Source organism: Pelmatolapia mariae, linkage group LG18 (genome assembly GCF_036321145.2).
Source record: "Pelmatolapia mariae isolate MD_Pm_ZW linkage group LG18, Pm_UMD_F_2, whole genome shotgun sequence".
Classification (NCBI taxonomy): domain Eukaryota; kingdom Metazoa; phylum Chordata; class Actinopteri; order Cichliformes; family Cichlidae; genus Pelmatolapia; species Pelmatolapia mariae.
Genome location: NC_086243.1, coordinates 21956920 through 22101098, shown reverse-complemented (window position 1 = coordinate 22101098; position 144179 = coordinate 21956920). Strand labels below are relative to the sequence as shown.

At 39.5% G+C, this 144179-nt stretch overlaps 6 protein-coding genes across 10 annotated transcripts in view; 2 read left to right on the top strand and 4 right to left on the bottom strand.

Moving 5' to 3' along the window:
- cacnb2b (calcium channel, voltage-dependent, beta 2b) overlaps positions 1-7516 on the bottom strand; it is a 33761-nt gene extending 26245 nt beyond the window's left edge. The window contains exon 1 of one of the 2 annotated variants that reach the window (XM_063461417.1): positions 6963-7516. In XM_063461417.1, the coding sequence (XP_063317487.1) occupies positions 6963-6980 (18 nt within the window). In that variant the 5' untranslated portion in view covers positions 6981-7516. The remainder of the gene's footprint in view (positions 1-6962) is intronic. The other variant, XM_063461416.1, reaches the window with a different exon arrangement.
- Positions 7517-24759: 17243 nt separating this feature from the next.
- Positions 24760-29505, bottom strand: tmem236 (transmembrane protein 236). The gene is made up of 4 exons (XM_063462725.1): positions 29252-29505; positions 28588-28660; positions 27624-27747; positions 24760-25388 (listed from the first exon to the last, which is right to left on the bottom strand). The coding sequence occupies exons 1-4, from the start codon at positions 29503-29505 to the stop codon at positions 24760-24762; spliced, it is 1080 nt and encodes a 359-aa protein (XP_063318795.1).
- Positions 29506-31655: 2150 nt separating this feature from the next.
- Positions 31656-75801, bottom strand: LOC134616576 (collectin-12-like). The gene is made up of 23 exons (XM_063461448.1): positions 75402-75801; positions 71736-71786; positions 52943-53065; positions 50346-50432; positions 49156-50199; positions 48124-48684; positions 47217-47359; positions 46979-47088; positions 46778-46893; positions 43372-43413; positions 40509-40593; positions 40269-40344; positions 39978-40073; positions 39706-39852; positions 38915-39005; positions 38452-38647; positions 38029-38123; positions 37211-37299; positions 36949-37036; positions 36745-36799; positions 36467-36620; positions 36103-36224; positions 31656-35613 (listed from the first exon to the last, which is right to left on the bottom strand). Exons 1-23 carry the CDS (start codon positions 75406-75408, stop codon positions 35382-35384), a joined length of 3810 nt encoding a protein of 1269 aa, XP_063317518.1. The 5' UTR covers positions 75409-75801; the 3' UTR covers positions 31656-35381.
- Positions 75802-80409: 4608 nt separating this feature from the next.
- On the top strand, positions 80410-87334 carry clul1 (clusterin-like 1 (retinal)). Of its 3 annotated transcripts, none has more exons than XM_063462895.1 (9): positions 80410-80524; positions 83417-83528; positions 83711-83859; positions 83950-84120; positions 84604-85039; positions 85303-85425; positions 85509-85723; positions 86361-86539; positions 86752-87334. In XM_063462895.1, the coding sequence occupies exons 2-9, from the start codon at positions 83426-83428 to the stop codon at positions 86765-86767; spliced, it is 1392 nt and encodes a 463-aa protein (XP_063318965.1). In that variant the 5' UTR covers positions 80410-80524; positions 83417-83425; the 3' UTR covers positions 86768-87334. The 3 variants fall into 3 exon arrangements, with proteins under 3 accessions (XP_063318965.1, XP_063318966.1, XP_063318967.1); XM_063462896.1 differs by having other exon boundaries at positions 83393-83528; XM_063462897.1 differs by lacking the exon at positions 86752-87334 and having other exon boundaries at positions 86361-86543.
- Positions 86773-121028, bottom strand: yes1 (YES proto-oncogene 1, Src family tyrosine kinase). Its single transcript, XM_063462894.1, has 12 exons — positions 120641-121028; positions 106702-106992; positions 105654-105753; positions 101312-101410; positions 99371-99474; positions 98495-98644; positions 97037-97192; positions 94659-94838; positions 92881-92957; positions 91911-92064; positions 91293-91424; positions 86773-89009 (listed from the first exon to the last, which is right to left on the bottom strand). Exons 2-12 carry the CDS (start codon positions 106982-106984, stop codon positions 88801-88803), a joined length of 1644 nt encoding a protein of 547 aa, XP_063318964.1. The 5' UTR covers positions 106985-106992; positions 120641-121028; the 3' UTR covers positions 86773-88800.
- A 6150-nt stretch (positions 121029-127178) lies between these two features.
- adcyap1b (adenylate cyclase activating polypeptide 1b) lies at positions 127179-131372 on the top strand. 2 transcript variants are annotated; one of them, XM_063462745.1, is made up of 5 exons: positions 127181-127316; positions 127569-127673; positions 128637-128771; positions 129209-129313; positions 129934-131372. In XM_063462745.1, exons 1-5 carry the CDS (start codon positions 127312-127314, stop codon positions 130115-130117), a joined length of 534 nt encoding a protein of 177 aa, XP_063318815.1. In that variant the 5' UTR covers positions 127181-127311; the 3' UTR covers positions 130118-131372. The 2 variants fall into 2 exon arrangements, with proteins under 2 accessions (XP_063318816.1, XP_063318815.1); XM_063462746.1 differs by lacking the exon at positions 129209-129313 and having other exon boundaries at positions 127179-127316.
- Positions 131373-144179: the final 12807 nt, after the last annotated feature.

Here is a 144179-nt window from a genome sequence, read left to right as displayed (position 1 = left end):
ACCATTTTCAAGCAATATAGGAAGGAAACAATGATCTTTCTGCTGCTGAAAAGCGTGAAATAGTTGAATACCTTGGACACTTAATGAAAACCTTAGATATTTCACCAAAATTTAGGCATGATCACCATAATGTTAAGAGATTTGTGACTGAGTCAGAGCACACATGGGTTCGTGCAGATAAAGGCACAATGAGGAAGGTTTCTGCCAGACAAATACATCCGATTAAGAGAGCAGCTGCTAAAAGGCCATTACAAAGCAGCAAACACATATTTGAAGCTGCTGGTGCCTCTGGAGACCTGCGAACATCAAAGTGTAGGATCCTCCAGAGACTTGCAGTTGTGCATAAACCTTCTATTCGGCCACCCCTAACCAATGCTCACAAACAGAAATGGCGGCAGTGGGCCCAGAACTACATGAAGACTAAATTCCAAACAGTCTTGGTCACTGATGAGTGCAGTGCAACCCTGGATGGTTCAGATGGATGCAGTGGTGGATGGTTGGTGGACGGCCACCATGTCCCAACAAGGCTGTGTCGTCAGCAAGGAGGTGGTGGTGTCATGTTTTGAGCCGGAATCACAGGGAGAGAGCTGGTCGGCCCCTTTAGGGTCCCTGAAGGTGTTAAAATGACCTCTGCAAAGTATGTGGAGTTTCTGACTGACCACTTTCTTCAATCCTGTTGAGAACTTTTGGAGCATCCTCAAGCAAAAACATATGAGGATGGGAGGCTGTTCACATCCAAACAGCAGCTCTGGGAGGCTATTCTGACATCCTGCAAAGGCATTCAAGTAGAAACTTCCCAAAAACTTACAAGTTCCATGGATGCAAGAATTGTAAAACTGCTATCAAATAAGGGGTCCTATGTTAATATGTAACTTGACCTGTTAAGATGTTTTTGATTGAAATAGCTTTTGGTGTCAGTGAAATTGATCTACTAATGCTGCAAATTCAACAAATGATCATTTTCAATTCTCTACAACCTATAAAATCTTTTGAAACTCTGTGTGCATAATAATTTGGAACAGTGCATTTTAATTTTTTTATTTTTGAAAAACATACTGTTTTCATTGGGAGTTTTGTTTAGTAACATTTGAATTATACCCTATTGGTCGATGACTCGAAAATTATGCCGACTGTCATTTGAATCGACTATTTAGGAAAAACAGAGAAAAATATCATTTGCATAATAATTTGGAATGCCGTGTAGTGCAGATCAGACAGGATGAGGCTGATCTTACTTCAGTTCAGGATTTCAGGATTTATATAGTACCAATTCACAATAACAGTCATCTCAAGGTATTTGCAGCAATCCTTACATCTACAGAGACAAATGGATTAGAAGAAGATATTGCTTCTACAGACAGCACCATCAGATACCCCAAAGAGGGCAATGGTTCTGTTTTTTATTTTGATTTGTCACCTGCCTAAAGCACCTGCCAAAATACATTAAAACATAGTGAAACTAGAGTGAAAGTTGCCACCACAAACGATGTTGCACACACCCAACTGCTGACGCACACAGATAAACATATTGCCATCCCACTTCTAGTACCCTTTACTCATTACTCAATGGAGGGACCTGCACTCATCTTCACATTTGGCCTTCATTTTGGCCTCAGCTATAAAAGTGCCATGGCTCTATGGGTGCAGTGCGGTTAATTTGACAAAATCTGTCAGAGAGGCATATAAATACCTGACTGACATGCTCTAAACTGCCTATGTAGACACTGTTGCTGCAGAAGGTATCTCAAGGACCATATTTTTCCATGACAATAGCGGCCTTACTGTTGCAGCACTTGGAAATATCTTTCTACTGCAGCTGTTTAAAGTAGATGTGCTGGTTTTGGCTGAGAAAGCATGAGTGTAGAGTCTGTTGGTGAGTTTGTCATTTTTATCTTGTATGAGTCAATGATTTTTTTTCATGAACAAGATCAAAGATGTAATAGCTTTACTCATATCACACTTTTGATCTGTGCATACATGCTGGGATGGTTATTAAAAGCTTGCTGCTGAATAGAGAGTCATGCATCAAAAAGGACCCAAACACAGGCCTCTTCCCCTTCATTACAGTTTATTGTTATCTGCAGAGCAGGTCAGTGATCTAATTGTGACTAATTTCCTGTCGGCCCACCAATGAGGCGCTGGCAACAAGCCCAGGTGTGGTGAAACATTTGTCAATTTTTGCCAATAAATATTTCCTCATATTTTTTTCTGTAGGTGAGGAATAATGAAACTCAGCTCTCTTACACCCATCTTCTTCTGCTGTTCATTTTTTACTTTGACATCCTATTCTGTATATTGTGATGATTTCTTTGCTACTGTATCTCTTGGTCATTAACAGCCAGTTCATTTGCATGCAGTGAGTGCTCTGATCCTGTTTTCTCCAAGCCCTGTCTAATCAGCTGCTTTGCATCATCTGTCTGAAGGAGACTGGCTCCATGCCCTCTCCCTGATGTTACCATAGAGCAGATACGGCCGGGCTGGCACAGCTATCTTTACTTTGGCACGAATCTCTGTCTGTGGAGTTTAAGGCTGCATCACATCTCCTTAGATCTCAAATTATAGATCAAAAGAGGCAGTAAATCAGTACCACGGTAAATGTATTTTAATTCATATATAGTTTGTTAATGTAGGCTTCATCATTATTATGGCTGCTGATATTGCCAGTAAAAATAAAGGGTAAAAAAAGGTTGCTGTTGCTGCAGTGAAAAATGTAGAAACTGTAGAAATTAGATTATTAGTAACTTAATGGCTCCTCCAATTCAGACAGATGTAGACAAAATCTGATGGCTGATACATGATCACATATTTAAGGGTCCATACTGTCAGCTTTTGTTTCTTTAGAGCAAAGAGGAATAACAACCAGCAACATTCCAGCTTGTCAGGAGCTGAAATGTCCTAACCACGTGGCCAATGGGTCATCCATAGTTTGAATACTAATGCTATATTAGTTGTATCTAGCTTAAGTGGGTTTTGAGAGAGTATGCTTAATTTTCATGTTACAAGAGAAATGAGTTTTACATACTGTAGCAGACCAGTCCCCATCCTTGGCACACAAGAGGACACAGCATATTTATTAGAATGAGAGGGTGTTGCAGTGGGCATCCTCTGCCTGTCTCCCACTGTTCAAAGGAAATTTTAAACTGGCTGCAGACGTGAATGTGAGAGTGAATGGTTGTTTGTCTCTTTATTTGAGCCCTCTGACAGACTGGTGACTTGTGCCCCGCCTGTTGCCTATGAGAGCTGGGATAGCCTCCAGCCCCTGTGACCCCGAATTGGATAAATGGAGGGAAATGGATGGACATCTGTTAGATAAAGCTCTTCACCACCGTCATCTAAATTTCTGAAACTTTTAAAGGCACACTAAAGTTTCTGGCAACACGTGGTGGCAACAGCTTTTTTTAATGCAAGCCCACAACTTAACCATACTTCTATAAATTCTGTTAGGACATAATTTCTAGAAACCAGAAGAATAGGAGCATATTTTTTAATTTCCTGGAGAATCTGTTGAAAGACAGGGTAAAAAAAAGGATTCACACACAAAAAATATATAAATTAGAGTCCAACTGGCATTGGGTTTTTTAAGATATCTGATGTGTCGAGATTTAAAAACCCAATATAGAATAGAATAGACATATTCTTTATTTTCCCTCACTGAAGGAAATTCAAGTGTTGCAGCAGCAAAGTGACAGGCAGATTGAGCAGGCGGATTCACACAAAAGTAAAGAATATAATAATAAAAAAATCTGAAATAACAGACTGTACAGTAAGTATGGGATATGTCATGCTTCTAAATTTTTGCGTAGTTATTCTTTGGTTCTGCCCAGTTCTGCTAAGATCAGCTTGTTGGTGCCACATTTCATGAATAACAAAGTTGCAGAGTGCCCTCTGGTGGACAATCTATGTAATGCCAACACTCACTGTTGAAGGGTGTTTCAAGTTCATTTATCAGTCATTATTAATGATGACACCAATAGATCGATATGACCAATAGTATGAGCCCACTAACAAATTGCTCAGGCTCTAGTATAAAGTGCTGAAAGCGTCTTGAATCACTGGACAACAAATAAACATAGGGAACTTATTGTAGTAGTCAGTGCCATCAACATGTCATGCTGAGAGAAAGAAAAAGGCCAACAAAGAAGAAATATCACTGCACAGTTTAAGATGGGCTTGCAGTTTCATATGGAAGATTTTGGGATTACCCCAAACTCCCTGTTTTATTGGCAGTGTTCAAAAATACATTTAATGGCAGGATTTCATTTCATTCATGTATTCTTTTTTTTCTGATTTCATCACCCTGCAGTGCCTAATTACAGTTTGTAATTGCAACTAAAGAAATTAACAAACATTATTTGATTAATTTCTTTAAATGTATGAAGAAGAACAGGTCGCTGCTCTGCTATGCCTGGGCATGAAATTAGAAGTCATCCTGCAAGAAACACATTGTAGCTGCTTAAATCTGTGGGAAACATTAAAACATACTGCAGAAAAAAGACTCTTGGAGTGATTTAGAAAAGGTGGCATTACAACAGTTCTGATTCCACTGCTTGCAATACTCTTAACTCTATCAGCACTGTGTGCAGCACATGTAGCAGAGTATGCATCACAGATGGACCCCAGTTGTGTCCTAATATTAAGCTGCTAACTGGTTTGTGAAGCTCCTCTACCACCAACACATCAATATCAAATTTCTTTTCCCCCAAAATCTGTGTCTGTATCATCCTCATAAATCCAATATTGGTCAATCTTTAAAGAGTAACATTAAATTTTCAGCATCATATTAGAGTCTCATCACTTTGCAGTTAATGATTACTCATTCATCAAGAAATACAAAAAAAGATATTTGCTCATAGTGAGTGGGGGACGGGGGACGGGGGGTTATAAGCATAAGAAGCAATGTGTATTTGGATCCTTTTCTATCTCTGTCTCTCTCTCTCTTTGGGTCATGATTGTCTCTGAGTAAGGAGATTAAGATAGCATGCGTCAATCCAGGATTTAGAGACAGAGAGACAAATGCAAACTCCTCACAGACAGCCAACACTGCAGCTTCGACTGGATGTGCTCAAGTGCTCCTTGACAGTCATCAGATATACATAAAATAGAAGCATTTGTCGTATCTATATCACTTAAATCCTGGCTTGCCAGGCCCCTGTAATAGATACATTTCATCTATAGTTCACAGAAATCTCTCTGCTCTTCTGCTCTGCACAACGGTGTGATGCAACGTGATTAGAACTGGTGTGCGGAGGGGTGTGCGCATTTGTGGGGATTATAAAATATCATTTTGCCAGTCATTGGTGTTCTGATCATTTCTCACTTAGTTATTGCACAAGTACTGAGCAACCACTATCACTGGAACTGTCACTCTATGAGCACAAAAACCTGACATCAAGTTAAACACAAAATAAAATAAATATAGAGTAGTTTTTGTTTTATTTTTAAACTGCAAAAAGTTTGATGCAAACAATAAAATTTTAAATTTGGAAACAGCCCCAATTTCACAGGAAACAGGTTTACTGATACTTCTGGAACTTTCCACACAGCTCCACATCTTATTACTCCACTTCCTGCCTGGAAGGAGAGCAGGTATCAGCATGTAATGCCCCAGTAACAACTACTAAGAGGCTTTTCCTATTCTAAGTAACAAGCAGTGGGCCAGCACTAACTAGCACTGCAATCCAAGAGAGTAGGCCAGCCAAAGTCTTCCTGCGATGTGTTAGTATTACATCTCCAAAAAAAGGAGAAAAATATCAGCTTTATTAAACCAAGATGCATATGTCCAAACACTTCCTCCTGTTCTAAAGGTATTCATGAACCTTTGAAGGTATATTTCCAATTATTTTGGCCACTACAGCTAGCGTGTTATCAAACTATACTTCATTTTACATATTCTGCAGCTACAGAGGAACATTAGTACTTGAAGTAATGTTTCTAGCCACCATGCAAATGGTATTCACTTTCCTATAGCCATTTTTGTTTTCCGGCAACTACTGTCTCTTACACTCCCTGCCCACTCTGTTTCTCTAACTTTGTGTTTTGTTAGGTAGTAGCAAAGTTTAAAAAAAAAAGAAGGAAAAGCTGTATGTCACAAAAACAATGAACCTAAAGACCAAAATATAGAAGAAATTCTTATAGTCGCTTCTGGAAATGTGACAGACAATACTGGCACTGTATTTTGTAATATGAGATGTGAGAAAATAAATAAACAGAGACCAATATGACTGATGATTAAACGTATAAATATGGTCCATGCTGTACAAATTCAGTAAGGCCACTAGATTATTTCCAGCTAAGAAGTTTGCGTGCGTAAGGAAATAAGATTTGATGCTTTGATGCTGATTGTTAGAGGAGTCTTTAAATAGATTTTGGGAATACCCCCTAACAGCGGTAAGTACTGTTACATCACCCTCAAGCTGTTTAAAAGACTGAGAAGTGGGTGCCTCACTCTGTGAAGTTTACCTGAATACTGCAAACTGGAGCTTGGTTTCATAACTAAAACAAAACAATGCATGGACTGCACAGCATGTGCAAGAGACACAAAACCATGCTGCTGATGGCGTGCTCTACAGCTACAACACGTGAAGAGAAAAGAAAGCCAAACAGGTGCAGCACATAGTTTGGGGTTTAATACCACATGCCACAAAGTTCACCGCGAGTACAAGAGTCATAAATGAGAGGAAAAAGCTCGAGAAGAGATTTAATCCATCCGATTTTCACAGACTATTGGTTATGCAACCCTATCTGAAGTCTGTTTTTCAACTGGACATATGACATGATACAAGCATGCGGATATGCATCTCTATCTGCCCTGCGCGCTGTTACATAGCGAGTGCAACGATGTGGAAAGGCCTCACACAAGGATTAACGCCCAGTGCAACAGATGGCGTATTCTCCAACCCTTCCTGTTCAGCACACGCGCACGCGCACAGATATGCACGAAAAAGAAATATCTGAAATGTTACCTTCTTTTTGGGCGGCATGGCAGTTAAAGGTGTCCTGTAGCGCTATTCCAAGGCTGTAACGACCACTTCAAATCACCATTCACCTGGCTCCAGTAAACAAATGGACAAGCATGCCATGAGAGTGGTTCTCCCTCCACTCAGGTGGATAACTCCCAGGATGCTCTTCAGTGCAACAGATACGCGTGTTCCCTGAGCGCCAGTTTGAGCGTGAGGATGCAATTTCTTCTCAGAACCGCGACGCCGAGGACACCACCGGAGACTGCGAGAGTTGCGTGAAGGGTTTCACTTAAGTCGCTGATGTGAGTTGAGTGTAGTTGCCCCTTCCCGAGTCCTGTGGGTATTAAAGGCTTATTTCTCCGTGCGGCATCTGTTACGCCGCACACCGCTCACTCTGACCTCGGGCACCAAACACACCAGGAAAGTCTCCAACCCACCCGAGCTTTCTATGAGTTCTAAATAACGGAAAGTGAGGAAAGTCTTACTTTCTTTTCCCCCCTTTTATTAAAGAACAGAATCCATCCTCTGTGCGTGCTGTCCCTGATTAGTGTGTGCGCTTGTTCCTAGGGTTTGTGTGCAAAAAAGAAAAAAGAAAAAAAAAAAGAATTGGAGTGTTATAATGGCATGGCTCCAAAATAGAAAGATGGAAATTAAAAAAAACAAGCAGACCATAATTCCATTGTGCGCCCGATTTACAGCATGGAATTACAGACAAACAGAATTCATCATCCAGAGAGCGCATTCATGAGACTCTTTCATCACATTGGTTCGGTGTCATTATGTCACCACTAAAACTCGATGCCAAGTATCAGCCACGCTGCTTCTTTTGAAGCTAAATCGACAGAAGATTTGCAAACCAGTTATTAACTATCTTGTATATTTACTTTTAGTGCTTAACTATTTTGCTGATAATACCTCTGATTTGAAAAGGTTTATAAAGGTTTATAATTTAATTTTATCATTCTGTCTTTACGCATTGCATAGGACCTAAAAACAAAAAAAAATGTATACTTCCTCTTCCACTGTTTAAAGGTAAGTAACAGTGTTTGGCCCATTTGTCACCGTGGCTTGCAACCTGGACAGCTGGACAGGGGACATGAGCAGATGGGTGTGTGGTACCAAAATCTCCAGGGAGAGCTTATAAGGAGAAGAGGGACAAAGATGGGAGTGTTACATAAAACTGAGAATAGAAAAGAAAATGCAGACCTGTAGTCAGCTGAGCCAGGCTGTGACTCTGTGGAGAGATGATAATAAATCCTGGGTCAGATGTACATCTGGGCTCTATACACACATAAACACACACACGGCTCTTGTCCTTGTCAATATCTATGCTGCTGATCAGAGGTCAGACAGCTGCAGTCACCTGAGCTCTAACAGAGTTTGGCCTTTACTAAACTCTGATCTATGACACCTTAAATCTCCTCAAGCAATAGGAGCTTCCCCTGCAGAGCCAATGAAACACTTCAACAAAGTGAAAATTTTGGCTGAAATCATCATCAGTACAGAGGGGGTCAGGGAAGCGATATGACAGTGAGTGTCGACAGACATCTGTAAAACACTTTGGAGGCTCCATCCTGGTTTGGTGCTGCATTTAAGCCAGTAGTTTGGGGGATCTTGCCAAAATAGATGGAATTTTAAATTCAGAAAACAACAGATGGATTTTGAGCCACCATGCAATAACATCTCAAAAGCATCCGAATGGCAACAGTTTCATTTTTCAGCATCACAATGATTCAAATGCGCTGTTAATACAATAAATTAGATAGAAAAAGACACTGTGCAGCACTTTTGGACATGGATTTGCCTCCCCAAAGTCCAGACTGTACACTAGTAAAGCAGAGTGGGAACAAAAGGCAGCCAACATCCAAAAAAAAAGAGTTTTGAATGTCCTTCAAGAAGCATGGAGAACGATTCCTGCAGACTACTTCAAGAAATGACAAGAAAGTTGCATAAGAGACTTCAAGCTGTGATGAAGAATAAAGCTAGTCACACCAAACATTGCCTTTCAATCTGCACTGATTTCCCATTTTCCTAGTAAAATATAAAGAAATGAGCTCAAGACTTTTGTACCGTACTGTAGCTCTATATAAACACTACTTTCTTTCTGCACATTAATCGGGACCATAATTTACAAAATGAAAATCATGTTGTATTAAGTAAGAACTGAAAATAGAAACTGAACCCATAAACTTTACAGCGGTCAAAGATCAAGTGACACAAGAGCTATTTTTCCCAGAACTTTTTATACAACCAGATTTCTTCACAAGAATTGGCCAGAATTTTGGCCATTAGACAGATAACAGTCTCTACAGCATACACTGGTTTCACTTATCAGACACAAAAGCTATGTGCAACATGTCTATACTTTCTATAATACCGCAATATTTTTTGGACTTACAGAGAAGGGTAACGTTAACCTTTTCTTGTTTTTTCCCTGAACTATCAAAGCCTTTAGAATAATGTTTGGCAGATTAAAAGAGATAAAAAACTAGTTAACTTCTGCTGCTGCCATATACCCAGTAAAAACATATGAAAAACATATATTCAAACAAATGTACTTATCAAAATCTTCACTATAGAAAAAGTAGTTGACAGAACTCACTACACTCCTGAGACATCTGACAGAAACAATTTTGTAGACTTCTTCACTCAGTTATCTCTCTCTCTCTCTCTCTCTCTCCATATATATATATATATATGTATATATATATATATGTATGTATATACATATATATATATATATATAGTCACAGATTTTTTTAGTGTTAAAATGCAGAAATATAAAGCACACATCTTTCATCTCACTTGTCATCCACTCCTCCACACATGAGTTCATGTGCACATGTGCTTGTACACATACATAAACAAAGACCTGTCCATAAGATTCTTATAACCTTTGTGTGTGTGCGTTCTGTCAATCTGGGGCCGGTACTGCAGGACTGCTGAGCCAGAGATGGACAGCATGCATAATTTTCAGGCAAGACTAGACACTCCACCCTCCTCAATGTCCATAAACCCACACACCTCCCCTGAACTAAAATAATAAATAAATAGATAAGAAAACACTGAAAATTATATTTTTGGTAACAAGTGAACACAATCAAAATTTTTAATCATTAACACTGGAAGCCTGGTGAACACAAGTTAGCCCCGAGTGAACTTTACAGTTATTTCCATTCATCGATTTCAGCCCAGTCAGTGTCTTTTCATACATTTTTGTCAGTTGATGCTCTGACGGTGTACGACTGACATGGCAGGATGGTGCAAAGCAAGCTGAAGAAGAGCTGAGCTTTTTATCACCACACAGCTGTTGGACAAACCAAAGCAGATGTGCAGAAGAGGCATCACCGACAGTGAGTTTGTCTTTTGAATATACAAACCAAACTCTGATATACTGAAACTTCTACATGCATCATTCCTTAGAAAATGCAACTGTAGACGACAAATTTCAAAGCAGATAAGCCTGACAGAATTGAGAAGCATTAAACATTGAGCTGAAATAATCTGCTTCCCCCCATCAGCCTACCAGACAGGCAGTACTCACCCAGGACACATTTTTGTTCTTGAGCAATTTTGACATGACTTGCAGGTGAAAAGGTCAAGCACCCGGCTCGTGATAAGCTTAGCATCCACAAAGACCCAGATCTCAGTCCACCTTTAAGCGCGATAGCCCACTTGGAGATGGAGACAGGATTTTCATTTGACATCCTCTGTTTTCCCCTGTGCCAACAACCCTCACCAGATTTACATCTGCCTGGAGCGTTGCCCTCCAATCACACCCGGCAGAACATGCTCCAAAACTCAGTCAAGAAGGAGGAGGAGGCGTGGGAGTGAGACAGAAACAAAGATAGGATGACTCCAAAAGTGCCCGTCAGAGGCAGAAATAGCACATGGAGAACGTTCTTTCATTTGTCCACCTGAGTCTCACTGCTCCTTCTCTTTATCAGTGGCTTCATCTTCATGAAACCTGTATGAATAACTTAGGAGGGGCTGATGCCCCATCCTTGCGATGCTGGTGGTTGGATGCTGGTGGAAGGAGAAGGTTATGAAGTGGAGGAAGCAGTACAAAGAACTGCAAAGACGCAGATGTGAGAGTCGGTTACTGATCCCTCGTGTGAGATTAAAGAGGAAACATTAAATTGGCTGCTGTGAAATATCTCATTTTTCTTCATAACCTGCTAAAGCAGGCAGCAGTGAGGGTGCTATAAGAAAGTAAAGTTCATGGGGAGTCTTGAAATCTTGAGATGAAAATCCCACTGCTCACACTGCACTGAACACCTAATGCAGAGAGAGGACTACAGGCAGCGCGCACCGATGCTCACTGTCAGACCATTAACCTGCTGACTGCTGCTTATTTTGAGACTCTGCAGTTCATTTGCACTGCTGTATTGAATCATGCATTGTGTGAGTAATCTGGCTACATTTACTGGATACACACAGCACAATATGATCCACAGCACATGCTGAACTCAGTCAACTGCAGTAAAAATACATGTAACACATGTGCAGGTAAGCACTCAACTGTAGTCTAAGTAAGAGTCAGCAAACCCATATGTTTAAGGCGAGCAGTTCGGATTTTAAACATTTGTTTTTCTGCTCCCTGGAATTACAGCAATTTAAGAATGTCGGAAACATTCGTAATTCTGGGATACTATGGGGATAGTAGTGGATACTACTAAACATTCACAGGATTTTTAGTAGTATCCACAATTATTAGTGATATCAGTGATATGCAGCCTCCCCTTGTGTTTGCTTCTTCTTTCCTTCTTTCTTCTCTTCTGTTTCCCTCGCTCCTCCCTCGCTCATCTCCTCTGTCTTTCTTAGGGTGGTGGTGTAACCCCACATTTAAAGGAGGCTATCTCCAGCAACCTCAGATCCCTGCTCTTTCCCTTTTGGAATGCTGATCCTGGTGTCTTTGTTGCTTTATTTGTTAGTTCATCTTTGCCAGACCTCCAGACCTTTCATTTATTTTACTTTATATTTTAAAAAGAACTCTTTCTGGTAAACTGAAACTCAGTTTAAACTCTTCTTTGTATGCTGGGGAATCTGTGATAAGTTGAAAACATCATTTTTTCTGACTGTGGATGAAAAGATCATTTAAAAATCCCTCATGCAAGGATACCGCGACAGTGTCAGTGAGTATGCATGTGAAAGGAAAAGCACTACACAGTAGTTTAATATTAAAAGTGGGCACTTTAAGTGCTTTAGTCAGTAGAGCTGGAAAAGAGTTACTATATTAGTAAAGTTTATCCTATTTGAAGCCAGGGAAGCGGACAAATATGCTGACTGTGTAAGTTAACAGATTTATCAATATCACAGCTCTGTCAATTAAGACACAGGAGAATCTGATGGATAATATTTGAGTATTTCATTAAGTTAATGTGTAAAAAACAGTTGTAGTTTTTATGCCTTCAGCTGCAGACTTGTTTGAGAGAAAATAAAGAAAGAAAATTAAAGCTGAGGTCAAACGTCAGCCACTATGTGCAAATCTGAAACGAGATCAGCAAGTACAAATAGATGCCCAGAATTTGGGTCAAATATTAATAGTTGAAAATACAATTGTGGTCAAATTTAAAAAGAATTCTATTTCTCATTGATAGTCCAACATTTGATGGTATTGAAAAGCTTAAGAACCTCCTACTCTAACCTGCTCTGGAGCAGGTCATGTTCATGGTATGTGTCCGTGTGTGATGCACCATAATGTTTGGTCACATTATGTGATTTAATTTTGTATATTGTGTAAGTTTTCATACGTAATTTTGTTAAAGAAGGGCCGTAATTTTATGATTTTTGTTGAAGATCCAACATATAGCGCGATCCTAAGTTACGCCACAAGGGGGCACCACCCTAACGAGACAGCGAAGTGCGTTGCCCATTTTTTTTCAGGTTAGTAAGTAATAAAATCACATATTTGATCCATATAATTAACATACCAAGTAAAGGTTTGTATTTGTTTGTTTTGCTTTTTGGAATGTAATGTGTTGCTGCTAGGACAGTAGGAGCTAGCTTAGCTCACCACACGCTGGAGTTATGTGTAGCCTTTGTGGTTGTTTCTTTCTAAACTTAAGGATTTTTTGTAACAACAGTAAAACATGGCTCCTGTATGTATGAGTTAGTGAGTTCAGAGAGGCCGTTTTTGTGTGCCACCATTGTAACTGTCAAAAGTTAATGTAATAATAATTCTGTTAGCTTTGCCATGTGGTGTGAAGATTTCTACAGAAATGCGCCCTCAGTATGGTGCAATGCAGGAATGTTTGTCCTGTCAAACCCTGTGTGAAGAACACATATGATTGTTTGGGTTTTGATTATATTATTTGAGTTCATTCTGATTTTGAGACAAAGAGATTAAGAAGTGTTTGTAACACAGGAAAACACACTACCTCATCATTTAACTGGTCTGTTCAGGACCAAATATAATCTGTCAGTCGACCTGCCACTAGGGGCGTGTTACATAAGTTACTGTGGTGATATTCCCTGTAACAACTGAACTAACTTCATGCTGCAGACAACTTCAGCGTTAAATCTGAAATTACCCAGGTAACAGAAAGTCATAGTGGTATCCAAGGGCCTATACTGAGGACACCACCTAACAACATCAAATAGCATTTTTAGCATTCTAGCCTGTGTACATCAGAGATGCATGTCTGGGAGAAAGCTGCTTCCTTCTGTCTTTAGTAATTTATGGTCCACTAAGCTATTAGACTCTTGTGTAAGACTCTGTGTGTAACACCCACTCTGAAAAAAACAAACAATCATCAAAAGTAATTTCATATTTTTATTAAAAAAAAAATATTGTATTGATTTGACCATATGACCTCGAATAATTTATTCATTATAACTCTCCTTCAGTGAACAGTGCATCTATGTTTAAATTCATAAAAAAAGAACTATATTTGAGCAGTGCTGAAGGGGTTTTTTGGCCTGAAGAGATACTCGAGTATGAATCACAATGCCATCGCCTCCAGTGAAGGAGGATATAGCAGCATGAGTGAAGAAACAAGTCAATACCAACCACGGCTTGCAGCGTGTTCACCAAATCCAAAAGGTTTTGATTGAACGTTATAATCAATGCCCACCCTAGCACAGTATAGATCTGTGGTCCTTATAGAGTCACTTCTGCAATACAAAAAAGAAGTCAAGAGTTCATGTTTAATGTTGGATTCTGTGCAGGAAATAAACCTAAAGGTAAAAATATAATTTGAAATGTTCAGAAATGCTGTTGGACTGAAAAAGGGGAAACATGCTGTACCAAAACCACATCTTGGCATGTGTGAGAGCCAGTAAATATGCACTGTTATTGTGATCTATTTTGATTATATTAGCATGAGAAAGAGTCCCATTTAAGAACTTGTCAATAAGAAGAAATAAAAACAGAAACTTCTGTGTCACAGATAAAAAAGTGACTTTATCTGTTTGTTCAAACAGATCACATAAAGTGAAAAAAGCGAGCCCTAAACATGTGAGTGTTCAAGTTTACAGCAGGAGTATCCAGGCAAAAAGCACAGCTGCTACATCTATCATTTAAAGCTTTGATTCTCTGCCAGAGCTGGTTTTAAATTCACCTTGTTTTGAATATCAAAACCCACACGAGTCAGCTCAAATGATCCCAAAGTAAAAATGACTTTAACATGCATCCGTTTTGCCTGTTCCACAACCCTCAGTTTAAAATTTCACCAATGTAATAATGAATGAATGATGATGTGTCCTTGCATTAAACAAGCCCTAGTGGAATTATTATTTAAATGTGTTTTTATTTACATTTACTTTCAAGGTTTCATTTGTTAATGGGTTTCTTTTTTTGGGAATTGACATTTGGTTTGTTAAAGCAGCCAAACAACAAAATATTATGCTCATGTCGTGCTAATATTCAGATAATGTACACTAATGAAAAAAGTAATGTCAATGTAAGTGAATGGGCACGATACTGGGCTGTGAGCACAGGTCCCATTAAAGGACATCGGGAGTTGGTTTCTAACAGTTTGGGCAGGAACATGCATGAGTACCCTCCTGGAAGTAATTCTCTAGGTCTAGCGGTGCTCCTCCTGTGTAACAGCCAATTTCCTGGTATCTCCCCCACAGTTATAAGACTGCTGGGAGACACAGAAATCCTAGGAAATGGACGTGTGGCTCTGCCAACCTGGAGTAGCTACCATATCTGTGCAACCTGAATGGGATACAGCTACTGTCTCATGCTACCAGTGTTGACAAGAACCCGAGCAAAACACAAAACTAGAGAAAAATCAGTCAGGAGGGATGAGGAAATAAGGAAAAAAAAACCAGAAACCATTCCTTTGTGGGGGATTGTCTTTTTGTTGCCTCTGCTGTGCACCTGTTGTCACTTCCATTTGCACCAAAGCAGCTGTGGATTGAAGTGGTTCCTAGACAGACATACCTGAAGTTTAACTGACGTTATGTTACACTGATGATCAAATGTTCCCTTCATTTTTTGTATGTATCGTATTATAAAAAGATGTTTTGATTATATATACTTTTAAATTTATGCTTTTATTTCTAAAAAAACAACGTTAAGTGGAGAGGGAAGTATAGGGAATTTTAGGTAACATACAAACTGATTCCTGAAATTTATTTTGTGCTTTTAAGGTTTTATCACATTTGTGTAATGGGGATAAGCGTGCCTTGCCCTTCACCTGTTGGCTAAGCTGTTCTGACTCTCAGTGTAAAAAATGGCAGCCACTACAGAGAGAATTGTTTGATATCGAAAGATGTCCATAACCTCCTTCTTAGAGCCAGATGAGCACTTAAAATAATCCAGCTTTATTCTACGACGGCAAAAGCCCCACCCGGAGGAACATAGTGAAAATAAGAATTTAAATTGACTAATGATTCAGTTTCTTTGCTATATATATTTATTTAAAACGGTGACAGCAAAGACAAAATATAAAAAATCGACCACTTAATATTTCCAAAGCCTTGTTAGTAGAATTTGGATGTTTCATCTTAACTTAGCTTTCAGAACAGTTTACAACAGTTCAAATTTCTTAAAAATAATGCAAGATATTGCATTATCTTGCTAAAATAAGTAAGGCCTTCCCTGAAACATGCATTTGGGGATGGCAACATATAACGCTCAGAATCCTTTGGGTCAGAATGTATATTCTGTGTTAAATCAGAAATCTATGCTACTGTATGTATACTATGACATATTTAATAACAAAGAACATACGATTATGGAAATTGTATATCAGAACCTGTTTATTTGGTTATTTATCGATCTGATTATTGAGGTGGTGACTTCTGTGATTTATTCTCCAACCTTTATTGGCCCAGCAGCCTTCGGGCTGGTTTTTATTATAAAAGTATTTATATCTCACTCAAGTGTAATTAGCACCCTGACACATAATGTATCATAGCAACATGAGTAAAAATAATGCATGAGTAATGTAGTTTCTGCACAAAAATAAGAAAGAGTGAGTGCATCTACAGAAGAGATTTTGTAGAATTGTGTCTTAGTTCTTTATATTTGAACGCACTTATTTAACACTAGGTGCTAAACTAAGCCTGCAAACACACACACATATCAATGAAACTACGCTGAATGTCGGGAGGATGTGTCACTGCTTTTACCCAGCAGTGCCTTTTGAGTCTGTAAGCTCCTTTCCTGGCTCATTGCTGAGGTGGGCACACATTACATGCAGCAGTACAGTACGTGGTAATCTGCGCGGCTCTGCGCTGACAGCCTATTGAGTGCTGAGGGCTGACAGTAAGCCTGTTTCATGTAGGAATGTGGTTAGGGTGCTCTGCAGTCAGCGCCATCGCACAATGCACAACTCTCACTCGATCGACTACAACACAACTAAACAGAGGATACACAGAGACTGGATAGAAGGAGATAGGAGGGCAAGTGAAGAGAGAGTTAGATGACAGGCAAAAGCACAAGAAAGAAAAACAGGTGGATTAGAGCGCTGTAGAGGCTGGAAACTGTCCTCCCTTCTCATCTCTGTCATTGAGAGGACAGTAAACTTGACTTGTAATTAGATAACAGCACCTGTCTGTCCTCCTCCGCTTCTTTTCACCTTCAGAAACCTCAGCCAGGACATACGATGTGAGGAAGACGGGAACTGTTATGTTGTATCACTTAATCATCTTAATTTTGATGACAATTTTCACACGTTGTTTACTTTACTTGCTCAGTGACCAAACTGTTGCCTGGGTGGGAAAAAAAGGAAACTCTCCATTACCTGATATTCCATCTTTTGGTACGGTGCTATTAAGTCCTGTACTGGAGTCAATACGCTGAGCTGTTTGACATTTTCACCATCTGGTAAAATGCAGCCCAGGTGAAAACTCATTGTTACTGAGAAATGAACAGCTTAGCAGCAAATAAAAGGTTGCAAGACTCATGCTCACAGCTGCTTGCAGGCAGTAATTCTGTCATGCTTATACGTTGCATATGAATGAAAACCCTGGATATAAATATGAATGCATCATCAGCATTTCTTTTTGCAAAAGTATACGATAAATCCACACACCACCGAACAACTCCAATGTTGCTATGAGATCAAAAAGATGGGATGGATGCTGTAATGGTCACTTACATAGGTGGACTGCACTCTCCGCCAGTGTCCCAGCCCACAGCAATACATCAAGACATCTAGTTGGGGGGAGAAAAGGGCACAGGCTGATGAAGCCTCCGGGATGGGTCGTTTCAGGACGGTATCTTCATGAGACAGGTGATCCACCTAATAGCAAGCTCATCAGGGAGTTTTTTTGTTTTGCTTTTTTTTTTTCTTAGGGGGAGGGATCCCACAAAAGAAAAAAAAAAGCCGAGCTTCTGTGTCCACAGGTTGTCGCAGGAGAGAGTCACCTGGGAGTTTAGTGGCTAGTTCTATTCACAAGTTCAGTCCTCAGATGAATCCAGGGGATCCCGACGGCAGACGTCTTAAAGCATTTTCAAAGTCACGCACTTTGCGAGGAGCAAGGATCCAATCTATCGTGAATCCTGCGAAACTGTCCTGAAGACTCGGTGTGATGTGCAGAGTGTGTGCGAGGTTTCTGTGTGTGCTTCTGTTAATGTGCGCTCACCTCATCTTAAGAAGGACAGGTGGTTCTTTTCCCATCCTGTGTGTGTTTACCTTCCCCATACCAAACCTGACAGATTCTTTGTCCCAGCTCACCCTGTCCAAAAAAATTAAAAACCTCCCATTCAGCCTCCCCCCGGCTTAAGCCCTCCGAATGGTCTTGCTATAAAAACTAAATATCATTTTCTTCTGTGTCCCTTAGTGCTTTGCAGCCTCACAAAATTGTCCAATAAGAGCACTTGCATCACTCCACATCCATCTTTCTTTTTTTTCCTGTCTATCCTTCAATGTAAGCCCACCCTGGGAGTCCAGATTCAGAGATTTCTAGCTTCAGCGTGATTCCTCTTTTCTCCCTCCTCAAAAAAATGCCAGCTCAATGGCTCCTCCTTCAGTATTTCTCCCTCTCACTGCACACGCTGCTTTGCTCTCTCGAGGGTCGTCTTCCATCAGGGGCGTTCCTGCTTACCTGAGTCACTCTTCGCACTCCTGTTGTTGCTGTGCATGCACGTGTGTGTGTGTGCGTGTGTTTGTGTGTGTGCGTGTGTGTGTGGAGGCTGCAGCTGAAGCTCACCACTCTCCCTCTCTCTGTTGCCATGCTAGAGCAGGTAACATTCGGCTAGCGCAGGAGACACACAGCCTGAATTCAAATGCGCTTCCAGCCTCTCAGATTTACAAAGCCTCACCCCTCCCTAAACACCACCCCCCAACTTTCCTCCCCGCCATCTCTCTCTGTTATTTGTTTTTTTTCCTCTCACTCTATCGTATTATCCTCTTCTCTTCCCACAATATCTTCTCTCTCTCTCTCTTTCTTTGCCATTGCTTCCTTTTGTGTCATTTTCCCTCTGATGTCAGGGTTTTTCCATGTTATCTTGAGACTGGGCTTAGAAGGTACAGGAAATTACTCTGTTTCCGTTTGTAACAAAATATGAAGACTGTTTCCTTTACAATTAAGTTAAAAAAAAATAACACTGAAATCAAGAGAGGAAAATCTGTGTATTCATCCGTACTATTTCCATCCATTTCCGCTTTAGACAAGATTTTAGCAAGAGTCAAGTGCTCAAGTGACATCAGCATGCAAAAACAGGTGTGGAAGATCCTTGATGGGAACTGCATATGTCTGTGGCAACATTTGCACAACTCATAAATAAAACTTACTGCTGATGGTACAGTCCAAATATAGACAAAAAAACCCCAAACTTAAAAGGTTTAAATCTTTTATGCTATGATTTACTAATGAATGTGAGTTAAGCCCGTAAAAATGCAAAACAGTGTACCATATAAATTCATCTTTATACAGGTATTTATCCATGTTTTCTAACAACCCATTGCATTGTGGGAGCAAAAAACCCAAAAAGGCAGAAAAAAAACACTGCGCACTGACATGTTTCATTTTGATCTTGGACTCTACCTGAAGAAATATCAAAACTTATATTTTTAATTAAAATCATGTAACTCAAAAAGCAACAACAAAAAACAAAAACAGAATAATCATATTTAGAACATTTTGTTTTGAAAGAGATGGTTTAGTTTCTGAGCTTTAGATTTAACATGTGAACAGTCAGGCACAGTTTGATCAGTTTGTTCCTGACAGTTTTTAACCTCAGGCAGTCTAACAGTGGGTGATATGACTAAATACTAAGATTAGCTGCTTGCTTCTCTCAAGACTTACAAAGCTCTGCCTGCTAGTTAGCTGAGAAGCTCAAGTTGGTTATATACTGTAAATAATTTTGACTGCTTACAGATATAGGCAGGAATAGTTTGGGGCGCTATCACAAGTTTTGTAATGTGTTAATTAAACTACAGCTAAGAATCACCAGATAACCCAGCCCTCATGACTGGGAATTACTCCATATAAGTAAGTAAGTGCAATTTTATTTGTATAGCACCTTTCAAGATAAAAATCACAAAGTGCTTCACAGAAGCTAAAACATTAAACAATAAAAACAAAAAATTAACCAAAAGCAAGTTTAAAAGGATGAGTCCATTGAGTCCAGAGATCTCAAACTCAAAGGGGAATCTGGGGGCCTCAGTTACAAAAGCTCTGTCACCTTTTGTTTTCAGCCTCGTATGATGGACAGCCAGCAAGTCCTGATCACATGACCTCAGGGACCTGTTGGGGATTAATGGATGTAAAAGATCTCTGATGTATGTTGATGCTTTACCATGCAGAGCACTGAATGTCAAAGTCATGATCTTAAAGTGGACTCTGAATTTAATAGGGAGCCAGTGTAGCTTGATCAGCAGAGGTGTGACATGCGAGTACTTGGAAGACTTGGTCAGAAGCCCTGCACCAGCATTCTGAACAACCTGCAGACATTCCAGGTCTTTACATTGTACAACCAAAAAAATCACCTTTTTAGAGGCAGTATGAAAAAAAACTTTCCATGTATACTATCTTGACCACATATTTCTTCGAGCACAAGATTATTTCCTCCTGTTATAAGGAAATTGGACTTTCAAGCCAGAGAAAACTACTTAACAAAAACTATTTTCACTGTGCTGAATATGAATTTTAAAATGCCAGAATTAATGCAAAGCCTCTCTCTCAGCAGGCTTGATGGGTTAATTTGATGGCAGATAAATAAATAAATAAATGAAAGCCTGCCTCAGAGAACTCTCCATCCATGAATGTGGATCTTAGTCTCTCATTGTAAGGCTGTTGTGTTTTTCCTTTGATCATCTGGAGTATTTAACCAGTGTCACAAGGGAAAGAAAAAGTGCTCTCCATCCTGCCAACATGACGTATTGCAACATGGTCATAATAACTCGAGCTGCACTAATGCCTTCTTGCAGATTATAATATGAATCATTAAAGAGTAGGCTGATGGTGGCTATGGGGAAATTAAGGGAAGATAATTTTAGTTTCAATACCGGCAAATGAAAGCAGGCCAGCTCTGGTCCCTCACTGTGAATCATAGCTGCTTGTCTATTGCCCTGTCATTTGTATATCATTAATAACACCTTCAACAAATCTTCTCTCTTAGTGTGGCAACAGATTTACAGCTCAGATTTATCAGCAGCAATCCAGCTGAATACTTTGTTTCTAAAATCCATTCATTTCATCCTTTTTCGATCGAGAATAGTTGCTGGTTTGAAAATTCCCTTAAACAATTAGTCCTGCAGCCCCGGCTCATGTAGAGGAACAAAGACCAAATGCACCATGGGTATAATTCTGTCAGGTTTGTCCTGGTGGAGGACTGCCGATTACAGTAAACACCAACAACAGCTCTCCGTTGTGTCACAACAATAGACACACACAGAAACATGCACACATGCATATCAAGATTCCAGTCCATTGAGTTATACAGCCATAGAACCACATAAACTACCGCTATGCCTTCATGCTATAAACAAAAGAGGAGGGGAAATGCTAATTTGTGACATCCAAGGACAGAAGAGGCAGCACATAAAATCCAAGACTTTTCGACTTGTTAGTTTTTTTTGCATATTTTTCACACTTAATTGTTTCAGATCATCAAATACATTTTAATGTTATACAAAGATAACTTGAGTAAATACAAAATGTATTTTTTAAAATCATAATTTCATTTATTAATGGAAAAAGCTATCCCCACCTCCACTGTTAAATGTACTAGCCACGCCCAGGCCTGATAGCTGCCAGATCACTTAAATAGACCCAGAAGGATGGCCTTGCCTGCCTTGCCTCAGTTAAGGTCAGAGTTCATGATTCAATAAATAAGAAAGAGGCTGAACAAAAATGGCATCCATAGACAGAGGTGGGAAGTGACAAAGTGCAAATACTTCCTTACTGTACTTAAGCACAATTTCCAAGTATCTGTACTCTACTTGAGTACTTTTTTACTTTTACTTCCTACATTTTTAAACAAATATCTGTATTTTCTACTCCTTACATTTTTAAAACAGGCTCATTACTTTTGCTTTAACGCATTTGGGTCGAGTTATTATTCCGTCACTGCGAGCCTCCAAACATCAAACCAAGCCTAAACAGAAACACATGAAAAACAATCCTGTTCATTTCTTTATCACCAGAGGATGGTGCATAGTCGGAGGCTAAAAGAAGAATCGGGGGGGGGGGTGTTTTGTTTTTGTTTTTGCCACAACACCAGAATTATTGCAGGTGTCCATATGTTGGGGTAATTCAGCAACTAGCTAGTCCTGCTGAAGAGGAGCAAACATAAAGGGAGAGACTTTTTTAAGTGGCAGGTAATTTCAAATGCAACATTTCTATCAGCTCAACAAACATCAGCAAACACACAAACTGTTTGTATGCAGTTTGTTACACAGTGTGTTGCTAGCTAAAGGTCCAGCTGCTGTATTTCACAGGGAGAGAAAAAAGAGCTTCATTCAGAGATGGAGAAAGATAAGAAAGAGGACAGAAGAGGAAGAAGAAAGGTTAGATTTAAAGGTAAGGATGCTCAGTGAGATTTGATGAACTGGAAATTTAAAGCTTACGTGTAAGTCCTCATGCTTTTAAATGTTTAAATGTTTTGGGTTGTTTTTTTTTTACATATTGTGAAACATGCTGCAAATCAAACTGAAGTAGACTAACTGCCACTTAAAGGTTGCATTAAAATCCTCTGTAGGTTATTGCAGGATAAACACATTAGTTTGCTCCACTGTGATGAATTTAAAGTAAAGAATAGTGTGTGAGTGGTGCACAGTGGCTGTGGTTTCATTGTCAGAGTTAGGTTACATGAAGTGTAGCAGAGATTCATTTGAATTTTAGCTCATGAGTTCCAAGGAGAAAACCGTTGCTGACTAAAAATAACACAAAGGCTTGTGTAACATTTTCCAAGGACCATATTGATGATTCCTAAAACTTATAGTAAAATATTCTTTGGCCCTTTTTGAATTCAAAGCTGTTTTAGATAATGCTTCAAATAAGAGTGCAAATAATTATTTGCACTCTTATTTGAAGCATTATACCCACAGGCATATCGAAATGGCTGCCAAGTGGCAAGACGTTCTTCAGGAGGAAGTTAATCTGTGTGGTCTGTGTGGATATTTCTGCCAGATGAGGATAATAGCTGTAGCCTAGAAGGACTCATCAAAGATTTTGTGGACCATGAAAATGATAATCACATGCTGTGATCTCCACAATTATTAGATCCCAACCTAATCAAACGCTCAAACAATGTTTAGAAGCACAAGCTTTTTGGAAGCTTGTGATAGCCCAGATACTTGTTAAGATGTTTTACTTTTTGCCTTTAACAAACTAACCATCTGTTTATGAGAATTCTTGATTAGATGCCCTGTGGCACTAATTATATGACCATTACTGCCACACAATTTCTTGAGACAAATTCCCAAAGATTGAGCAGTAAGCCACTCCATCTGAACAAACAAGATATTTTATAAAGGATGTCCAGGTGAGTATGCTGTATAATACAACTGTACTTATCGAGCAAAGACAAAGCATCAGCTCTTAAATCACAAGTTTAATTACCTTGTCTGAAATCATCATACTTATCACCTTATCACCTACTCGACATACCCAGAAAGTTTACCCAACAGTTATTTCTTTCTAAGTTAACTTACCTTCATTTGTTTATTTGTTGCATTTTTGAGTGGGTTGTCCATCCATGTTCTTGCATTGATCTAATTCTGGGTGGTGAGGGGAGCTGGGGAATATCTCAGTTGTAGCAGGGCCAAGTACACCCTGGACAAGTCACCAATCTGTCGCAGGGCTAACACCATACAGACAGTCAGTCATGCCCATGTTCACACCAGTAGTCACTTTAGGATCACCAATCAACCAGCTATAAAACCAGCTCCTAGTTTAAATTTGGGAGATAAACACTCTCTTAAGCTTATGCTTAAAAATGTCATTATAGTTAGAGCTGGACTGAACCAATAGGCTTGGGCTGCTTGGAAGCTTCCCATGATGAACTTCTTTACTTGTCTATTTTAACTCTATTTTCACTTTTATACACCACTACTGTATTTAATGATTAGCAGTTATTATCTCTGGTGCTCTCTCCATAGTTTGCTTTTTGTGCTCTCTTCTCTTTCTCCTCACCTCCAACCAGGCAGATGGCTGCCCCGCCCTGAGCCTGGTTCTGCTGGTTCTCCTGTTAAAAGGGAGTTTTACCTTCCCACTGTCGCCAAGTCCTTGTTCATAAGGGGTCATATATTTGTTGGGGTTTTTTCTATAATATAGTAGGGTCTTTACTTTACAGTATAAAGTACCTTGGGTTGACTGTTTTGGGAATTGGGACTATATAAGTAAAACTGAATTGAATTGAATCTCTTTGGGCCTCACAATGAAAATTACACCTTTAATTCACTTCAGAGTCATGTGTACTTCATCTGATATAGTGCATCAAACCATTATCAATCCACCTAACTTTGTCTCCTTTAACAAATAAATAAAATCAGATTAGCTTTGAAGTATTTACAGAATATACACCAGTGTCAACATAAAGGATTGTTTTTCAAGGTTTTATTCAAAAGAAATGTAAACAAATTTTGTTAAAATACAAAACTAAGCAGATAAACATTTGCACCAATAAATATATTTTAATCAAGATGAGAGCTGGCTTACTTTATACTTCCATCTGTACACCTGTTTTTTAAACAAAATTCAGAATGATTTTTGCACTTTGGTTTGAATGTCCTTTTAATGCATTAGAAGCCAGAAAAATTCAAACATGCTGCTCGCCATCATCAGCACCAGCATCTTGTTGATTTGGTGCTGCTCTCCACACATGAAGACCAACTGTCGAAATACTCACAGTCCAAGTGGCTTTTTCATCAACAACAGAATGTGCCACTCCTCCTCAAAACAGGCTGTGATGTCTAAAAATTTTCAGCCTGGTCAGAAATGTGAAATAGATAAAAGCTAGGCTTACCAGAACATTTTTCAATGGGTATAAGAAGGGTGTTACAAAGCCAAACACAGCAATCAGAGCAACCCGGAAAACAAAGAAAGGGAAGTCCTGAAGAGCAAATCCAGCAGAAGACAACAAGGGGTTGTGAGGCGTGATAATCATACGAAGAGTAGACAGGAAGGCGAGGATGTAGACTGGGAACACCCAGCCTGAGTAGAACACTGAGGGCAGTCCTGCCACTCTCACCATCTCCACAGTGTCAAACCAGAAAAGGAAACTATCCACAAATATTTCTGACCTTCCGTCCCTTTTCCACAGGATGCTCGGGCGACCCGAATACGACAGAGGGCGTGAGGTTGAGGAGTACAAGTAGGCAGTGCTGGTGATTCGTGTTCTTGGTGGTGAGTTGGCAACATCATGGAATCTGCTGGAGGCACTGCCATTTTTGGCCTCTGGTTGGCCTTGGGTCACACCGTTCTGGCCTTCTTCAGGATTCACCTGGCTTGATACGGTGGTCACTGGTTCCATGTGGGTGAGGACAGGGCCTGATATGTCAAAGTCTGAATCTAAGCTGTCTGCTATAAATGACAAAACCAAATTTTTCTGTATAAGTTAGGTTATCCGAAAGACTAGCTAATAACAAGAGAACTGGTCTTTTTTTAAATCATTTTTTAAAAATAAGAGAAGAAAAATCATCTTTAGCATAGGTAACGACAGTCATGTGATGGGGTAAGGTGGTTAGTGTTAGGGTTTATTGTAGACTGTAAGGTCCAGCTTCCATGAATCATGCTTCTTACTGTACATTTAGCAGATACATGATTTGAATTTGGAGAATTTGTCATCTTGGTCAATGTTTTGTGCTCTTGTGTTCTCCAGCTGTTTAGGTGGGTTGTATTCAACTGGTTAGAAAACGCACAGGAAGTCTATGACCAAAGTCCCAAAAACTTGACTCTGTTCATCTGGATGTAGAGTTTTCAGTGGTAGAAACATTTTCAAGTATCACTCATTCAAGTGTTTCTTCTGTCTCAGCTGACTGTAGGTTTCCCCAACCTTATAAATCGAGTCAAGTCACTTGGTGACGAAACATTTCTCCCACTGAAAATGCTATGTCTAGATAAACAGAATCAGGCACTGACGCAATGTAGCAGTGGTACTGGGATGTATTAGGGAGAGATGGAAAATTTTGCAGCTTACTAAACAGCTAAATTGGGAAGGGTGTGTTTATTATCAACCTCTTTGGCTCTTGGCGAAGGCGGTTGTACTTTTTCTCCTCTCCTCTCCCTTATCTTCCCTGCTTAGCCTCTTGTGTCCTTGTCTAGTCTCGCGTATTTTTGTATTACTTTTCCCTGGAACACTCTCTCACAGTCTGTTCTCTAAAACCTAAAGAGGAATTATGGATTTGATCAACTGGTCCCTGAATGCAATTGACACCCTTTTCTCAACGAGAAGTCTGGGCTCGGGTGAGCCTGAGTGTTGAAGATATCTACCTATTCGGAACCATGATAACAGGGTTCTTGCTGATCGGAGCTGGCTTGGCCCTGACTTATCGAGGATTAAAGAAAGCGGAATCGGCTGTTCAAAACCCCGCAAGGCTGCCCGCTGGGATTGAATCGATGGGACGAGTGGTGAGTTCTCAAAATGGGCTCATTGAGCGCAGCACGGATAAGATCTTGGAGAAGCTTGAGGCTGCCGTGAACACTCAGAATAAGACCTCTGAGCGAAAATTGGATCACATCTTGGAGAAGCTCACTGCGGTCGTGAGTTCTCAGAATCTGCTCTTTGAGCACAAGAAGGACAACATCACGGAGCGTAAGTTTGATAACATCATGGAGAAGGTCACAGCTCTCCACCAGGAGATTGAGAGACCAGTGTTGGACTGTTAGAACAGCTTTGAAATTCACATGAGCTGTTCGCACTGAAGTAAAAACCACCATCACTTCATGCGGCTACCACTTCGTCGCCAGCTGAGGTCTCAAGGCTGGAGCTGAACAAAAACACGCTGATAACAGACTGTGCTTAGACTGTTCTTCCTATCCTACGCAAGGCCACCTGGGTTGGCTGGAAGACTGTTTACTTAGCCTGGCAGGGCGAAGGACACTGTCTCAGCTGAACTCTGGACACACACACACATACACTGATACACACTCATCCCCCCTCCCTTTCCAAACGCCTTCGATGCTTGTCCTCTCCCGGGGAAGATGGCAGTCGACTGGACCAGCGCAGACATGCTGCAGGACCGGATGCGCTGTCTACACCGGCTCTCTCTTACCCTTTACCCGCCTCTGTTGCTTGTCTTGTGTTTCTATGGTGTATTGATAGTCATGTGCTTTTTGTGCTGAGGTAATTATTTTCTGTTATCAAACTGTTCTCCCACTAGGAGCTCAGTCTGAGTGGAGTTTTTTTTTTCTCCTCCTCTCACCTCATGTTATGTATTTTCGTTGTTTTTTTCCTATCAGCCTACCTCTCTGACATGTCTTCCCAATGTGATGTTTGTGTAAAGTTTGGTCAGAAGGTTCCTTTGTAAGTGCGCATGCGCCATTAGCGTGCTGCCTGCTGTAACCCTAATTTCCTTCGGGATTAATAAAGTATTCTGATTCTGATTTGAAATCTGATGTGAGTGAAGTGAGGGATATTTCTCTGAACTAGCTTGCAGTCTGTGCTGCATTAATGAAATAACAAACCAATAAAATAAAGTGTTACAAATAAGCGCAAAGGGTCTATGGCTTCAGTTAAATAACCACTCCCACAGAAGATGAAATGTGACGCAAAAATATTCAATAATCATAAAAGATTTGGAAGAATTCAAGCCTTACATTTTCCCATGAGTTTGCAGGGTCGGATCCTCTCAATGATATCCACCCAGATGAGGAAGAAAAGCACCAGGGAAACTGGCAACTCAGAGAAACTGTCCAGTGTCTGTCCTCTGTCCACCTGCACCTGTGGTTTCACAATAATAGAAAATACTCATAAGTGGAACAATGAATGAATAAGCAATGGTAAAGGATAAAGTGAGAAAAAAATGAAACTGACAGTCTTTGTAACATTTGTCTCCACTGAGAAAGAAGTTCCTACATTCCAAGTTTTATGAACCCATTAGGATTTACTTCCCTATCCTTGCAGATTTACATCTTTACGCCCGTAAAATAAGAAACACTGAGTGAATAAATATGAGAAACATCTTTGTGCTTATTTATGTTCTTGTTGGAACAGCAATAAAATACTAAATGACACAGTGTAATATAGAAATAAAAATTCTTTTCTTTTTAGGGTCGGGGGATAGCATCAAACCTTAAGTTAATGGACAACCTGTTGTTTTCACTATAGGTTACTGAATAGCTCAGAGGGATGGCAGTCTTGTGACTGGGGACCTATTTTCCCTGCCAAAGTCCTTCTCAGAAATTCTTTGACAATATGGCAAAAACAATAGGTGTACAAACATGTAGTATTTACTTCATTACTATATTATTACCTAATAAAGAATACAATACAACTGTACAAGAGTACAACTTCTTGCTACCTGTAGATTGACAGTGAATAAGTAAACCTCAAGAGATCATGGTGAGTCCGTGAGAAGGGATGCTTTTCTTTCTGTGTGGTGCAGTGTAGCATGTCGCTGTTCAGTCAGCGAATAATTATAGTGTCTTAATACTGTGGCCTCTAATGGACTGTTTACAACAAATTCTGTATGCCTCTTCAAGGACCCTGTCAGAGCATGACTGAACAAAACATCAACAAGTGCTCCTCAGTGACAAGATCAATCAGTCTTGGTGACATTACCTTGGAGCTGGCTATTAGGATAGCAAAGCACGGTAATGTGCACAGGATGAGATATGCCAATGCTGTTGGTCTCCTGAAAAACACACAGCTTACATTTACATAATGATCATCCCATAATGAAGAGTAACTGTTCTTTTTTTAACAAGTGCATGAGTTTATATTTAGATTTTTAATTTGTGTTTGAAAAGACTTTGAAGTAGTCTTTCAGTTTTATTCTGCTTAATAATTCTACTCTATAACACAGCAGCTACACTCAATTACAGTTGTTATCTATGCTCACTTGGTTTATATTCCCTTTTGAGAGTAAGGGAAGACTTCATTTATAAGACATAAATACTACTTACATGAGCTAAAAGGCTGTATTATGAGGGGTAGCACTTATTAGAGAAGAGTCATTAAACTAATAATTAATAGTTAAAATAGTTGATCCTTAATTTCAGGTGCAATAAATACTATCAAATGATGAGCTGTAATACCAGAAAATTTAAGACTGTAGCAGCAAATCACAGAACTGAACTAAAGTTTACTCAGTAAACCTGACTTTTCACATTTAAGATGTGATTTATTCTTTTCTTTTTTTTAAAGGTTACACAGACTCGGTTTATGTTTATACACACAAAACTATAAGCTTGTCACTTATCACGTTCCAAAAGCCTCAACTCACCACTGCTTGACCTCTCTGATGAATCCCCGCTGCTTAATAGCCATATATCTGACAGGAGCCCACACCAGCAAGGTCACAGAGGTCACATAGGCGATAGAAGCCGCCACAACGAGCCAGTATGCTGTCTGATCCCGTCCTTTCACGTTGTATATGAGGCTGGCAAATCTCTCCATGATTACAAAGATGGGTACAATCAGTGCTGCAAACTGCAGCACCTCATACAGGATGAGCTTGACTTTCTTCCCCGAGGGCATGGTGCTGGATTACCAGTTGCTGATCTGAACTCAGAGCTTAAGACTTTAACAATCATCTCCTAAAAACGAGCCAGTGGAGACGCTGGACTCTGCACACTGACATTGCTTACACTGCACTGGAGGCTGTATTATTTTATTGCTGAGGTAATGAGGTGATCATGCTTGTCTTTTTTTTATGGGGGGTGACAAAGAAGAGATCTCCCATCCCATAATATCACAGGGGTAGATTACACCGAGCTATAATTGTGCACATCTTCCAAAAAGGAATAGTGACATTTGTTTTTAAATGCCCATCACAGGTGAATATGGAGGATTTTTAGGAATGTGTCATCCTGGATACTTGTGTAGTTTTGGAGAAGCTCACTGCATTCCCTTATGCGAAGAGGAGATGTAGGTGGGATCCTAAAAGTGTTATCTTAAGATATTTGGTTGTTTGACCCATGTGTTGTTGTTTTTTTTACAGTAATACACACATTGTTTGCAGATATAATTTTACAGTGAGTTGATGTTAAAATTTCAACCAGATCAACCTTTATAGTGAGCATAAACTATTCTTAATAGTTTCCTACTGCAGTTACAATCACAGTGACATGCTGAATGGCTACATGCAGCTTTGCTCAGACATGCTCAGATCTCCACCTGGTGGCAAGAAGGAGAAGGATTTTCTAGGTTCTTGCTTTTCAATAAAGAAAAATTATTTAAAGTTATGAAATACATTCTTGATATATAAGCATTAACATTTGGAAAACCATGGATGGATTTGTGTGTGTGTGTGTGTGTGTGTGTGTGTGTGTAGCTGAAACGGAGGTATACCTTTCCATTGTTAAATTCCCAACCAGATAAAACTTAATTACTTCCTACTGCATTTAAAGAAGCCAGTTGTTGTGATTTGGCGCTGTATAAATAAAACTGAATTAAATTTAAAATCACAGTGACATGCTTACAGCCTTGCTTACACATACACCAAACTCCACCTAGTGGCAAGGAAGAGGACAATTTTCTAGTTTCTTACTGAAATGAAATCAAACTATATAATCATTTAGTTTTTCCAAGTTTCTCAATCATGTAGGGCTGATTGTAGGAGGGGTTTGGGGGGAGCTTAAGGAGTTTAAAAGTTTGGCTGGCCTGTCTTTGACTGGTGAGTATGATATGAATATAATATCCTGGGTGCTTGTGTAATTTTGGGAGAACTTCACTGCATTGCGTTATGTTAAAGGCAGAGGGCACGTAGGACAGAGACTGTAAAATATTGTCTTACCTGTTGTAACAGATATGTCCATTATGTCTAATTTATATCAACCAAATAGGTATTTCTGCATGAGGAAAACTTAAGTCTCACAGACAGTAAACAATTAAACAAAATTGCTCAAAAACTTAATAATTAAAGCATCAATCATCACAGTATAAAAGCAAATCAGTTAAACGTCAGTGATATCTTCTGTCCAGTTAGAAAGCATAACATGTTTCTTTTTCAGATCTGGCACATCTGCTTAGCATGAACCTGCTCTCATCTGTGAAGAGAACAGGGTGTCAGTGGTAAACACCAGTCAAGCTGCATGATGCTGAGCTGTGAGCTTTGACCTATATGACACCCTCATGGAGTCTCTTTCATAAACATGCCAGAGTAACCTGTTTGAGGTCATTTTCTAGAACTCTGGCAGCGTTCTTTTTCACACAAACGAATACCGGTCCTGCTGCTGGGTTTACACCCCCTCTCCTTCCCTGTTAAGCTCTCTTTGCAGTAGCAGGCCCATTTCCTGGTATGTCCTCCACACTCTGGGAATTGCGCTGGGAGACACAGCAGTGCGCTGGGAGACTACCTGTGCAACCTGAACCAGCTGCAGCAAAACCAGAGAAAAATCAGTCAGCAGGGAGAGAGCAACAGTCTGCGTCGACCATCTGTACAGTCTTTGCTGTTTTGGAGGGGTTGTTTGGTCGTTGCCTAATCACTGCACCTGTTGTCACACTGAGTCACACCAAAGCAGGTGAAACTGATTCATGGTGGTTTATACTTCCTAACATGACAGACGGATAATCCTTTAAATAACTCAGACTGTGTGTGTCATACTGTGATAATCAGGACTACCCTTACTTATATAAATATATGAACACAATATCAAGCCAAGTGAAGTCATTAGTATTCTGTACATTTGGCCTGGTTTTATTGTGAATACCAATTAATAAGTATGGTTAAAAGAATACATACAAACAGCAGGGTACACCTTTAGACGGAACCTTTACAATAATGTTGCTTTAAAACTAAAAAAAAAAAAAAAAAAAAAAAATGGCAGCATCTCAGTCCTGTACAAAATTAAAAAAAATACATCAGGTTACAGTCCAATTCTGGGGGTGCAACAAGATGTGACATTTGGATGATACGTGACAATAAACTGGCTCCTATGGTCCCAGAACAGCTGCTACTTTGATATTTTTAACCCTCTTTGAACAAACAGATTAATTTTCCATTTCGCTCCTGATTTTAGTTGAAGGCAACAAAACAAAGAAACAAAAAATAGTCCTCATCTTTCTAGCGCTCAATTAAGGAACTGGAGGTACAAAGCTTAAAACACGAGTCAGTTTGTAATCTTACAGTGGTGTCGAGAAGTAGGAAGTTTGAAACATAGTACCTCCTGAAAAACTTAAACGACACCAATTTGTTAGATCAACACACTAATTTGACCAGAAATTGAACAATTCTTAATAATTCCTTCATGTAACATCATTCGATGTCAAATACAACAGATAAATTAGTTTCCTTTTTTATAGTCCAGTCAGTTTTTGTAAACATGAACTCTTTCCCAAAGGCTTTGTCTGAGTAGAAGCAATATAAATTACATAAATATGAAGAATAAGGTGAATACGGTAGAATATGAGGAGCAGACCTGTACATTTGATCATGAATGACTTACATAGCGCTAACTGTTTAGCTTAGGGAGACTTTGGTAAAGAGCCGTTTACAAATCCTGACTCTGAATATTCAGAATCAGAGACACCTTCAGGTAGAATCTGTATTAGTGTTAACGGACAGGTTTGAAAAGCATGGAGGAGTTCAGTCAGCTTTTACATTATCATTTGAGCCTACAGTACATCAAGCATGTATCAAACACAGAGAGAAATGTCCACGTTCTCGTGTAAGCAATTAAATATACAACTAAGTTAGACAGAATATTACATATCCTGATCTATTCTCTGAATACATACATCCTTCACTGCTTCTCCATTTAAAATATCTTAACAATAATCAAAACATAAATTAAAACGTACTACAAAAAGAAAAAAAAAAAGCATTTATTTTTCCAACACTGACTAAAGAAATGCTTTAAAGACACTGGGGAGACACTGGGGCTCTCCCACTTAGTAGCCAAGTCTGTGGTGCGGGTTTGCTAACACAGCCCCTGATGGGTACAAAGCAAAGCCATCAAAAAAGATGCGTAACCACCCGATTTAAAAGGCAAACTCTGCAGCATGAATTAAGCAGTCTTTTTTTTTGAGGGGAAAAAACAATGCAAAAAGAATAGAAATAAAGAAATATACCATTTTGTTTTCAGACACTTTTTCCCTGCAACCACTTTGTTCTCTTTGGCTCGACACCTTTCAACACATCTGGAAAATCCCGACTGCAGAGTTCGCCTTTAAGGCTGAGAGAAACAGCCGGAGCTGTGCTAGCATACAGCGCCACCCATGAGGTCATCATGTGGCTTCACTACTAGTTCAGTACAGTATATACAAGAGTTATGTGCATGCTTCAGTTCCTCTACTTTCTTTTCTCTCCAAAAACAAAGTGGCTTCAGTTTTCAGTACTTCTAAAATTTGACAACATGTACAGAATGTAAGAGTATCCTGATGTTTTCAGCAGACCAAAAGTCCTTTAATTAAAAAAAAGAAGAAGAAGAAGAAGAAAAAAAGTTGACACCCCTTTCTGAGACATGATTAGAACTATAGTTTGTTTAAGTGGGTGAGAAAGCTGTGGGACACTGTCATTTTATTTCTATGTTAGTGTGTGAATAAAGGAAAATGACCACGCACTACTACAGGATACGTGAACCAAGTAGTGCAGCTGTGTCTGTATGTGCATTCACTGCTGTATGCCAGCCTGTAGTGTGCATCGTGTGTGTGCAGTCTCAGTGTGTGTACTGAGGGTGGTGTGAAGCTGTGTGTTTGTGTGTGTGTGCACATATTTCACACTTGATCAAATAGTAATTGCATTTTTTTAAATAGCTAGCTAGAAGTGGGAAACTGACATTTCTTCTTCTTATTTTTAAGTTGTTGTGTAAGAACTATTAAATTTAATAATACAGAAAAAAAACAAAAATAATGGCATATGCTGAAGTCGAGCTTCAGCCTTAAATATTGGAAGAGAGAATCTAATATTTAAAGAGTATTTGCTTTGCTGAAAAACAACCCTTTTCTACATGCAAATTTAACTCCATATGAACTAAAAACAACTTCTTAGCACCAAATTTTCAGCTTTTCTTCTAGGAAATAATTGGAAAAAAATTGTTTTGTAACCCAGTGTTGCCATAATTGTTCAATAGTCTGAAATAAATACAAAGCAATTAATGCCATAATGATTTTGCACGTAACAAGAAAAAATTAGAATGTATGTATTGCTATCAAATCTAGATTTGAAGTGATCGGGCTTGAGAGATGGAAACTGAAAGCCGCTCCATATCTGAGTCGGCTAAAGACAGGACATCTGTGAAAATGTGGGAAAAAATAATAATACTAATAAAAATAAAAAAACAACAGTGCCCACTTTGTGACTCAGTGTAGTGTGAGCTCTTTAAATAAATCCCCATGATCACTTCTTCACTGGTAATAGAAGCAGAACTGTGTATTTAAAGCTGGAGTGTGGGACCTTTGCATAAAAATGAATGTCTGCTATAGTCAAGGCTATTAGCACCTGATAAAACTCTCTAAACTTTGCAGTTTATTGAAGTTTGAAATGTGAGATGTGTGGCGAAATAGCCAGAGCTAAACTGGGAGCTATGCAGTTGGAGTTGGGCTAGATGTATGGCAGATAGAAACTGAATCCTTAGTAGATTTACGCTTCTAATTTCTTTGAATACTCTGGATGAAAAAAAGAAAAGAGTTCACCAGTCAGATGAGAGACTAAGATCTAAAAAAGAAAGATGCGATCTTTCTGGCTATCTGAATAGTTGTTTAAAAAGAAAAGAAAGTTTATCCAACTATTTCTTTTCCTGAAATACATTGTTCCCTTATTTTACTAGCACCTGGTAGGATGTAGTGTCTACTACCACCAGAAGATGATGGGACTAAACCTAGAAACTGTTTGCAAGCCAAAAATTACATAACCAACAAAATCAAACAAAAACAGAAGAATAAAGACTCGTATCTAGTTGACATCAGGCTTGTAGAGCGTGTGGTATTGTGAGATTTGATGCTTGTATAAACAAGAGAAACATGGAAAGCCAACAACAATGAACACTCTCCAACTCCTTCAAAAAATAAATGGAAGTCCAGTGTAAACTCTGCCATATAAAAGAAGTATGTCAAACATCTGCTAGACATACGCGCAGTCATTTGACAGCAGCATGAATCTTCAAATAACAGGTTAACGCTTTCCAGTGAAAATCAAATAATATTTTTGTTTAATTACTCTGACTGCCAGAGGGAGGAAATTAAAGTTCTGCACTGCAGCTTTGACTGTATATCGGCTGAATACAACAGAAAACGTGCCAATGTTAGTTTACTCTGTTTAAATTATGTTTTAATTGATCTGGTGTCAACTTATGCAATAAAAACACATTTTCAACTATAACTATTTGATCAGGTCTGTTTTTTTGTGAGTGTGTGTGTGTCTGTATGTAAGAGTGTATATGTGCCTGTGAGGATATCAGTGAGCTCCTGTGGCCCTATAACAATGCTTTCTCTGAGAAGGGGGCCTGTGGGACATCTGTGGGGGGTGCTATGCTCACGCCAGAGGCAGCGCTGTAGTTTGCGGTGTGCGTCATGCCTGCGGGAGTCGTGCATGGTGCTGGGCCAGGGTTGCTGGCTGGATTCTGGTAGGACTGAACATCTGCTGGTGCCATGCCGCCTGGAGCTGCAGTGTACACTGGCGGCTGGCCCATGTACATATGAACATCACTGTGAAAAGAATGATGGGAAAAAAGTGAATATTATACTACAGCAAGAGGGAGATATTAACACTAGTAAGACCTCTGTCTGTTTAAGAACAGAACTGTTGTGGTGTGTAAGGAATTGCTCCATGGTGAGAAATTATTGCTTTCAATTCCGAGTACAGCAAATACTTTGATTTGTGGAAACCAAGATTCAATTTCAATGAGGAAAAACCAGAAGTTGTTCAGGTATTTAAGAAGGCTTTGTCTATAACGCTGGAACAAGTCAAAGCCTGGTTCTGCAGCTGAGTAACAGCCTCTGATACCAGCGGAAAATTTACCATATGTAAAAATAACTTAAAGAATAAGTGAAACGTGAATGTAATTAAGCATTTAAATGTATTTGACATTTTTCATCTCACATAAAAGAGAGGAGAACAACAGTGGACACTGATACTGATAATATTAGTATTTGTACTGTGTGCTGCACCAGGACCGTGGGTAACCTCAAACTCACCTGGGAGCTGGTTGACCAGGAATGGGAGTTCCAGGAGGAAGTTGCTCCATAGGAACGGTATAGCCTTGCACCCCAGCGCTGCTCATGGCATATGAACCTGATGCAGGCTGACCAGGGTAGACCTGTGGTGACAAATATAAACACAAAGTAAATATTAATATTCAATCAGCTTTAAAGTCCTTGAAAGAATGACAACACCTCCTAATGTTGTCTGTGTAGATTCTCAATCATTCAGGTTCATGGTAATCTATCTTTTCTTTCCAAGCGTCTTAGACTTCCCAGTGTTGGTACTTCCCTTTCACTTTCAGAATGTAGCTGCTTCTCAAATTTAAAAAAAAAAAAAAAAAGTTTGTATTGACTTCACCTGCTGTGCCGCGCTGGCAGGCTGCTGCATGTAATACTGTTGGCTCTGCAGCTTGGCATACATGGCATAGACGGGATCTTCATTCATCAGCTTGGCATATAAAGACAGCGCTTCCATCACCTTCACGTTCAGCTCTGACAGCTCCGAGTGCTTCCTGGTGATACAAACAATCAGCAATCCATATCTTGTCAAACACCTTCTGCATGTTATTCGCTTCTGCTGAGCTTACAATGTTCTGAATTTCTATGAATAAAGCACGCCACATCAACACAATGTACCTGTCAATATCCTCCAACTTCTGATCAATGAGGGGCCCCATCTGATTGCAGGCACCTGATGAAAAAATTGTTTAAATCTCTTTCTTTGGCTGACAGAAATCCACCTTTTCAAAAATGCAGCATGTGTACGATGTTATTAAATATTTTTCTTTCACATATTCATATTTTGCATAAGAAATTAATAAATAAATGAATGAAAATTACCTTCAAGCTGTAATAATTCAACACTGTCAGACTGGTTGTCTGTTGGATCCGCACTTTGAATCATTTGCAGTAACTGGTCCATTTTGTCCTGAGAAGATGTGATAAGTATCGGATAGATGTGAGATCATTTCACAACTTAATCCAGAAGTAATAAAGTTTTTTATCTTATACTGGAAGAGATTTTTTTATTTACTGTAGCAACTTGTGACCTTAATAAATCTGAATGATCTGAGTAAGAAAGCGCACACAGCAGAGCACTCACCTCGTCTATGTACACTGGCTCCTGTTCGGGCTCTATGGTCTCTACCTGAATGTCCTCACTGAACTGTACTGTCTTTTTCTCCGTCTTCACTGTGGGTTTTCAAGCAGCCGTAGATGCAGCAGGAGAAAAACAACACAACAGTGGCAGTGGTCAGCAACGCAAACGTAAGAGATAAGGACAAACTAACTTGATCACCTGTAATGCTCTGATAGAAGCATGCAGCACAGGAACGGATATCAGATAAAAATAGAAGTTACGAGCTGATAAAAGTTTTTCTTTAACTTGAATTACAAGAAACAGTGGCACACAGCATGAAGGCAGTAGAAGTGCAACAGCATGATGTACATACCCAGTATGCAAACCCACAGAATCAACAATATGACAAAGCCATACAATTAGCAAGCAATAACAACAAAGGTTATCTTAAGCAACAAAAAGTGGATGTGATGAAAAAGCCAGAAAACTCCCAAGAATAATTTTTAAGACTACACATTTCTGTGGAAACAATGAATTAGATAGAACAGAGCATCAAGATACCAACATATGAATATGAATGTTGCATTTCAGAGGGCTCTGTAATTATACCAGAAAAAGATTTGGTACATAAGAAAAGAGTATCAGCAGGAGAAAGTGCTGATCACACACTGCTTGAACTCCTTCCCAGAAATTTAGGCAGTGTTATTTTTTCAGTACCTATTTTGTGTCTCTTACTGCACTCTGCTCTCTGGATATCACACTCCCAGATCTATAAAGCAATGCTGCTAATGGACTAAATGGGCTACCAAAGAAACAGCAATGATTCAAGTGTGTGTACTCACTCATCTCAGGCTCTGCAGTGAGATCAGCAGTGACAAAGTTGGAGGGAAACAGCCCCACCCCCTGATATGTTTCCCCTTTCCACCAGTTTGGGTCACTGGGAGAAAGAAAACACAAAGCCCATTCAATTATGAGAAAAATGTTGCCTTTAGTAACTGAATTTAATCCTTAATAATTTCATTGGCACTTTACAAAGTCATTTCCAGACCTCTTTAAAGCATGAATACATAGATGTGATATTTAAAACGTATTTTTCTTTTGAGTTCATGGATTCTGTGCTCTTCTAAAGAGCATTTCAAAAAGGCTTCAAAGAGAACAGCCATCCAAATAAGAACGCAACATAGGCCCAGGAAATCTGCTCACTATTATATACTGAAAGTCCTGGTTTGTTGTGTGCTCTTGATTATATTTGTGTAAAAGTTCACCTATCGTCCAGGATAGTGATGATTTCTCCCGACTTAAAGGTGAGCTCATTGTCCTCTGCAGCCTCAAAATCGTAGATGGCACGGACTTTTCTGCCGTCAGTCTTGTGTGAGGAGAGCAGGGTGGAGGTGTTTGGGTAAAGACTCGACATTGAGGTCTGCGGTTGCTGACGCTGCTCCTTCAGAGACAACTCGATAGCTGCACACAAGAGAGATAATAAGATAATCACAAGAGTGTGATTTGCCCTTGAAAACCTTGTGGAACATCTGCAATTCATTAATCCACAATAACGGGGGGAGTTTTGCAAAGCCAATAAACAACAGTTAAAATGTGTTTAATGAACATGCTTCTAATGCATTTCTATGTGTGTCTGAATACTAAAAAGAGTCTTTATACAAGAGTCCTTTGCAAAAACAAAATAAAAAATGGTCCAGTGCTCTGATTATCTGATAGAGTCCTCTTTACCTTTGGCCAAATCCTCTTCTTCTTTTTTGTTTGTTGATGTGGAGGGATCCTTTGCCACTAAAGCTGGGCTTGCTTTTGCTTGCTCAGCAGCCTGTGAAGACAATAATCATGTGCTTCACATAAATAATGACTCACACTCATGACTCAAAAGAATAAAAGAACGTGGATGGATTTTGAGCAAACCAAGAGAGATACTAGCATTACAAATAGAATGAGCCAGAACTTAAAATTCTGATCTTAACCACTAGGGCTGCAACGATTCGTCGGCATAATTGATGACATAGATTATAAAAACATGTCGACGTGGAATTTTAAAGGATTTCCCAGAAAACAAAGTTGAATGCAGACTGTCAAACGGAGCTTTTCCTTCCACAGCAGCAAGACTGCAGTGCACCAGCATGTAAAACGTCAGCAATCTGGAGCTGTGACGTCAACTCTGACTGGGTTAGTTTTAGAGAGTTAAGTTAGTGTGTCGCTTTGATACATTGTTTATATTAATGTTTTTACAGTAATGTTTATGTTAGCTTACCTGTCGTAAGGTAACGATGATGCTTGCTGAGCGAACATCATTTCAGTTTTGTTAGCTAATGAGTGAAATGCGATAGTAAACCATTAAAACAGGAGTCGCTACACTGTCTCCTAGTTTGTTTTTCTCACATTAATATTAGCGTTTATTCTGAACAGTAAACCTTTTCCAACTTATGTCAGGTAATCTGTAGATTAATACATATATGTATGTATCCACTGCAATTGTGGGGGTGGGGTATAAACCACCATACTCATACACCAACCTGGGAGCCCACAGCAGGGAACGTGACACCCTGTTCCCGTAAATTCTTGATCATTGCTGAGATCAGACTGAGCTGCGGATCATTGCGGAAGTCTTCCGCCCACTCCACCATCAGGGCCTTCAGCTTCTCGCAGACTTTGGGGTGGCCCTGGAGAACACACATTAAAGCATTTTATGCCAACACGGATCAAAAGTGAACCTTTTTGAAGAAATCCCACATAGTTAATGTGGCTTATTTGGACAACACACAAGAAAGTGAAATTTACCACACACCTTGTTTAAGACATTACTGACTTCACTGGCAAACTCTCTGGAGCACACCTCCAAGTGGAAAATTTTCCCACAGTTTGAGACACAGGCACCGAGAAGCTGCGAAGAAAAAGTGTACATCCTATTCATGAACCTCATGAAGTAAGTAAACAGCTGAAATACTTTTGACATACGTAATTTATCACTTATAAAAGAGTAAATGTGGTTACTTTATAAGCTTATAGCTTAGTGTCATTTAAGAAATAAGTTATCAAACATAAACAAAACATGGCTGTTTGTTAAGAGTCTGCTTACAGTCAGTGCCTGCATGGCTACGTGAGGGTCCTTGTGGTTCACTCTTCTCATTATAGAGCGGAGGCATTCTTTGGGCCTGGAACAGAACAGCACAACTCAAAGGTTTGAGAAGGTTAAGCTATATTAAGCTCTTCTTTTAAACTTCTTTAGACTTCCTTGAATATATATTCTAATGATTCAAAACTCAAAAATATAAAAGAAATGTGTTGGTATGCCTCAGAATGAGGAAAGTTAACTGACCCAGTGCGTGACTGGCCTATCTTGTCACATATGTCCAGAATGAGGCCCCAGTCCTCAGCAGTGTTCATCTCACTGGTTGCTTTCTCTGCAGGAAAGAAGAACACCAATCGGTGTGAGAAGAAGTCTTTACATTATTTTTTCTGCATGACTGTATTTAGAGATGGGAAAGAAGAGACGTGGGAATTCTGTAGAGGAGTAATAAAGCTACTGTAATCCTACAAAAAAAAAAAGAATCACTATTGTAAATGGTCTGTGAGAATCCTCTTTTCATGATCATGTTTGGTACTGAGACATCAAAACAACAAGATTACTATGTTCCTCTACACATAAGCATAAACATGATGAGGTACAAAGGGCTGACAGTATATGAGAAGCGCCCCATCAACGCTACCGCACTACAGTGAACACAATCTAACAGCTCATGATCTGCGAAGACTTCACCTGAAGTTTATCTAAGGATCAGTGCATTTCAATCAGAGGTGGGTTCTATTTGCCACTTAAGAATTGGGTTTTTCTTCCAAACGAAATGGTTAGTCTTGCATCTACTCTGTGTGTAATGTATTTGACTCCTCTCGTCTTGGAAGCAGCTTCATGTTTTACCAAGTTTTACAAGTACCACTTGTGCAATTTTGAGCAGATAAGGTGTTTAACAAGAACATTTTAGATTTAGATTAAACAGATGTTAAAATGCTTTGTCTGACAGCATTTAAACATCTTCTTGAATGTTGTGCCAATAATATTTAGCCAGTAATAAACATCAGCCAGTGCCATCACATACCATCCCTTTATTTGCCCACAGCAATCAACAGCGCTGATATTTCAGGGTCGCAGTTGGGCTGGAGTCTATCCCAGCTGTCATAGAGCAAGAGTCTAAGTTAGCCCTGGACAGGGTCCCAGTCTATTACAGAGCTATTTAAGTGTATTCCAAGTATAAACATAGGAATGGAAATAAGATGTGTAAATAGCTGACATTGCTTTCTAACATGAGTCATCAGTTGCTGTTATTGGGAAGTAGAAGTAATAATTGGGAAGTAATAAGTACATTAAAAAGTTTTTTTTTGCTTCTTTTGCTCTTGACAAAAGAAGCATTAGAAAAATATTTCTATATACCCTAAACAAGATTGGAAGTATTAGAGATGGACAGAAAGCCAAAATTCATTATCCTTGTTATGTGGCACCCAGTTTTATCTACCTGCCACGCCTGACTGTGTTCAAACCATAAAGAACCTCTTTGAATGTTTGGAAGATCTGAAATCACAGATGTAAAAAAGCAAAAACAAACCCTTAAACTAAAGAAAGAAACTAAGAAAAACTGAAGTTATTTTATTCAGACCCCCCGAGCTACACAACCATCCTCAGCGAGGCAGTTAGTCCTTTAACCAGACAATCTTTGTGTTTTTATGAGACATTCCGTGAATTTTAGCAATCAAAGGAATGTTGTGAAGGAGAGCTTTTACCAAGTGAAAACCACTGCTAGAGCCAGTTTTGTTATCCAAGCCTTTACCAAATCTCACCTGGTCTAATGCAATTCTCTGTATATAGGATTGCCCAATTCCACGCTTTCCAGTAGGTTCAAAACGCAGCTGATTGACTCTTGTACAAAGAAAAGATAGCTCATCGCTCCTGTTTTAGTTGAACTGCACTGGTATCTGTGAAGTTTCAAATAAATGAGTTCCACAACAGATATTTTTTTTGTCTGCAGGTCACCAACTCATTATCCCAACAACTTCTCTCAGTGCCCCTTACTCGACTAAAAGCTAAAGGCAACCAGGCAAATGTGGTTACTGCCCCCTGGCTCTGGAATAATCTGCTTCCCCAAATAAGAACCTGATCAACAGCTGATGATTTTAAATCAGCTCTAAAGATTTATTTTCACTTGCTTTAATTAAGTCTGAGGTCCCTCATGGTTTGATCACACTCACTGCAAATGTCTTTTTTCCACCCGTTTTAGTTGACTAGTAATGTTTTTTATTCTTATTTCTGACGTTTTTTTCCACTTATTATTTTTCATTATGTTGACTGACTATGTGAGTTTCAAGCCTGTAAAGCACTTTGGCTGCTGTCATGTCATACAAAACAGTATAGTGAAGTAATAGATGCTCACAACAGTAGTAAAAGCTAGGAACAGAAGAGCACGATCACTTAAAGGCTGGTTTGTTTTACCAAATCAGCATTTACTGCTGGGTTTGGGCTTGAGGCTGTGTATGGGGCTGTGCAAGTGAACGGTGTTGTGTACTTTTCATCTACATGAAAACTACACACTCTACATGAAAATTAGGTGGCTAACCACTCGACAAAGATCAAAGAGACGACAGGAAATACAGTGATACTCTGTGGTTTCACATAGCTCCGCATCCTCTTTCACTTCCACTCACTGTGAGAGGTCAAGCACATTATTGTGGTTAGTTAACAGAAGATGGGATACATAAAGGTAGCCAGTGATATGGCTTGCTAACTCAATTCAGTGATCCGATGACAAGCCTGTGTCTCCGCCTTCATTAAGAGTTGGCCTGACTTAAATAATATACGTAATACATCTCGAGAATAACATCACCAGTTTAGGATGCTATCGCCAAACGGTCACTTGCTGTTTGCTAGCTAAATATACACATAGGATAGGGGAGCAAGCTAGCCATCTATGCTCCTCAAAAACAAGCAAAACAGACATCAAAATTAATATCATGGGCTTCAGGTTGTCAGTTTACACAACCTACAGTATGTACCAAACGTTACCCATATAACAATAATATAAATCCAGTGGCTAAGTGAAATGTTGCCCACAGCTGGAGAACACAAACAAAGCTGTTTGGTCACAGCTACTTAGCTAGCCTGCTAATAACAGCCTCCAGTTGTGATTACTCACCAACATCTTGGTCAAAGGGGTTGGTCGTGAAGAGAGGCATCGCTTGGTGTATAGACGACAACAGATTTCGCCTTTCCCAGATATTTTCTTTCCCTCTTTTTTCTTATTTCATACAATACAAATGCATAGTAACGACAACCTAATGGGTATCAAAGGTAGCTAACTGATTCTTTTCTACACAGTCACTCCTTCGCCAGACGGCAACAAGCAGAGCATTCTGGGTAATCGAAGGAGCCCTAACTGTATTTAATAAACGGTTATAAGCCTCTACAGTTTAACACTCCCTGTCAGACTACTGCTCATCCCTGTGTGCTGTCTGCAAACTAGAGAGAATGAATCATAAGTCACAAATTGTCCTTGGCATAGAAAAAAATAACATGTCATCGTCAGGTGATGTCGATCACGTGACAAAATGTGACCGTGAGGCTGCAGCGCGTGAAAATGAGTAACACATGAAGACTTTAATCTTGTAGTTAAGAGGATTTGTGTGGCGTAAGTGAAGCAATAAATGAGTAATTACTAATTTAAGTAATTAACAGTGGTCTAAACTAAACTACATTAACCAATATGTAATTCTAGCACAGATGACATTAACTGCTGGATGTCTACAAACCTTTTAAAATTGAACAGAGACAAGAAAGAAATATTTGTGATATTTATCCAGTTATATTACTGGATATATTACCAGTTTAAAGCAGCGGCATCCAGAATCCCTACACAGAAACAGAAACTTTATCAAATTACCCCAATACTGAAGTCTCCAGGATTACGTTTAAAATCTCTGTTAGTTCATACAACTCTCAGTGGTTTGCTCTTCAAGTACATCTCTGACTTGCTCAGTAAGACCAAGTGGACCTCTCTAGAGAGGTGCAAATCTTTTAACTATTCCCTGAGTTGGACCTAAATGCGCTGAGGGTGCTTTGTGTCACTGTTGTCTTGTCCTTTGGACCAAGCTGCCTAAAGTCAAGACACAACTGTGTCTATGTTAAAGTTCTGTTTAGTTGTTTTAATTGCTTTAGGACATTACCGAGATACAGTTTAAAAATGTTTTTATAATGTATGGAAAGCACACTGAGTTTAATTAAAAGTGTATATATATGTATATATATAAATAAAATTGGCACCAATATTAGCATATATATAATTCAAGTATAATTTTGAAAAAATTATACATTTTAAGAATTTTGTTAGTGCTTAGAACAAGTATATCATCTTAAAAAAGGTATTATTGTCAGCATTTATTATTTTATGCATTTTTCACTTTTTAGACAAAGCATACATATCAAAAAACAAAAAACAAACCCCAAAACATACAAATCTACTTCAGTAAATCTGAAATTATCTATCTTTCGAAAGACTGAATATTACATTATATAAATCCATTATTTAGTCATGGTGTTGTAATTGTCAGTTTATAATATTAGCATGTTATTATTATATTATTAATACAATGGTATGGAGGTTTAGGCAGCATCAGTGATGTTCACACACTCTGTCTAGAGTGTGTGAAATATGTAAGTTTAGCTGAAGTTTAGATTTTTTTGTAATATTTTACTACTTTTTCTCAAAGTACTGATGATATACTGTTATACACTAGTTTTATTGAAGACAAAATAAAAATGCAAATAATACATAAATAGCAGATTAGCAGTAATATTTGAAATTTAAAGTTTCTATTTTCCTTCAGTTTTTATGTGTAAACACTTGGCATTTCATGCTAACCAATCTGCACGCATTTACTGAAATATTTTATGGACAACAGTCAGTGATTCCACACAAATTTTTTCCCCATTTTATTGTGTTAAGCATTCTGACCTGATCCATTGGAATGTGGTGATTGAATGAACTCACAGATGAACCTTAAACTGGATTAAACATTGCTATTCAGTCCATAAGATCAACAAAAAAAATTGATTATACAAATTATAATGTTTCACATATTGCATTTGGCATAATGAAGAAATCATCTGATAATGGATACATTACAAACCATGTGCATACGGATCATGTATATATCAGATTAAGATAATACTGGCAGGTCAAAGTCCAAGAAATACAGTCCTTTGTAAGGCAGCAACACCGCTCACATCAGCAATCAATTCTCCCCCATCCTCCAAAAAAAGCACTGAGAAAATTTACTCTACTTTTCTTTCTTTTTGTTAGGTTACAGGTATTTATTGGGTAATGATGACAAGTGGTTGCTCACCATGTTTGTGGGAACTTGCTTGTAAACAAATGATGATTCTGTGGAATATTTTATCGGATACAAAGATTTCTACTTGAAGTATACTCTGACAGTTTGAATGTGTAAAGACTGAGTAACTGAACAAATTAAACAATATCAAATTCAGTTCCAACCAACTAATTGTCATTTGTAAAATATTATTTACAGATACACATGTACAACTGTGGCTGCATCAGCCTAAATAAATGAAGATACTCATGTTTTTTCAGTACAAAATCTAAATTAATACAGCAGTGGAATGGCTCTTTGTTTCCTCTGCCTTTTGCACGGTACTATGTTGTAAAGTGCCTTTAAAGACAAATAACAGTCCAAGTGTCAATGATGCTCCACTGGGCTGGCTTTATCAGAGTCTTCTAGTCACGTAGCGCTCCTCCGCATGGCCCTCGTTATAGTGACGTCTTCAACCTCTTCACCTTTCTCCTGAAAGGAGACTGATCACTACTTCTTAGATGGATGCTATAAAACTGGAACTTTCACTGTGAAGAGAACAAAAAAATACAACACATTTTGTATCTGTATCTCTGTGTGTGCGCCCAAGATGTTGCATTTACAGTTATAGCTCTCACAGTGACATTTTGAGGTGTTATTGTATGAAAAAACAGCTATTAATGATGACTAAGCTCCACTTAGCAGGGGATGTTCACTGTTACAGTGCATCCGGAAAGTATTCACAGTGTTTTACTTGTTCCACATTTTGTTACAGCCTTATTACAAAATTCCAAAATAGATTAAATTCTTTCTTTGTGTGTGTATATGTCTCTGTGTGTATATCTATATAACTATAAAATAAACTAGACTGTTTATTTTTCTTTTGAAAAACTTAATAAAATATATCTAGGTGGTCTTGAATCAGTCCAATTTGAACAGGGGATCATAATTACTGGATCTGTTTAGATAAACAAAAACTGCATCAGTCTACAAAAGAACAGCCGTAAATATATGTAGTATGTATGCCTATTTGAGTAATTTTTTAAGACATTACACATTTGTGACACATTTTAAAAATATACATCTGGAGTTGAATAAACAAACTTGGTTGTTATATGGGCTTTGTTTCCAAAAACACAAATTCAGCAACTATGGAAATACACACAAATAGGAAATTTAAAAGTCCAATATGAAGAAGGTACTAACTGTTAAAGGCATGTTCACAAATGAAACCAATGCGGTCAGTGCAGTAAAAGTCATTCCAGTTGGCCTCATGGATAAGGCCAGCACAGTCCTCGCCATCTTCGTGACCATGCTTCCAGTTATCAGGTTGGCCAGGCTTCCACTTCCTAAAAACAACCACAAAGACACTTGGTTACACTTTGTTAAAATTGTCCTGTACATTTAAAATACATACACAAATTTGCAACTCACGTGAAAACTGGTATGGTTCCATCTACCCACTTCCAGACATTTTCCTTCTCTCTGTCACTCAGTCCAAGCCAGAAATATCCTTTTCCTGTGATGGCTTTTTTTACAAATTGCTAGAGGTAGAACAGAAAAGAAGACGTAACAAGAAAAATTGTTTATAATAATGTTTTATGTTAGTTTGTGCAATTGTTTAAAATTAGCAATAGCTTTATATGGAATATCTGGATCTAATTTAATTTACCTGTTCTTCATTGTTATTGATAATGAGCATATGAGCTGAACGATTAGTACAAAACCGGTTGGCCTCATCAAAGTTGAGCCTCTGTGAACCAGAAGAAAAGTAATAGCAGCTGTCTCCAAAGTTTCTGAATTGACGTGGACAACCTGGAAGAATGAATTACCACATACATGTTATCCAAAAAAACAAAATCACTGGAGATGCTGTTTAGATGGTACAAGGTATCAACATTTACAAAAATGTCCTGGTCTAATTTATCTAATCACTTGATTCTATCCATCCATCCATTCGCTTCCGCTTATCCTTTTCAGGGTCGCGGGGGGTGCTGGAGCCTATCCCAGCTACCATAGGGTGAGAGGCGGGGTACACCCTGGACAGGTCGCCAGTCTGTCGCAGGGCTAACACACAGGGACAGACAACCATTCGCACTCACATTCACCCTTGCCCTGAGGCAATTTAGATTTTTCATTAACCTATCCCCACAAAGTGCATGTCTTTGGACTGGGGGAGGAATCCGGAGTACCCGGGGAGAACCCACGCAAACACGGGGCGAACATGCAAACTCCACACAGAAAGGCTGGAGTGAACTCAGGACCTTCTTGCTGTGAGGCAACAGTGCTAACCACCGTGCCACCGTGCACGATTCTATTTTATTTTATTTATTTAGCACCAAATCACAACAACAGTCACCTTAAGGCACTTTATATTGTAAGATAAAGGCCCTACAATACCCTAATACAGAGAAAACCGCAACAACTAGACAACCTCCATCAATAAGCACTTGGTGACAGAGGGAAGGAAAAACACCCTTTTAACAGGAAGAAACCTCAAGCAGAAGCAGGCTCAGAGAGGGGCCGCCATCTGCCGTGAGCGGTTGGGTTTGATGGGAGTGAGACAGGACAAAACTCACCAGGCTTTGGACTTGTGGCAACAGGAGGCTGGACCGACACAGAGCCCTGTGGTTCCTGTACTTGTTTAGAAGGTTGAGATGGTTTGGGAGGTTGAGGGACCGGACGGGGCTGAGTGGGCTGAGGTGGCTTTACAAATATGGGAGTTCCAGGAAGTCCTGGGAGACCGGGAGGACCTGGAGGGCCCATGGGTCCAACAGGCCCACGGGGTCCTTCCATACCTGAAGGTCCTGCTGCTCCTCTGGGCCCTTGTGGCCCGGGCGGTCCTGGCATTCCGGAAGGTCCATCCCTCCCGGGAGGCCCTGGAACCCCAGGGTCACCTTTCTCACCAGGGTTTCCAGGTCGACCACTAGACCCTCTTGATCCTTTAGGTCCTACAAGACCTCGAGCCCCAACTGAACCTTTTGGACCTGCTGCGCCTGGTGGTCCGGCTGCACCTTGCTCTCCTTTAGGTCCGACCAATCCTGGCATTCCTTTGTCTCCTTTATCACCCTTTTGTCCTGTTTGGCCCATTGGCCCCTGAGGACCCCTATCACCTCTGGGCCCTCTTGGACCTGGTGGGCCTGAAATACGAGCAGATAAGTGAACTATAACTGACAGAACAATGTGTAACAATTAATGTTTACATGCACTGTCACACAAAACATCACACAAGTGATTTCTTGTAATCTTATATTTCTTTTCATCTTGCTGGTACAAATGCATACTACAAACCAGAAGAGGTACAATCCTAGTCACTGTCAGAAGTCACAAATAATTCATAAATATGATTCTTCTTAAGACCAGAAGGTTGTAGATGATGTAACTTACCCTAAGAAACTGAAAACTGTTGTACTTATTTATTTAACAAAATAGAAGTGGAAGAAATCTATCTATATATTCTTATACTTTTCTATATTAATTAAAAATGTACTAGTTCCATACCTAGAATAATTAAATATACTTGTCATAATTTTCACTAATAATAGGAAAAGGTGCTTTATTTACATATGATGATGAAAAGCTCTAAATCAGGCACACCAGGTATTCCTCACCTTGTAGGATGGTAAAGTTGGTGATAAGCTGTGTGTGCTTGCTGTCCACTAGCTTCATCTCCTCCATCACCATGGACAAGTTGTTGACTTCTCTGTCCAACCTGGCTGTTAGTTCATCCTGCTGGGCGCGCAGCTCTCTGTTGTCTGCGTTGGCCTGTGTCACACTTCCATTCAGTCCCACTAACAGGTCAGAGTGTTGCATTACTGTCTCAGCACAGGACCTCAGGCCGTTCAGCTCGGAACTGATGACACCAAGAATCTGTGCGGCAAAGCTAATGTTTCCAGTCACGCGGTTCATGTCATTCTCGTGTCTGTCTAATCGTGCTTCCATTTTGTCAAACTTAAACGAGGTGGCATTATCATAGTCTCTCTGGTGGTCCATCATCTCATGCAAGCTCTGGTCATGTCCCTCTGTGAGAGCTGAGGTATTCTGGATTTGGCTGGCTAAAGTGCTGAGCTGAGCTCCCAAGTCATTTAGAGCTTCTTCATTGTTTCTGGCCAAGGCGGAGTTGTTGGCTGCCAAAACCTGAAGGTTCTGAACTTTTTCCTTCAGCCACTCTGTGTCAGCCCGTGTTTGTCTGGCTGTTTGCTGCAGAATCTGATAGTCATTTTTCAGTTTCTGAACTTCCTGTCCTGCATTTTCAATTGTCTTCTGTAGTGTGCTGAGGAGATTGCGCTGCTGGGCCTGCGTGATGTTCAGCGCACTGACATCAACCTGAGTCTGGCTCTGTACTTTGACCTGGCTCTGTATCTCAGACTGGAGCCGTGCAGTGTCCGCCTCAAGGCTGTCAATCATTCCACTGTAAGAGGTCAAGGTCTGCTTGATGCCACGCAGTGAAGCATCATTGTTTTCCATAAAACTCTGCAGTGAGACATGTCCACTTTCCGTATCACCTCCTGTTATCCTAAGTTCATCCAGCCTGCCGCTGTTACTCGTTGCCCTGTCTGCAATGCGCTGTAGTTGATTCTGTAACGCTTCCAGATCTGACTTGAAAGTCTTCATCTCACTAGTGGCATTAACTGACATCACTCCAGCCTGATCATCTGAAAAACAGTCACACACAAATATCTGTTAAACGACATACAAATATAGTATAGTGTCAAAGCCAAAACCTACTTTCTTGTACACGTCATTGAAATCTCTGCAGCTTTCTGCATCTATGATATAATCTTGTGTTACTGGGACTTACCTAGTTTCTTTAAGTCTCTCTCCACAGCATTGATCTTGCCTCCATAATTCTGCATGCCCTCTGTCATGTTGTCCATTTTCTCGACCACTAAGAAAAAATGAAAGAGACTGTCTTAAAGTTGAAGATAGATATAGTATACTCTGCAGAAGGGCTTCTTAACAGCAGAGGGCATTGTTACACTCATACTGCTGCAATGAAAAACTGGAAAAGATAAACACCACTGATGGGAACATGGGATTGAATGGAGTGAAAAACTTTCCTAACATTTTTGTAACCGGGCAACTGTGTATCCGTTGATCTCCATCCTCAGTGAACACTCACAAATTCCACTTCATCAGTGTAAATAATGTCAAACACATAATCAATACCACACCAGCGCTTTACGACTCTGGTTCCATTTTCGCTCTCCTTACATCTGCAGGAAGAGTCTCCTCTCTTCCATGCTTTGTTTTTCTCTCAGTATGTGGGCATCTAAAAACTGAACTGGAAAACACCCTAAGCATTCACTGTTATCATTCCAGGAGTGACAAAAACATGAAACAATAACATGCACTTGGGACAAACAAAAACAGCTTCAAAGAGCTGTTGGGTAACTGCTGAGAACTGAAGTTTGAAGGTAATCTCCTTTAAATCTGTCTTAGTTTCTCTGAAATGGTCACATGCTTTTCTTTTGGGTGAATCAGAAACACTCTATAAATTTATTCCATTGATAACAGTGACAAAAATCTAGAATAAACTAGAAACACCTGCAAAACTCCCCACTAATCTTGAACATACCTTCTCATTCACCCCTGTTAATCTTTCCATCCTTTTCACATCCTTATATTGGAAAGGCACTGCGAGTTATATAAGGCTGCTAATTTAAGTAAGTCTTTTAGTAAGTCTGACTGCCTATTGGGACAAGTTATGAGCAAAAGCTAGGCAGTTACCCAAACTGAGATTAACACTGATGAAAGCTGCTGGAGCAGACATTTAAATAAACAATTCTTTAACAGGAATTAAAGCATTAACTTGAAGAATAGCAGCATATCTATAACAAAGTGCATAGAAAAAAAATCATAGAATGCAGAGCTCAGATTGGTTTCTTGCACACTCAAAGTATTTTGGACACTCGCAGCAATTTGTGAGTTAGTCTGTAGTTCACGAGATAACAAATTGCAACCAAGCCATAAAATCTGCTTTGGGCTGTTAAGCCTGGGTAGTCGCTGCACAGTCATCTGGTAGACATTAGAGCCAAGCCATCAAACTCACTTGGGCTCGACGCTAACACAGACGCAAAGCTGGAAGCCTAAAACAAACCTGACAGCACCTAATTCTGATTTAAATCTAAACTTGTGGAGTAGTTTGGATTAAGTCTTTCCCCATTAGGCAAATATGCCATCCGTTGCCTGTGGAGCAGGTAGGACTGTAGCAGTGTTTCACTCGAGGATACTTTCGGCATATTTTTCTGTGACTGCTTTGGACCACAAATGTGTAAGGCACAGAGAGCATTCCCCGATGATAACGCCTGAAATATGTGGAATTCCTGTCTGTTTCTATTTAATATTATTTCCATTGTTCAAACAGGGAGTAACAGCAGCATGCGTGCAGTAAGGACAGCGCCACACAATCTGTTTCCCATTTAGAGCTGTGGCTAAAGATGTCAAATATGGTGGACAGTAAACAACGGTTTCTGTCAACAGAGTGGTTAATCTTAGGCCAAAGCCTCTGGCTTGACTGTTAGTGACACAACCATTTAATTTTTTATCAAACATCAAAGAAAAAGACGAAGGCAGAGAGAAGCTGTGGGACCATGGGAGTCAGAGGGCAGGGCAGGAGTAAACAAAGGGAAAAAAAACTATAATTGTGCCGAAGTCAGACATCTTAATTCTCTGTCTGTTCAAAGTCTTTCCTGAAGTTGGCCTTATCATCCTTTCTGGACTTTCTAGCAAGATTTTGTGTACCGTATGTTTTGTTTGTTATCGTTCTATCTATTAGACAAAAAAAGGAAAAAAACAACCAAGTTTGTGTGAAGAGAAAGAACTTCATTATAAAATTATACATTATTTCATTCATACTGATCCCCTCTCACTTTCTGTGAATCACGTCATACTAAACCTGCAAACACACCTACAGGAGTACAATACAGGATTATACATCCAAGGGCCAGTTGCTATGCCTTTTGACAGTCCAGGGGCTTGTACAAGTAATATCACCATGGCGCACAAAGGACAGGAACTTAATTCACATGTAAATATAAGGAAATGGCAAGAATATGTTTTTTACATTTACATAATTGGGTGATCTATTATGCCAGTCCATGGAGGGGCAGTGAAGAACACAATTTCCTAATTAAATAAGTGTTCAATCATCTGTAGTTAAAGGAAAGTCTATGTATTTGGCTTAGAGCGTCAATATTTCTTGGCTTGTAAGAAAGGGTCTAACTGAGCCACTCTGGAAAAACTGAGGTCACCATCTGCCATTCCACTTCAACCCATTTTGCACACATTGTGGGTTCAGTGTTGTCAGGTAAGTTGTTGTGGATGTCAAAAGTTGCAGTCCAGCTGAAAACTAGAGTATTTGTTTAAGCAGGCATTTTAACTTCAGTTACGGCTTACCTTTGTATCCGAGGACAGCCACCGCTATGGTGAGCAGGGCACAGAGCACATAGAGGAGTGCTATGGCTGCCCTTAATGCCCAGTCATTTTTGCACTTGGTGCACTCTGTACCCTCCTGAATTCCTGTAACACACAACAGGGTCTGTGTCACAAACCAGTGAACAGTGTACAGCACTATCTATTTATAGTTTATATATTTTATTCCGGGACAGTTGACATGGGACACCCATAATGTTGTTGTACATATACAATGATAATAAAGTGCTATTCTATTCTATTCTATTCTATTCTATTCTATTCTATTCTAGGTTGGCTGTAAGCAAGAATAATAAAATTGCAGTAGTAACCCATACACGCTCCAGCTGAAGAAGGAAGTTCATAAAAACACCCCAAATGTTTTCATATAAAAAGCGAAACCACATGGATTCTTTCTTTTTTACGTCATCACTAAGTTTAGACCTGCGTGTCTGTGGTGGCACACGCTGTGCTTTTCTCCAGTTGAGTATCAATTGAAAACATTTGGCCCCATTAACTGGCAAGAAAACTCACTATGAAACTTTGAAAACACTGCACATGTGTTATCCATATGACTGACGAACCAAAAGAAAACACTACTATTCCCCTTCTGTGTCATTGGCAACTAACCTAGAACACTGGGACAGTGAGATTTTTGGTCATTCATGTCACAGAAGTTTACTTCTGCTTCCTAAAAATCACCAACACTAAGTGATTTAATGCTAAACATTGTAGGCAGGTTGGTTGCTTGACTTTATTCGAATTGACAAAGTAGCATTTAGTAAGCAGAGATACAAGACAGCTGCCGTGAATTCACAACAGGCCAAAAAGCTCTTAATGTAAGAGGTAAGAACTTCAGGTTATCAGGTTATTTAGGAAAGGAGAATTTATGGAAAATTGTCACACATTCCCGATTTGGATGTTTGCAAACAAAATGTGAAAATCGTGCAATATCTCCATCTGCCGTTACAAACAAATCACAGCAGCAGTGTGGATACAGGGCTTACAGTTCAAACTTTAGTTATAACTAACATCAGGGTTTGTTTATAACTTTGCTTCTTGGCCTGGACGCTCATGTTTCTCTAGTATAATATCATACCATTATCATAACTCATCAATACAACTTAAGCTGTAACAAACTATTATTTAAAAGATGTTGTTAAAAGGTGTCCTGTACATAAGATCCATAAAATAATTGTCATATTGCTATAGATAATCATAAAACAAAGTGGGTCTTCCATTTGCTTTCAACATTGGTTCTATTATTTATAAAAACAGTGCACTCACTTACGCAACTGCTGTGATCACTGAACACAGTGACACTGCTGATAGATAAGACTGACTGGGGAAGAAAGTGCAGCTATCGTACAGACTGTAAGCAAGCTAAATGTTTGGAGAGACTGGCTATCGCTTCATTTGAAGGACAAAGGAAGCAGCAGTATGGATAAAGGTCTTAGAGTTCAAACTTCAGGTAGCTAACATCAGGGTTTGTTTACAACCACTGTAATGTCCTGGCTGCTCATCTTTCTTTAGTTATCATTATCGGAACTCATTACTGAAACCCAAGCTGTAATAAAAAATGTAATGTTATGTAAATCTGAAATATATTGAAATGGGTCAAAGAACCTCACAGAGCACAACAGCAGTCTTCAAGGCTGTTGACCAGGAATTATAACAATAATAAGGAGAGAATTGTTTATAGAAACATGTTATCTACCCACCATGGTCACAGAATACAGTCAGAAAATTTAATCCAAAAGATAACTTGTACAGTTGAGTATATCTTGTATTAAAAGATTAAAATGGAGACAAAACATGATACTAAGGATCCTTCCATTCAGCCATGTAATCTTAACACAGAGAACGGAAGAATCTTAAAGATTTCCACAGTAGCAGTGTCGATAAAAGGCTCCCTTCAAACTTCAGGTATAACTAAATAGCTCTTTTGGCCTTGCTGCTCATGTTAATTTAGTACAATATCATTATCATAACTCATTAATAAAACTCATTAGATGATCAGAGAGGTCATCTTGTATTTTTATTTTTTTGCTATGTATGCAGGAACCCAGCCAAAACCTATGGCTTTATATGTTATTTATAAAATTTATTAATACTATTTTAACCCTTTGACGCATAGTGGTGACTACAGTGGACAGCTATTCACAGGCTGTTTTCTTGTATTTGTATCAGTGTTGATGGTATACTTGCACATAAACCACTACATTGGACACTGATGTGTCACTCTATACCTTGCCACCCACTCCAAAGGTGATGTTGTCCACCTAAGTGGACATGTAAAAGACTCTTTGAAAAGTACATGTTTAAAAAACGAAGTTCAAAAATCTTTTTTTCATGCCTACAGATGAATAAAAATACTTAAGAAAAAAATCCTGATTGAGGTTGTCATAATTCATACATGAAAGGGTTAAATGTTTATTTAAAAGCTGGAAAGGATGATATCAAATGTAAAGATAATCAGACTCAGTCCAGACTTCAAGCTGACTGAAATACTTTGGCAGGACCTTAAGAGAGCTATGCATAAATAAATACCCAAACTTCAAGGAACTGAAGCAATGGTGTAAAAAAGAAGGAGCCAGAATTCCCTCACAACAGTCTGAGAGACTGATAAAGTCATACAGAAAATGATTACCTTAAGTTATTGCTACTAAAGGTCATTTTACAGGCTACTGAAACATGGGTTTCACTCACATAGAAACCGGTGAAAACTTCTTTTTTTACAGGGCTATGAGTAAACGAGTGCATTACATAGGTAATGCTTCTGAGTCAGTCCTCTGGTGCCCCTTGGCATTATGGGTATGTAGACTTATTCCACTGGGGCAAACACTGCACAGCTGGGCTGACTTTTTCACATGACTTCCTCCTTCAAACAGCATCAGAGTCCTAGATGTGTCCCTTTAAGTCACGTCACCCATGATGGGATAGAATCTGTAGCCAAAGGAGGCTCTATGCTTTAAAGTCAGGGGTAGGCCGGGACCACCAAAGGGGCAGTGAGGGTTTGTCCTTTCTGCTTTGGACCCAGACATCTGTACAAACATCATGTCTGACAAACTAAGGGGGGCCCCACCGAGGAGCTAGACATGGATATGCCGGCCACTGTTGTCCTTATGTGTACCGACAGCTTCATGATGTGAGTGAATGTGGAGAGCTCCATCAGAGAATCCCCCACTGGCCCTGAACACACACTGTTTAAAGTACAGCATCACACCATGTAAACATGCAGCTGAACATCTGCAGGTTCTGGGTTGAAAGCAAGGTAAGTGTAAGGTGATGAATTTCACATACGTTTTTGCATCAATAACTTTTCTCCTGGCCGGGTTTCTCCCACAGAAATAGAAAAAAATGTGTCTGTGACTTTAAAATCTTAACCAAAGACAAAAAGAGTGTTTTAATTGTTGTGGCAGAAAGATAAATGTGGGGTTTTTTTGCAGACTTTTTAGTATCTACACTTAGCACAACAAGAATTTAGCACATACTGTGTATAACCTGGGTTAAAAACCATAACTGCCATGTTCTCCCCCACAGCGACGCTTAGACTGAACTAACATGGAAATTCATTCTGGGCAGAGCAGCTGATGACTTGTTCCAGGGCTGTAACATTTTCCCACTGCTTGTCACTGCAGATTTTTTTTTCCTAACCTCCAAGTGATTTTGCATAAACAACAATTTTGTGTGATGTGGTCCACACTAACACTTCCAAGGTAGCTAAAAGATTCTTTTACAGAGAATCAAGAAGTAAAATAAACCTACGTTGTTTCTATAACCATTCATCAGACATTTTTGATTGTTTTGTCACAGTTTTGTTTTGACCTTAAAATGTGCTAAGATGAACAAGTGAAAGGTAGTCAGAATCTCTGACACTACACTTATACTGTCCATTTTAATGATGACAATCAAAGTACACTACAACAAAGTTTGATAATTAAATATACCATATGGAGTATTTTAACTGGAAAAAGAAAATCCAAAGGAAAGCAGAGATGAGTTCCTGAGACCGCTGGCCACTGATACAAGGAACATGAAAGTCTGAGTGCTCAAGTCTGATTAAGAAAATCAAAAAAACTCACTCAAGTCCTCTCTTTATGTACATGCAGACAGCAAATCTACTTCTGTACCTCATTAGTCAGCACATGCATTTTGTTTTATATTCATAAGACCACTGTGACTGAAACATAAATATGATGACATATGTCATGAGCTGACATAAAAGGGACTGTTACACCAAAGGCCTGGTGCAGAATGCCGAGAACTGTTGAGGCATGGTGAGAGCTGAGAAGCAGGAGAGCAACCAGATTCCTCATCAGCAACCTGGACTTGAGCCAAATAATCCCCATGAGGCAAATAAATGTCATAAAATGCTACAGAGAGCAGAGGTATAGTGGAGGATACTGCAACTTACATTTTATTGATGTCAAATGAAAACTTTGTACTTCCAGTCTGTTTTTTATGGTTTGTCCTTTTGAATGAAGACAAAAAGAAATATATTTCTAGAAAAATGCAAGACTACTTGTGTTATCTGTGTCTTATCTGGAGAACAACAGCTAGCAGTGTTGCTCTACAAGGATGGCACTGCTTTATGCCTCTAGCTCAGGAAGCATGGATTAGCAGGGAACGTGCTGCAGATATTCACAAATTCAGCATTTTAGAATTGTAGCTGCTGGTATAAACATTGCTAACATGAGTATTAAGCTCTACACTTCCCCATAGAGTATTTCTCTGCAGGATTGACTGCAGTTTTTTATATTAAATACTAAAATGAATGCTAACCCATCAGATTATTTAGGCAGATCCTGTGGGTCCTGTAGTATGCAGGATGGCGTCTCTATGCATCAAGCTTTTTCTAGTGTATTTTGTTCCCTTTTGGAGATCTGGGATATGGAGAGTATGGAGCCTGGGTCATTGTTCCGAACTGTTGTCTCCCCTGTTGGGGGATACTGCTGCCATTTCAGAGTCCTATCGCTGTCAGGGTGGATGGGAGGCTTGGTCAAAGTAGCATCTGCATGAATGCCAGAATCCAAGGTTTCCCAGCATGTCATGTCATTGTAATGAGAAGATCAATGATATTAAATTGACCTGTGAGTGCTTTTAAAGTTGTTGGTGATACTTAGGAGAAGTTATGCTCTGTTGTGAGTCAGTTTTATCTTTGGCAAATCCTTTATTGTTGCCATGAAAGTAGAAGAAAGACAGAGGAAGAGGATTAGGAGACAGAGGGAAAAACAGGCAGTGAAAGATGAAGCATTCCACTGTGGTGTCTCTAAAACAGCTGTACTTCATCTGGACTCTGAGCCAGTCAAAGAAAAAAATTCCCCAGTTCCTTATACCTGACATTAGACTTGCTTGCAAGCCCTCTCTCCCTCCTGCGTAGCAGTGGAAATTTCCATAGCAACACAAAGAAAGCCTGTGCAGGTCAGAGCCTTTTTGTGTAAAGAGTTGGTGCACAGTGTTAATACAATGTCATATACAGTAGCTGTGGATGGCTACCACATTAATTCTTTGATTTTGCCTTCTGTTTTGTATATAAGTGGAAAATGATGAGAAGCCAAAACCCAGATTAGTCACACAGAACTTTTCTTCCCCACCTGAATGGAGTCTGACACATTCTAACTCTGTCAATACAGCATGTTCACATTTCCTAAGGAAACGCAAATATTTTTCTTTTAAATGGTAAACCCCTGTGATATCTGTCTGTCTACAGCTGTAAACTGTAGATCTATAAACCGTCATAACTTTACTTAGATATATTTGTGGATCGAGTTCAAGTTTGTGATTTCCATAATCATTCTTGGACTTGTCTTTTTACAATCTGGTTTGGAAATTGCTTCAACAAACTGAGTAGATACACAAAAAACACGCAGTTTATCAAACAAACATGTACCACAGTGGGCCAAGGAGGATGCAGCAATCCATTTAATATCTGCCGAGTTATTTCAGCACAGCGAGAAGTGGTGGATTGAATACATCAAAGCAGACGGCACTTTTATCTTGCCGACCATGTTAAACAGTTAAACCCTGAGCAGGTTTTGCAAGTTGAACTGATGTCCTTACGTCTCACTCCGGCTCCTGCAGCTAACAGTCACCAACAGGAATGTTAATAAGTAAGCACTATGCCACAGGGGAAGCTACCACTGAGCCAAATTACGTAGACATTAGGCACCTTGAAGTGCTGAGCTATCTTAGCCAGCCTGCTGGGCTCTCTCTCTATCATATATATATATATATATATATATATATATATATATATATATATATATATATATATATATATATGTATATATATATATATATATATATATATATATATATATATATATATGTATAATTTTATTTAACTTTACAGTGTCATAAACCTGCTGACAGGTTTATGACACTTTAAATTGAACCCCAGGTTCTCTCTAGCACATCTGGACCTTGTTACAGTGGAGCCAAATCAAAGGATGCATGCAAACATTTGATACATCATTCCTTCATGCCAAGCAAGTGGCTAAGTTCTAAACTTTGCTTTCAGTGGACTATCTTGAGTGTTTTTATAAGAAACCTTCCCACTGGTATTCACTTCCTTTTCATGATGAGTAAGGAGTTAAGAGTGTTACAGTTAGGAGAGATCTGTATGTTGTTAAATAACATATAGAGAACTGCATGTCTGAACAGGATGACATGCCCATGTTTTACACACACACACACACACACACACACACACACACACACACACACACACACACACACACACTGGTTAAAGCTGAAAGGCTTTGGCCAAAGACAATAATACAAACACTCCACTGGGATATACAATGTGGACGGGTGTCTCAAACACATCCTCTCTTCAGAATGCCATCAACCTTTTTCTTACACAACAGAGGCCTCCTCTTTCCAGTTTCAAGTTTAGCTAGCGAGATTTAATGGTGAAAATACAAAAAATCCAAGTATTACTTACAGAAAGACATGCCAGTTGATGTAATTCATGTTTCCATATCTTTAACGTGTAATTGGGGACATTTCATTTGACAAAAAAGAATAAACAAAACAATAATGACCATCAATCACTATTAAGACTAATTTTTCAGACTCTCTTGCTTGCTTGACTTATGCAACAACAACAAAAGAACAACACAATTTCATGCAAAATTATCTCCTTAATGAGTCTTTCCTAATGCCACCAGCTGCTTTATAAAAACAAATATTAAATTCTGCCTGCAACATTTGTTTACCTAAAAGCCCTTTGAGTACTTAGTTGCAGTAAGATTTCATAACAACACAGAGCGAGTAAAACAAAAAATTGCAGCTACTGAAGGAATTGTGCAAACTGTGAAAAGGAATAGAACTGAGCTTGTTTTTTAGGGGAAACTTTATGATGGATTTCTCATTTTGAGCACTCCTCTGTGTTTTTATTTCCAACTGGTAGAGGGAAAAAAAGAAAAAAAAAACAAAAACAGTTAGCTGGCCTATCAAAGACAATTGCAGATCCAAGATGGAGTTGATTAACCCCCAGTTTTGTCATTCCATCTGTGCTTGGTTAAAGAAAGACAGACTATGACAAATGGGTCATATATTGTAATCCTAAGACATACATTTAAGTGTGCATGTGTGCCTCGTAAACATAGCTGGGCCACTGTATTGTTTATACTTTGTGTGGCTGTGACCAAAAGCCTTTCTGTTCTAGTCAGCAGTTTCCATTTAAATCCAAGCCAATAGTGTATGATGGGATGAGGAGATATGTAGTTAGAGTCACATCTGCTGCCACAATATACAGTGGAAGAAATGCCAACTGCTGGCTGTGTTATAAAATACAGTGTGTGAGGTAGGTCCAGGCAGGGCTCACAGGCAGGGCTTTTTAACATAACTGGGAGTTAATATCACCGGGGACGGCTGTAAAGTGCAACTCAAACAGCACCTGCAACCACAGGCGCATGCAAGTATGTATTTTTATACACATTAAGTGCTTGTAAACGTTTGATATCCCAGTTCTCCAGAACTGGCATAAAACCAGTAATTACAATGAGAAAGATTTGCCGTTTTCTTGTGCAGAGGGGCACTGAACATAAATGTGAAAAGCTGTATATTTAGTACAGCCAGATAAAGTATTATTACACAAATAAACACAGACATTTTTGAAACTACATCACGAGTAAAGATCTAAAGAGAGACACGTTAAATTCCAGGCATGTATAAAATGCAAACTTTTCATCCTTTTTAGTTCTGGAACAGAATATTTTAAGCTTCTTCTTATTTTAAAGCAGATATCCATCCATCCATTTTCTTACGTTTATCCAATTCAGGGTTACAGTTGGGCTGTCATAAGGGAAAAAAAGGCAGGGTATACCATATCACAGGGATAACATAGGGAAAAAGACAACCATTCACACTCACATTCACACCTACAGTCACATTAGTGTCACCAATTCACCTAATGTGCATATTTTTGGACTGTGGGAGGAACCTGAAGTACGTAGAGAGAACATGAAACATGAAAATCCCAAAAAGAAAGGCCCCAGGCATGCATGAATTTGAAAAACAAAACAAAACAAAAACCCAAAAAGCAAAAAATAGAGAACCCACAAACAATTTTTATTGGCCTGTGAGCAGTACAAGAGACCCCCTGGTCTCTCCTGATCATGTTCCAGTGTTGGCATGTTGGGATGAGCTAATGTCAAGTTAAACAGTACCCTGGAAAAGTTAGACCACTTAGTATCAGTTCTTGATGAAAGTCAATGGAATTCAACCAATTATAATGGTCAGTAATTTCATTATAGTCGTTTTAAATGTGAACAGCAAGTGATAGTATATTAAAAACAGTAGTGGTGCATAAAGTCAAACCAACCTTTTAGCAGGTATAATTATCTCCAACAAATGAAGGTAAGTAGTGTGAAACACTTGTGGAAACATTTAGCTAAAATAGGCTACGACAAAAGCTTTGCGTTTAACCTGACATATAGCTAATTAAACCAAACAGGAACTTCTAGCGAATGATTTGAATCATCACACTCCATGTTTTTTCTGCAGCTTAATAATATACTAAAAATCTGAACAGTTTCAGGCAGGAACACAAAACTGAGCTAGGAAGTGATGTGTGAATTGGCAGGTTACCCATCTGCATCGTGTCGCCAGAACATTCTGTCTTTAGCAGTCCCTTGTTGGTTGTTTTTCAGCAAATCAGTCAGAGTGAAATCGAAACACAAGGCTTTCATGTGTTTTTATAGAGCAGAGGCTTGCGCCTTAGCTTCTGCTTTTGCAACAGAGTCAAAACATATTTGAGCAGCAGATAAAAGCAAAGCACCATTAAGACATGTAGCTGTTTATATATAATGAGTCAAATTTTGTCTCTCTAAGAAGTATTTCCGCTTCTGACGGATTCCTTTGGCACTCTTGAGATAAAACAATGGTTTTTAGGTTGAAAAACAATTTCTCCAATAAGCATAATAAAAGGACCAATATTAGCTAACATTAACCCCACATCATATGTGGGGTTAATGCTATTTTCAGGTTCTTGCCAAATATATTACTCTATCTGCCAGAAAAGAAATAACATAAACAGTCACTCACTTTCAGCATCCCTGATGCAAACAATAAATTATGAAGGAACATTGAAAACTGGTTTTAATCACTTTGTCCCACAATAAAAATCCTTGCAAAAGCAAGAACAGCTTGTATGCATGAACATAAAGTAATGTAAGATTCAAGTACATACATTTGGCCTGTACTCAATGGTTTTGGTATAATTGAGCTCTCTAGCCCACAGAAATCAGTTAGAGTTGAGTTGTTCTGTGTACTTTGAGGTGACAGTACTTCATATATTCTGCCAATACATGAAAAAAACAAAAAAAAAAACCCAACAAGAATAAAAGAATTGACCATATCAGTGATCCCCTCAACCTTTCATGTTCAAAGTGCTTCATTCACTAGATGCTAGTAAAGCAAGCACCTTTTTTTAAACTTTGGAAACCTCCATGTACGAATGCACCATATCTATAATCTCATTATGCCTCAAGAACCACGCAATTTTCCTATTACCAGGAAATCATGCTGTGCTCGTTGGTAAAATGTGGATTGCATAAGTGTGATCAATATCAAACATTTCTTTAATTGTAACCATGTTATTCAGAGAAAATTGTTTTTATGATGGCTCCCATAGTGGAGCCTTACGGAGAACTATCTGTGTCTTGGATGACATTCACGGAGTTCACACACAAAGCCCCACAAATCTCAAATTCACCACAAGAACATGACCTCAATTAAACTGAGACATATTTTGTCACGAAGGTTACGAATCTTTCATTGCGTTCTCGTTTCAGTCCAAACCTGCTACTCGGATTTTGACTTGAGCGCTGGTGTTAACTCCACACACCATCTGTGCAGCTGGATTTTTGTGTGGTCATGCCGGCTAGGTGGCCCAGCGTGGAAGCACTTACTGAATCAGATACAATCATCACCCAGCCTGATGGTCATAACCCTGAGGTGGTGCTACACTCTATCCCATCGCCACAAAGCACTTTCTTTCAAGCTTCATCGCCAAGTAGAGCCAATAAAACCACACAGCGTGGACTGAGCAGGCTGTCCAGCCAAGTCTGGCTTTACTTGTGGGAAAAGATGCTGACCACAGACACGATGGTATCTAACTATCTGTTAAGCAGCTGCAGTTTTACTGTGATCCATATCAAAGTAGTTATTTAATGCAATATACCTTTTAATCCGAGGATGCCAATAATTTTCACTTCTCACTAGTCTGATCATTCAGACAGCTTTTACTGTATCTAATAAGATGTGGTATGTCGCCACAAAGACACAGAATAAAGAGCTCTCAATCATTCACATATGTCGTGGGCTCTTTGATGGCTGATTAGGCAGTTTGAAAGTACAACAACTAAACATCAGATTTTTTGATGTTTTTGTCACTGATGCAAAATAGCGCCATGAATTAATGAAGAAAATTTAAGATCTGATTTCACTGCATTCCTTCCCAGAAACAGTGTACTTACTACTCTGGTCCACATTTCTCAGAAGTAAATTAGCAGCTGCTATTTGTTTTATGTCAAATGCATTGAATAAAAAAAATGCATGCAGTGTGTCACAGGGCCACTTCCCACAATTAAATAAAAATGATCTACTGATTTAAAAAACACTGCTCGAACGCAAAGCTAATCTAACGCTATTGCTCCCTAAGCCACTGCCTGACCACGTGCCTACATCTGCCAATCTAAGCTGTTCCCTGTGCTGCAAAGTTTCTTGGATAAAGTTTGAATCAGTATCATTATCTTAAAAGACAACAGATAACAGACCGTCAAAAAGAAAATTAAATGTCTGGCACAGTTGAAGGCAAAGAACTTCTTCCTAAAGGTTGCTTATCTATTGTTTGGAAATACTTCAAATTTAGGGAAAGTGATGTTAACCCAGAACAAATCATATGCAAAGATTGTTGTAGAGTGACGCCTGCATTGCAAAGCTGCACAATTAACTTATTCAAACGCCTGCAAAACCACCATTAGCTGCAGCAGAATATACTATAGGCCAAGAAATGGTTGCTAATGTGAATCACCCAACATTAAGTCAGTCTCAAAGGTGAGCCTGTACTGCACATTGGATACACATCTATCCATTTTACAAAGACACAGTGAAAAAGCCAATGCTATCACATTCTATTTGGCCAAAAATATGTGTCCAATAAACATAGTGAGTAATGAAAGCTTTATTTTTCCACAGTGCCAACACCTGCACTGTGTGCGAAACACACTGCAGTGGAGACAGAGAGGGATCTCACAGCTATGAGGACCTGTTTTGTTTACATCAATCATGGAGGCAGAATAAATGGTCTGAAATATATTTTGTTTCTTGGTGCTTTGGTAATGTGAACAAACACCTTGTTTTTACTTATAGTACTTACAATATTACTTAACAGCTTACTACTGTTTCTTCAAGATGCACTGAATTTTGGTGTAAAGGGAGGACCAGTATTTTTTTTTGATGCAAAGATGTGTACATTAGGGGAAATATAGCACAGGCCAGATGTAAAAATTATGTTGAGTTGATGTGACAAAGCAATAACAACATTTTTGTCACTGATATCAGTGAATAATCGTGATAAAAAATCCTGATCTCAATCTTTTAAATCTTTCAAGTATTTGCATGCTTTGAAAGTTTCTTTTACACTTTAAGCCCCAGAAAGGAAATTAATTCAGTGAGTCAGTGTCTCCAAACTCCAAACTTGACTAAATCTAAACTATTCACTGACTCTGGCTATTTGTAAGAAAATCTGATTTACAGGAGTGTGGGTGAAAAACATTGAACTATTGTACTGAACTATGTGTATTCAGTCCTGCATAGTAATGCTCGGGGTGACTGGGCGGTTCTGATTTTCCTTTGCAGCAGATGCACAGATGTGAATACACAAATGCATACTTGACACAGTCATTTAAAAGACATGAGAGCTGAGTAACTGGAAAAATTACATAACCCACTTTTCTGGATAAAATGTAGATATTTTAAGCCATCAAAATGAAAGTATTAAGGCATAAACAAGAAAAACACTTAACTCTGTGCTGGACTGGGGCCAATGTAAGCATAGCCAGAGCAACAAGAGTTCCTGAGCCAGGTCTGCGAGTCAGACGGCGAGCAGCGAGGTGATTCACGGCAATGCAATGACAAACACACAGTTTCAGTGAAGCTTTCTGCTGTTTTTCAAAGAGAGGAAGCAGATAAGTTTATGTTGGCCATCACTGGGGCCAGAAGACTTTCATTAAGTGTAATGCTGATGCTGAGACATATACACAAGTTCTTCACCCAGCCCGTCTGAGACTGTAGAGAGAAAATAGAGTCAGATGCTTCCAATATTGTCCATGTTATTCTTAAGCCAGAACCTGCCATGAATGCAGAGCTTGACAAACATCCATTATGTGAGAGAAGATGACAGTCAGTTCCAGGGATCTCGTTAAAATTGACCAACATATCCCTTGGGGACAAAGGATGAGGCGGTTAGGCCTCAATTTCAGTCAAAAACAACTGTGGCTATATATAAAACTACTTACTGACAGAAACTCTGCTGCAACTCTAGAAATATCATGTTTTAAATTGGAGATCCTTTTTCACTGACATATTGAGTTATTGTGTTATTGAGTTTATATCTATGTGGCAATGTCTGTACTAAAGGAAGTCTGATATACTGTGAATAAGATGTAACAGGAGGCAGCTGGAACGTACTGTGATCTCCAAATTGCCTTAGTGGAGTTCAGACAGAATCAGAAGTCAATACAAATTCATATACACCATAAAACATCCAGCTGTGCATGGCTAAGACCTATTTTGGATACAAAGCAGTTTATATTAAGTTTGCACTCCTACTATCTGCGTACAAATGCTGGTTCTGGAAAATTCTATCACTCTCAAATTCTCTACCTCCTATATTTATGTACAAGTATAATCACAATCATGCTCTGCATGATGGTTCAACTGGGGACAGAAACAAAAGAACGGTTGAGATATGCTTAAGGTTTGGTTAGGCTAGTGGTTCAGGCTAGACAACTAAAATTATGGCAGGGCTAAAAAAAAAAAATCTGTTGGTCTGTAAGAAATGACTAACTCTGCTACTGCAAGAAAGTCAGACGCACTGTAGTTCCACCCCACCTGGCTTTCACATCTGAACACCCTTTTCCACAAATTTGGAGTCAAACACTGAAGATGAAACAATTTATGATAAGCTGAAGCTACTACTACTACTACTTATACACTCAAGAGGCCCTCAGTTGGAAGCAGGGTGAAGTCAAGAAAGGTTTATCTTTATGCAGAATGGGGAAAAAACAACATGGCAGCAACTTACGTGTACTATTCCTTAATGAATACAACATGCATGGGAACAGTGGCAGTGACGCACATAATGACACACTAAACTCACTCACAACCCAGAAAAAAGAATAAATCGATAAAAGTTTTTTTTAGAGGAACCCTGTAGATTGAGACAAATGATGTGTGAATAACTACTGCACTGTTATTAGTGATAATGTGAGCATCAAAGAACAACATTAGCGGATGTACCACAAACAAATCTGCATTTAATGTCTGGTTTACAGTAAATGATAACACAAATATCTAATCAGCCAATCACATGGCAGCCATTAAATGCATTTAGCCATGCAGACATGGTCAAGACGACCTGCTGAAGTTCAAACTGAGCATGGGGAACAAAGGTGAATTTACATGACTCTGAACATGTCATGACTATTGGCTGTTTTGAGTATTTCAGAAACTGTTAATCTCCTGGGAATTTTCCTCATTACAACCTCGAGGGTTTAGAAGGAATTGTCCAAAAGAGAAAATATCAAGTTCTCTAAGGAAATCAGCGTATCGTAATCTTACCGAGGTCAGTTATTTCCTGTTTTTGCTTTTAAATTGTGTTACTACTCCAGCATGTACCGTCCCCTTTAAAACACAAAACTCAAACAACGAGCTGACTGTGAAACTTGAGCAGCTTTTGCCAAATAAAAATGCTGTGTCCATTATTTGGGAACACTTTTGGTACAACATCAAATGAAAAGAAGAAAACAATCAATCACATAGTGGTGATTTTGAATTGAGTTCATATTTCTCAGCCCTAAACCAAGGAAGGCAGAAGAGCATCCCCGAACACACAACACGTTGAACCTTAAGCAGATACGCTATTCCAGAAGAAGACCACATCGGATGCCACTCCTGAGAGAACAGGAAACTGAGACTACAGTTCCCATTCCCAATTTGTGCTCACCAAAATTGCATAATTAACTGGTCTAAAGAGCCTAATTTTTTCTTGCAACATTCAGATGATAGGGTCAAGATTTTAAATAAAGAACATGAGAGCATGGATCCATCCTTCCTTGTATTTATAGTTTAACACTCTGGAGATTGTATAATCCCGGAGATGGTGTAATACTGTCACAGATTTTTTTGGCACACTTTGGGGCAATGCTTACATACAACAGTCTAACTCTCTCCCTTTATGACCACAGTGTACCCATCCTCTCTTGGCTGCTTCAAATAGAATTACGTGCTATGTCAAAAAGCTGAAATCATCTCAAATTGGCTTCTTGAACATGTCAATGAGTTCATTGTACTCAAATGGCCTCCCTAGTCACCACATCTGAATCCAATAGAGCATCTTTGAGATGTGGTGGAATGTGAGATTTGCCTCATGTAAATCTGCAGCAACTGTGTGATGCTATCATATCATTATGGATCAAAATCTCTGAGGAATGTTTCCAGCACCTTGTTAAATCTAATCTCCTTGAATCTGTTCAGCTGCCCTGTGACTGTCCCCCTTTGATGCTCTGAACAGAAGCCCTTGTGGCATGCTTTACCCTGGCCCCCACAGACAAGTCCATTCCTGCCAGACTATCACTGGTCAATCCAGGATTAACTTATCTTCTCTTGACTCTGTGTATGGTCAAACAGGACAAACCAGCAAAGTTGTATGTGTGTGTGTGTGTGTGTGTGTGTGAGAGAGAGAGAGAGAGAGAGTTTTTTGGGGGGTTTTGTCCTTCATTGTTTCTATTTTAGTTACCTAGTTTCTTAAGTTTGTTTTTTTCTGTTTGCAGTCATATTCATATTTTCACTCTGTTTCCTCCCAAGCCTCCTGCTCTTTATTGAAAACACCAGAAAGTGTTTTTTCATTACGACAACGGAACATAAAGTGCATGCATGCGTGTTCTGGAAGGGGGGTGTAAGTAACAAGGAGGCATTTAGAAAGCATTCTTTTCTTGTAATAAAGTCTGCATAAATTAAAACCACTTGTTCCCAAAAATAAGTCAAGCAAAGAACGTGACTCATCAGCTCCCAAAAAAAAAGAAACAAAAAACAAAACAAAAAAACAACCCAAAAACAAAACAATGGTAAATGTTTCCCTGTGGAATTAGTCAAAAATAAATGCAGATTACAAACTGCAAAAACAACCACTGGGCACTGAGTGATGCTAAGATAAAGGAAGCATTTTAAAATAAAATAAAAAATAGACTTTTCCACTTCCCTCTTCCCTCTCTCCTTTGGCATTTTGCTGACACAGCACAGGCCAGACCTGCAACCCACACTCCACCTCTGTCTCATTTTCTTTTTTGGAGTATGGACCGGCAATGAATAAACCTCCAGTATGGACACAGGAAGCAGCTCAGCAACTTCTCAGGTTTGGACGTACTCTCAGTGGGAAAACAGACCACTTGTGAAAAGTAAATGTCAGAATGAGTCAACACCGTCTTTCCTGTCATTAAAAGAAGACATAGGAGACGCAGGGCAACATACCATTTTTTGCTAATGTATAAGTGTAGGAGACAAGTTAAAGGTACAGTTTAACATTTTGTGTTGGAGAAAATCCCTGAAATGCAGGTTGGATGTATAAACTATGCAGGCTACATGTTTTTCTAAGCTTCCCGTCTTCATGGCTTCTAGCTCCCTGTTTTATGCGAAGACGTGAGCGCAATATCAATCTGCTCACAGTATGCGACTGTTTATATCGAAACATCAAACTACGTCTTGAGTGGACAAACAAGAAATGCTGATGCTTCCCTATAAGACTGAGGACTTAAATGACTTGTTTTAGTATGAAAAATATAGAAATGACGTGCCGAGTGAATATGTTTTGTAGGTCTGAGAGCAACATGAAACAAATTTCTCCCTGCCAATCAAAAACTAATATTGCTGGGGGGGGGGATTGTGTTTCTTGTACAGAATCTATGCCAAAGAGCAGTTTTGATAGGTTTCAAGTCCAGCAGCTACTTCATAATGAAAAAATACAATTTTGGTATACAACTTCCCTTATCGCTTATGTGATCCCACGCAGCTGTTTAGAAACCAGAGGTCAAACAGCTCAGTAAAAAGTGCAGATGGTCTGAATAAATAATGGGCAACATAAATATTGTCTGAATGACACAAAAACACATTCATAGCAACAACGATGTTTGGTTTGGAAGCAAAGAAATGCAAACTGCCCTATACTTGTAAGAAGAGTTGGATCAGCACATGCATTCATGTGTAACGCACATACAGTAATAGACAGCCTAGAAAATAAACAAAAGCTACTTGTAAAAATAAACAACATTTGGAACGTCTTGTACATGAGATACATGATCCAAAATGCTGCAGCGAGAGTACAAACAGGAACCAGGAAGAGAGAACATATTTCTCCTACATTAGTTTCTCTTCCTGATTAAAACCAGAACTAAATTTAAAATGATTCTTTCCATATAAAAAGTCTTGAATAATCAAGCTTCATCGTATCTTAGAGACCTCATATTCTCCCAATACATCACTTCATTCTCAGACTGCAGGCTTACTTGTGGTTCTTAGAGCTTCCAAGAGTAGAACAGGAGGCAGAGCCTTCAGCTTTAAGGGCCCTTCCCCCATCGAACTAGCTCTCAGTTTGGATTCAGGACAAATACACCCTCTCTAGTTTTAAGACTGGACTTAAGCCTTTCCTTTTTGATTAAACTTATGATCGAGGCTGGATCAGGTGATCCTGAACCATCACCTAACTATGCTGTTACAGGCTCAGGCTGCTGGGGGACTTCCTATAATTAACTGAGCTCTTCCTCTTCACTTACCTATTTTCACCGATAATGCAATTACAAGCTAATATTGCGTGTCACTGACTTGTCTTCTTTCTCCCATAGTTCTCCCTATGCTCTCCTTTTTCTCTTCTCCTTCCAAACTGTCATGTTAGACAGCTTCCCCCACACAGAAGTCTAGCTGTGCTGTAGGTCTCTTCCTGTTAAAAGGGAGTTCTTTCTTCCCACTGTCACTAAATGCTTGCTTGTAGAGTTGTTTCTCTCTAATTGTAGGTTCTTTACCTAAAATTAGAAGACTGTTGCTGCGAATTGGATCTCTACACATAAAATTTAAACTGACTTTAACTTATTTAAGGTCTTTCACACACTGCATTTAGGCTGCATAAACACTAAGGACTCTGTAACACTCAAATATTAAAGGGATAAAATTTGATTCATTTTTATTGGGCATTTATGGGAATTGCAGGAAACTGCATTCCATTTAAGCACCACACATGGTGTCTGAAAAGTAAAGCCAGTACAGAAATGTCTGAAATGTACATTTTTCATCCAACAATGGGTACCTCCTCTGTAAAAGAAAATCTTATGTAGTGTTTGTGGACTCTCAGATCCACTTTACATATCAGAAATCTTTTCTGTTGCCTACAGATTCTGCATATGCACATGTCACAAGCCAATGGCTGATATCAATATAGCCATACATCTAGGATGTTAACAACATCTGTTTTGAGGTGTATATATATATTACCTGATGAGTGGGTAAGGCAGCAAACCTGTCTGCTAAAGACCCAAATACATACCAAGAACAGATCCAGTGGGAGGCAGTTTTTATGTTTTATATAGCTCTGGGTTTAACAGAAGTACACATGTGCTGATAAAACTGCAAAGTTATCAGCTAGTCAGGAACACCCAGGATAATGTGGTTTCTCTTTCCACTGTAATCCTTTTCTATTATAACAAAGAAATAAAATAAAAATGAAAACTACAGCCAAAAATAAGTACCTTTCTCGGAAATGAGTTGCAGTCTGCATTTAACCTCAAGGATTATTGCAGATGGGCTACAGCCAAGACACACACACACACACACACACACACACACACACACACACACACACACACACACACACACACACACACACACACACACACACACAAAAGTATATTCTTTGTGCAAAATCACTGATGTGTCATAAGAAATATGAACCAGTTAAGGTGGTCACAGCAGATGGTTCCAGAAGTCACTTTATACTTACCAAACCTTTTATAACCAAAGGACTGCACCTCCTCCTCATCAGCAAAGTCGTCTGGAAGGAGAACAGCAAAAGGAATCAAATTTAATGGAAAGTAAACAAAAAGAAACCAAAAAGCAATACAGTGTTAAATTCAGTCAGACAGAAATAAAGAGATGTGAGCTTGAATATACTGTAAACTGTGCCTGTTGGTGAAGAGATCGAAACATTACTGAAACCCTAAGCAAACAAGTAAGATTAGCTTTTGCTTTCTATACAAATTACAGTTTAATAAAGAACAGACTTCTCCAATCAATTTTAATCAAAATATTCCTATGTAGAGGATAATTAAAACCATGTCTCTCTCAAAGATTACTGTAAGAAAATCATATAGGAAATGTATATTTGTTGCCCACTGAATCTGCCCTTGACATTTTAAAAACATGTCCAAAATTTGTCCAACTGAGATTGTCTAAGTCAGACTATCAACATGTCCAACCTCTCTGAGTACGACAGGATTGAACCCCCCAAACCACTGTGTGGGTTTATTCTCCCATGTCTGTGGGAACAACTCTAACCCATGAAAATAAAGAAACAGAACATGTCCCAATAATCTTATGACAAAAAAAACTTTTTCCTTTTTCATCTATATAACCTTAAAAGGGGCAATAGATGTCTGAAGACTAGAGCAGTGACTCTTTTCTATCAGTGCTTCTTCAGATGGAAACAGGAGAGGTAAGAAATATGTGATGGGAAGCTGCCTCTCTCCAAGGTCTAGTACTGAAATAAATGACTCTGACCTTTTAGCAGACCCCATGGACAGAGAGCAGATGGAGCTAAGAGGTGACCAGAACAATCTAAAGTGTTGTAAAACATACTAAACCAATCTTACAATTTGTGTTTCCCTATCCCTATACCCCCAACAACCACTTTCCTGTTTATGTTTCCAAGTAACATGAAAACATCCCATTACGATAGTTGTATCAGTGTAAGTCTGGAGCTGCTGAAAAGTCATTTTGGGGAAATGGAATTTTACCCGAAGGGCTGACCTGAAAAAAGCACAAGTCAAAGTGAGTGTTATTTGGATTTGGCGATGTGTACTGCTGCATGGGGCCAGGATACTTAAGAAAGATTGTTTAACATTCCAGAAGCGGATACTAGTGAGACTAATAGTTACATAATACTGAGAGGACACAATTTGTCCATTTTGGAAGGTTAGGCCATCTGTCTATATAACAACGATAATAATAATAATAATATAAGATTTTTCAGACCGTTACTGATATTTACTGATTTAAAACTCTGATATATATGTTGGCTGATATTTCTTTTTCTACAAGACAGATGAAACATTGCCAGATTTCAATAACATTTGTTATATATAGATATTTATGAGTCCTTACTAAGATAATACAAAGAAAAATAATGTGCTTTATTGTCACAGCAAGTGGTGGATTACTTGTTTCTGCGCTGCCTGACTTTACTTGGATCAGCTAGCATTCCAAAAGTGTTGACTACAGAGAAGTTGCATTAACAATCATAACACAATTGAAGGGTGTTTCTTCAATCTCTTCTTTAAATGCTGATACCAGTATATTGAAAAACAGCTAATATCACCCAATATATTGGCCCCATCAACATCAGTATTTTAAAACTTGAATCCTACAGCAGTCCAGTGCCTGTTTGTGTTTGCCTTCTGTAAGTATCTATTTGCCTTTAATTATCTTCTGTATCAAGACGTCCCTTCACATTTATATTCAAATTTTAAATGAAAGCAGTAACAATACATACAGATAAACAGTGTAAATATATACTAATATTTATTCTGTTAAAATCTCTGCTTGTATTAGCAATGTGCAGTATCTGTAAAGCACAACCACTTTAAAGAAATAATTAAACTTCTTTTCTTTTCTTTTCTACTTTTTCATTCAAGATTAGATTTTTTTTTAAAAATTACACTTCCATGTCTGTATATCTATATGAAAATAAGCAGTAGGATTCAGTAGAGTGGAGTTCCTTAAGGCTCTGTGCTGGGGCCTATTCTGTTTTTGATGTACATTCTTCCTTTAGGCCAGATAATACAGCAGTTTCTTGATGTTTCTTATCATCTTTTGCTGATGATATTCTGCTATACTGCTCATTTAAGCCTTCTGAAGGTCACAAACTCTCCAAGGTCTCCAAATTTAGGTTTTATTTTTGGTCAAGCTTTTTCCTTGGAGTGACACTTAAAACGGATAGCAAGAACCTGTTTTTGTGATTTGAGAAACATCTCAAAACTTAGATCAACTGAGTCAACAAGTGAACTTGAGATGATAATTCATGCTTTTGTCTCTACAAGACTGGACTACTGTAATCGTCTGTTTACTTGTCTAAACAAGAAAGGGCTGGCTCATCCCCAGGTTGTCCACAACTCTGCAGCAAGACTGCTGACTCACTCAAGGATCAGAAGTCATTGAATCAATCCTTCTAGTGGTCCCCCACACCCGTTTCAGAACTCAAGGGGAGTGATCCTTCCAAGCTGTTGCGCCCTTCCTCTATTTCTACAGAGTATGGACTCTGTGGAGACCTTCAAAAAGAAACTTGTAGTTTTTGAAAGGTAATTTGTGATGTAACTGATTTAGCATTTTTTTTTTAATTTTTATTTTAAGTTGCTGATCCTAGCAAGTATTTACCTGCCTTAACAATGGATTTTATATGATTTTTTTTTGCATTGAGATTATGCAGTGCCATAATTTTTGAATTCTTTAATTTTATGGTCAGGCCATAAATCATTCCCCTTTCATTATTATTATTATTATATTTGTTTTTCTAAAATCAGGAATATCAGAAATTGATAGCATAAGGGTAATGCCTGTCATTCTGTTGGGCGAAAATAATGTTAAATCCTTTTGGCGGAGATGATCAAAATTGTGGTCAAAATGTGAAGCTCTCTAAGAGAAACCACAAGATGGCAGTAACCATGCAGTGTTTGTTATTTGTAAGAGGGAAACAGCTCACTGACCTATAAAGCTTGGACCTCAGAGACTGACATGGAGGAGCTTAATTTAGTCCAAAACACCAGGGCAACACATGAGAATCACATCTGGGAAATCTTTATCTAAACCTTGATTTAAAACAACACGTTCTCACTCCCGAGGCTGTCACACACTGCACCATGATTCACACTCTTTCTTCTTGTATACCGAAACACTGAAAGGCAACACGTGATTGATTTAAAGTCTAGGAGAGTGTGGGAGCATGTGCGCAAGTGTGACTCAGTACTTCCTTTTGATTTCTTTAAGTCAAAATAAGTGAATCACATAAATGCAAAGATCAGTTGAAATCAATCAAGAACTTAACAAAAAGAAGGTCAGGGTGACTAATAAACGAAGCCACGGTCTGAATAAATCGATTCATTTTTTCCCCTCTGTTTTGAAAAGTTCTCCTAACAGGGGTTAGTGTTTGATGTGCAGCAGTGGACAGATGCAAAACAATCCCAAACAGAGTGCCTTAATTGATTCCAGATGTTAGACGCCAGTTGTAGCCTACGCATTCCTCATGCCCCAGACTGAGAGAGAGAGAGAGAGAGCGCAGAAAAAGTGTGACAAAAAAGCGCGAGAAGAATGTGGTGTAAACAGAAAGTAGACCAAAGTGTGCCATTTAGATATTTTCCATCATTTTAAAACTTTTTAGTCCCCAGACTGAGCTTACCTTTCATTGTGGTTTACAGGACTCTACCGTTGTGAAGCTGCTGTTTGAAGTCACATCCACAGCATGGCAGTGGCATTTGCCCGAAACCTCCCGTTATGCGCCAAGGCACCTTGAATCTGTGGGCTTTCCCGGTTTCCTTAGCGTGTTGATGGGTTATTAAAAAGAATAATAATAACAATAATAAGATTTCAAAGCTCCATCCACAGCTCTTTAAGCTAGACCTCCTTCAGCGCAGGTAACTTTAGTGCTGCATAAAAAAGGACGCACTTTGCTAAAAAAAAAAATAAGGAATGGAAGAAGAAGTTCTAAAAAAGCAGGGAGGAAAAATGTAAAATAGTTATGTGGTAGTTTGAAGGGATGCTGAGTTTGAGGGTGTATCCGAGTCCAGCTGAACGCTCCAGTCACACCCGCAAGAGTAACAGGAGAAACTCCAAAGTGAAGGAATCCATACGTGAGAGGAAGTGGCTGCTTGGAGAAACCACGTGTTCCTCACATCTGTGCGCACCGTCTGCAGAGGGTGTTTGCACATACACACACAGCGCACAGCTGCCATTGTGCGGTTCATTTTGATTTCCCCAGTCTTAATATGGGAGAATGATTCTGAATTATAGTGATTCCAAATGTTGTGTTCTCCGTTATTGGTTCAGTTTTTATGTCCGAAAACACAAAACCGAAGAAGAACTCAGTGTGGACTGAAATGTTTGTCTCATGGCAAACTAAATAAATAAATACATAAATAAATAAAATAAAATAAAATAAAAGGTAGAAGACTTTTATTTTAATTTCAGATTTTAATAAATAATAATAATAAATTTTTATTTATATAGCACCTTTCAAGACAGAATCACAAAGTGCTGCACATAAGATTAAAAGTCATAAAAAGATTTAAAAAGAGAAAATAAAACAGACAAATAATTAACCAAAAGCAGTTTTAAAAAGGTAAGTTTTGAGTTGTTTTTTAAAAACAGCTACTGAGTCCACAGTTCTTAATGCTTGGGGGAGAGAGTTCCACAGTCTCGGGGCCACATTGGCAAAAGCTCTGTCACCCTTAGTCCTCCTCTTAGTATTTTTTATAGCAAGTAAGCCCTGATCAGATGACCTCAAAGACCTGCTAGGGACATAGGGCTGTAGCAGATCAAAGATGTAGGCAGGTGCCAGTCCATGCACAGCTCTGTAGGTCAAGACCAGGATCTTAAAATCAACTCTAAATTTAACAGGAAGCCAGTGTAACTGAGATAACAATGGTGTCACATGCGAGTACTTGGAGGATTTTGTCAGAAGCCTCGCTGCAGCGTTTTGCACAACCTGCAGACGATCCAGAGAACCTTTGCTAAGACACATGAACAGCGAATTACAATAATCCAACCGTGACGAAATAAATGCATGTATAGCAATCTCCAGTTCAGAACGAGATAAAATCGGGCTTAGCCTAGCCACATTTCTTAAATGATAAAAACAAGACCGAACCAGAGAATTGACATGCCCATCCAATGTGAGACTCGAGTCAAAGGTGACACCTAGATTCCTGATAGAGGATTTAACATAGAGTGAGAGAGAACCAAGGGCTTTCACTATCTGGGGTAGAAATCTATCAGGGGCGCATACGAGGACTTCGGTTTTGCCCTCGTTGAGTTGGAGGAAATTTGCAGCCATCCAACGTTTGATCGAATCTAAGCAATCATTCAGCCGCTGAAGCTTAGACAAATCCTCAGGCATAAAAGAAACGTACAACTGAATATCATCAGCATAACAATGATAAGAAATATCCTCAAAAGAGCCCATTATATGCTGGAGGGGGAGAAGATAGATTAAAAATAATAAAGGCCCCAAAACAGACCCTTGAGGGACACCACAAGCAAGGGAAATAGAGGATGACCTAAAATCGGAAACTGCCACAGAAAAGGATCGGTGATGGAGATAAGAGGAGAACCAGTCTAAAGCAGTTCCAGATACACCAACCCAATTTTTCAGCCTTTCAATGAGGATGTGATGGTCAACTGTGTCGAAAGCTGATGTGAGGTCCAACATGAGTAGAACAGAGCATTTTCCTGCATCATTATTCACCAAGATGTCACTTGAGACCCTAAGAAGAGCTGTCTCCGTGGAGTGAAATTGACGAAAACCGGACTGAAACTTATCATAAATGCTATGTTTATCTAGAGCTGCCCTAAGCTGCTTAGCCACAACCTTTTTTAGAAGCTTAGCGATTAACGGTAATTTAGAAATAGGTCGGTAGCTCCTCCAAAGAGAGGGGTCAAGTTGAGGTTTTTTTAAAAGTGGGAGGATAGCAGCGTTTTTAAAATAAACCGGAACTATACCAGATGCCAATGACGAGTTGATTAAATTTTCCCAATTACAGTTTTATTTTTACGTCATCATTTTTATTATTACTTTTTTAAGAGGAGCTCCAGTTGTTTAAATATGTGCAGTTAAATATGTGAAGAAATTGGAGAAGATTTTTTTTCCTCTTTTGGTCGCTTGGGGGGTTAATCATCACGAGGTGTTAGCGCATCCAGAATAGATGAGGAGCACTGGTATTCATTTGAGGATCTGAGTACAATAGTGCTCCACGCTTCTTTTTATTCTTTTTTGGTCTGTATAAATAACTGCTCAATAAAATGGAAAAAGATGCAAATATTGAATAAAGGGGTTATCAAATGAATAAATACAGTCACACACATTTTATTAGGTGCACGCTGCTAATGCAGGTGTCATGCCAAAAAGTCACTTCCAATGTTTGTATCTGTTTTCATGTCTAATAGCCCTGTTCCTCTTTGTAAACAGGCTGTAATCAAGAGAATTTATCAGTGGGTTTTACCTGTTTTGCAAGGATTGTTATGAGTTCCTAGTGTGAATTGTAGCCTCAGTTTTCTGTTCTTAGCTGACAGGAGTGGCACAGTTTTGACCAGTTTTTAACACTTTCATTCATTGTAATTCAGTTCTCTGTAAAGCTGCTTATGTCTTCAACCCAGGACTTCAGACTTTGATCAGTGCCACAATATTAAACATAACACACACACCCAGCACTATTTGTGTAATTCATTATTATTAGGATGTCCTAAAAACTCCCAGAAAAGCCTTCAGTTAATCCAAAATGCTGCAGCAAGATTACTGACAGGGACTAGAAAGAGAGAGCATATTTCTCCTGTATTGGCTTCCCTTCATTGGCTCCTGTTAAATCCAGAATTGAGATCAATATCCTGCTCCTCACATACAAGGTCTTAAATAATCAGGTCCCATCTTACCTTAATGACCTTGTAGTACCATATCACCCTATTAGAGCACTTCGCTTTCACACTACAGGCTTACTTGTTGTTCCTAGAGTATTTAACGCTCGCAGGCTCAAATTAAGTTTTAGTTACAGGAAAAATCTAATATTTGGGGAAAATTATCAAAAAAAAACCCTCATAAAATATCAATAAAATCAATAAAATATACTTTTAAGATTACTTTCCTAAAGCATATAGTTTTAGGAACTATATAGTTAGCATATAGTTAGGGCTGGACCAGGTGACCCTAAATCCTCCCTTAGTTATGCTGCAATAGGTGTAGGTTGCTGCGTGATTCCCATGATGCATTGAGTATTTCTTCTTCAGCCACCTTTCTCACTCACTATGTGTTAATAGACCTCTCTGCATTGAATCATACCTGTTATTAATCTCTGTCTCTCTCCCACAGCGTGTCTTTATCCTGTTTTCCTTCTCTCACACCAACCGGTCGCAGCAGATGGCCGCCCCTCCCTGAGCCTGGTTCTGCCGGAGGTTTCTTCCTGTTAAAAGGGAGTTTTTCCTTCCCACTGTCGCCAAAGTGCTTGCTCATAGGGGGTCATATGATTGTTGGGTTTTTATCTGTATGTATTATTGTAAGGTCTACCTTACAATATAAAGAGCCTTGCGGCAACTGTTGTTGTGATTTGGCATTATATAAATAAAATTGACCTGAATTTTTCGATGAGTAATTGTGTGCTTGAAATCTTACACAACCAAGTGCCATTTTATACATTCAACTGTTTTATGTTGAGCTGAGCCATGGAAGGACATGGGAAGAACGGATTTTCCCTGCAGTGTTATAGGAACCAGGTGCAGAAGGTGTCAGTGAGGCTGAAGCACTGGCTGTTTTTGATTATTATCCATAAGGACTCTATTATCTGGGTCACACCATGCAAAGAGGGCACATTTTTGAGAGCGATGGGAGCAGCAGTAAGAGAGTCCCTCGCATTTTACCAAGAATGAAAACTTTTAATGGAAACAGCTTTCTGCTGAGAGGAATGTGTCCCTTTACTAAAAAAATAGGCTGGACTGGCTTCTATTCGTATAATATATAACAGAGTGTACTATCACTTCAAGGTGAGGATTTGTGTATATTTATTTTTTTTCACCTGTGCCAGTATAGGTTATGAGATCAGTCTGGCTCAGGTCCAAAAATACCAAAACAAGCTTAACAACAGAAAGAATAACGTGTAAAGCTCAGCTCACTGTGTTTATATCACTCATATATGTGTGTGTGTGTGTGTGTGAACAGGACTGAGACAACCGTGTGTGTTTGGTTGCTTGGTTGACTGGTTAATGGTTAACTTAACATTAATATTTGTGTGTGCGGCAAACATTTCCAAAAGCCTTTACACAGATGTACAGCTGCTGCCAGATGTAATCAGAATTTGCAGTTGATTCTGAGACATATTTTGACTCTTTTGTGGTTATTGAACTTGAATCCCTTCAGGGACGTCTTCTCTGCACCTCATATAAAAGGCAGCCAGAGAGTAAACCACGCTCAAACCTTTCAGCCTCTAATGTGCACGTACAAGACTTCTGGCCTCTGATGGTTAGTCTTGTCTGACATATGCCGATACCCCATTACAACATTTGAAATAAATACATTTTTCTGGTTGTCAACAGTACGTTTGATGTGACTAAGCAGTCTCTTGTCCAAAACAAACCACTCAGTCAGCGTGACGACTGCCGGATTAACGGGCATCAACCTCAAGCAAAGACAGTAATAGGATAAAGCTGAAGTGGAAAGATTACGAACAGAGCTCGTCAGGTCAAGATATCCTGACGAGTTCTGTCCACACCGACCACTTTGTTTATTTCGGTCGACAGAGAAGCACCTTCAGTCTGCTGCTGGTGAGTTGTGCCTCATGTAATCGCTCTGTTGTTGTTATGTTTGTCTTTTAGTTAATCAACACTTCTTCAGCTAATTTTTATCATTAACGCTTTTTCTAAGTGAAGTCAGAAATTTTCCATGAGCTGTGATAGCACAGTAACAGTTGTAGATAGATAGATACTTTAATTATTGCCATAAATAAAATTCAAATATTCAACAGCTGTATTTAAAAATTAACATCCCTAAATTCATAACCATAGATAATTAAATCATGTTAAAAAAAATTACACCATTCTTCCCCCTTTTTTTTACCCACTCATCCTGGATGTCAGCTGCCAAAGGGCAAAAAGTGAGATACGCCAAGGAAAAGACAGCAGTCTGTTATTGGGTTATAGTTGAATCAGTTTAAACATATTTTAATAAAAGCTGGAGACAGTAAAATAGAATAGAGAAGCTGTTATTAGCACATCCCTAAAAAGTTCATCCCTGTTTACTGTAAATCCCTGCTGCATACCAAATTGTGTAACTCACGAGGCTTATAATTGAGGCACAGGCTCTAGAAAATTCAGGCAGATGATTTAACTGTTACCAAACTGGCAACCCAACTCAAAACAATTTAAAAAATGTATTTTTAAAGTTTCCTCTTTTGTGTATCCTTGTGATTTTATGGAGCTTAACCTCCTGACACAGCAGATGTCCCTGTCGGAAACACAGCTTGCAAGATTTTTGAGCTGAATTTGACCCTACGGTGCCTTTTGCTTGGTGATCACCGCCTGCTGCTGACCTCACACTGGTGCTGCTTAAAGTAAAAACTAAACCCAGTCAGCCAAATGAATAAAAAGAAACAAAAGAAAAAGGGCAAAGCCTCCTCAGAGTCATAACAGGCTACACCATTGCTCTAAACAATATAAGTTAACTTTGTTTAAATGCAGTATAGTATAGTGATCACTATTCTGTGCAGGAAACTATTGGTGAAATGTAAACAAATATGGTAACTGACAACTAAGTATGAGAGAGGTGGGGTTTTTCAGCGCCTAGTGGCTGTGTAGCACCACCAAGTGGCAGACTTCCATATGACCACGTTAAATCAGGCTCATGCTCACCCTTAAATCCTGTTGCTTTTGTGGCTGACAAGATAGCACTTATTGTTTTCTTGAAAATGGATAAAGATGGATTTGTGTATGCAAGCACAAACAAGTCAAATTATTAGATTTGAAAGCAAAGGAAAGAAAGCCTAAGAAAAAAGAAAAACTCCAGAGAGCACAAACCTCCGCCTCGGCAGCTCACTCTCTGGGGAGTAGTTACATTTAAAGGAAAAGAAGTGCATTCTTTATATATTCATGTTATTTTCATTGTCCTTTTTAGAAGTTTGTAGTGCAGTAAAACCAAGTGCAAAGTGCAGGTGTTTACCATCTTAATATACTTGACATAATTTTGAGTATAATTGTTATTTTGAGTATTTTTTATTTTTGTGCATATAGTTCACATGTAGCATTCATTTCATTGATTATTAAAACAATGGAATGTTTAAATGATTAGGGATAAATATCAAGTTAAAAAGGTTTTAAAATACTCATGAACATGCTATATGTATTAAAGTTGTTATCAATTTAAAGTATTATAACTTTAATTGTAATGTACATAAAAATAAGATTCAGCTGTACTCAAAAAGTTCTTGTCAGTCTCAAAACTGACATTTGAAGCAACTATGTGCAGCATTATTAACATATTAATCTACTGACCTTAAAAGAGAGGTGAGAGGTCAGATTTGACATGATATTTTAAACCCTTATATGGTGCTTTCTATATGTCGGCAATACACACCACCCTTGGTGGTACATACTTTTGAAGTTAAAAAGCTTTTTGCCATTTTTTTGACCAACAAATCATTAAATTGAAGACCTGGGTGGATGTAGGAAAAATGTTCATGCATTGTTAACATGACCTCACTCTATACCCCGACAAAGTTTTAGCACAGTTCATTCAAAACTTTCAAGCTGTTGTGTTCACAAACAAAATGACATGCAAATACCACCAAAAACATAACCTGCTCGGCAGAGGTAATTAGATGTATCACCTTCATGTTCAGTCAAAGGACTTTCCTGACTTTGTTGAATACTTGTTGAATACTTGTGTATTTTATTTGACTGATCAAATGTTGAATTTTGAAAGGTGTTTATAAGGAACAAAATTCTTAATTATTTCAAGCAGTGCATGATTGCATTTAGCTAGACACCGAGAGAAACAGTGAGCGCTTCTTTGATGTCTACAGTTCATCTATGGAGAGACTGGCAGCTCTTTGAAGTGCCGTGCATCAATGTTATTACAGTTAACTAGAACAAAACCAAAAACTGAACTAAACATTTTAGTTATCTAAAATTAAAGTAAATAAAAAACTGAGGCAACTTTGTGAACCTGGAAAACTAAGCAAAATAAAATAAAAATCTAGAGGGAAAAAACCCTTAGTTTTAATATTTATTAATTTAGTAAAACTCACATTGACATGTTTATTGAGACTTCGGATGTCTACAAGACTGAGTCAAGTATAAAAACAACAACAACAACTAAAAGCCAAAACAAAATAAAAATAAAATCAATTAGAAATACAAACTATAATAACTCTGTATGGTACATCAGTGCTCCAAAGTCTTTGGACCTAAAGTCTATCCATGCCTTATATTTACCTATTAACTGAATATTTGCAGGTTATTGGACTTCATAAATTTAATATTTTCTAAAGTATTTGCTTACTCATCTTTGCAAAACGATCTCTTTGATAACCATCTTAAAGTTTATGCACAGATAGGCTCTACTGTTTAAATCTCAATGTCTAAATGTGAGTCGGTTTCATACATAACCCCTAAACCACACTTGGTATATCCTGTCAGACTCTTTATTTGTCGATGTGACAGAGCTCCAAAATGGACTTCCTGCTGGGTTTAACACTTTTGTTGGTGACGCTGGGTCTCCTCGATTCTGCACCTACGGATCAAGGCGAAGGCATCTCAGAGGACACTTTAAAACGTGAGTTAGCAGAACAGACTCTTCCAAGTAGATTTGTTTCATCTAATTATTCTTTTGTCCAGAAATATTTGTAACTGACTTTGAAGGAAATGTGTTTCTTGTTCTTAATATTAAACTTTTAGGGTTTAATAGTGTGTTTATATGTAGACTAAAATGTACTCAGATTCCTTTTGTTTTCTCAGAGTTGTCACTGGGTGGTGAGAAGCTTGTGGATGAGGAGGTGAGGAGAGCTTTGTATGGGGTGAAGCAGATGAAGGAGGTGATGTGGAGGAACGAGCAGAAGCATGAACACCTGATGAGGTCTTTGAGAAACAGCAGCGAAAAGAAGAAGGTTGGATCAACGTTCACTTTCCTGCAAAAGAAAATAAAAGATTCGAGTCAATGATGAAAATATATTAAAGAATCCTATTTTGACCACCAGGGGGCAGCAGAACTAGCCAAGGAGGTGACTGAGAAGCTGAAAGAGGCAGAGGAGCAGTGCAAAGACTCCCTGCAGTCTGAGTGGGAGGACTGCAGACCCTGTCTGGAGGATGCATGTAAAAACTTCTATACCTCCACCTGCCGCAGGGGCTTTGTTTCTTTCCATACTAAGGTATGCAGACTTTCATGCCCTGCCCTTCAAATAATGCTGCTAGAAATAAAGTTACATGTTCTCAGTTGAAAAATGACAGTTGTACAGTTGGCGCAATCTTCTCCCACTGACTGACTGTTGTATTTTCAGAACAATGCACTGAATAACATTGACTGAAGTCGCCTGAATACATTAGTCAGTAATGGGAGTCATAAAAATTGAGTACAAATCCATTTTTAAAAATAGATACAAAGCAGCAGAAAAAATAATTTATTATCATTAATTATTTTTTTCATTATGTATTTGTTATTTTAGCAATTTTGGTTTTTTGTATATTAACAATAAGACAATACCTCAAAATAAATCCTGATGTTTGAGTAGTAGATGCTAAATTCAGCTAAAACGGGATGTTTTTGAATTATCCTGTGACTCCCAATCCTGAAATCACAGTTGTTCTATTCTATTCTGTGAAATGCATCAATTTCCATCACTTCTGTTTTGTAGGTAGAAAACTTTTTTAAAAGAGTTTCCCGGCGCTTTGGTCCCCGTGAGCCCAACTTGGAAGCAGGGGACATTCTGGTAAACCAGGATAACAACACAGACACAGAGATCGTCCAGACTGAAGACTCCTTCAACCGACTGGTCAATAAAGTGGGAATGCTGGTGAACCGTACCGTCACCCTGGTCTCTAAGCTGAGCAGCAGGCTTGACAAAGCACTTCAGAGAGCCTTCCTGAACAACACCGATATCCTGATGGAAGAAACCACCTCTGATCCCTACGACCCTGCCCGGGACTCGGGCTTCCTGCAGGGTGTGGGACTAGAGGAAGTACTGGAATCCTTCTTTGACTTTGGCAAAAGTGTGGTGGATGAGTTTGGAGCTGTGGTGACCCAGGTGTTTGATGATATCCACAAGACAGTGGAGGAAGAGAAGAAGAAAGGTAATGATTAAGCTGAGCAGTTTGCCACACGTGTGCCAGTGTGGTTAAAAATGATAACAGCTGCAAATTCCTTGGTCCCAGTGTCACATGGTTTGGAACTACTGAGTTGAAATCATTTTAAATGTAATTGAACATTTCACTGCATTTTCATATTTGTAAGTTAACTGTAAAGACTCAGTTTTATTATTCTTAGCTGTTCCATAAAGTGTTAGTAAACTAAAAAAAAACAAAACAAAACGTGATCAGATATTTTTCTGTTGTAGAGAGGGAAAGTCTTCCTCGCTTCCTGCAGAACAGGAAGCTGTGCAGAGCCCTCCGCAGACAGACATCAGAGTGCTGGCAGCTACAGAACGAGTGTGAGGCCTGCCAGGGAGCTCTGCTCACAGGTGGGCAACCACCAGCCTCAACCTGGACGTTTATTCGAGCTGACATTTTGAAACTTAAAACGTTATCTTCTTCTTGGCTCCAGAGTGTCCCAGTGTTCGGGAACTGCACGTGGAGTTGGATGAAGTTTCTCAGCTGCTGGAAATCTCCAAAGAGCAGTATGATGAGATCTTGTCTATTGTCCAGCACCACACTGATGAAACAGTCAGTTGGCTCAGCAGCATGGCGGCTGTATACAGCTGGGTGGCTCAGGCTGTGAGCAACAGCAGCGCTCCACAAAATATCTTCCACATCACCAAGGTGAGGAGGGATGGTGGAAGAGGTGGTAAAGCTATGATGAAATATGAAATAAAAACAGCAGATATATGTTTTCTTAAAGAGAAATTTAAATGGAGGTATATCCACAGAGCTTTTGTCATGGAACTCTTAAGTCTTCAATAAACCAAATTTAAATCGCGAACATTTATAAAATAGTACCCCCAACAATCACACAACCTGCTATGAGCAAATACTTGGTGACAATGGGGAAAAAAACCCTCCCTTTCAACAGGAAGAAACCTTTGGCACAACCAGACTCGGGGAGGAGCGACCATCTGCTATGCCTGGTTGGGCGAGGGAAGGAAAATAGGACAAAAGATAAAATATAGAAGAGAGCCAGAGTTTAATTGCTAATGATTAAACACAGCAGTGGAGAATAAATGCACAGAGTGAAAAGAGATGAGTGAAGAAGAAATGCTCGGTGCATCACGGGAAGCCCCTCCACAGCAGCACTCACCTATAGCAGTGTAACATAGGAATGGTTCAGTCATCTGATCCAGCCCGAACTTTAAGCTTTAGCAAAAAGGAAAATTTTAAATCTGATCATAAAGTGGAATATTTATTGTATATGCCACTGCACAGGAGCGCTTGACGTAAAATGACTTCTTCCACTCTCCAGGTGGCACCAGAGAGCCACAATGAACAGAATGAGGCTGTTCGTGAGACCAAAGTGGAGGTAAACATCCTAAACTCTCCTCCGCTTACCCTCACCGTTCCCAGTGAGCTGGAGCTGCAGGACCCAGCCTTCATTCAGTATGTGGCTCGGGAGGCTCTGGAGAAGTACAAGGAGATGGTCAGGTGAGAGCCAGAATGACTGAACCCTTCACCCATGCTTTTGTCAGCATCACCTGTCTTTTTTTATTTTTAAAGAAAAGAAAGAAAAGGCAGAAATGTCATTAGATAGCAAGGCTGAATCTTTCTGAAATATTGATGATTGATTGATTGATATTCATCAGTTTTACTATGACGGTGGAGATCATTTAGGTATTGCTTTCTCTGCTTCTTTACAGGTTCGAAGATGAGTAATACTGCAGTGTGCAACAGTGAATACAACTCGAGCATGTTTGTATTGTAGCCATCATCTTGTTGAAATCTACAAATGTCAAATCAAAGTCAGAAATCATCGGTATTCAGTAGAGTAAAGTAAAAAGAAGCATAAATTTAAATGAATTTTAAAAAATGGCCACGATTAAGAAAACACCTGGACGTCTTGGGTCCGACTCTTCAAGGGGATCACTGCAACTCGTCAAGAACACAAGTAGTAAAAGTAACCTTTGAGTAAACCTTTTATTTTCTTTCCTGTACAAAAATCATTATTAGTAACTTTTCTCATTAATTTCATTATTCATGTCCCTACTAGTTCAAGTCCCCAAGTTTTTATGTTTAAGAACAATCACATATGTTCTTTGAGTGATGAACAGAAAGAATTACAACAACAACAACAACAACAAAAAAAAAAAAGTTCACATCTTTGTAGCTTTCATACTCCCAAATTTCCCCATCACACACACCTGGACAGAGAATGGAAGCATTTCTAAGAATTTCTTATTAGATTTTGATCTGTAAAAGCACTAAAGCCCTGTCTGGAACACAGTGTGTGCCATGTGTTTGTTTTGTCTGTCTGGTTCTAGTTAACTCGCACACGAAGTGATATATCATCTGTACCGCCGGGAACTGAACTATGAAAATCATAGGAGAGGGGAGCTGCTCACATGCAAATACCACTGGAGATGCTTCATTAAACATCACCACACGGCTTTGCATAGTTGCATTTCAAACCTATGAGAATACTTGATTGAGGTTGTAGCTTTGGATAAAGCTTTTCCCTCCAGCAAAATCTGAAATGAGGACAGTGTCGATCTGCACACAGTCCCACGTATGGCGACTCCTGCACCGTCAGTCACGGCGCTGCAAAACTTGACTGTGTAGATGTGTGCAATAATGAAGAGAAATCTACAAGAATCTTCTGTAGCAATCAGAGCTGTGCAACAGGGAAAGAAAGACAAGAAGCAAATCTTATAGAAAGATGAAGACAATCTTAATTAAATTTCACAGCTGAAATGTCTAATCTTTTCTTTTCTTATACAAAATGTTAATCAGGAAAAACTGTTTGCACTTGTAAATTAGCAAAATACCTCTTTATGATTTCAAGTCCCAGATTAAATGACAAAAAAAAGAAAATTTCATTTGAGATTCAAAAAACCCTGTTAAAAAAAGAATCATATAAAACATTTGTTATTCCTGCTTCTTCCACCTCGTCACACCTGCTCAAATACACTTTTTATACATACTGTATGTACATCTGCGGTCATCTCTCAGTACATTCTTGCATCCATACGATACCACCGTTTTTCCTCCTCCATTTATTCCACCTCATAATGCTCCAAACTTTACAGTCAGAGCACATACGTAACATCTCACACAGTAATTGGGCGCCTACTACATACGTATAGCTGACAAATTAAAGGAAATACTTGAATCCTTTGCCCCTTTTGTGCCCACTGAGTCACCACAAATCGACTCAAATCCATGCCGTTTGTTTTTCCTTTGATTTGTCAGCAGTCTGTTCTTATCAACCTACATATTCATACCAAACTCATATACATATAAAAGCTCTCACTCGAATATCAAAGACTTTTTGTTGTTAAATTTAATTTAAAAAAGGTGGTGGATTGGAGGAAGGGTAGGGGAACTTCTCATTAAAAAAACGTTCATTAAAAAAATGCATCCGCGAGTAACCATTCATTTGAAAATTTGGATCACAGTGTTGTGGCCAGCCTATATGGATTATTGTGATATGTAGAGTTCTCAGAGCTCAAACCGCCAGCGCCGATCTGCACGCTTGGACATTTCCCCACATATTTGGCCCCCCAGGTACACAAGGGACAAACCTCTACTTCCTCTACATCAGGTATGTCAGTTTGGAAAAGTTTGTAAAAAAAAAAAGAAAAAAAAAAGAAGTATTTTCTGCAGCTTCAGCAGAAACTTGTTGGTTTTCCTGGATTTTGATCTCTGCCGATGTACCCCGGTTTGCCAGAGTTTGTCCCAGATCCTCCCGACTAGAGGTTGTCTCCTGGCTGATACTGTGGCTCTGTGGCTGTGAAGTAGTCTTCTAAAAAGGACTGGATGTACTCGAAGGTCGGCCTTTCATCTGGCTCCTTCTTCCAGCACTGCTTCATCATCTCGTGCAGTGAATCGGGGCAGCCCTGTGGGCAGGGCATGCGGTAACCTCGCTCTACCTGCTCGAGTACCTCTCGATTCACCATGCCTTGAAGGAAAAAAACAAGGACAAGAAATACAATATAAATGGACAGCCATTATATAGTCAGGTTATCCAAACATGCATTACAAAGGTACTTCATACATCTATTCATTTATTTGATCTAAGTAAGGCAATGGGATTGTTATAGTGGAAATTTACACTATAGACAGACAAAAAGGGAGATTATCACACCATCTACTCTATGTGCCGAGTTAAGCTGTGCACTCTGATGGATGGGAATAAAATGTCATAAACTGGTGGTTTAATATAACTCTAGAGGGTTTTGTTTACACAATTCATTTTATTTATTATGGTCATGAGTAATAGACCTTCAGGATTTCTGAAGCTCTCTCAAAGTTTTTCTTTGGACATTGGCAGCTTTTTCACTAATTTTTACTCCAGTCCATGTAAGGATTTATTTGTTTATTTTGGCCTATGAATCATTCAAGCACAAAACAGGCGCCTAGCTCAAGGGATGAACCAGTGTTGAGGCTACACATACTGGACATTTGATTGCAGTTGCTTTTAAATTGTATTTTAAGGCAATTTGTTACAAACAGAATGGCAGAAAATAAATTAAATCTTCTCAATCTCTTTAGTTGAATCACCAAAAACAAATTGCCAGGCATTAAATAGTAAGAGCGCCATTAGCTACTAAATAAATAAAAATTCTATAGTATCTGAAAGTCGTGTCGTTAGGGAAATATCAATCCAAGACCGAACACACACACACACACACACACACACACACACACACACACACACACACACACACACACACACACACACAATCAACTAATATAGTTTGACTTCCACATCAATCTGACTTCTCCTGTTATATGGTTATTTGAAAAACCATATAACAGAAGGAGTCTTCCAAAGTTTTCTGGTCAAGAAAACTAGTACAACCTTTGATTAGGAAATAGCTCAGTGTGCAGCCTGACTGTAGAAAGCGCTGCCGTCATGCAGCTGACAGCAGGATTAAATGCCCACGCAGACCACTGTGGTAAGGGGGGGGAAAAAAACCTCAGTGACCCAGTTGGAAGTTCACTCATTATTTCCTGTTAAGACTTTTAGTCAATTTTAAAACACATACAGGGAGATAAGACTGTTAGCAGAAATAAACTGATCGATACAGGTGCTCCAGCGCTCTCACAGAGAAGTCTGCATAGCTTCCTCCAGTTTCTTACTCGTAAAACTGAACAACAAGAAAACAAACAGAACTGCTCCAGCTCCGGGTCCCAGTGTCACAGATTTCTTCCCAAGACAGGAAGACAGTGATCATGAACTCTGTGACACAGCACAGAAACAGCTCCGTGGGGAGCTCAACTGCAGCTAAAAGAGGTTATGACACAGAGTCAGCGGCATGGTCACAGCATAGCCGCATCCTCCCCCCTCCATCTCTCTGTGGGAGAGTGGGGATCAGATTATCTCACAGTCGGAGAGGAGAGGAAAAGCCCCGAGCAGCTGCTGAGACCAGGATGTGGTGGCAGCAATATGTCGGCTGCTGAGGTGGTAGCATGATTTACATCTCGCATGTTAAAACCTCAGCTCTAACATCATGTCTGCCTATTCGGGTAACAGTAGATATCTATACACACACACTCAAGATAAAATGGAAAAGAAATGACACATCATGGTCCAGACACTTGGTCTAACTGCATCCAAATACATCTGCACTGTCTAGCATGGAATTCAAATAAGAAGAGCAGACCATACATGTATAGTTCGGTGTGCTCTTACTATTATGGTTTTAAAAAATGCAAATAAGTGGGTTCAACCCCCTGAATCTGCAGCTCTGGGGTGAAATAATTAGAGGAATGATTTGCACTGAAACCAAGAAGGCCACAGGAGCCAGATGGACCTCTACAAGACACGGTTAAGTCGTCCATATGGCATGCTCTGTAATCAGTGTCAGTTTAATACAGTTAAAGGCACACACTGCAGCACTGATCTCATACAGCAGGGGGCAGAAACGAGGTGGGAGAAAGGGATAAGAAGGGGGATCACACATGCAAGGGTACTTTGCCCGTGACTGACAAGTCACTAAACACCTGAGGTGACTCATATCAGATCACATGCGTGGATTTCTATTCTAATTCACAGGGTGAAAAAGCCCCAGATGACTGAGGATGACAATAGCGTGCTGGAAAATAATTGTGACGCAAAACTGTCTCCTGGGGCAAACCATCACGAGAACTCCATTCAGCTGAACAAAGGAGGAGGGGCCAAAAGCATCTACAGCAAAAATTAAAGTGCATTACATGTATCTGCGTGTGCTGTCCTTACCTGGATATGGTACTCTGCCCTTGGTCACAAGTTCAGTCAGCAGGATACCGAACGACCAGACGTCTGATTTAATGGTAAAGCGTCCATACAAGGCAGCTTCAGGTGCCGTCCACTTGATGGGGAATTTAGCACCTGGCAAAAAGGAAAAGGAAAGAGCGAGGCGAGTCAAGCATGGGCAAAGAAAACATCAATAAGACTGCTGAATATTTCCTCAGTTGGTAAATCAATAGTTTAAACTTTTCAAATGTTAGAAACTGTGAAAAAGCAGCACATCCTCACATCAGGATGCCAAATCGGTCAACTGATTAGAAACGTTAACTGATTTTTTGAACCACCCTTCAGCTCAAAAAATGTGAGCATGTGTAGCCTAAATGAACAAAATCATGGTTCATGTAGAGGGCCTGCAAATAGCATTTTTATTTATAGCTAATATCAAAATCTGCTGTGACATTTTCAGTTTCAACTCAATTTTTTTTTAAGCTCCAAGTCCTGTATTAAGCAGCAGACATAACTAAATAGATCAGAGCAAGCACTGAGAGGCCCAGTATAAACATGCTCTTTATTTATAGCCAGTGCAGACAAACATGTGTCCAACTGCATCCGCTCCCTGTCACACACCTTGTCTGGCAGTGTACTCGTTGTCCTCGATGAGCCGAGCCAGGCCGAAGTCAGCGATCTTACACACCAGGTTATCAGCAACCAGAATGTTGGCGGCTCTCAGGTCCCTGTGGATGTAGTTCATCCTCTCAATGAAGGCCATGCCGTCTGCAATCTGGGATTAAGTTGGATTGGACAGGACGTAATGGTGTTATTCTAACTCGCTTCAGAAAGCAAAAGTGCAAGCATGAAAAAAGGACGTTTTATTTTCAATTACAGATCAAACAAACATGGCTGTATTTAGGTGTCAAGAAGATGAGAATACATGAAGACAAAACTCAAACAAGGCACTCTACACCTGTGACAATGACAGCAACAGCATCTGGATAAACATCACTAAACACAGCCATTCGACACCATTCTCACACTTGTTGTAAACTCCCTCTGAGGCGTCTCTGGGTTTCAGCCTGTTTCAGTTTTAATCCCCCCCCCAAAAAAAAAGAAAAATTACTACTCCGCAGAGTGGAGAGGGAGCCTGTGAGCGTGAAGAGGCAAATTAAGAGCAGATCACAGTAGGTGACTGAACCAGCGAGCTTAAATGGCCTCTGGTGAGCAGCGTTTAAGTGCTACAGGCAGTTAAGTGGGGGAGAACGAGGGGAGGCACACGGAGCGGTGAAGAGCTGTCGGAGGGGGAGAGGAGGCGCACATTGTTGCACAGGAAGCAGCAGAGAGGGGAAGGGTAGATATTAAATAAATTATGCCAGCCAGATGGAGAACAAACCGAAACCCGTATTCACAGGGCGTGAATATTTGACTCATGCACACCTACACACACGGCTGGAAAGAAACCAGCGTGGAGATTTCTCCGCTGCATTGCTGATGTATGATAATCTTTCCCCTCAGTCAAAGTTAAAAGAGAAGCCGGGCAGGGAAGAGATACGGGGAGCTGCTGCACCTGTGTTAGCATTTAAACACTGAGTTTTCATCCTACCTGTGAAGCCATGTCCACTAGCTGGGGAAGCTTCAGATACTTTCCATCTCCCTCCTTCAGAAAGTCCAGTAAACTACCTGCCAGAGTTTAGAAGACTACTGTCAAGAGAATCAATACATCCGTCTGCAACGTGTATAAAGACAACACAAAAATAAACAGAAACAGAAATAACCTGGAGGCACCGCAGCTGTTAAAAAGTGCATACAATCCTTCAAATGAACTGTGATGTGTTTTTAAAGGCTGCTGGACTGCTGGGGATCCAGTGGTGCAGGGGTGAGCAAGTTGTTGACTGGAAGGTTTGTGTGTGTTTAATGGGGTCAGATTAAGAATGAAATACTTATTAAATGCTGATGTAACTATCTGGCTGTGGTAATCACAGTTCTGTACCAGTTAATAAGTTCAAATTTTACCTTTTTGCTGCTCTTGCTCTTTAACATCTGCTCAAAAAAAATCAATCAATCAGAGTGAAAGGAGTGGCTATGGACTGGCTGACTATTGATCGCTTGGCTTAAGTATAATCGGTGTGACAGCTCTAAAAAGAGCTCTGAGGTAAGGGATAACATTATATAAGCTCTGAAATAATTTGCATTTACTTTTCTGAGGTTAAAAGATAAACAGAATATCTTTCATAGAAACACTCTAATGGAAAAACTGACAGACACAAATTATTATTCCAAGAGGACGTCAGTTTTTTTTTTTTTACTCTTTGAAAAGTCTGTCGATATTTTCACTTCTAAGGTTTACACAAGATATGTCAGGCTTCCTGCCTCACTCTTGGAGTGGAAAAAATGTATTTATCTCAAAGCTGCACTCAAACAAGCTCCTCATATACATACATTTTCTTGCAGCTCTGACTCTCTATGCCACCACAGTGGATTTAAAACCAAGCAAACAAATCAATTTGTGCTTGAAGGGAAGATTTTTCAGCTTTAATTCAGAGGTTTTACAAAAATGAATGCATGAAGTGTTTGGGTATTATAGCCATTTTTTTAATACACAGTCTCCATTTTCAGACAACTGACTGACGAGCAGTTTCGTGGCCAGGTGAGGCGAGCTCTCCTGTTATTTCATGTCAAATGAAGCACACATCTGAAGTTGATTCAAAGTGATTGTCTTTTGAATTTTAATGTTATTTTAACTACAAGCCCCAAAGAGACGTCACTGCAAACGGTATGGGCATGTTTGGCTGGCTGTTCCTAAACAGTTTATGGATGAAAAAAAATGAAAAGAAAGATGAAAAATGAAGCTGAAAATCTGCTTTTCAGTCACAGCATGACTCTTTTATAATATACCTGAATGTTTTAGATCATATTATATTATCACTAACAGAAAATTCATCATCATCTATGGAGATAAACCACTCATGACTTCTATGGCGTTCCACAGGGCAGTTGTCTTGATCCGTTATTTTTCTCCTTATACATGCTGCCACTTGGAAACGTCACCAAACAGCAAAACATTTGTTAGCGTAGTTATGCAGTCGATACACAGCTATCTGTAGAGCCAGGCGATACTGATTTAATGAACTTTTTATTTTTTATTTCATTTCTTCATTTATTGGCTCTAAAACCAAACACGATTTGTGTGTTTATTTGTGTTTATTTCTGATGGACTGTTTGTTTATTTAAATGTCTGTTTTCATTTGGGTTCATATGCTTTTGTTCCTGTGAATCTCTTTGGAACCTCCATGTTATACTGGGCTATACAAATAAATTTAAAATATACATTCTTTGTGTACATCGTCATAACTTCTAGTTTGGAAACTGAACAGTTCTTACCTTTGCCCATAAACTCAGTAACAATGTATATGGGCTCCTCGGACACCACAGCATAGAGAGGTACCAGTTTGTCATGTCTCAGTTTCTTCATGATCTGAGCCTCCTGCAGGAAAGCCTCTGGAGACATGGTGCCCGGCTTCAGGGTCTTGATCGCCACCTTAGTCGTACCGTTCCATGTGCCTGAATATATATGAAATAAAATGTGAATGGTCACTTATTTACGTTGCAAAAGGGACTTTTTTGCTTGAAAGATACAATAGAGGAAATACAATTTAAGACACTTCCAATTCATTAAAACACTAAAAGGCCCATTTTTCAATCCTTTCACGTGATTAAAAAGTCAATCCTAAAATCACTCAGACCTCTGGCAGGGCTCCCATGTATGGAGAGAACATGGCAGTTGAAATAATCGGCCACTTCCTGATTGAGAGCCACTTACTCACGCCCTGCTTACATACAATGAGCCGAGGCAGGAGATCTACTGCTTTCGTCAGAGGGCTGAGCTTCATGAATGAATCATAGCCAACAAACTCTGCGTGCATGCACACAAGCTGAAGGACAAAGTAGGACAATGATAATATCTATAAGTACTAATGTGAGGTGGGGAGCGCATAGAGAACATCATCTAAAAAAAAAAAACTAAAAAAAAAACGCACGAGCAGCACGAACTGCAGCTGAGCAGAAAACCATCACGAAACCACGAAGCAGTGAGCGACAGAGAGGGATTCCTGGGATTGCTCAGTGGAGGCTTGCAGGTCGAGGCTTGCTGCAGGGCAGGCTTAATTAAAGACTCAACGATGAAAGAAGAGAGTCGTGTTCACTCAGAGGCCCCCGTCTCACAAGCAGGCCAGTGAAAAGAAGCGTAGGAAGTGACCTGTGATTACTGGAGCTATGTGTGTGTGTGTGTCTATGAAAACCTACAGGAATCCGTAATCAGCTCTGACATCAGTACGTGTGCCAGTGAGGCAACAAGACAAGCCCATTCCTGACGTTAGTGCCACTCAACTTAAAACACTAATATGAACCAGTGTCATTTGTTTTTCACATTAACTCTACATAAGTTACATATTCATGCGCATATAAATCATGCACAGTGGGCATGTTTGTAGGCCCTAATGACTGTGTGTGTGTTTATGTCCACAAAGTTGTTCCTGTTCTTCACTAATTCATAAGTGTTTGTGTCAAACAGCAGCACTACAGAGGGGATTTATGTCTGCAAGTTGTTAACATCGGAAGTACTGCTCAAACGCACAGAGGCCATTGGTTTATCGCAATGTATCCCTTAACATCGCCATCTACAACCCTGTTAATAATTTCATTAATATTAAAGTGCAGAAAACAGAATGCAATGACCCACAAATCAATCAAATCCCATATTTAATTGAAAAGGACACAAAGACAACATATCAAATTTTTAAGACGTTTTCGAAACACCGCGGTTCATCGCGGTCATGTTTACAGCTGTGCTTCATCACCTCGTCCTGAAACGGCAAATTCTTTGGAAACATGGCTCTGAGTAAAGTTCCTGTTTCTGGCAGCCTTTCCAAGTATTTCTGACATATTTCACGCAATAACTATTCAGCTACTAACCCATTTATGTAGGCGTTTACTTTGTCAGGAGTGCTTTTGCAGGGAAACATCCTCTTTTTCTGTCTCTGTGTGGTTTGAATAAACTGATTAAATTTGAATCGACAAAAAAGGGGGGGGGGGGGCGGGGGGGGGGGAACAGCATCTGTTTTAAATTTTCAAATGTTATCTTGCTCTGTTAGAGCAGAAATGGATCCAGACAGATGCAGCACAGCATCTTGTTTATTCAATTTGTACACGCACAAAACAAAACAAAAAAACCCCAAACAAACAAAAAAAAGTTGCTCCTCCTTGGCAAGAATTACCCTTCACAGTGGGGATGCTTCTATACTACTACTTCCTGTATACTGTTTACTGTAGTCCTTCTGGAAGCAAGCATTGCCACCCAGCAGCCATCTTGAAATGCCTCCAGGCACTTATTCAAGCAGTTGTGCATCAATAGGGTTTATAATAAGGGTTTATACTCCTACCAACAGCTTCCATTCAGGATTCTTTCAGTGACATGTCTCTTTATTATGAAGTCTCTGCTGTTTTCAATTCCCAGCTCCATATTTAACAAAGACATAAAAGTAGCGTCCTTGCTGTCAACCAATTGTGCAGGAAACAAAAACTACCGCCATCAATGTCACATAAGGTCTGGAGGGCATGTAGATGAATTTTGCTTTGTCACTCTTTAGCGTGAGTGAGCACAATGAAAGATAGAAGCATTGGTTTCTGTGCCTGCAGGGCTGATTTCAATAAATAATATCATTCATACTGTGTGCTTGAGTACGGCTCTAGTGGCCTCTTACCCATCCAAACTTCTCCAAAGCAGCCCTGTCCCAGTTTGACCTCCAGCCGGAGTGACTCTCGTGGGATTTCCCAGGCGTCCTTAGCTAGTCCCTGAGTTTGCGGCTTTACTGTGGGACACACAGTCGTCAGCCTGTAGCACAGACCATCCGCATGTTCTACACAGGAAGAAGTACATAAAAAAAAGAGTGAGTGAATGAGCTTTGATCTGGAGTGCTTTATCCACATGCAGTCCTGGCCACCAGCAGGTAGCAAACTACAATCAAATCACAACAGATTTGATTCCCCGTCCCCACACCTCACAGAATAACTATTTATTTCCAACATGCCCTCCAGAAATAATCTGATTTTCACCATAATAGTATCCCGTGTTTTATTTTGATTTCAACTTCACTAAAAGGCAAGAAGATCAAGGTTCTGGGTTTTTGTTTTTTGTTTGGCAGCAGCAGCACTCGCTACATTATGTCCTGCTGGAATTCTGCACACAAAATAGGGGAAAACAGAGGAATGAGTGGAAATCCAGCCTGTATTCAAACACTGAGCAGTTAAGATCCAGTGAAGATTTTCTCACTTGTTCCTGACTTTGTGTCTGCAGATCAAAGGCTACACTGCTGCAGAGCTTTGAGCTGTAACAGTTCTTTTAAAAAAAAAACACAAAACAAAAAACCCCCCCACACACAGCAGCGAGTGATTTCTATCAGTTATGTGGAAAAATGCGGTCAACACAACCAGAAACGCAGTATCTTTTAACAAACACTCTTTTTTAAAATAGATTTTCTTACAAGTTTAACAGGATTTGTGCAGTTCTCAAAAACAGTTTGTACTGATGTGTTTACACACCATGCGCTGCAGTCGCTTTCTTTTAAGATACCAAAGGAGACCTTTAGAATGACTGTTTATCAATACTGTGCAGATTTCAGCTATATGAGACAGTTTTTTTTAAAAGTGAAACATTTTTTGTATTCATGGCCTCCTCTGGCTTAAGTCCCAGTGGGTTAAACTTTTTTTTTTTTTTTTAGAACCTCGTTACTGAGTTACTGAGCTGTGACCGTATCGGTGAAAGCGCTGCTTGCGACTGGTTCAGAATCACCATAGCAAAAAAGCCTCTGTAACACGCATACATATTCAACACATAGATCTGCAGCTGAATAATACATTTCCCACTGTGAGCACTGAATCTGCTGGTCTACACACTGTATGGAGCCAGAGTAGGAGGCAGGGGACTACTTGCAATGCTAAAACCCTTCAAAAGAATAAGTCTCTATGGTCTCAGTGACTTTTACATCACATCTGTCCAAATAACACCATTAGGCTTCATAAAACATGCATCTGATAAAAGGAAAGAACAAAAAAAATACTCATCCCAGCCAGAAGATCTGTCCAGTTATAAACAACACTTTGTCTAAATGCGTTCCACATGTAAATAAGACATCAGAGTGTGAAGAAGATGGGCGGCATACCTGTGTAGTGTTTCACCAGCTTCTGTAATGACTCAAACTGGGCTCGTGTCGTGATGTAATAGCCGCCACAGTCCAGCTTGCGGATCTTGTAGTGTTTGACGTTGTCTCCCTTTACATCGTCCCAGTCACGGATGGACAGAGAGTACGCACCTTAACAATCCACAGAAATAAACTTAGATGTGTTGCTCGGGAAAATAAACACTCTAAAATATCTAAACCGATAAGAAATAAAAAATATTTAGCCACATTCTCAGATGAGCCCACAAATCTCATGATGGCACTAAAGAGAAAGTCGGGAGGTCAACAGAGACAGACAGATAGATCTATGGTTCTATTTACAGTAAGCTATACAGTAAAGCGATAATGGTGGGTCAAGTGACAAAGCATTACAGCCATTACTACGCTGCTAGTGTGTCCAGTTAGAGAAGGAAAATGAAACACAAAAGTGCCAAAAATTTCAATTCACCAGATGAGAACTTGAGGCACCGGATCTCAATATCATCCAGTATTTAAAAATGCTACACTCATTCCAGTCTTTAAACGTGAGACCTTTAAACTTTGTTTTTGGTGTTGGTGCCTTTTGGCTGGCCAAGATGTCTACACTCCATATTACAAATTTTATTTGTATGTTACTTAGCACGAATCAGCAGGTATCTGTGCTCCTGTGATGCCCCTAGCACTCTATAGAAACATCTTTCTAAATAAGTTGTCAGCAAATGTGACGTGGCAAGCTAACACTTTGCTCTCGTTTCCAAATAGAGTCACTTATTGCTCCAAAAGAAGAAAATCGTCATGATGCTAAAGTCCAAGTTTAAAGGGAAGGGGTGACGTCTCTATACCCACGCCCATCTTTATGTCTGTTATAAATCATCCTACCTTTAGTCGTCTCACTCTCTCGTACCAAGAAAGTTCCCCGCTGGTTTCCTGGAACCAATAAATGGCGTTCTGCATCTTTGCGGCCCATTTTACCAAAGTACCATCTGCCAAAAGAAATAAAGTCAAACAGTCAGTCACAGGAGGAGGGCCCACTGTGATACACTGCACACAATTGACATTTTCTCCTTCATATAGTAGGGATATGTTTTTTAGTGATGTGACAGCGGGGAGTTAAATTTCTTTGGAAATTAAATATATTTGACATCAACCAGTTGACAGGTATTTATATGTGGAGCTAATATTATTGCATTGAAAATAAGACAGGGGAAAAAATATAAAATATAATTTAAGGTAAAATAATAATCATTTTTTTAAAACTTTGCTTCAGCAATCGTTTTGCATGTTTCAATTTATAGTCATGCGAAAATAAAGTTATCACAAGATTTTGCAGTCCTTTTAAAAACATATACCATGCTTTAATAGGTCAAAAGGTACAATCACCTTTAGCAGCAATAACTCGAAGGACTCGCTTTCTGTACGACTTTATCAGCCTCTCACATCATTGTGGAGGAATTTTGCCCCACTCTTCTTTACAGCGTTCCTTCAGGTTTGCATCTCAATCAGCTTGAAGTCTGGACTTTGACTGGGCCATTACAAACCTGATTCTTTTCTTTTCAGACATTCAGTTGTAGATTTGTTGCTGTGCTTGGGATCACTGTTCTGTTGCATGACCTAATTTCAGCCAAGCTTTAGCTGTCGGACAGATGGCTTCTGACTCTAGAATATTTTGGTATATAAAGACGAATTCATGGTTGACTCATTGACTGAAAGATGAACTGAGGGGTCTACTACAGAGGAGGTTCAAGAAAACGAGGCTTTTTTTTGAATTAGCTGGCTCAGCAAAACAAAAGGCTCCAGTCAGAGGACATGCACAGTTTGGTTAATCTTGTGTTATAATAAAACCCTTCAGGTCCTGTGACTGCAAAAAAAGCTCAAATCATCACGCCTCCACCACCGTGCTTGCAGCTGGTATGACGTGTGTTTGTTCTGATATGGTGTGTTTGGTTTTCACCAAACGTGACGCTTTAGCCAAATATCTCTACTTTAGCTCACCGCTCTAAAGAACATTGGTACAGAAGTCATGTGGTTTGTTCAGATGCAACTTTGCAAACCTAAACAGTGCTGCCATTTTTTTCTTCACCTGGTATCCCTTCTAAACAAGCCATACTTGTTCTGTTTGTGTATACAGTGTCTGGGCTTTGTTTGCAATTTCTCTGAACATCGCACGGCCTGACCCTGGGATGAATTTGCTGGAACAGCCATTCCATGGTATATTTTCCATTTTCCACTTGTCTCCCAGAAGTAAATGACAAAAAAAAAAAAATCTAAATTTTCTTATTTGTAAGGCTTACTTTGGGAAGTTCAATCACAGAAATGAGTTTTTTGTTTTTTTTTGCTTCATATACTAAAATCCTGCAAACTCAGTCACAGTAAGTTATTTTTCATGCTAAAGGAAAAGTTGGGCAGGTTTACCCAGTGTTTTTTTTTTTAATTTAAATGAGCAGTTTAAACCTCAAACATAAGTGAAAATGTGAAAATGGCCAACAGCTAAAAGAGAAACTAGGCCACAACTGTGTAAAAGCAGCACAATGTTTCTGTCACACAAGAAGAACAGAAAAGAGAATGCCATCGGCTCCTGTGACAATACATGGCTTCATTGTTTAGACTCTCTGCCATGTGTACATGATGGGTTTGTCACATTGTGTGTGTCCACCCAGCAGCAGCATTTTGTCTTAATCAGAGGAAAACTGAGTTGGGTGAGGAACAGGAAAATAACAAGAAGGGACAAAAAAAAAAAAAAAGACGTTGAAATAAAAGTTTTTGGATGACGGAGAGAGGCAAAGATACTATGTTTGGAAAGGTAATTGTGTGAGTTCTTACTCTTCAGCCTGTATGGAGTCTGCTGGAGCCACATAGTTACTGGGGATATAACCTTTCTGTCCAGTGTTGATGGAGCGCGCCTCCCACCAGTCGCCTTCCCTGAAGAGAGAAGTAAATTAGAAATCAGAACCACATAATACAAACACAAAAGTATGACTTAAAAAAACCCATCCTGTTCCAAAAGAAAGGGAGCTGGTATGAAAGTATACAAAGGGGGGAAAAAACGACAGAGAGAGGTAGAATTATACATCATCCAAAGACGTCAGCAGTCTGAGTCATCAAAATGTGGGTGGAGTTCAGATGCTGAATGTTGTTTTTTTGTTTTTTTTTAAATCAACTGAAACTAAATAACTGATATATTATATATAGTATTAAATGAACAGATAAAGAATACAAAATTATTTAATATATGATGACTAATATTAGCTTTTTTGTAAAAAAAAGAAAAAAATCACTTGTACAGATGATAAAAACATGTTTAAAATTAATTTCAAGGGTTTGAGTTTCTTTATTTTAATTGCAAACAACTGACAAAGACTAGTGATGTGACACAAGGACCACAAATTAAGCATTTAGTCAAAACAGGAAGTCAAGCTCAGCTTGTGATCAGCTGATAACAGCTAACCTCAGCAGGAAGCACTATTTAAATAACTCAAGATCGCCTACAGTTACTGCTGTTGATGCAAACCCATTTGGAACCCACCCTTAACCCAGCTCTTCCTTTGCATGCATTACTTAATTAAAGCCCCAGTTACACAGACCAGATTGGTCGGCGACCAACTGCTAACCATAAGCTGCAAATGTATTCCTGACCGGTTGGAGGCGGCTGATAGTGTGAAAACGTTCACAAAGAGATGTGGTGCTGCACCAAAAACTTTCTTGCAATTGATTTGGTCGCTAGTAGTTTTCATGGAAGAGGGCGACTTGTCTGCAAACACTCAAACTACTCGGCAAGTGATAGTGAAACTGAAATGTGTGGCATAAAGCAGGAACAGAGGCTGTTTGACTTCAAAGTTTCCTGCATTTGAAATGTTTTAGTTGCAGATGGGAGGCACAGCTTTTACTTTGATGGTGAGAGTTCATCTTTTCCAGTTTGCATTGTTCTTTTTGAAATTGCACTATCACCACAAGTTTCCTTAGCAATCAGAGGTTGCCGTGGGAGGCGATGGACTGGTTTCCAGGTCTGTGTGACTGAGTCCTAACGAAAGTGGTCCTGACTGAACTACTTTTTGAGGGAAGTCACTGGCAGAAAATGGGAAAGTAATTTGTTAGGGAAAAGTTAAATTACGCCTCAATAACATTATAAGGCTTTGGAGCATGACATCGTGGGAGGGGGCGTGGCCAGGATTTTTGGTTGAGGCGCCATATTTGCAGGCCAAACAAAACGCTAACAATTGAGCGGAGCGAAAGCACACGGATAACATCAGCTATGGGTCGTACTTGCTGTGTGGTCGGTTGTAATGTTAGATCGAACGACCGACAAGGGAATAAGTTTGAAAATGGACTACCTTTTTATTCTTTCCCCTCCTGGAAGCAACATGTGGGATCTCAAGTATTGGATGTTACCAAACGAAGGCGCCAAGCCTGGATAGCAGCTGTGAGACAACCTGATATCCAGTTCTCTATTATCCCCAGATATCTGTTGGTGTGCTCCAAACATTTTCATTCCGGTAAGTTCATATAAGTTCATATTGCTCTTTATAGCCTATTAGTTTTATTTTCAATGCGCTCTGAGGTAATAGAACAAACATCCTAATGAGTGAATTTGAGGAACTACGTTTTGCTAATTATTTGGCGTTATTGCAGGCAAAGCAGCCTATGAAATGGATTAAACAAATCCTGACTTTAAGTGACAATTATTGACACACAATATGATATGGAGATTGTGCAGTTCATTAATAAATGTCTAATCTGAATGTACAGGGGGAGGGGGGAAATCAATCGCGTTTTACTCGCAGTACTCAAGCTGACTTACCTATTTCTGAATGATGACGTACTCAAAACGTGGAGGCTTAAAAACAGCCAAATCTTGAACCCAACCATTTGTGAATTGGATGTGCGCCTCCAGAGATTTATAATTCCGAAACTGGTTCGCCGTATATGCGCTGACTCCACATACAAGGTACGAGAAGGTATCAGGGTAGGGCAATGGCGGTAGGTCTTCGGGGTTTCTACTAGGGCTGGGTATCGTCACTCATTTCTAGAATCGATTAGATTCCGATTCACAAGGTCCTGAATCGATTCGATCTGCGATTCGATTCAATTCGATTCGATTCGATTCGATTTGAATCTTGGAATTTTTGCCTCAGACAGTCAGAAATATTATAATTCAGATCAGTACATTTACATATTTTTGTATCTATAAAAAGGAAGCTGACACTTTTGAGACTTTATCAAAGGTGTGAGCGTCACAGCAGATGCCTTTGTGTCAAAGTAGCTGAAGATAAAACACAGAAAAACATGAAGGTGATTTTCCTGGCCTGGGATTTTATAAAAATATTCTGCAGTACATCAAAAACGAAAGAAAACCATTAATCAACTTATGAACGTTACCTCTGACGTTACAGCGGTTTTATTAGACACAGGGCTAAGCGTTTTGCATTTTGTATAATTTTAAAACGTTTAAATTTGTTCAGAAGCCTACTGAACGGCAGAAATTAGGTTTTCTTTTCGGAAGTAAGTAAAAGGAAAAAAAAAACATCGGCCGACAACGCTGTAAATAACGGTAGTCTTGTGCGTAACAAGCAAGCAAATAATGCAGAAAACAGATTTTGGGGATAGACGGGAAACTGTTCTTGAAGTACACTGAGAAAGAGAGAGAGAGCTGTGCATGAAGTGTGATTTTATTGTGGTGGAAGCAAAACAGCAAAAGTAAGAGGGAATCCATGACGATGTTTATGTGAAGCTTAGTTTGGATCTTCTTTTGCTGCTGGTTCGGTCAATATTGTTTGGAGAGAGATCAAACTAACAGCTTTAGAATCAGCGCAAAAAGGGCGTAAACACAAAGCACGGACCCGCCGAAGCATCAGAATCAGTGAGCTGTCGGCTTTCAGCCCAGACTGTGTCCGTGCCGTCGGGTAAGAAAGGCGACATCTCACTGATTCTGATCCGCGGGTCCGCGCTTTGTGTTTGCGTCTTTGTGCAGAAGCCGTGTACCTGCTCTCATTTACCGTTTTAAATGTTTGGTGGTTGTCGAAATTTTGTGACGTTTCACCTGAGATTCTGGAATTTTGGGCAAAATACATTTATATAAAAAAATCGATTCAGGATTTTAATGAATCGATATCACGTTATCCAAGCCAGAATCAATTTTAATCGATGAATCGATTATTAAAACCCACCCCTAGTTTCTACTCCTCTGCCGTATTTCATACGGGTCCACATTACAAACGCACTCTATTTTTTCCAAGTACCGTCTCTTCGCATCAGGACGCAATCGGTCTCTATCCTGTCCTTTTTCTTTTGAGCTGCTTTTAAGCATGGTTCTAGCAATCGTCCTTCCAACACAGTGTGCTTGTTTTGATTCCTGGCCTGCAAATACGGCGCCACGGTCCCACAATACATTGGGCCGTTACATCAACTCCAAAGCCCTATATAATGTTATATATGCCATTTCTATTATTTTTTAAAAAAAAACAAACAAACACTAAAACTGATTGGAGAAGAATCAAAATTTTCTATAACGCTAAAATAAGCAAGTAGCCACAATTACTAGTGTGTTTAACAGCAGATGTGGAGCTTAAATTAAAAGTGAAGGAAGAGAGAATCTGTCTGAAAACCTTTAGCCAATCTGTACTCGTCCCACCTCTTCTCTAGAAGCAGATGGCATTTTCATCACCGCAAAAGCAATGTGAACACACACAGTGGTATGATGGGACGTGGAACGTGACAAACAAGAAGAGCAGAGCACTTGGCACGCTGCCTATTTTCACACCTCAGCACATGTGGGGTACAAGGTAAAGCTGCTGCGGATTATCGAATTCAAGACTTGAGAAATCCACAAAATAAAATTAAAAGAAGTAAACGAGCATTGGTATTGGTTTACAAAGCTAATTGGTTTGTCAATATTCTAATGAGCTTGACCTTCAGTTATCATCAACGCGCCAATAATAAGCATCCTTTTTTTGGTATAATGTCATAAATTTAAATGCATGTTTTTCTTTGGCAAGAGAAAAGCAATGGACACTAAACAGATGGCCCATTAAAGGAACCCATTAACCCAGACAGATCTCAGCCTTAATATCAGACCTGAATACACTGAAGGATTAAACACACACACACAAACACACACAAACACAAATCCGCCTAGCAGTTTGTCAGTGTAAAAAGCAAATATACTCACGTGTTGTTGATAATCTGAAAGCGATCCCCTTTTTTGAAAGACAGATCGTCTGCCGTCCTCGCTTCGTAGTCGTACAACGCTACAAAAAACGTTACGCCACCTGAAAGTGAGAGAAATTGAAACGCCTGATTCCTCTAAACACACACTCATTTTAATCGCTCTTTGTTACAGCCTTAAATTACAGATTAATACAAAGGTAAGATGGAAATATGGCAGAACACGGCGAAATATTGTTTAAAATATTTATTTTCCTTGCTATACCACCAGAGGCTGGTCTGCATATACACCTGATTTATTTTTAAGAATTCATCAGGGAAGCGGAATATTCCTCCTAGCGTTCTCAAACTGAGTGGCATCACCTCAAATTAAACAGAGGTCATTTAATTTTTTATTCACAATAAAAGGAACTGACAAGTGATGGAGTGCAGCGAGACAACGGGACTCAGATATGTTTATCTTGGGGAGAAAATTAAAAGGGCTGTATTAGATCTATAGGAGCCCCTCAGGCCACAGCATCGTTCCTGAAAGAGCCATGAAGGGAAATAAGGGATGTGTGCGTGCTTTAGGAGGCAACATTATGCTTTGTTGCATACATTTCCTGCATAATTTAAACATAAATCCACTCAGAGTCATTCTATGACCGACACACCCTTAATTCTAAAGTCATTCTAAGTCTAACTAGTGTAGGAAATAAAAACTTTCAATATGCAATTTGCATTTACTAAAGCCACTCAATCCAGTCCATGTTATTGTTTTTCTTGGCTCAGGAGAGGCCATGCCTCTGCATTGCTTCCCATAATACAGACCTATTTTGGGTTTCTGTTCAGCAATGATGTTTTGGCTGACTCGTTTCAAATGTCTCATTTGCATAACATCTGCTGCTTATAACGTCCTCTGCATAACAAATGATCAACTGAGTTTATTCTAAAGTTGTATAACAGTTTGTGCATCACACAATAGAAAGGAAAGCTGTTCAAGTAATTCATTTATAGCTTCTCTAATACATAAATCTATGAATACAGAATATGTTGATTCATCACAAACTGACCTGAGATGACGCTGGGAAAGGGACTGTTCACAGCCACTGAAGTAAAGGAGGTGGAGGCACCGCCAAAAGGCGTCATGACTGAAGATGTCCCGCCAAAGGGTGTGAGGCCAGCAGCATGACTGTTGTAGCTGTTGTTGTGAGCATTCATAGCAGGTGAATGACCCATCATTGTAGGCTCGGGCCCATAGTGGCCCAGGAGCGAGCTGGCCGGAGTGGCATTTGAGTTGTCTGGTCGGTACTTCAGAGCCGGGCCCTTGTCCTCTTTACTCCTGACACAACCCATCGTCAAGCCTGCGAGGAAGAGGAAGATTTGACGATCAAATGCCAGGATACCAGTAGCCCAAGAAAGATGCTTTGGGTTAAAGATGCTTTTGTCACCCTTGTGGTGTAAATGCAGTGCTGTTTAACTATAAAATATGAAATGCAAATGATATAATTTCAAAAAAATGTGTCCAAATAAGGCAAATTTAAAAAACAAACAAAAACAAAGTACTAATCTGTGAAAAATATCTGTAACATGAGCCACCATCATGTCTCGCTGGATTAAAGAAATTTATGCTAAACACCATAAACGTTGACTTGATAATAAGCTTTGTCATGAGGGCTGAACTTGAATGACACAAATGAACAGAAACTACTATATTGTTCATCATTAGCCTAAAGCATTTTGGAGGGTTTCAGCCTGACTCTAGCATACAGAAAACAACGAGTGACCTCACGTGACTTTACAAGTCCCGACAAAACCTCTCAAGGCTGCACAGCAAGAAACGATTCCAGTCTACGGGCAACTCTCCCCTGTGTTCACACTACACTGACACAGATTTGAAAGGGAGAAAAAGCCCTTTGGCATTCAGAGCTGGTGTTCTTCCCTCCCAGGCTTACTGATACACATGACTCAGTGAGTTAGTAGTGTGTGTGTGTGTGTGTGTGTGTGTGTGTGTGGCCCAGGGATTACTCAAATTGTGAGGACCTGTATCTGTTTATACAGTCACATTATGGGATATTTGAAAAAAGTAATATTTTGGCTCATATCTTCAGAATAAGTTCCCAATAAGCCCCAAAAAGGAACTTTTCAATGACTGTACTCAGTGCAAGCATACCAACCACACCTGCCCTGGAGCAGTAAACTGGATGCTCGCATTGTGCATGAAATGCATGCTGGGATAAAGATATATAAAAGCATGTACTTGGCAGTTTAGCAGTCTAGTCTGCACAGCGTATGATCTGGGCTCAAATTAGGAGAGTGTGTGATCGCAAAGAAACATATTCGGTGTTTGAGTGTGGGAGCTCGTGTGTGTTGTCAAGGGTTGACAGCATCCTCTACAGTGCCTGCTCTGTTTACTAATTTTTCTCACCTTTGACCTCTATGTCAGTACTTGTGTGTATGCCGGCCGAGTGCATGTGCGCGCGCACATGCGCGTGGCAGCAGAGTGAAACAAGCTGCCACTACACAGCAGATGGATGCTCAACTCCAAGATTGCTCCAGTTTCAGTGACTCATATCCTGGCATTTGTAAAATGTTACAACATTAGTTTCAAGTGCCCGTAAGTGAAGGGTCACATTGGTATTTGTAACAGAATAGCTGAAGTGTGCACTCATCCCTTATGATACCGTTAATGCTGAAAGGATTTGCATACAACTGTTACGGGTTTAATCAATCTACCAATAAAATTAAAGTGAGCACTTGGTGGAGATAAAATTACTTGTGAAAAACTACATTTTCAATCAGTCAAATCTTCAATTCACACATAAATAATATGTGATAACACACAAAAAACACAAAGCCATCATATTCACAAAAACATAATCTAATCACTACCCTCTCCAAAAGGAGTAGGAGGAAGCAAATGCTCATTAATTCCAAACACTATCCATCTCATTTTATATAACTGTTTTGATTATGCAATCTATAATATATTTATATGGTATAAATAAATATGCCAATCTAATACACAGATTCAGCTTCATAAAAAAGATGTTATATCTATTTATACATCATTATAAGTTGTTTATAATTATTTAACCACACGTATCCAAAAGTACTGCTTTTTATAATATGTCATTATAAATGGATAATTGTTTATATAATCTACAGTGTACAATGTTACTGTATAGTTGCATATACTTTCTGATAATACTAACAATACTTCTGTTAGGGATCAATGGTAAACGGCAGAGCTGTGGCCATAGTGAGTTGGCATGAATGAAGATATGAGATCATGGTTGTTTTTCCGTCACACTTTGCTCTCATCACGCTCGGTCAGAGAGACTGAGGGAGAAGGTAGAAGGACACTGGTTCAGTGCACGCCATAAAAGAATGAGTCACAGTCCCTTCCTCACAGTGAGACCTACAGTTCATCAATTTAAAACTATCACGTCATGTTCGTAGGTACTAAAAGCCAATGTAACTGGTACTGGGTGGGAAATTGAAAAAAAGCTGGATCGAAGCATCTCTAGCTTTAGTCGCTGATTTTACTTTTAACTTGTCATTCAAACGTCAAAGAAAAAAAAGATAATGTGTGTTCAAATGCTGGATTACGGTTGAGTGTTTTGCCTTGTTTTCGGTTTTGGTTGGCTTAAATCACATGGGTAAACTTTTTCATTGGTGTGTGACCTACGGCTGCACGGGCTGTAAATGTTTTAATAGTGTGTTTATCAAATCTGTAACATTAATATAATGGTTTCATTGTTTATACCGTATCTGAAGCCAAAAAAATTCACAAAAGTTTTCAGTGTCTCAGATATGAGGATTTCCAGTTGTTCTCTACTGCAACGCTATCTTTGTATTCCAGACCACATGATGCGGTTTGAAGACACTTGAAATCTGATAACTATGTGCAAATTGCTGTTCTTTCACTCAGCTTCACAAAGTGTTCTTCAGTCATTAAAATGGAACAAAAGTGGTACTTCTGACTAAAGAAACTTTTGCAAGCTTGCAGCGTTTCAGTTAATTAGCTACAGTTGACTACATTTGCGAGGAACACGACCGGCTGACTGAACTTTAAGTGAACTTTTTTTTCTCCTCCAGCTTGTTAAGACATTAGCTGTGCAAGTTATCACTAAAAGTGTGAATCTTGTAATTTGGAAATTGCAGCCTTTCAAAAGCCTGAATAAACTTCAGTATCTCTGTAAACGAAAAAAAATAATAATAGCCCTAAACATATCACAATTTAGGCCTAATTAAGGGTTATATAAGTACATCAAATCCTCTTTTAATGTTCCAATTTGAATTAGTATCTTTGTTCTGAAGCTAGTTAAGGATTATAGCACTTAATATGTGAGCGGCTGAGTCAGGTGAAGTTATTCTTCTGTGCTAAGAGGTTAGGCTGTAGCTTTGGTGGCTCTCAGCTTTGGCTCTAAGGTTAAGTGGCCTTGAAGCTAAAGAAACACTGTTCAGCAGTCACCTCCCATTAAGTAACAAAACACCCGACAAAGAAACTGCAGCACAAATCCCCTGCTCGGCCCGTTTGTTGTTCTCTATGAATAAATGAGCCCTAACAAAACGACTGCACATTTCTCTTTGTGTGTAGCTCAGCGCAGCTCTGCACCACAGAGTAAATAAAAGATTGAAAACATGCCGACTGTTGGGAATAGCGCCAAAGGAGCCCGACACAGCCTGATCTCAATCGCAATGTGCAAGCAGCAAGGCAGCGATTATATCAGCAACAAAATCAAAAGCTACACTGCACTGAGACCTACAGCGTTACTGCTGTTAACCCTTTGAGCCTTTCTATTTAAAATCCAGCTAAAGGTCGACAGCAACAATAAACAACAAAGCAAGCAAAAGACATCAGACGCCCAATTTGTTTCATTAAACTGGGACCAAAAAATCACTTCTCGGATTGTGAATTGCTGTGTTACAACCACAGCAACACAGCAATTCAAACTTCCTGTTTGTCAACCATCACATCGATCCATTTATATGAATAAATGGTGCACGGACTTTCTCGGAACAAATAAACAGGACTCACGGAAAGCTAATGCTGAGCCAGAAGAATCAGGCCTGAAACAATCAATATTTATATTTATACTGTACTGTAGTTAAATTGCAGTTAAATTCTATTTATGTGTCTAGAGCAACAATGTTAGAAGAAATCAAATGCAAATATGACAATTATAATGAAATATATTACTAGAAATCATGAGGATGAGTCAGCTGCTTTTCAGAATCCAGACATCCTCCGCAGAAGGAGGTCTAGCTAACAGAAGTTTTAGCACAGACGAGATAACCAGCTGGTGACAGCAGCATGTGAGCTGTGTGGGCACGGCAGCACTACGACTGGCAATTAGTTAAAAGTCGGTTATTATAAAATGCAACAAAAAAAATACATTAGAAAACTGTTTTGGAAAACCAAATATGCTGGGATAGAAAATGATATTCTCCAGATTATTATTTTTTTTTTTAAATTTGTCTACTAAATTACTAGTATAACAGAATACTTACGCAGGTGTTTCAATGCAGAAACTCTATACTGCTAGCAAGCTGACCAAAAAACAAAACAAAACAAAAAAAAAAAAAAACAGGTCCAAGTGGATTTTATGGGAACAATGATTTTTATTTTGATGCCACCAAGATGTACATTTGCAGCTTAGGCCTCCCCTTTAATGCTCTAAATGTTTCTAATGTGTGATGGATCTGAGCCGGTCAGTTCAGCACTCAGCCTGCTCCGCTATGGAGTTGTGTTTTTGTAATGAATGACATCATCTTCTAAGGCCTTTCCTGAAAAAGAAACCACACAATTGGCAGAATAAGCTGCTCGGAAAACCTATATCGTCGAAGTCCTTCAAATGCAAGCCTCTCAGTTTGGCAAATATCTCGAACCAGCTCTGGGCACTTCATTGGTTACCAAGACATATTCACCCAAAATAGATTATAAAAAACAAAACAAAAAACCCCCCAAACACTTACTGACTTTCTACCAACAAAAACATAACTCACATTTAAAGTCACATGCCTCTCTTTTATGATGCCCATGATTTTGTTTAGCAATAATGGAGCCTTCACAGATGTACAAAGATGCCATGTGCACTAATGCGCCTCCATAACTTATCAATACTGGCTTTTGAACATTGATGACGCGCTTGCATATACTCCCCACTTCTGTGGTTTTTCTCTGGAAGCTCTGGGTTCCTTCTCAATCATAAAACACAACATATATATATAACACAACATCAAACTGTTGCACAACTCTTAATCACAAGAGTAAGTAAAGAAGTAAAAGTCAGATTTTACCAGTCAGATTTGCTAAATACTAGGAAATCTTATTTTCGTTGGCATTTTGTCACATTTTCATGAGAAATGGGAAGCGTGGGCGTTAGCTGAACACCCCCATCCCACCGTGTTAGCTGGGGAGGGGGGGCGGATCACATGACCACATCTAACCTTACTGCACAAGGAGGTTACTTCTGATTGGATCCATTCCAAACTCGTCCCGCCTTTCTACAACACTTAATTAGTTCTGTTTGGATCTCATCTCTCCAGAACATGTTGGCCTTGACAAGTCTTGATACATTACATTATATTTTTTGTCCATGTGCATTAGTTTTTATTTAGTTATCCTCTTGTTTTAGTTAGGGGAAAAAATGGTTGTTGACAGAAACTATGACTAACGTATCATTATCTAATTTGTTATACTTTTTTCCCCATTGCACAACCTTTTTGGTCTATTGTTTCACTTTCCCACCTTTTTTCAAAACGTGCTGCTTCATCTGTCCGATACACAACGTGCAGAACCTTAGAGTTGACCTGGAACAAATCTGTGAAAACATTTCTGAAAAAACATCCAAAATTCTGTTTGTTTTGGAAGCGGCACTCTAGCCTGCCGCTAATAGCATAAAAACTGATGAAGAAGAATGTAAGTGGCCTATCTGCTTTAAGATGAAGGGTCAATAACTGGAAAGATGAAGACCAAATCAAGTTGACTCAGTATGGATCACTGTATCAACATAAAAATGTTTTACAGATTTAAAAAAATCCAGACAAAAGCATGGCTTTTTTCTTGTGAAGACTCCCGTTTTGTTCCCAAAGTCACAGATATGTTTAAACAACCTTTGCTGTTTACACCATTATGATTTCATATTATTTGCGCTCTAAGACAGTAATGGATGGATAACAAGCCTGAGCAAGCCCAAATGTCAAACTGGCTCAACAGCCACAAGTTTCACTTTAGATCTCAAGAATTGGCCTGAAGCAGAATCTAGACATAACACAGCAGCAACTTATCAAATACAAATCTTCAACGATGCCTTAAAAACATGTGGAATGTGATTCCTTTAGAACTGGCACTGGCTTTTCTACTGTCCATATCAAAATATGCCCCAACATCATTGGAGTTGTCCATCATATTCTGGTTCAGTTTTCTATTTTTCTTTTTTTTTTTTTTTTGGGGGGGGGGGGCACGTAACAAATGAACCACCCAGTTTTTCTTTAAGACTTAAAACTGGGAAATGTGCTCTGAGAAAGGCAGAAACTTCACCTCTCCCTCTGGCTTTCTCTTTTGTCTGCCCCCACCTTTTGTTATGGACAAAGAGAAAGGATTTTGTGGTGCTCCCCCACAGAGCACATCACACTCACAATCCCCCGAACTATACGATCCCATGCATATTCCTAAAACACCAGCAGCACAAAAGCTTATAAGGGCCCAGAACTGTTCTTACAGTGGCACCCAACACCCAACTATCAATCAAATGCTCCAATTAAATATTCAAAACAACCAGATGGCCTCATAGACAAACATTTACAAGTACAGCTGGCATGAATAGAAAATGGTATCATTACAACAGCTTAGCCAAATCATTGAACTATACATCAACTGCAGTTTTGAAAAAGGAAAAAAAAAAGCCCGATAATGCATGTCACAAAGATAAATATTACTACGTGTTTTCTCCAGTGTGACAAATCTGCCAACAGCAATGACAGCTTAAATCGCCTTCACAGCAAATCAAATTACAGGCAGATTACTGTATCTTCTCTCAGATGGCTTCCTAAATGAGGCTGTTATACACACAATGAGATTAGCTGAAAGAAATGTGCCATTTTTCTGGTGGTTCCAAGGGGGCACGGTAAATGGTGCCTCAAGCCCATACAGTGATTTGGGTCATGATCTGATTTAAGATGGATAATGTATAGTGCATGTTACCATTGTGTTATTGCCCTGTGCAAACTATACATTCTTAAAAACTCAATTTTTTGTGAAGCTGAGCTATAATTTTTTTTATTTAAGAAATGGGAGTATTTTGTCAGCTCACAAAGGAAGTCTTAGTCCCATAGTTTCTCAAAAACATAACATAACAGTGATTTTGACAAAACTGGGCATGCTGATCTGGCATCGGTCTGATCCTGTTTCAAAAAGTTTTACTAGATAATCAGCGACACTGCACTGCTTTACAGGCAGAACTATTTGTTCTACAGTTCAACAACAGGAGCAGCTAGCAAAAGAGCTATGCTCAAGTTTTGCTACAGCGTGAAATCTACGTTGTGACCTATGACATAACCACAAAACCCTCTGAACCCTATGCTGTAACCTGACACGCTCCTATAGAGAAACGTAATTACACGTCAGGTCAGCGCAGCCCTCAACTATTGTGATTAGCCTGTTCAGCACCTCTTATTCAATTCTGGCTAGTTTTTTGCCAGTTTTTTAAAATTATCAGTAAGAGAATAACAATCATCACCTCAGTATAAAGAACACTAATCGTAGTATCAATATAAGGGCTTACAAATGTTAGCAGATTCCTGAAGGCAGATTACTAAAACTATTGGAATAGAAGAGATTGTAAAAAAAAATAAGTACAACAGGAATAGACAAATACAAATAGACACAAGAATGAAAAAAACATAATAATCTTGGCATTTAAAAAAAAAAAGTCTATCAACTGGCACCACTTGGAACAACCACAGTAATTAAAAAGTTGTGCACTACACGTCAGCATAGGTGTGGGCAACATCATATCATGTAACGAGCCTATGATCTATGGCATTATGAGTTAGAATATTCAACTGGAACAATCCCCCAAAACTTCCAACCTGAAAATTCAAAGACACCCTACCAACACGGACATCACCATCCAAGATGGAAGCAGTGCTTGCAAACAGCAGTAATACTGCTAAACCTGTAATCTGAACTATATTTTTATTGTCGTTAAAGAGAATGCAATCATAGTAGAATTAGAATTAGCCATGTCCTATTGAGAAATGTTACAATTACATTAGATTATTTTTACATTTTCAAATTCAAATGTTTCGTGAGTCATTATTTTAATTTGCTGCGGGACAAGACAACAGGGTGACATTCACAGGTGAGCAGACTTGAGGAAGTGAGGTACTGGAGATTGGAGCAGGAGGTTTGCCCACAGGAAGTGGAGATAAGAGTTATTGAAACAATCGTTGACTAATCGACTAATCGAAGAAAAATTGGCACATTAGTCGACTACCAAAATAATCATTAGTTGCAGTCCTAGTTTGCATTAGCAAAAGCTGTTGTGGTTACTTGCCAAACTTCCTGTAGATTTGTAACCTGTAAATTCCTTTTAGGTAAGAACTGGAAATTATTCCAGTTGGACCAGGAAGGGCATCAAGCGTAAAGGAAAAAAATCTGCCAAATCAAACATACAGAGTTGCCTGCTGTGGTGATCCTTTGTGAATAAGCGAGCAGTTAAAAGTAGCTTCTTTTATAGACTGTATCCAGACAAGTTATTTTGACAAGTGTCACTTGCTGGCAGATGATAGCTGTGGTGGTCTCGCCTATCATTAAATGTTGTCTGAAATAAACTACCCACTGATGTTGGCCCCGCAAACAGCGCCACAAAGGGTGGCCCCACATCCGCTGGTGCGTGCCACGCTTTGTTGTTGTTCCAGCTGGTCGTGTTGTTTTTAACCACCACCTCAGCGATAGCACAGAACCTCTGATTTCCAGAGAAGATCAGACTTTCCGGAGAATACTTTAAAGGAAAAAAAAACAAACTCTGATTTTCTTTGCTTGTCTTTTTTGACATTTTCTACTCCTAGACCAGCACTTATGCTGTATAGAAGTCTGAGTGGCGACACCCATCATTCAGAAGAACACTACAGTGAGTATGGCACACCCTCAGCGGCTGTATACGTGGTGACTGAGCTGTGGTGACATCACAGCTTGCATCAAACATGATCAATAAAGTGACCTTAATAATGCTGATGCGTTATAAATCATGTTCGAGGATTTTTTGTGTGTTATTTTATATTTTTTTATATTTACCATAAACCTTCACGTTCATTAAATTTTATTGATCTTCCTTCAGATCAAATGGACCATTTACAGAAATGAAAAATATGTTAATTTAGAAAACAAATGGTTCAATAATAAAGAATGACAATACTGATTAGTTGCATTGCACTTCAAACAACCACCACTGTGTGGAATAACAGAAGAAAAGGAAATATACTTATCCAGATACTCCAACGCATATTTATGAATAACTTTACTCCCAGCGACTGGTATGTGTTCAAACAAATGCTGGCAATAGACTCTATCCAGGGACATGCGACATGCAAGGCTATGTGCCAGACTACCAGTGATGCTGATGCAGATTAAGGAGACACAGGCTGCTGCTTCCCAGAGGGGAAAATACAACAATGAAGCTGCACTACAGGCGGGAAGCTATTTGCTGCGGCTGGCATGCATCAACATTCAAACGAAGAAAAATTCCAGCATTCAAACTGTTAGCCTTATACTTGTTATAATGGCATGAGTCAGCGAGCTACCACACAAGAGATAACCAGTTATACAGTCAGTATAGCAATTTGATGCGGATATCAGGCAGAAATTGTAAGCAGACTAACTAAGCAAAAACAGGGAAAAGAAAACGTCATGTTAAATCTCAGATCAGTCAAATGAAAAGAAAACAAACTCAATCCTAATGGACAAAATGGTTTTAATTATTTGAGGGCTTTTTTTGAAAAAAAAGAAACAAAACAAATTCCAGCGTGTCTGCTCTCAGAAAAATGGTTCAGTACAGCTCTGTATAAATGCGATATTCATGCATTATGTCCTGTGAGATGAAGCTCCTTACTCTGGCTACTGAGGTGACAGATCGCGAATGACGCAACTTTGGAGAAGACTTTGACCCTTACACAACTGCCTTTTGCAAACTTTGCAGTCACTTGGGACATTTCTGTGACGCAGACTGGGCTTGTAGGGTGTATACCAGAGACCGGAGCTCAACAGAGGGTGTATTTTTTCAGAGTGTAAGACTTTGTATATTAAGTCAGAATATGTAAGCCAGAATAGAGTGTAAGTCAAAATATAAAAAACACTCAAGTACGGAAAGCTATCAGCAAAGGTTTTCATCATTCAGTCTCTGTTTCTGACAGCTTTTTTAAGGCAAAGTATTCTGGTAGCTTACAGGCTTATCAACATTGTATAAACCAGGTTTTTTCTAACTGGTTCCAATCTTGTTGGATCACAACTGTTTGCATTGGTAGTGATTGAGATTGCTATAATGGGTAACTATGAAACGACTGCAATGTAATCCCACTGGACAACTGTCCATGCCAGACTAAAAGTGCTGTTTTTGTCACTGAAAGGCTCAGATGGTAGCTGTAAATGTCTGAATAATACTTGATGTTATCTTGCAGTGATAACATATGTACTGCTTCCAGGTCAGCAAACTCATTTGAGCTATAACATAACTTTTGTCTGGGAAATTGTAGGCAGATTATTTATTTTAATGGTCTGTCAAAGACAAGACATGTAACGTGTGGAGTAACCAAGGTAGCTGTTTGGGACCATTATTATTTTGTCTTTTTATTAATGATCATATTAAAATAGGCTCAGATTGCTATATATGCTGATGACTCAAGAGTATGTGTATTTATAGCCTCAACCGATAAGTTAAAGGAAACACGTAATGAGGAGTTGAAGGCTGTAGAAGATTGTGTGACAGATAATAAACTGGTGTTAAATGTTACCAACTGAGTGTTAAGAATGTTCCTATCGAAGAAATGCAGGAGACAAAACTATTTGATATAATGGTGGATTGTAAATTAACATAGTCTGATAATAATGTAAGTAAAACAGGTGGAGGTTTGTCAGTCATTAGAAGAGCTTTAAAATTAATGACACAAGAGGTTATAAAATGCATTAGTGTGATCTGTTCCAGTGCTTCAACAAAAGGAATAAATAACTTACAAATAGCTCAAAATGAATCTGCATGATGTGAACGGCAATGTTCTCACAAGTTAAATCAGTTTAAATATCTGTTAATGCAGTATTAACAAATGGATAATGAAGACAGCTGATGGAGACAGGATGTATATATACTGTGTGAATATGAATGCAAACTTAAAGCCCTGATCTTGGAACCAAAGCAAAAGATATAAGTTAGTTGTTAAAATTAAAATGTTCTTTTTATACAAAGAACCTGCTTGTTTTGTTTGTATGTTGCGATTGTTGGATTCTGTGTGTAGGGACCCCAGGATAAATAGCTAAGCTAAAAATAGCTAAGCCTGAGGCTGATCTAATGGATCTAATGCTGCTAATGGAGATCCTGGTTAAACAAACTGGTCATAACTCAGGAAGGACATTATTATTCATTTCAAATAAAAAAGGCATTAATGTTTATTAAATGCAAATGTCATCTGACAACAATAACATGGAAGTGACCAGAGAGTGAAACTTGGCTCAGAGCAGTACTGACCACTAATTCACAACTTATAGAGACAAATATAGACTGAAGCCCTATTTGGAACATTGCATAAAGAAAAACCTTTGTATTGAAATACTCAAATACAGATTATTAGAGCAGGTACAATTAGGGGCGATCATGGCTCAAGAGTTGGGAGTTCGCCTTGTAATTGGAAGGTTGCCGATTCGAGCCCCGGCTTGGACAGTCTCGGCCGTTGTGTCCTTGGGCAAGACACTTCACCCGTTGCCTACTGGTGGTGGTCAGAGGGACCGGTGGCGCCAGTGTCCGGCAGCCTCGCCTCTGTCAGTGCGCCCCAGGGTGGCTGTGGCTACAACGTAGCTTGCCATCACCAGTGTGTGAATGGGTGGATGACTGGATATGTAAAGCGCTTTGGGGTCCTTAGGGACTAGTAAAGCGCTATATAAATACAGGCCATTTACCATTTACAGAGAGAAGCATGTTTATACTCTATATCCAAGAATAGATGAAAACGTACACCAATTTCCTAATGGTTATGTGATCCGGGTAGTGGATCAACCCTATCAGCTGGAAATCCTTAAACATGAGTTGTTTTTCAACTTTTTGGATACTGAAAACAAAAATCAAAAAAAAAATTGAGCCATAGTGGTGTAAATTAGACAAATGCAGAAAAAAAACCCTCACATTTGAAAAGTTTAAACCAGCAATCTTTCAGTATTTTCTTTTTATAGATTCTTCAGATTAGTTCATCAATCACTCCAGCCTTGCTAATTTGTTTTTCCATTGATCTTTTCAGCACCATAAAAAAAGTTATTACTGAGCATGTGCAATATGCATAAGTAAACATTATTTCTACAGCCAAACTGCTCATTCTAATAAAGATAAAGCCATTGCATAATATTAAAGTTAATCGCCTTGGTTTTTAACGCCAGCCACAAGCACTGAGCAATGAAAATAAACAGGGGCCTGAAAACCCATTACTAAAGCATAACGCAGTAATTGCCCTGGCACACTCTCTGAGGCCCAGCTCGGTCTTATCTTCAGGGCAGCCTGCCATCTCTGCCAATCACAGCGAGAGGAGGGGACTGTCGGGGAGCTAGGAGATGAACTTCCTTCCGAATCCATTCATGCCGTCGAGGCCACCTGCTGTGCCCGTCAAAGGCTAGAGTGAGGCTGGGAAAGAGAAAGAGCCATCTTCAAGCTATTAAAAAGAAGAGCTCTTCTTGTTCCCTCTGCCCACGGTGAATTCTCCTCTTTTATTTTTTTATTTTTCACCAAAAATCCAAACATTTGTTCAGATTGCCAACATGTGTGGAGCTGCCTTACGACTTCAGCCTTTCCACTTGTGGCACAAAAGACTGGAGGCTTCTAATCAGCAAACTTTAATGACAGTGTAGAGTCTCATTCGTGCCATGAGGACACTCAAAGAGTATGCAAGGATCCTTCAACCCAGTTAAAATTCAAGCTCCTGGACCGCAGCCAACACCACCTGTTAGCGCTCCTCACTCCTCTACCAACTGCCCTGTCCATTCCAGCTGTGTGTGTATATGTGTGTGTTTGTGTCTGTGTGAGAAGGAGACACAACTGTCCAGCCAACTGGGGCTGTACTAACAGAGGGATTACCGTGGCACCAGAGTATATAAGCACACCGACAGACACATGCAGAGTCAGGGGCAGTAAATGTTAGGATACATACACAATCCAATACAGCAGCATGCCTGAAAATCTTACACACGTGTGTATAAGTCTGAGGAACAGAGCTGCACTATCACAATAAAAGCACGCAAGAGCAAAGTTGGGGGGAGAATTTAAATTACATGTTGCCATTTAGAAAAATCTGATGAGTGCCTTGCATTAAAAGGCCCATCACAGCTGAGGCCTAAAGCAGCTGATGCATGTGTGGAGAGGGAGACTGGGTGAGGCATAGAGATAGGGACAGGGTGGTAAACTTTTATTGTATGAAAAGAACCAAAATATATAGTTGAAATAAAGATTTACAAGATGTAAATGAATAAATAATACCTCTTATCATGGCTACAACTCTGCTCTCGCCTTGTCCCAGGACGGTTTTGGAGCCTTTCCAAACAGCTGTCCTCTCCAACACAGGACCGACCCCCCACCAAACCAAACTGGGGTCTTAATCGCGGATTAATAATGAAACGTGCTTTTACTACAATGTAACACAGCGAGGAAACTCCTCTGGTCCCTTCTCAACTTTCTCCAAGTGTCACAAACACAACGAGGCCCTGCTGAATCTACTTCCAACGTAAAATGTGAGTTGTTGGCGAGCGTTTCTTACCTCAAAAGCGACCGTAGCAGTGTGGTGGGTCGGCTACATGCGTCCTGTGAGCCTTTTTTTCCCCCAGCGTTTTCAATTTCACGTCGACAACCTTAAGTGGAAACGGGAGACACAAGCAGACTCTACTAACGTGGAATCTCAGTCTTCCGTCTGTCCCATACCGATTAACTACTTCACGAGCACTGAGCCCTTCACTGGGATCCTTATATTTAAATTATTATTCCCTCAAAGCGAGGACACGCCGCCAGCTGACAAAGACTACTTAATATGGCGGTGAGGCGCTGAGCAAAACAGTTTAAAATATCAGAAATCACCGCCTGCTGATAGGTCAGGGTTGCCCCGAAAGACACACAACAATAGCCGGACTAGGACCGAGGAACAGACGAGGCCAAAGAAGGAATCATGCTGCCTTCACTTGCTCAGATTAGACTCGAACATCGGCAAATCCCAACTTCAAACGCCAATCAGACCTCCAGTTTGAGAGGCAGCATAATATAAATATCCATCCTTATCCAGCGTTACTATATATATAATAGCACGGTTTGTTTGTGTGTGTACACTATACTGTAAATGAGGATTGAAGACGCTTATGTTATAATAATAATTATTATTATTATTAATCTGACCATTATTTTTCTGAATGTTTGGCCTTTGTTTCTTTAAAAGTGTGATATCACCAAATTGCTCCTTCTAATTGTCAGACTGTACGAAACCCAAAGATTTTTAGCTTGCTCACAGAAGTACAGTAAATAACCACACCGAGGATAACTGGAAAGTAATTACTTTTGTCTAGATCGATCTGTCAGTAAACTACTCATCTGTAACGGATACCTTACTCCGTGGGATATTTTGTACTGCAACAGGATAAAGAGTCTTTTAATCTGAATAATTCAATTCTTTGGTCATTAAAAAAGACAAATCAAACTTTTATCTAGTCCACGCCTGCTCATGCCGACGTTTTATTATTTCCGATAGAACTTGAAGGCATCATTGTGTCCTATTGAACGGTTTTCCCGTGTGCCCAATATGGCCGACATCCCTGTAAAGGAGAAAGCCCACCATCTGCTCGGACAGCTAAAGCGTTTTCAGTTATGCTCTCCAACAATCTCCATTCATTCTTCTTTTTTTTAAAGATGTAGAATTTGGCCATAAAAATAAAGCGCAGTCGCATCGCGGTGTTCACCTCTGAACTTTCTTCATATTGCGCAGGCATTTAGCGCCATCTGGGTTTTACAAACGGTTAAAAGAGGTGTGTTCACGCAGATACTTGAGTTAACAATAGGTGTAAAAGACTGCTTGTTTCAGCGAGGCTGTCTGCGAAGCACAGACTGGAAAATCATAGTGTGTAAAACACTTATTAAAATATTCATTGTTTCCATAAGATTTCTAAACTGACACAGAGGCGGTAGTTTTTTTTAATTCATATTTAAAATAATTTTTAAAAAAATTAATGAGAAAAGGAAGGAGAGAGGGAGCGGAGGCTAATGTTGGGCTTTCATCTTGAACACCTAACCAAAAGCTGACTACAGACACAGCGGGAGTGCGTCTGTAAAGGGAGTGTGTGTTTTTGAAACAATTTTGAAGTGATTTGCTGACCCCTACTGACTCTAACTACACAGTGCGCAGGCGCCACAGCATGTCCCCCAGATGCTTTTTCCTAGAAAGTGGCTCCCTCTGCAAAACACTTCGGATGCATACGAGCAAGGATTCTCAGAGTTTGCACGGTCACTGTTTGTCATCATGCAATGATTTCCACTGCTCGATATCTACATTTTGGTTTTTTTTATCGGTCAGATTTAATATTATATTTTATTATCGGTTAGCCTTTAAAGTTAAATAATTCAATTCCATTTAATTCAATTTGATTTATATAGCATCAAATCACAACAACGGTCATCTCAAGGCACGCTATATTTTAAGGTAAAGACCTTACAGCAATACAGAGATAACTCCACCATCCACCAATCAGACTCCTCCCCAACCCACCATGGAGCAAGCGCTTAGCGACAGTGGGAGGGAATCACTCCCTTTTAACAGGGAGAAAGCTCGGGCAGAACCAGGTTCCGAAAGGGGCAGCCATCTGTCGTCACCAGCTGTGGGTGAGGGGACAGACAGGACAAAAAAGGACAATATTTACAATAAACATCCATGCTCAGATTAAATATCATGCGAACCAGTTATTGGGGTGGAAATAAACACAACTGTTGCTCAAACACTGGTTAAATTCCATTCAGGGCAGGGGTATGCAATTAATTTTCCCTAAGGGTCACATAAGAAACTGGGACTGTGGAGGAGGGCTGCAGCAATAAGCTACACTCAGTTCTGCTCAGTGTTAATTTGATCTCTTTATGAGCTTATTGGTGGTGCCCTCCATTAATTGCTGACCCCTGATTCAGGGGTATCAGCCAATGGGCCGTGCATGGCTTGCAAAGAGACGCAAGATTAATAGCATTTCAAAATGTCCTTAAGAAAGCCTTATTCTTATTTTTGTAATAAGGTCATTATATGGGGGAGTAGCATTTGCACTAGTGGCAGCGATAGTCCAAATAACCTGATTAGGAAGTTTGAAGCTGTTGTGGAGAGGCCACTGAGCAATATACCATTATCCATCATAGATAATCCTGACCACCCCACCTCACCCTTCTTCTTCTTATTATTATTATTATTATTATAAATAGCAGTAGTATTGTAGTAGTAGTTCAGTACAGCCCCAATTCCAAAAAAGGTGGATATTGTGAATAAAACGAGAATGCAATCATTTGCAAATCTCATATACCCATATTTTATTCACCATAGAAAACTGAACTGAGATGTTTTACTACGTCATGATAAATATTAGCTCATTTTTATTTCATGGCAGAAACACACCTTAAAACAGCTGGGACAGGGCAACAAAAAGTGGAACTAAAAAGAAACATGTGGTGCAACATTTTGCTACTAATTAGGTTGATTAACAAGAGGTTGGCAGTATGATCGGATATGAGCCATGATTGGACAGGCAACATGACTGGGTATAAAAAGAACCTCTTAGAAACAAAGAGTTTCTCAGAAGAAAGGACAGATGGAAGATCACCAATTTTCAACAAAACTGTGTCTACAAATTGTGGAGCAATTTCAGGATAATGTTGTTCAATGTAAAAATTTGAAGATTGTGAATATCTATATATCTACAACAAATAACATAATCAAAACATGAGAAGTTGAAGAAATCTCTGTGTGCAAGGGGTTGAAAATCAATATTAGATACCTGTCATTTTCGGAGAGACATAAAACCATTTGGGATTGTGTCAGGAAGGTAATCTAGTGCAAGAATCTATGAAATCAAACAAGCAAAGCTACCTGTGACCCCTTGTGAGTGAGGGAGCAGTCGAAAGTAGCACTTCTATGCAAAACAAGAAGCCATATGCTGATGAAAATTAGCCTGTGTGGCTAAATCTGGCATATTTACATGATGAATTTAAGTTCTCATGTTAATTAATAGACATGATCTCTTTAAATAAACATAAACATAAGCTTGTGCTACCGTCTTCTCCTTTGGACCAAAGCTAATTTAAAATGCACTGAGGCAAAAGTGGAAATCTGTTCTGTGTTCAAATGAACTGAAATTTAACATTTGAACCTGTGTCTCTGATAGTATGGGGGTGCATTAGCGTCTGTGTAATTGGCAGCTTTCACAGCTGGAAAGACCAGATGTGTGCAGCACATCAATGCTGAAAGCTATATGCAGCTTTTAGAGCAACATATGCTTCCATCCAGATGACATGTTTTCCAGGGAAAGCCTTCAGTAAGAGAATGCTAAACCTGGCTCTATTAGAAAAGAATCCCGCGGAGACCCTTTCACCAACTGAAAAAAATAATGAAACAAATATGACAAAGACTGTTGAGTAACTAGAATCCTATAGCAGACAAGAATGGAACATTTCTCTCCCCGAAGACCAGCAACTGGTCTCCTCAGTTCACACTTTTTTAAAAAAAAGAAAAAAAAGAAGACGTGTTGCCATAGGGTGGTCCGTTTTCTATGGTCTTTTGTCAAATATGGCTTTTGAGATCACTGAATCATTGAATTCGGTTTTATTTACATTTGATAAAGCACATAAACTGTTGTTATTATTACTGCATTGCATTATGTAATAGATAAACATGGACTGAAGGGAAATCTGAATTTGGGCACTTTAAATCTTCCACAGATAACAAATCGGACAGAAATCTGTAGAAAAGGTGTTGAACATATATCCCTTTTCCTTATCTCTGGTCTCTCTGTGGTGTTGTGTGTTTCTGATTCTGATGGCCGATGTTTAGCAACTCACAGAGGTTCCAGCTCGAAAAAAAGAGCCTGCAAGAGTTTGCAGGTACTTCAGTTATGGGTCAGCCATATAGGGAAACTGGTCTTTATGAGCCTTCACTAAACTGTAGGTGCAGTGACATTCAAGGCCACGCTGGAGTAGCTCCATTTTACGCGTCTGTATTTTAAATGCAAAATTACCCTCACAGTTGTAATGTCATGCCGAAATCACACGAATTTTAAATGAAGCTCTCAGTTAAGCTGTTTCGCTAACAATGTGACACTTTATGAAGATGAATTACTGGTGTGAGGATTTGCTCCACTTCTCCCTTCTTTCTTCCCTTCTTGTGCTTCTGTGATGATGACTAAACCTCGGCAGAATGGCTCAGCGTGTTTGTCCTCTGTCCTCATGATGGCGCCGTTTGCTCAGGCTACGGAGCTGCATGGCTACCTGCTGTACCCGGCCTAATATTAGCAGTCTGCTCCAGTTGAAACGCATGGGCTTTAAGTTGTTCTCTTCATATGAATCAAGGAGAGGTTCTACATGGCCCCCCTCCCGCAGTGACTGGCTCTTTTCGTCATATTGCGTCAGCGTAAACAAAACGCTGACGTGAATGTCTCCGTCTCCCCTCTTTGGCAAACTCCTCAATTGGTTGGTGAGCTATAGATCTGATTCAGTGGGGGTGCAGAGTTAAACCTAGGCGTCTCCTGACCTCTCCATTTGGCGAATATCGCCAGTCCCCACGAAAAATATTCAAGTTTGCTAGACAGGCCTCCGAACCTCCAAAATGAAAAGTCTCAAGTATGGAGTAAAAAAGAATGCCAAGTTTTGCTCCAATCATCTGACTGCGGCATTAGAACAAACAATAAAGAGCATATTGCTCAGAAGCTGCAGATACAGAGAGGTTCGACTTACTCTCCATGAGCTCGAAATTAGACGTCGCCAGTCCACTATGGGTGGAGAGGATTAGGCCTTCTTCTTGGTTATTTGACACATGTTCTATATAAAAAGCATTGCAACGTCGTTTTTCTTTTAAACACATCAATCAGCAGATTGTAATGACATAGATAATTTGAGAACAATGCTGGGAAAACGTGAATCGTTTATTCGGCCACGCAGACTCTCTGAACCAGCATCCTGCGTCACCAGCCCTTGTTCAAATCCGATTATGTGCCTCGTTTATTTCAACAATCCAGAGGTTAGATTTAGACCTTAGCGTTCTCATTGCACGGCCATTAAAGCCACGCCTCGACATCCAATGAGCAATTATTGTAAACGATTAGAACAAAAAGAAAAGTGAATGTAAAGTCTGAAAGCCGCAATTTGAGACGAGTCATTTCAGCACTGGACAGCTCCTGACTCCCCAGGGGCCTTGGACTTGGTCATCGGAAGCCTGATCACTCTCCATCAAAACCATCAAGTCATTTGAAACCACCAGCACCACTTCCCAGATCAAGGATAATCACTAAAGCGTAATTAACCTATTGGTGACGTGAGAGTTTTATTTATTTATTTATTTTATATTTTAAAAAAGAAGGAAAAAAAACAAGAAAAGCAGTCGTGGTTAAGGCATTGACGAACTGATCTGTATTGGCCGTCACATCAAAACTTGATGATTTCATGTATGCATTCACAAGCGTCTCTCTCTCTCTTTCTCTCTCTCTCTTTTTTTTTTTAAAAAAAGAAGAAAGTTTGAAAGTAAACTTCCATCTTCGGAGGGAGGTGGGGGTGAGTCTGACGGATGCATCGATGAGGAAGGAACTGTACTATTATATTCCGGGAGGAAGACTTGATGACGTCTATAGCATCCTTAATGTGACTTATTGGAGGGAGGGGGAGGACGAGAAGGAGGAGGAGGAGGGGTGCAAGGCTTGCGATACATGGATAAAAATCCAAGGCAATCACAGCACAGGACAAAAGTTTAGAGCAACGATATGTAGACGCACAGACAGCGCACTTTCCCACCGAGTTTTTGTTTGGCTTTGCGACCGGTTGAGTCCTATTAATTGGGTATAAAAGTGAGATAGGCAGCACTGAGGGGAACATAAGGAGACGACGGAGGCGCTTCAGCCAGGGAAGAAGTGCCGTGAGAAAGATACCGTCTCTCTCTTTCTTTCTCTCTCACTCTCACACACAAGCAGACACGCACTGCCACAGCCGCGCCCGGATCACAACCTACAGCACAGCCTCCTCTCTGCTTTCCTGCTATAGGTATGTGCTTTATCTGCGGACTGTCTTACAACTCGGAGAAATTTATGCTCCAGAGCGAGATAAAGTAATGGAAATTTTTCCCTTTTTGTGAACTGCGTGGAGATCTGCAATTTTTTAGCTACTTTGACGCTGAACATAGAGGATTTGGTGTCATTACCGCAGTGTAACTTTTACAAGATGAGGTGAATAAAACACAAAATATCCATTTTTTTCTTCCCACCCCTCGTTTTTAATTATCCTTTTTTGGTATAAGCCAGTGGACGCTATCTTTATCCAGTTAATTCAAACAGGTTCATGTTCGAACCAGCTTTTTAGTTTTATTAGTGGTGATAAAGTAGCACCGCCTTGTGATTTTGATACAACAAAGAAAAAGCCGCTTTTTTGTCAGGTAACTGCTCTGTTTAATGTTGTGTCTGTTTCTCATTTCCTAACAGCATGGCCAGTTCGAGTAAAGCGACTTTAATCTTGCTCATCTACGGGATCTTTATGCACTACAGCGTCTTCTGCACACCTCTTGGACTAAGTTACCCCAAGATTAGGTAGGTTTCTGGTTTCTGGGTTGTTATCGTTGTCCTTTATGTTCTATTTGAAATGCTCCTCAGTAACACGTTTCATTTAATGTTGCTGTTACGTTTGTTGCAATCAACGAAAAAGAGGTTTGTTCACTTTATTTCAAATAAATGCGCGCCATTGCGCAGAAACTCCGCGCGCAAGTTTTAGAATCTTCCAGTTAAGCATGATAACAGAAGGACATGCAGGCTTTTAAACAATCAAATGCAAGGCTGGTGTGGAAAATGAGTATGGAAATTGCACAGGAGTATCTGTCCGGTGGGACGGTTCACGGAACTCCCCTTATTAAAAATGAGAATGCAGTCGATGCAATGGATAGCCCTCGGGATGACGGTGGACTGGCGTCACCAAGGAGAGGCGAGGCAAAACGAATAGGAGAGCTTTATCCATTTAAGATTTAGTCTTCTTCTTCTTTTTTTCCTTCTTCGGGAAAAGCATATCCATTATTTGGGCGTGGTTCTCGTTGATCAAATTATAAATAAATAAATACATGAAAAAGGTATTTTCTGAATTCTTTTTAATATTTTTGAGCTCCACGCCTACACTAAATGTGATCATTTTCACACCCATTGTTTCGAGTTTTAAATAATTAATAAGGTTGGAGCCGGCAGCATCAAGTGGAATATATATATCAAAAAACCCGATTTCTTCCAGAAAGAAAAACATATTCAAAGAAAGAAAACAATACAGCAGGACGCATTTAATAAAATTCAAGTCATTATTTTCGCCAAATTTAAATTATTCGTTTTCTGGCTTATTTTTCTTTATTTATTTACTCTAAAAAGCCTCTTTTTCCTCCGTTTTCACCCTTTTCCATTGCATTTAACCGCCCGCTGTTTTTAAAGGCAGATACAGACATTTGGCATCCTTTCACTCCTGCGTCCACACGTGTGCATTGATCAAAATTGTGATGAATGTTCTTCCTTTTGCAGACTTGAAAACGACGCATTCGATGAGGACGGGAATTCGTTATCCGACATGGGTTTTGATAGTGATCAGATTGCTATACGAAGCCCGCCATCCTTAAACGACGACGCATACACCCTATACTACCCACAGGAGAAGAGGTAAATGCGCCTTCGTATCACAGCCAAAGCCTTGGGCTGGATTCCAATTTAATGACTTTGTTGCTGTTTGCTATAATGTTTGCTTGCTTTATTTTTCCCAGAGTTTCTCATGTTATTTGTCCTGTCTTATTTTCATACCGAGTAGCCTAAAATGTTGATTCCCTGCAGTTGATAATCAAGATTAAAAAAAAAAAAAAAAAAAGGTCGGCAGATTTGTAAAGAATAGCCTGTTATTCCTTTTTTTCTTTCTTTCTTTTTTCTTATTTATTTATTGCACTTGATGTGATATTGGACATGCGAGTGGGCGGGAACATTTTAGGCTACTTTTGATCATTTTGTCCGCGCTTTTTAATATATATTTTTTAATTTTGTTTTAATTCATTTATTTTTATTTTAGTCACTGACGATCTATGTGTTTTGGCGTTTTATCATCTCAGACCAGAAAGGCATGCTGAGGAAGAATTAGATAGAGCCTTGAGGGAGATCCTGGGTCAGTTAACAGCGAGACATTATCTGCATTCTCTGATGACAATTCGTGCAGGGTAAGGGCATTTCTTATTAGCGTTCACCTGCAGTCATCATTTTTATTTTATTTTTTTTATGTTTCTGCGCTGCTCAAGTTCAGGCTGCTGTGTCACTGTCTGTCATTTTACGTGCGTGTGTGGTTTATTTCTTCTTCTTAAAAAATGCTACCCCTCTATATAACGTCTGGACATTTTCATTCCACCGTTTTGCTCCTATTTTGATGTGGCGTGACATTGCATCCACGATTTATGTTCTTTAAGAATAAGATACTGAAATACAGCGCTATTTGTAGCCCTTGTCTTACCTATCAATTGATTTTGCTTTTACAAACATTAATGGGTGGTGGGGGGGGAAAAAAAAGCAAGCGTCAGAATATGTAATGGGATGTAAATTAATATTTGATAACCTTTCCAAAAGCTTAAATCACTAAATCTTTCCTCACATATATATTTTTAACGTAAAAAACAAAAAACAAAAATAAAAAATAAAGGCCCATAAATGCATTATTAATGACTACTGGCCAGATGAAGAGATGATCAAAGTTGAAATGCCACATCAAAAAGAGCACAAACCAGTCAAGACCTCGCAGCTTTAACTAATGTCACTGTTGTTTTATTTATCTTCTGTATTTTTTCAGTGACGACAACAGCATGGAGGAAGAATCAGAGCCCTTATCCAAAAGACACTCAGATGGGATCTTCACTGACAGCTACAGTCGCTATAGAAAGCAGATGGCCGTGCAGAAATACCTGGCAGCGGTTCTGGGTAGAAGGTACAGACAGAGAGTTAGGAACAAAGGACGCCGGCTTGCCTATTTGTAGCGCTGTTAAGGCGCTCAAACTGCCCTCCTGTGTATATACATCCAGTCGTTAAATCGAAGTCATTCAGATATATCTGACCAACCAGTGGATTGCGCCTGTGTTCTTTCAACATGTATTTATGTATGAAGTAAAGCCATTAAAATGAATATTTTAATAATAATATCGTTTTTTTTTCTTTTTGTACAAAAGCACTTGATACCGCACAGTTATACTTTGTGGACCAATATTTTATTTTCATGTTTAAGATGTTGAAAACAAAACAAAATGATAAAAAAGAAGAAGAAGAAACCAGTAAAAAAAGAGATAATTGTGCACCTTCAACATTATGCGCTTGAAATCTTTAAAAGTCATCTACATATGCAGAAAATAAATAGATTTTAAAAAGACAATCAAAGTATTGAATGTTATACTTATTTTTGTAACCAACGTTCTATTTTTTTAGTGTTGTTTGTTTTCCAAACAGGCCCAAAGAAGCAGTGAGCATGCTATGTGAGGCATATCCGGCTTATCCTAAATGATAGATGTTGCCCTTGTCCACGCTTCTCCACGCTCCCTTAATGGGAGCTCTGTGGGTTTGTATAGCTTGCTGCCCCTCCAAGGGGAATTCAGACGGCTTTTGTTCCACAGCCTCTCATTTGATGGTTAACCGATTGACTTACACGTTCAGTCAATGTAAGTGCTGGTAAAAATTCAACCTTCTTTCCAATTTCATTGCAGGCTTTTGCAAGGGCACTGATGCCTTTACTAAGGAGAAAGGAAACACTCGAGTTGCTGTTAACAGTATGCAGAAAACACTGCTTGCTCACTCGCCTCGAGAGTCATTTACAGTGGGAGATAAATTATGCTCGATACGACTGTCTAAGGAATGTTTCACATATGTGTATTGTGTACAGTATAAAAATTACACAGAGCAGATAGTCATGTCAGTGTTGTCTCTGTTCAGTCAACAGGATTAAATGGAGAAGAGAAAGGAAAAAAAATGCTTAAACTGTTGATTGTATTTTGGCAGAGCTCCAAAATATTCAGAAAGGACTCAGAAGGAGCAGAAAGTGATGCAGTTTGACAAAAGAGGAGGAGAGGGAAGGTAGCGTCTGAGTTGGGGTTAGAGATACTGGACTCTTATTTCTGATTTAATGGTGCATGTGAAAACTGACACCGTGCTAATTTTCACTTACAAACTGCATGCGATTGTGCTTTTGTTGCTGTGTAGGAGATGAGCTGTGCTAAGCCTCTTTCAGCACCCCCCCCCCCCCCCCTCCCCTTTCAGATGTTTTGTGACAGAAATGTGAAGAAAGAGGGCTAGAAGTGGTAGAAACTGGTACTGCACTGACTTGTTGATTTTATTTTTACCTGTCCTGCTGCTGTCATTGTGGATATCATAGAACAAGACACTGGACCCCCCTCACCTCCCTTATATGCTGATTGCCTTTGTCTTGGTTGTAGTAGTAGTTCAAGTTCTTTTGCTTCTAGATTGCCATGCCAAGTTTCTGGTTTGATGTTAATGCTCTAGTTTCACTGTAAAGCTGATCTGTGTTAGAGTATGTGAGGAAGCAGGTGAAGAGTGTTAGCTGATAAAGAGATGTGTGTGTGGAGTCGAAAAAAAGGCAGTGGAAAAAGAGACGGTGTGTGTTTGTGTGTGTGTGTGAAAGAGAGAGAGAGAGAGTGAGAGAGGAAAGGCAAGCAAAGTAGCCTGTTGCATAAGACACAGGTTACAGCACCCACGAGCCAGAGGAGGTTTGTCGCACATCAATACAGAAACAAAAAAACAAACAAACAAACAAAACAAGTGATGGCACCACTGCCTCTGCTCACCTGCTGAAGTGAGATCAGGGTCAATGAGTCTGATAAAAAAATGTCAGATGTTGAATTCCCTTCACTTTGGTTTCATAAGAAGGTTTAAGAGTATGTGAGTCAAGGTGGATGAGACCAGCAGAACAGAGGTGAATGAAATTCAGCCCTCCAGCAGAGGGATATTCCCTATGACTTTTATTAGAGAGATATCTCATGTATTTATTCAACATTATGCAAATGCAGCTTTATGCACCCCTGCAATCTAATCAGTGGCCTGTGTTCCCCCATAGAAACTATCAACACACTCCTTCTTCAATTTGGCTCCATCGTACAGGCTTTGTGTGAGTGCGTGTGTGCATATTGCGTTTATCTGTGAGCGTGTGTGCATTTAATGTTTGTTTGTGTGGACGAGTGACTGAACATGCATGCGGAGGTGGAAACAGCTTTTGGCTTTTGGTGCCTTGCTTCGACGTGAGAAAAACATAAAAAATACAAAAAAAAATACTAAAAAAATATTCACCACAAGTGACAGATGGCAATTTTAGTGGCCCTACAATGCTGCAGTCCATTAGCTTACATTAAAACTTCCTTTTCCTCTGTTTAATCGCTCGGCTTAGTCTGCCCCAAGAGTAGTAGAATTAGGCTTTCTTTTAAAGCATGGCAATGATTTGTTGAGTATAAAGTATATTAAAAAAGTGAATAGAATGTGTATGTCGGTGGAGCAGGCGATGTATGTGTGTGTGTCTGATTGTTTGTGTGTGTGTGTGTGTGTGCATGGGGTGTTCAGTGTCTGTGAGAACAGTAGACAATGACCAGTGTTCGTTACTGTTGATTATGACGTGTTGTCGATTATTTTGGGTCAGTAATTTATTAATGAGAAAATATCCCCTACATATTACAACTTTGTGCATCACTATCTAGATTTAAAAGGGTTTGAGAATATAATAGAGATGTTGTTCAGATCATAGAAAATGCCTGTTGTTGATATTTCTGAAAGCGCCGAACGCCTTACTTCAATGTTTAATCTCTTATCTATCTGAAAACAATGTGTTTTAAAAGTGAACCTTAGTACAAGTGACATCGTTATACACACAGGAGTCCTTATATGGGGTTTTACGTTTGTCATTGTTATGAAAGTGTTGTAAGATTTGTATGAATAAATTTTTGTAAACAACAACATTTTCTAATCAATGTCTAATCTTTGAAATACATCACTTTTTTTTTTCGAGGAGACGTGTCTTATGAACAAAGAAAGTGCAGCAGAGCCAAAGTTACATCACACACGCTGACTAGAATATATATTTTGTTTGCAGTTTACTGCCCGCTGATGAATGTTGAGCTTACATGAAGAACCACCTATTTCCATGAGCACAGATCTCCTCCTGTAACAAACATAAAGTTGCACAGCAGAAAATAAAGCAGCAAATGCATTGTGTGAAGCTGGTCTAACTTTTAAAAGACACGTTTGCAATGCGTCAAAAGTGAAATCACAGATGTGTTTTTGCATTTCAAGTTGAGGAAAGGAAAAAGGTTGAATATGCACAAATAAATGAACCTGCAATTCAAATTGAAGAACCATCAAACATCTCTGAGGAGCTCATCAAGAGAAGCTACGACTGTGAGCTGCAGAACCCCACACAGGGCTTCTCTCCTCCTGGACTGCCTTGTGTTTCTCCTCACTCCATCCTTGGCCTTGGAAGTGCAGCTGTGTCCTGTGGGAGATGAGGAGGATGGGTGTGGCAAAGGATTATGTGTGTGATCTGATACTCATAAGCCAGCAGGAGTATGTGTGTGTATGTGTGTGTGTGTGTGTGTGTGTGTGTGTGTGTGTGTGTGTGTGTGTATGTGTCTGTGAGTGCACATGCACCAGAGCTCAACTAACCCAATCAGAGAAATGTTGCATGGCAACGGTCCACAAAGGGACACGGTTATGTATACGCATGTGTCAAGTGTGTTTGTATGTGTGGAAAAAGGGAGCGAGACAAAGACGGAGACTGCGTGCGTTTGTGTTTGTGTGCATGTCTGAGTGTTTTGGGCTATTTGTGTGCACTGCACAGGCAGACCTTGAGCGGGCTCTGCATTGGAATGGGGTTCTGCATCACACCTTACATTTGTGTGCACACGCTGCCTGTTGAACAGAAGAAACAGATGCACAATGTATGTCTATCAGAGACACAGTAATAACACCAACAGCCATTGCCACAGAGGAGCACAGGTATTAAATATGATTAATGAAATTCAACAAAGTGAATTAGCCATGAGAAACTGCCACACACTCATTCGGAGACGCGCATCTCTGTTTCTTCCCCGAAGACACCAATTCATGGGAGTTGCCCTGTTGCTAAGAAAAGGCTGACAGATTGTTGGTTGTCAGGGGCCTTTTTTTTTGTGCTAAACCTACCTGTGTGATATAAATGCTGTCTCCTGTCTTTATTTATACCCCCTCTACCCCTTTGCTCTTCTGCTGTCAAAGTGAAAAGCAGCTTCGGTCCACCTGACAAGCAGAGACTGCAAGACTTGTTCTGTATGGAGCAAATGAGGCAGGTGAAATGGACAAAAAAATGTATTCATAAATAAATCGGATTTGATATTCACAAGTGGATATTGAGACAAATGCATCAATTTGTTTGCACAGCTTCCACATAAGGGGCCACCCTTGACCAATTTGTACATAATGTACATTAATGCCTGAATCAATAAAAGATGACTCCTCCCTCCTCATAGTGCCGCATCATCTCTCCTCTCTGCACTCTACGTCTTAAATCTGTATTAGCATCTTTGAGCTGTTTCACAACTGATTTTTTTGCAGGAGTTGTCTCTCTGGGTTTTTTTGCTTTGTTTTGTTCTCTTGGGGGAAAATGGAAAGAGCTCCTAAATTTAGAGTCTAACTCCCTCAATAAACAGTTTGGAATCAAACACGGCTTTTAATAATCAGCTCTCTGCCTCCAGACACGTCTTAATCACGTATGGAGTGTTAGAGGGGGAAGGAGAGGTTTTGTTCAGGGCTTTTCCAGTGGGGATACCCACACCTCTCCCAGGCCCACATGGCCACACCCATCTTTCTTTGTCACCATGTTTTGATGAGCATGTGAAGCCAGAAGTGTGTATGTGTGTGTGCATGAGCACTACTGCTCTATTGTGTGTATGATTAACATTTCCTTCCCTTCACGATACTTCTCTCTCTCTCTCTCTCTGTGTGTGTGTGTGTGTGTGTGTGTGTGTGTGTGTGTGTATTTATCTCAAGTGCAAACACTGCCCCCTCCTTCTTCCGTAACATCTCTCTTGCATGTCAGGGTTAGGAGTACAAGAAAGGCCCAGACACAGCAGTGATGCAATCACCCTCCCACCCACTCCACCCCCTTGCATTTTACCCCATGAATCATTCAGTGGTCAGGTTTGAGCGGGGTGGGGGGGCAGTCTAGTCATGCCTGCTATGAAATTCTTGATTGTGGCAGCCACGAATCCCTCAATCCTCCTCTCCCTTAAATCCCTTCTTGTGGTGGGCTCTGTCACATCTACCATTGAGCAGGCGGCACACTGTGGTGAACATCAACCCCTCTGGGAGCAACATGTTAGAGAGAGAGAGACAGCAAAGACAGGGAGGGAGAAAATAGGAGATGTGGGCGAGGGTTTGCAGACATGGACCACTGATCAAGAGTTGCTTCTGGCTTAGAGGGAAACACTTTACCTGTGCTGCTTGAGTAATCATGGGTGACCAGAACTATCCATCATTTATTATGAGGCTATTTGGCCTGGAAAGAAAATCACCTCAACCATCATTTTCTCAGCTACTTTACTAAATGTACGCATCTCCAAGCTAAGCTTGGACATGAGTGCACCTTAAAAAACAACAACAACCCGACTTTACAAAAATAAGCTCAAAATATCACGTGTAGTGGTTATTCCAATAGTCGCCAAGTTAGTTTATTTTTAAAAATGGCAGAACAAATGATGAATGAAGCTATAATGTAATCAGTTCATACATGGTAAAAAAAAAAAGAGAGAAAAGATTCAGATTTGGGGAAATGAAAAGCAGTTAACAACAAAATAGAAAAAAATGAAAATGAAGCAAAGTAAAATGTACAGTAATGTAAAATGTAATGTGCAAAGTACCAATAAAAATAGAATGGACACAGGATACAGGTTACATTGTATCTGTCTGTGCAGGTTTTCAGTCATTCAGTTCACAGTAATCTTCAGAGCTTGAAAAAAAGAAGGCAACTGTTGTCTTTTAACCTCCAAAGACTGGATCATGTGACACACATGCAAAGGTCAAAAGACCTACCTCTTTGGAAGTAGGTCAACTGAAGTTTCCTCTTGGATGTGAAGCAGATGAAACTTCTTCACAAACTTGAAGAAGTCCAATTGATTTCTATTTTTCAAGCTCTTAAGAGGTTACATTGTTGCTGATGACTACTAAGAAACTGACTAAAGAATGGTGCATTTAGCAATACACCTGCTATAAACGAAAGGAAAAGAATTAAAAGTCATGAATAAAAATTACACATTCTAACCTATTTAGAGAACAGAGAACACATCTGTGAAAAAATGAATCATTGACACCTTGAGGTTAGCACAAAACTCTAGAAAAACAAGATATTATAAACTTATACAGCTTCTCTGCTAGCAAACAGTTGCCTATTTGCATATCCTATAGATATGCAGCAGATCTCAGATGTGTAGTTATGTCTCCATCCACCTCTCCAAGTGTAGTTCAGACCCTTTCAGCTTCTGATTTTTTCTTTCTTTTTTTGTTTTCTTTCTTTGTTTGTTTACATCTTGGTCTTAAGCGCTCTGGTTGCCCATTCCTCTGAAAAACATCTTGCTTTTATGGCTGAAAGTGACGTTGTTGCCACACTCGAAATAAAAATCTGAACAATAAGCAGTAAGACTTTAAAACCCTCTGCAGAGCTGCAGGAAACGGATCAACTGTCTGTACAAGTATGTCCTTTCATATCACACAGTAATTTGATCCAGTCAATATAAACATATATCAGAACTGCTCTAGTCAATATAAACATATTGACTAGAGCAGTTCTGAAGAAGAAATCAAACAGCCATATCAAGTCTTCCATTTGTAGATGCTTCAGGTGTTATAAAGCTGGGTGTTTTTTATGCTTGGGTCTAGTCTACATAGATGTGGATTTACTTAATAAGACAAAACGTTTGCCAGAAGGTCTGGGACTGTGCGGACAATAATCTTGTCTGTGGAGGCCAATACATACACCCATTGATCTAAGTGTAAGCTCAAAGATAATGAATAGAAAATAATGAATAGTTTGACTTTTTGACCAACAGGACTCAAAGTTCGGGTCAACAACTCTCTTTCCGGTCTCCGTTCCACCTCCACTGGCTCCCCCCAGGGCTGTGTGCTCTCTCCCCTGCTCTTCATCCTCTACACTGATGACTAGGGATGGGTATCGTTTAGGTTTTATCCGATACCGGTGCCAAACCGGTACTTTTGAAACGGTGCCTGTGCTTAAACGGTGCTCGAATCGGTGCTTAAAGAATGGAGAACACAAACTTTGTCCAAAAACCTCTCATGTTTAGCTGTTTTTTTGTAAAAAGATAACAATGTTAGCCTTTTCTGCAGCTATAGGGCATATATGTTATCACTCTTGGCCTGAAGCAGTGCTTAAACAATGGAAAAAACACAAACTTTGTCCAAAAACCTCTCATGTTTAGCTGTTTTCCACATTTTCTTTGGTCATTTTAGCCTTTTTGGCCAGGGTGAAGGGAGTATCTGCCATCAAACAAAAAGACAGCTCCATGTAACTACGACGGTGTTTGCTAATTCACCTTACACGCATTAATTTAATAACGTGGTTAGCCTACTCAACGTAAATTACACACGAACAACATTAAGCTACTCACGCAGAGAAGAATGGCTGCTGCTGCCATCATCATCCATCATCATTTCTGCTACACTGACAGGGCTAGGGGCCAGGACTCTCCTCTTCGGGTTCTTGGGGGATGTTGCTAACTCGGTGCATTTCTCGGCTTTTAAAAAAACGCTATGCGTCACCAGGTTCATCGTCAGATTCAAGGTGTTACCTCCTTTGCACAGTATCACAGTATCTTAAAGCACTTGTTGCAGGCTGCTGAGTTTGCATCTTTTGCTGTGAAGTACAGCCAGACTTTTGACCGCTTCGCCTTGGGCATTTTTAATCTGTAGCTCTAAAAGAACGTACGTACCTGGGCCCGCCTACTATCCTTGCAAAGGTAAAATGATTGGCTAGAATCCAAAGTGTATGACATCTCAAGGAAAAAAAAAAAAAAAAAAAAGCACCGAAATGTGCGCTGCTTTTCGGTCTGGTTACTACCGTTTATGTCAGAACCGGATACCGGTACCCATCCCTACTGATGACTGCAGATCCACACAGCCCAACTGTCACCTGGTTAAATATGCTGACGACACAGTTCTCCTGTCACTGCTGTCAGGCCCCTCACAACACCACGGGCCCGCTCTTCAGGAGTTTGTAGAGTGGTGTGACAGCTCCAAACTGGAATTGAACATGAGCAAAACCAAAGAGATGGTAGTGACCTTCTCCAGTAGGCAGAGGGATCTGGCTGCTTCAGTCACCACCACCATCCATGGGAAGCCAGTGGAGGTAGTTGAGGAGTACAAATACCTGGGAACCATCTTTGACAACCTCCTGAAATTCTCTGCCAACACAGAGGAGATTCTCAGGAGGTGCCACCAACCGATATACCTCCTTAGGAAACTCAACTCCTTTGGAGTCAGCACACCCATCATGATGACTTTTACTATGCCTTCCTGGAAAGCATCATGACCTTCTACATCTCCTGCTGGTTCCACTCCCTCAGCCTTCAGAACAAGAACAGACTGCAGCACACTGCATCAGAAACATAAACTACACTCTTTTTATACTACCGACACTTTATTCAATTTTAGTCACTTACAGTTATTTATTCACCTTTCAGTCACTTTAATTTTAAAACTGTGTAATTTTAAAACTGTATATACTGTATATTCTGTGTATTTATTATCTCACTCTTATTGTCTGTTCTTACTGTCCTTATCTTCAACGTTATGCTGCCCTGTTGTATGTTAATTGCCCCTTGGGGATAAATAAAGTCTTCTGATTCTGAAATTGGACCCTCAGTTAAAGACTATTTGCACACTGTCTCTCACATGCGAGTCCAACATGCCAGTGAAAACCCTAATTTGTTAACACACATTTTAATAGGCTTATTCCCAGAACCCCCTATAGTCCCGTTAGTCACTGCTATTTAACTGTAAAAAAAATTCCCCAAACCCCATGGCTCTGCGTTGTTCAACATCAAACAATTTCCTTTAAAGCCGTCTGAACCCAGCTTGGTTCCCCAAAAGACTTGATCTGAGAGCTGTTTTGTCCCATGTGCTTCTCAACATTTCTGCTGGTAGCAGTGGCAGTGGCAGGGTGGGTTGCATTTGAACTTCCCGGGGAGTGGTGATTTGATGATACTGGGACGTTTTGTTATGCTAATACGTCAAACTCAAAGAACATTTTTGGCTCTTGAAGAGAAGAAACAGGGTCACGAACGACAATATCTAAACCTCACGCACGCAGACCTACAAGGTTCAGCGAACAAACCAGCATCTTGCAGCCTGACCGTCTTTTTCGCCTTTAATTTTTCTTGCAGCTCGTACATTCGCTGTGCCCATTCTGGTTTAGGGCGAGGCTGTGCAAACACTGAATAATGTATCACTGCTGGTGAAGTTAGGTGCGAAGACTCAGTGTGAGATTTGCGAGAAGAAATATGTTCATGCTCTTTTAATTCTCCTCCCCATATCTTTCACCTGCCTCTAAAATGAAGGAGGAAGACAGCCTATTACTCCTTCCCCCTACAGACACCCACTGCTGCACCCCTTTCCACATCATTCACCCTCACGTCTCTAAAGTTGTGAGAGATTTCCTGAATGAGATGAGCGTTAATGAATGGAGAACAGTGGAGAGCAGAGAGAGACGCTTGTCAGGCTCAGGCTTCATGGGTTATGTGCTCATGAGAGTCAAATTTTCACACTGACACGCAGCTTGTGGTTATGTTATCTTTCTTCTTTCCTTTTAATGAACGCAATATGAGCGTGTGTGTCTGTGAGGGTGGGAAATGCTTTAATAAATAGGCAAAATATTTGAGGAGACTAGAATACAGACAGATGGAACAGTACTGCTTTTGAATTCATGACTCCTGACAAAAACAAGTTTTGTGGACAAAGAAAACAACAAATGTTTGAAGAAAAAGTTGCTGGAGAAAAGAGAAATTGCAAAGTCCCCTTTCTCCAGTTTACATCACAAAAGATTCAAGAAACCTGTGCTATTTCAACATCTTTTGATTATAATAGGAAGAGTTTCCTGTTTTAACATTCTTTTCTTCTGCCTTTCTAAAATGCATCTTCTCCTTTTCTTCCAGTCTTACAAACTTCTCATGCTTCCAAGGGTTCACATATAGAGATCCTAGAGATTGCTTTACCCCAATCCTCACACACACACCAAAAAGGTAAGTGTTCGCTTTGAGAGGCAGAGGCACAAAGCAGGCTTTTCCCATCTTTTTCACACGTATTCAAAACAAAAGGAAATGCCTGTCACAGAGAAACACACAACTCTTTGGGAATTGTCTGTGGCAGCTCTATAAAAAGTGAAGCTGTGTGATAAGGAGAGAAGTGTAAGTGGGAAACATAGGGAGGCGAGGCAACCAACCAGGTTCTTCATTCACACCTGTGAATAGCATCCTGTGCTCCCTGGGGTAAAGCATCCAAATCGTGTAGTAGAGAAACAGGCTGTGCTTGTGTATCCCACCATTTCTCGCTTCTTTTTTTTTTCTCCTCTTCCGTTTGTTGGAAGGGTTGCCCTCCTACACAGCTCTTCCCATCAGGGAACATTTGTTACAATGATTGACACACTGCTGAAACATTAATGTTCCTAAGGCAGATATCCATGTCATTTGCATTTCATACTTTGTTACACAATCGCAGACCTACAAACGACGACAATGCCTGTTCCGCCATTTACAAACCGTTACTGTGGTGGCAAGGTTTAGGAACACTGTCTACAGCAGCACGGATAACTTGATAGCTGGACTGATGGCATTGGACAGTGGGCCAAATTTTTAAACACAGCCTGAACTTTTTTAGATGAGCGGACTTTAAGTAGTCTTCAGGAATAGTTCTCCAGGCTTCTTGAAGGACATTCAAAGCGCTTCTTTGGATCTTGGCTGGCTTTTGGTCCATTCTCTGTAAAGATAATTCCACACTGCTTCAATAATGTTGAGGTCCGGGCTCTGGGGAGGCCAATCCATGACTGATAGTGCCGCATTGTGTGTTTTTCTATCCAGTTATGCTTCTACTGCATTGGCAGTGTGTTTGGGATCATTGTCATGCTGAAAAATTAAGCTGTTGCCTATTACAAGGTTTCCAGATGGTATTGCGTGTGACTCAAAAATGACCATACTTTTCTGAAATTATAATGCCATCGATCTGACAAGATCTCCAACACCACTGGCTGAAATGCAGGCCCAAATCATGACAGAACCTGTTTCTCTCCCTTACATATTGGTGAACATTTACACTAAAAATGACAAATTTGTGTTCATTAGTCCATTAGACCTGTTCCATTTGATTTTCACACGAGTTCTTGGGTAGTATGGCATAACTCAGCCATTTCTCCTTGAAGAATGGCTTCTTGAAGCATGAATCAACTATAAGGCCAGATGTAGTTGGATACATTTTTTTTGTAGATTCAGCTAAAGAAAGTGCCCTGTTCAAAAACCAAAGTTTCTTAAGATACAAATTAAAATGAGTTCTTTGTTAAGCTCTCTGCTGTGTGCATCCATAGATGGACAGATTACTGGAGAAAGTAACTCATCACACTGCATTACTTTTGCATTACTCCATAAAATGACCTGAAATCAATTGTCGTGTAACTGTCAGATAACAGTATAAACCTGAGACTACAGTCCCACACACCAAAACAAATCCCTATCCTGATGAGGACACACACAACTTTCTTTTAGTTTTTAATGTATGAACACAAAACTAACAACACAAAGCAAAGTTAAAAACAGATTTCAAAGCATCACCAAAGTAGTTATACAGTACAAACATGTACAGGCGGAAAAAAAGGAGGCTATAGTCCTGCAAGCCTTACCGCTCACTCTCACTGCTTTCACTATCCACTGAAGTGGAGGCTCTGGCTGCTGGGCTGGGGTCAGCATACAGATTTAACATCACTTCGCTATGCAGATGCTTGCAGAGAGCTGAAGTTGTGTATCAGCTGTTGCAGTTGTTTCTGTCCTGGACACAGTTTGCATTTCACCATTGTAGTCTTCTTCTTTTGTGCAATTAAAGTAAAAGTGATGTCTGTATCTCCACTCCTAAGAAGCTGTAGACTTCTCCACCATTTCCCTCCCTCTGAACCACAAACTGCTGTTAAACCCAACATTCAATTCAATTCAATTCAATTTTATTTATATAGCGCCAAATCACAACAAAAGTCGCCTCAAGGCGCTTTATATTGTACAGTAGATAGCACATATTATTGTGCTATCTACTACATGGGTCCATTCTGTAAGTTAGGTACCATATTTATGCTTGAAGGATTCATTGATCAGTGTTAACTGGCTTAACAAACAACTGTTCCTCTGAAAATGGTCAGGTGCTGTCAAGGTACCTGGATCGCTGACCCAGTGTTTTCAGAATGGACACTGTTTAGTTTCCCATGTATGTTTCCTGCTTTATTGTGATAACCTGTTGTTTATGTGCATTATGTTTAGTTTTACTTCCTCTGTTCCATTAGTTAGATTCATTCCAGCTGTGTTCTCAGCTGTTTTCAATTCTCATTTACCAGTCCAGTTTCTGTCAGTTCCTTGTCTCATCGTCGTCAACTCCTTGTGTGCGTTTCCCGTCATTCAGTCATTTATGTTCAGTCTGTTTAGTCAACAAACACTCCTTGGAGGCAAAACATAAAGAAATGAGGTGTGCACAGTATTGCACATGGATGGCAATCTTATCTTATTATACCCGCTTTGGTTTGATGCTAAATTTGTGATGGTTAGTTTGCCGCAGTTGGTGCAACTTGTTAAATTTGACAATAACACCGAAGTTAGCTGGCTGAGAAAATTTGTTCTGTTCGTTCGAGCAGTAGTGGTGACTTATTTCTGGAACTTTCCCCCTAAACTTTTTTAATGGAAACAGGGAAAACTGACATTGGAGCATTCCCACCTGGTGAAACTTAATCTAAAGGAAGACTATGATACTGAATCTTAATGCTGCCTCTGGCTTGGAATGAACTGCAGAATTTCCAAGGTAAATCTTTTCAGATTTTCTGCTGAAAACACAAAGTCTTTTGTCTTCTCTGACAGAATATAAGAAGTTGTATCAACATCTTTTCAGTTCACTTCAGTTTAGGTTTATTTATATTGTGCAAATCACAACAACAGTCGCCTCAGGGCACTTAACAGAGTAAAGATATTACAGTATTCTTAAAGAAACCCAGAAAATCAAGCCGCGCCCTATGAACAAGAGCTTTGAGATGGTGCAAAGGAAATATTCCCATTCAACAGAAAGAAACCTCCAGCAGAACCAGGCTGAAGGAGGGGCAGTCATATGGGGGAAAGAGAAAAGGAATAAAGAGAGAATAGACAGACAGGACAAAACACAGAATAAGAGAGAAAAGACAAAAATGTAATGGCACACTGCTGTGGTAAATTAACATGTGTGAAATGAAAAGAGATGAGACTTGGTGCAAAATAATAACATTGTGAAAGGTTTGGAAAATTGTCCAGCTGCCTGCTCCAAACTCAAATCAACGGAAAGCAGCATTTTTGACATGGAATCATTCTTCCTTAACATGCCGCAGATATTTTTGTTTCTTCAGACATGGTCACTGAGGCACTGTGTTAATTTCATCCCTTCTGTTATTTGTAGTTGCAGTAGGACAGCTCATGCCTGTTTGTTTGGAGGTTTGGCAGCTGCTGCAAGTCCAGTGACATCATCATGCTGGCACAGTGATTACTGAGAAATGCAGTGAAAACAACATGGCAATGACTGCTAAGCACCAAAGACGTCTCCAAATACAAACAAACAGACTGCAGATAATCACTTAGAAATAATTTCATTGACTGGTCTTAAGAAGAGTGGAAACATAAGACACAAAGATGAAATAAAGGCATTTTCAGGTTTTTTTCACCGCAAAAAATAAGTAGCCCGGATTAAACTTGGGCCAGGGCTGCTTAAGTCCACCAATAATCGACCGAGTCAAGGTCAACAACC

Coding starts and splice junctions, on each gene's coding strand:
- tmem236 (XM_063462725.1), bottom strand. CDS start 29,505: ATGCCCTCGGGGAAGAAAGTCAAGCTCATCCTGTATGAGGTGCTGCAG. Junction 28,661..29,251: donor ATCAGAGAGGTCAAGCAGTG/GTGAGTTGAGGC, acceptor TGTGTTTTTCAG/GAGACCAACAGCATTGGCAT. Junction 25,389..27,623: donor CTGCAAACTCATGGGAAAAT/GTAAGGCTTGAA, acceptor TGTCATTTATAG/CAGACAGCTTAGATTCAGAC.
- LOC134616576 (XM_063461448.1), bottom strand. Junction 47,089..47,216: donor TCAATAACAATGAAGAACAG/GTAAATTAAATT, acceptor TTCTACCTCTAG/CAATTTGTAAAAAAAGCCAT. Junction 37,037..37,210: donor AGCCAGTGTACATAGACGAG/GTGAGTGCTCTG, acceptor ACATCTTCTCAG/GACAAAATGGACCAGTTACT.
- clul1 (XM_063462895.1), top strand. CDS start 83,426: ATGGACTTCCTGCTGGGTTTAACACTTTTGTTGGTGACGCTGGGTCTC. Junction 83,529..83,710: donor CTCAGAGGACACTTTAAAAC/GTGAGTTAGCAG, acceptor TTGTTTTCTCAG/AGTTGTCACTGGGTGGTGAG. Junction 85,040..85,302: donor GGAGGAAGAGAAGAAGAAAG/GTAATGATTAAG, acceptor TTTCTGTTGTAG/AGAGGGAAAGTCTTCCTCGC.
- yes1 (XM_063462894.1), bottom strand. CDS start 106,984: ATGGGTTGTGTCAGGAGTAAAGAGGACAAGGGCCCGGCTCTGAAGTAC. Junction 105,754..106,701: donor CTTTCCCAGCGTCATCTCAG/GTCAGTTTGTGA, acceptor TCTCACTTTCAG/GTGGCGTAACGTTTTTTGTA. Junction 92,065..92,880: donor TAGTGGACATGGCTTCACAG/GTAGGATGAAAA, acceptor ACTTAATCCCAG/ATTGCAGACGGCATGGCCTT.
- adcyap1b (XM_063462745.1), top strand. Junction 127,674..128,636: donor CTAAGTTACCCCAAGATTAG/GTAGGTTTCTGG, acceptor TTCCTTTTGCAG/ACTTGAAAACGACGCATTCG. Junction 129,314..129,933: donor CTGATGACAATTCGTGCAGG/GTAAGGGCATTT, acceptor GTATTTTTTCAG/TGACGACAACAGCATGGAGG.